Source organism: Cibotium barometz, chromosome 55, assembly GCF_041138505.1.
Source record: "Cibotium barometz isolate CiBa-2024 chromosome 55, ASM4113850v1, whole genome shotgun sequence".
Taxonomy (NCBI): Eukaryota; Viridiplantae; Streptophyta; class Polypodiopsida; order Cyatheales; family Cibotiaceae; genus Cibotium; species Cibotium barometz.
This window is the reverse complement of record NC_141100.1, coordinates 5,793,236-5,921,974: the sequence shown is the minus strand read 5'-3', so window position 1 is coordinate 5,921,974 and position 128,739 is coordinate 5,793,236. Positions and strand designations below refer to the sequence as shown.

At 43.2% G+C, this 128,739-nt stretch overlaps 3 protein-coding genes across 3 annotated transcripts; 2 read left to right on the top strand and 1 right to left on the bottom strand.

The window, feature by feature from the left end:
* Positions 1–22,651: 22,651 nt before the first annotated feature.
* Positions 22,652–25,225, bottom strand: LOC147607290 (pentatricopeptide repeat-containing protein At3g09040, mitochondrial-like). The gene has a single exon (XM_086790444.1). The coding sequence runs from the start codon at positions 25,223–25,225 to the stop codon at positions 22,652–22,654; it is 2,574 nt and encodes an 857-aa protein (XP_086646570.1).
* A 19,531-nt stretch (positions 25,226–44,756) lies between these two features.
* LOC147607289 (transcription factor RF2b-like) lies at positions 44,757–92,862 on the top strand. The gene is made up of 4 exons (XM_086790733.1): positions 44,757–45,918; positions 46,687–46,819; positions 65,558–65,642; positions 92,163–92,862. The coding sequence occupies exons 1-4, from the start codon at positions 45,059–45,061 to the stop codon at positions 92,489–92,491; spliced, it is 1,407 nt and encodes a 468-aa protein (XP_086646859.1). The 5' UTR covers positions 44,757–45,058; the 3' UTR covers positions 92,492–92,862.
* An 11,008-nt stretch (positions 92,863–103,870) lies between these two features.
* Positions 103,871–105,859, top strand: LOC147607288 (uncharacterized). The gene is made up of 2 exons (XM_086790552.1): positions 103,871–104,352; positions 104,425–105,859. The coding sequence occupies exon 2, from the start codon at positions 104,476–104,478 to the stop codon at positions 105,163–105,165; it is 690 nt and encodes a 229-aa protein (XP_086646678.1). The 5' UTR covers positions 103,871–104,352; positions 104,425–104,475; the 3' UTR covers positions 105,166–105,859.
* The last annotated feature ends 22,880 nt before the right edge of the window (positions 105,860–128,739 follow it).

The window sequence follows — 128,739 nt, the reverse complement described above, 5'->3', positions numbered from 1 at the left end:
TATGCTTCGTGAGTTCCATTTCACACGACATGTGTGTAAGTGAGGATGAAGCATTTGCATGAGATGTGTGTAAAATGAGGACTTAAATGAGACGATACTTAATTGTAGCATTTGTTTCTATTCCACCAAAAATTATACAACATTGAAGACAAGCATTCACATGAGATGTGTGTAAATGAGGCCTTAAATGAGATGATACTTAATTGTAGCATTTGTTTCTATTCCACAAAAAAATATGCAAAGTTGAAGAAAAGCATTTGCATGAGATGTTTGTAAATGGGGACTTAAATAAGACAATACTTAACTATGGCATTTATTTCTCTTCAATAAAATATTGTACAAAAATAAAGCACTCTTTATGATGTGACAGCATTTCGGGAGGTTTTGTAGGCGCATTACAAGGGGATTCAACATTTTTAACTATGTAAGTCTAGTTGTGTGCTTTTGTCCTTCATCAAGACCTATTAAGTTAGAATATACAATGAGCATTATAAATGCTTCTAATGCATGGACTGTGACACACTTTTGAGGACATGTGGATGTGCAATACTTTATTGCTCATAGTGCACACTATCCTCCTGAGCCCATTTTGCACATTATCCTGCATGCATGAGATGTGTGCTAGTTAACATGTGTAGAGTAAATAAGGGCATAGCATTTGCATGAGATTTATGTAATGCATGGAATTCAAGATGCTATTGAGGACATGGGAGCACATGATACTTGATTCCCCCATAGTGCACGCTATGCTCAATGAGTTTGATTTTGCACGAGATTTGTGTAAATGTGCCTTTATCATAAGACATAAGAAGCATACACTAGATTGCAACAAGAAATGATGCACAGAAAGAGATGGATAGGATAGAATAAGAAAGAAAAGAAGCTCAAGTGACGTTCGAAAGAAAGACTTTATTTGTGGATAACATCTATGAGATATTATTTTGTTCTTGTTGCAATTATCTCTAATCACTTTAGTGATCTTGCATACTAACTAGTATTATCCATCCCTAGAGCCCGGGTTGTAATCACTTGGGATTTATGTTAGTCAAGCAGCACACAAGGATGAAGAGTGAGGCTATGTACAAGGCCTAATTGTGTGAAGTTATGCAATGGTACACTTTTGAGCAAGAGGGTACTCCAACAAGCCAATCAAACCCTTGGCTACCCAAACTATAACCATGGTGGCCACGGCGTTACAAACAATCAAGGATTTTGCAAAATAACATGCAAAGATTCACATTACAAGCATAGAACATGCAAATAGCATGCAAGCAATGCAGTGGTTTTACAATGGCTTGCAAAACCACTAATGCATCCATCTTTTCTCTTGAGCGTCATGTTTACAATCAATGTTTTCACACCTCTTGTTACTTTGATCTTGTAAGCTTGATATGGAGCAACCAATAAGTCAAGGTACCACATTTTCACAATACATGTAAACAATTCCCAATAAATTTAGTCATGAGCCACCATATAACTTTTAAACCTTGTTGTGTCAAAGTGTGTTGTTAACAACCACTGGGAGTGCGGTGTCAATCTACGAATTAAGGGCAAACTGAGTGTTTTTTAACTCACACATCATCAAAAAATTATTATTTTCTACATGTCACTTCTAAAAGTGTAGGTTCCCTCTCTATCCAATGATTAATTGCATGCTCAACATAATATAGTTGGTTGCTTTATAATGTCAAAGTCTCACACTCTTTGGACTATGCATGATATGTTTTATAATTTATTACATGTGACTATGTTTTTTTTTAAGCGATGCAATGTTCTTGCGATTTCCATTTGAATTACCTATGTTCATCGCCATGTATTTATCATGAATCCAACAAGCAAATGTTGTGACATTCTATTTCTCTTGCACTTGCATGGTTTCAATATGAAAGGCTAGTGAATATGGTTTTTCACAATAGTTATCTCATTATTGATACGATGCGGTCCTCTATCCCACATAAATTTATACCACAAAAGCTTGTCCCAAGTGCCACCCTTCCCCACACACACACCCCCCAACAACAACAACAACAACAACAACAACAATAAAGGCTCGCATACATTCAAAAAGTGCAACATTCTTTATGCACTTTAGAACATGGATGATAACACACACACACATACATAAGCCCCCACTCCAAAGGCCCACATACGTGTAGAAAGTGCAACATTTTTAATGCACTTTAGAACATGGATAATAACCACCATGGATAGCCACAACCTCCTCTATGGATAGCCATACAAGCGTTAATGGCTTATGGTATACTACAATCATGAGAGACGTATGACCTCTTATGGACATAATCACAATAGATATTTATATTTACAAAACTTACATACAAGGATACAAGCTTCCATCTAATATAGTTTTACAAAACTTAGATACAAGGAGACAAGCTTCCATCTAATATAGGTTTACACCAATTTTTATTTCTCGCTTTCTCATAAATGGTCTCACAATACTCATGTATGCATCTCTCTCTCTCTCTCTCTCTCTCTCTCTCTCTCTCTCTCTCTCTCTCACACACACACACACACACACACACATACACACACATTCTTGTTTCTATATGTGGTTCTTTTGTGAAAACTCAAGCTTAATTCTAGGTGGCTTCTTCCTTAACAAGGCTAGCCATGTTCATAGATTTGGCACTCTATTTCTTCTAGTCTTTGTTCGCCTTCGCTTTGAGATGTGCATTTTTTTTTAAGGGATAGTTTATGTTTAGCTTTCTTCTTGTGTACGTGAATGAGAATAACCCATAAGTGGTCCATGGTAGCAGTTAAAGTTAGTACCATTGACATGTCCTTATATTCAAGTCAAGAGCTTACCTTAGTCTTTTACCAAAAACAAGCATCATTTGGTCTTGCCTTAGAGCCGTAAATGCGATTTCCCAATGTGAGTGTGTTAGCTCACACATCGTGTCCTTACTCTGTTGTCACACCAGAACAATTCCATTGATATATGGGTAAAGGAAGAGCTCTATATGCCTAGCTAGAGGTAAGAAGAGAGGAGCCTTTAGAGTGGTTCTCTCTCACAAGAGGTAGGTGGAGAAGTAGCTAATGTGAGGGAGAATCCTACACTTAAACCTATTCAAGAAACCAAACCATCAAGCAAGGAAGATTCCAACAAAACAAAGGAAACAAAAGTAGAGAAGAGGGAGAGCTCACAAGTATTATATTGTAAGAGAATGAATGTGTATTGCTTAACATCAAAATCGACTAACTAGCTTTCACACTAGGGTGAACAAAACTTAAAAATAGTCTCGGGCCACTAGTTCTAGCCTTAAGGAAGTATGTACATAAAGTTAGTAACTTCCCTATTTGGTATTAAGCTCATGGTAAGGACGTTTTATAAAGTCTAGTGTTATCTTATAAAAGATGGGTTTCTATTACCCCCGCCTCGCGGGTAAGATGGTAAAGCACCTTATGGTGGGTCAAGCAAGTTTTATTATTCATAAGGCCTTTGTTGTCAAGGTCCCACCAAAGCCAGCTCCCTCATCCTTCAAAATATTCCAAACTCCAGGGAGCACTTCCTTTCCACCTCCTAAAAGACATCAAGGTCCCAATCTGAACCAGGAGATGAGAAGTTTCATAATGGAAGGAAGGCCTTTTCCTCGGAGCACATTTTCTGAAACTCCGGCTCTTTCCAGGATGCAGAAGGATGAGCTTCGAAAGTGAGAATAGGTGTTTTGGATGTCAAGGTTTTGGACACCAGCTCAAGGATTGCCCAACTCCTTCTATGACAATGGGCCAGGGAAGCCAAGGATGCTGAGACCGACTCCTTCGTATCAACCTAGTCAGGGTCCCTCTCGCCAAAATCAGGGCAACCCCAGAAGAGTGCCAGCTCACCCTGCAACCTCAATGCAAAGTAGTCTCAGAACTCCCTCCCAGAGAATTGGGGAAGCCAGAGAGAGAGAGAGTCCCACACCCGAGACAGCAGCAGCCAGAGTAATCACAATAGCTGATGCAGTGGAGAAAGAAAGAGGACATATTTATGCTACCATTGAACATCAAGGGCAAAATCGTTAGTTCTTAGTCCTTCAAACTCCAGCAGAGTGCAAGGGTAAGCACTTTAAGCTTTTGATCGATTCAAGCAGTACACATTCTTTTATTTCCCCTGGATGCTTGCGTAAGTTAGTCCTAGATCAGAAAATAGGAAAACCTATGCAAGTAGAATTGGCCAGTGGGAAGATTCTTTTCACACACCATGAGACAGATCGCATTCTGTTTAATCTAGATGGGACTGCGAGACAGACTGCAAGTTCAGAGTCTTACCCTTGGGAATCTATGACGGAATCCTTAGAATGGATTGGCTCCACAAAAATCAGGCTGACATTCACTGTCACAATGGAACTATCTCTTTCCTCGACCTTCACGGGAATCAAGTTCAAGGAACTGGATTTTTTGGATCCCCAGTTCTGTAGTTAGTCAAAGCTTCTAAATTGCTGAAGGGACTCAGAAAGAGGCAAACTGCCTATGTCATTAAAATGACAGAAAATGCAAGGCCAAGGAACCAGAATGGCTAAGTGAGTATGCTAATGTATTCCTAGAAGAGCTAATCAAGATGCCTCCAACTCGTGAAGTAGATCATGAGATAGAGCTAACTCCTGGAGCTCAGCCAATAGCCTAGCGTGCATACAAGATGCCAGTTCCAGAAGCTATAGAACTAAAGGAGTAGTTAAGGCAGCTGCTGCTAGACCAAGGATTCATAAGACCCATTGTTTCACCTTGGGGTGCGCCCGTTCTCTTTTAGAAAAAGAAAGATGGAACGTTAAGACTCTATATTGATTGCAGAGGATTAAATCAGTTAACAGTCAAAAATAAATATCATATTCCTAGGATTGATGAGCTTTTGGATCGGCTAAGTGCAACCCAAATGTTCATAAAGATAGATCTCAAATCTGGATATTACCAGATCAGAATTAAAGATCAAGATATCCCCAAGACAGCCATCAATACTTGATATGGGCATTATGAATTTATAGTCACGCCATTCGGACTGACAAATTCCCCAACAACATTTAATCGCCTTATGCAAGACATCCTCAAAGAATAATTGTCTGCCCCCGATGACATCCTGGTATACTCCAAGAATGTAGCTGATCATCATGAAGATCATGTGCGCAAAGTCCTGGAGATCCTAAGGAAACACCAACTCTTTGCAAAAAAGAGCAAGTGCACTTTCTCTGCTGACCATGTCATATACTTGGGATTTATAGTATCTAAGGATGGGATTTCTCCTGACCCCGCTAAAATCCAAGCAGTCGTGGATTTTGGCCAGAGCCCAAGATAGTGAAAGAAGTGAGAGGATTTCTAGGATTAACCGGGTGGTATAGAATCTTTATACCCAGGTATACTCAAATAACATCCCCTTTGACTAACCTTCTCAAGAAGAGCACCCTATTTCATTGGACCGTTATGTGTCAGAGTGCTTTTGATAAGCTGAAGACAGCTTTAGTAACCAACCCTATCCTAAAATTGCCATATTTTTCCTTACCCTTTGAGGTAGTGAACAGATGCCAGTGGTTTTGCCCTAGGAGGTACACTCCTGCAGGAAGGTCATGTAATAGTAGCCTATGAATCCAGAAAACTCAGAACGCATGAGAGGAATTATGATGTCCATGACGTGCAGTTACTCTCAGTAGTTTATGCTCTAGAGTTGTGGAGACATTATCTCTTGGGACAGAGATTCACCTTGATGAGATAGATCATCAAAGTCTGAAGTGGATCTTCACCCAAAGGGATCTCTACATACGTCAAAGAAGGTGGATGGATGCAGACCTTGCAGCAATTTGACTTTGAGATAAAGTACCGACCAGGGAAAGAAAATGTGGTAGCCGATGCGCTTAGTAGGAAAGCCTCCTTGATTGCAATAACCTTGGTGTCAAATCCTTTGATCAGTGAAGCAAGAGAGAAGATCATGTAGGACAGATTCTTTGCCCCTATTGCTACCCTACTGATGCAGGAAAGCAAGACTCCTCAGGAAATGAGTCGAGTTTTTGGGTACAAATTGGACGAAAGATGCATGTATTACAATAGTCGACTATGCATTCCTAATGATGAGGAAACAAAGGGAAAATTTATGAGAGAAGCCCATGGTAGCCCGATAGCTGGATATCCAGGGTTCATAAAGACCTACATATATGTAAAGAAGAGCTTCTTCTGGCCAGAACTCAAAAGGGATATACTCAATCATATACGTCAGTGCTTACTATGTCAAAGAGTCAAGGCAGAAAGGGTTAAGATGCCAAGAAAGCTGCATTCCACAAATGAAGTGAGAATGTATCAGTATGGATTTTGTTACTAGATTACTGTTAGTGCAATCAGTGTCAAAGTTGACAATGCGGAAGCAGTATTGCGTTAGTGAGAAAACGCTAAGGAAGAGAGGATGAGAGAAAACGCAAGCAGAGAAAAGGGAGAGAGAGGGTACACAAACGATAGAGAGAGGTAGAGAGAGAGAGAAAGAGAGAGTATTCGAACCAACACAACAGCAATGAATTAGATGAATTTTTACAATGGAGCTAGGGTGCTTATATATCCACAAATAGACTTGGTCGACCTCACTTGAGATGCATGCAAAAAAATTTAACACCCTCTCTGCAGCTCATAGTGGTCATAAGTAGGAATACCAAGCCGATGAAGAAGCTACCATGGACACCCCAGCAGTGGCCAACCACTAGGTACACCTCGGATTTGCAAACCACCAGCTTGTCACCACCAAAAATGCCATCCTAAGCACCAACTGCCTCAAAGAACATTGAACTGTAGACCACACTACGTCCAAGAATCCTCATTCATGAACTGTGAACACATCACGTCCAAAAAACTCCACAAGATAATGAACTTTGGTACACACCCTGTCCATAATCCCGAAAACAACAATGAATGTCTGCAGCACATCCATAGTGTTTTATACGCCATGTTGGTTCCTTGCCAGATGCCTAGTGCTTTGAATTCCGACACACGGATCCAAACACCCAGAAATTGAACTCTGACACACGGGTCCAAGTCGTCAAAACGGGAGCACAGACTGCCCCTCTCTGCCACTCACATGCCTCTCTCTGGCTGAAGCACGTGGTAGCATCCATCCACCAAGCTAGAATGCTGGAGCATGTGCCAGTGTAGTCCTGGCAGAAGCCATATAATCCCTGGTAGTATCACTGTCACTGTCATCCTCATTGGCTTTGCCTTTGTCTTTGTCAGTTGTCGAGCCTTGAGCTTTAGCTTTGGATTTGCAATCCCGAGCCAAATGCCCTCGCTTTTCGCACTTATAACAACGGCTCCTAGACTTCTTATTGGATTCCGATGCAGCGTGTGCCAATTCTACATCCTTCGGAACTTGAATCTTGCCTTGGGAAATGAGCACTGCATCCTCCTCAATGAGAAAAGTGCTGAGATCATCAAATTCCAGCTTTTCCTTTGTGACTTGTAAGCGTAATGCCCTCGAGACCATCTCGTACTCCTCAGGCAACTTCGTAAGAACCAAGGCAGCTAACTGGGTACTAGTTAACGCACTATTCATAGCCGATAACTGATCATGGATAACCTTTGCCTTCATTAGAAATGACTGCATAGAGGTCGGGGCTTCAAACTTGATGGAAAACAACTGGCCGAGAAGGGTTACTGCTCGCATTGTTGAGCCTCGATCAAACATTCCTGCAAGCTTTGACCACATTTCCTTGGCAGTCTTCAAAGTCTGTATGGCAGGGGAAATTCCCTTGGTGAGAGATTCTGCAACAATCGCCAACATCGCCTTCGCATTGTGAGCATCCCAATCTAGAAGAGATTTGAGAAACTCCTCCTGAAGACGTGTGAACCGATTGCTATCCCTTCAGCGACGTTCCTCCGAGCCATCAACAATGTCCCATAAGCCTTTTCTGCTAAACCATAGCCTCATGATCAAGTTCCAATGCGCATAATTGTCGCCATTCAGTTTGTCGTCCTTGCTCGAACACGGGAGACCCATCTCCTTCGTCAATCCGATCCACCTCTCCAAAAAAAACGCAGCCCAAATCTCGTCCAACTTCACGCTGAAAATCAGCAGCACTCCTCCGACTGAAAAACGCAGATTTGAACGGGTTCTCCACGATGAAAATGCTACTAGATCCGATCAGTCCCCCTCTTATAGCAAAAACGTTGGTCCAAGGGTGCTTCTCGCGATGAAAACACAGCAAATCAATAGCTCTCTTGCCGGCTGAGAAACGCAGCTGAGATCTGCCTTCTCCTCGCGCTCCGGTCCCCTAGGTGTTGATGTGCCTTGGCTCTGATACCATGTCAAAGTTGACAATGCGGAAGCAGTATTGCGTTAGTGAGAAAACGCTAAGGGAGAGAGGATGAGAGAAAACGCAGGCATAGAAAAGGGAGAGAGAGGGTACACAAACGCTAGAGAGAGAGAGAGAGAGAGAGAGAGAGAGAGAGAGAGAGAGAGAGAGAGAGAGAGAGAGAGAGAGAGAGAGAGTATTCGAACCAACACAACAGTAATGAGTTAGATGAATTTTTACAATGGAGCTAGGGTGCTTATATATCCACAAATGGACTTGGTCGACCTCACTTGAGATGCATGCAAAAAATTTTAACAGTTACAACTCCATTTTTGTGGTAGTTGACGGATTAACCAAGGTTGCCCATCCGATTCCAGTAGTAGTAAAAGAAACCTACTCTGCAATTAACCAATGGATGTTGCCAGAGTCTTTCTTAAGGATATTTTCAAGTTGCATGGCTTACCCAGAAGAAGAATAGTGAGCAACAGAGACTCTAAGTTCACATCAAGGTTCTAGATTGCATTCTTCGAAGCAGTGGGAACTTCCTTAGATCTCAGTACAGCTTATCATCTCGAGATAGATGGCCAGACTGAAAGAGTAAACAAAGTAATTGAATATATTTTTTGGTAATGATGTGGCAGAGAACCCAAGAAGTGGCTACGCTACTTACATCTAGTGGAGTTTGCTTATAATGTCTGTTATCACCGAAGTATCGGGATGAGCCCATTCAAAGCTCTGTACGGACAAGATTGCCTCACATCATTAACTTGGTCCGACCCATTGATCAAGGTCAAGATCTCCAGACATATGCTTGATGATATATGAAGCAGCAAATGCAGGCAATCTGCAAAGATATTAAGGCTGCCCAAGACAGACAAAAGCAATATGCAGACAAGAAAAGAATGGAGAGAGTGTTTGAGGAATCAGATATGGTCTTCATTCGTGTACGACCCAAGAGAAGTTCTTTACCTCTAAGAGTACAAAAAGCTGTCTCCAAGATACTGTGGGCCATATGCCGTTACTATGAAAGTAGGAGATCTAGCTTATGAACTTCTTCTGCCTCCCCATCTCAAAGTAGATGAGGTATTCCATGTCAGCTTACTTAAAAAGTATGTACCCAACCCGAGTCATGTGCTGGATGATGATCAGTTAACTTCTCAGGCTCAAGGCTAGATGGAACTCCAAACCTAAAGAAATCCTTGACGTTCGGGAGAAGGCTCTTAGGAACAGAGTCCTTAGAGAGTTTCTGGTCAAGTGGAAGTTCTATCCTTTAGAGGACGCCACTTGGGAGAAAGAAGAAAATCTGATAAAGGACTACCCCCACTTTGTGAGATGAGAACATCTCGCGTTTTTCAAGTGGGAGAGGATGTAAGGTTCCTTCTCAGCCCTAAAAGATGTATAAGCTCTCCTCTCAATCCCCTGTAAAATCATCCCCTATTTCATAATGCAAGACAACATTGTTTTCCTTTGTTTTTGGTCTAGAGAGAGAAAATATTCTAGAGAGAGATAATACAGTTTTGAGATATTTTTGGACATAAAGTTATCCCTTTTATTTAAGATGAATTCTCTTGAAATAGAAGTTCAAAAAGAGTTCTCTAATATGCATTAGAAATTAATTGAATATGTGTATTAGAGACCTTAGCCTAAGGGTCCACATTTTCGAAAATTTTTGATTAAGGTCCAAAGAGTGTTCAAAAAGGCCAATAGGATTAATCCAAGTGTTTCAATTAAAAAAATGTAAAGAATAAAATAAAATCTCCCAAAAAAGAGTAAATTCTCACATAAGATGAAGAGTTGACTAAGTACTGTGTTTATTAGTTAAAAAAAAAGGTTTATTCGTAAAAAAATAAATTTTTGACACCTCAATAAGGAGGAAGGGGGCTCATGAAGGAGGTTGATATTTCACATCAATACTATGCATTTTTAATTTAAAAAAATTTAGATATTTTATCTCTCCTCTCTCCTCCTTAAAACTGGATCAAAAAAGTGAGCTAAACTGGTCCAAAACTTGTCCAAAATGGATCAAACTGAAGCTGGAAGCCTCTAGATCCCAATTGGACTTGGTTGGTGGCCTCCCTCACCTTTAAATAGACCCTCATTCCTTTGTGTTTTCATCTTTTTGTATTTACATGCCAATATAATCTTTAAATTAGTGTAATTTTATTATCCCTCTATTTTGCATCTTCTTGGGAAGCTTTGGAGCTTCACAAATCTTCATCCTCTCTTGGATATTACCCTCTCCATCTTGGTGGCCAAGCTTTCTCTTGGGAGCTTCACTTCTCTCTAAAGAATCAAGCCAAATCCCAAGGGTAAGCCTAAATCAATGGTGTTTTTCTATCTTTCTCAATGGTAATCTTCTTCCCAACCTCTCTAATGCTTGGGAAGCATTTTACTCAATGGTTTTTTCTTAAAACCAAGCTTCTAGTGATTCATATTGTTTAAATGGTTTAATGCTAATCTTTTATGCTTAAATATAATGTAAATCTCTCTTTTAGAAAGATTACTTATCTTTATGGATGAATCCTTCTTGGAGGGCCGAATCTTAGTATTAATCTAATATTTCTTAATAAAAACTCTAGGCTTAACAAGCTAGAGATAGAGATTAAGTATTCTTATGATTTTTATTTTAATTAAAATGAGGATTAATTTCTTTAATCTTGTTTATGATTAAGAAAATTCATATTAATTCATTTTAAATTGAAAGAGAGTTATGCTAATATTTTTGTAAGTATTTTTATATAGGAATGATAAATGAATATTTTTTTAAAAAAATAAACAAATAATTATGGTTATGTATGCATAAAAAAATTTTAGTTTAAAGAGAGGAAGTCTCACCATATTTCATAATTATGTATAAATATTTAGAAATAAAATTTTTGAGAATTCTTAGAAAATGCAGCGAAGCTATGGCAAAAAGCTTTTAAAAATGAATTTAATTCTATGCATAAAATTGATAATGCAAAAAGAGGAATTCTCATCATATTCTATGCATAAGCATTTTAATGCTAAAAGAAGGATTTTGTTACATTTTTTGAAAATACTTTTATAGTATTTATGCATAAATGTTTAAATAGAGAAAAGAGAAATTTTTGTTATAATTATTTTTATGTGCATGCATAAAAATTTAGATGCAAAAAGAGGAATTTTCATGATATTCTATGTACAAACATTTTAAATATCAAAAGAGGAATAATTGGCATATTTTAAAATAAGTATATTCATGGTATGTATATACATGAGTATTTTTATATATTTATCAAAGAGAAATTTTTATCGTACTTTTAATTAGGAAAATTCATAAATTAAAATTGGTAACAAAAGAGAAGGTTTCACCATATTTTACGTAGATAATTTAGGGCATATCAATGCCAAGGTTCAAATAGAGAATTTTATTTATTTATTATAATTCTGTGTGAACATTTTAAATAAATGATGTATGCATATTCACAATAAGGATCATTGGAAAAAAGAAATATCCTTGTTAAATTTTATTATTTGTTACGAATAGAATTATTTAAAGTTCTATTATGCCCAATAAAGAATGAATTTTCATAATTTTGGATTCTTACACTTATGATTAAAAATCACAGTTAATTTATCAGATAAATGGAGAAAATCTTTAGGAAATAAATATAGGATTAAATCCGAGTAGTTCAGGGCTAGACTATGACCACATGAGAAAGAGCTAGACTATGACCACATGAGAAAGGCAGATCAGTAAGATGCCTGCCCATCTCTTGAATCAGAAATTAAACCAAGTCTTGTGACCGTTCCCATTTCTTCACTACGAAGAATGGATAACCGACTGACTTAGAGAAGTTTTCCCTAAGACCCAAAATCATTGAGGAATAGATTAGAAATTTGTTGTAGTTGATGGGTGGATCACCGAGATACGAGCTTCGTGATTTTCATTACCAGAATGCTGGAGAAAGCATTTGGCTTTTGGTTTAATCTAAGGAGAGTTATGTTGCAACAACTGGTGGGGAGTCATCGAATGACGTCTCTCGGCAAAGCCTGCCAAGGTTTTGACCAGCCTTGGTATGGTTGAAAATGGTGCGCTTCCGGTATACGATGGGCGAGGGCTGATGAAGTGGTCCCTGAGTGAAGTACTAGGACACCTAAGGAGGATCCTAGAGGGTTCTAACCAGGGGATCCACGGGCTCGCGGGCTGCTAGGACACCCATGCGTATGTCGAGGAAGATATTGATGGATTGGCGATAAATTATCTAAGTGAACTGGAATTGAAATTGGATCTCGTTGGTTGACTAGCTGGTCTTCAACGGAGAGTCCGGATGACATTTTGATTGTAAAATAATGGAACTGGAACATTGAGAATTATGATGGAAACACTGTGGGTTCATTCCAATTCTGTTTTGATGAGAAGATAGTTGAATCTGAGAAAAGGAAATTTCATATTGGGTGTGTAAGTGGTGTGTCTATTTTGTATTTTGCATGAGTGCTGGCTAGGGGGCCTGGGAACTCTTTTCCCTTGTATCCGAGACAAACACAACCTAATTTTATAAAAAGGGATCCCACCAATACAGTGGTTAGGCGGTTGGCTAACCCATGGGCCGGTTGGGGCTAGGTTGGATCGGTGGATTCCTACAACTAAGTTCAGTTAAGATTAAGTTACGATAGTTAAAGTAAGTCCCATGAAGATTCTTGTTCTATGGGAAAGAATCAACGGCTGTGCCTCGCTCTTAAGGGAAAAAAGCGATGATTTCTATGAACCAAGTGCAAGTTCCTCCTTGATTCGGCCATGTGACCCACGGGTTCAGTCGGATTACAAAGGATAGTTAAGGCCCTTGACTACGTTAGAAGATTTTTCTGGAGGAATCGCCTATGCTTTTTGGACGAGGAAAGTTTTTTTCGGGTTCGGTTTTGGAAGAACCACCGGATTAGTCTCTTGTCCAAACATTCGTGGGCAAGGCCCCAAGTGGGAAGCTCTACCCTGCGCGCAAGGTTGCTACTTCCGCTGCCAGCACTCCAGAGTTCGATGCGTAGAGGGGGCAGGGGTCTCACATCAATGATGAGGCTTAGTGCAAGTGCTAGCTACTGTGAGTACCTAGTATGCAAGATGTGCATGTGAAGTGTAAATCCCTTGTGAGTCCTTGTAAGTAATGCATGGGCTATGAGGGGCAAAAGTGTGCTCTTATGTGTTCTCCTTTATGTGTGGTGACAACTGCAACTCTCTGCTCTCTTCGACTCTTATTTTTGCTTTCTTTGACATTTACCTTTCATCTTGGTTTTTGGGAATCAAGGTCGCGAAGATTTTGTGACACCCATCTTTCATTTGACAAGTTCGTGAAGAGTTTGTGAGTAACACCCCTCTTTGATTTGACAAGGGTTTTATATCAGGCTTCATGGTGGGTACCAACTTCGGGTCTATAAATAAAAGAAAAGTAGTAGATGGGGGCCTGGCATGGCGGTGAGACTTACCGACCTTATGCCAAGATATTGTTGGTCTTATAGAAGGAAGTGATTAAGAGCTTATGGAAAAGCTATCGATTTGGTTCAACATGATGTCAACGGGGTTTCCAAAAGCCAATATTTGGGCATATCCTCAAAAATGACTATTAACCGCATTCTGAGGTTAACCTAGCATCTCTTCGTTACATAAGTATCATGAAATGGCATTATAAACATTGTAATTATGAAAATGGCTGGAAATGCCACAAATATATGTATCTTGTAATCATTTAGTTCATCTTTCATTAAGTTTTGGGTGCCAAAGTGTGAATAAGGGCAAGTTGTATAAATAACAACATTCTCATAATTCATAATACATTAAGTTTTGGGCGCCAAAGTGTGAATAAGGGCAAGTTGTATAAATAACAACATTCTCATAATACAAGACACAATCCCCATTTGTGCCAATTGAGTCTAGTCTCATCTCCTTGATCTCTTTTGTCTATGGTGAGAGAAAGAGAGAGTTGAGAGGAGAGCTTCATTCTTGATTCATGTTCATCTTATGCTTGTGTTCATGAGTGTGAGAGTAGAGAGGAGTGAGTATCCTTGTATGAAGAAAGGCAACCTCATGGTGACAGCTTGAGGAGGAGGCAAAGGAGTGGAGCTAGCAACCACTAGCATACCTTGGACTCTCCAAAGATATGAGCTTGGATGCTAGCAAGTTTCCCACAATGTGTTAAGGTAAGCATTGTCCACTACATTGGGAGAGGGATAGTGTAGCCTATAGCATCTTTGACACCACCTATCAAGAATACACTGGTATTTTTCTACTCTATTTACACTCCTTGTCATCTTCTTACACGTCTTTTTTCCCTTACTATGACTGTTTGAAGCCATGTGATTAGTAGAGGAGAATAAGTTGTGGATATAAGGTCATGAGAAAAGAGGAAAAAAGAGATAAAGAAGGGTTTTTTAATATTACTTTAGCATTTGGAATTTTTATTTGCAAGCATTGTTTGAGTTAAGAAAGCAACAAAATAAGCATTTGCATCGATTCTTGCATGGTGGGAACGCTATAATCATTATACAAGAAACACCCATTTACTGCATTTTAAAAAAATTTTGGAATTAAAAGAACCATTGATTCCATTGCTTGATATCATTTGCACATTCATGTTACAAAGAAAGAATTTGGATTATTTGAACAGACCCCCAAATCATAAATTTTTGGTGGAAACTCTCAGAATCACGTCGCCCATGATTCTGCAGTCTGCAAAATCATGGCCATGATTCTCTAACAAGTCTAGCTGTCCCACCAACTCCAGGATTATGCATTAAAGACATCTTATCTCTAACAGATTTTGTCTTATCCAATCGTGATCACAGATCACGACCATGACTACCACATCATAGATCACGCCTTAGAATCACACCCGTGATCAACAATCACGACATGATTGCCACATCACCAACACGATGACAAAAATTGACAATAAGAAAGACATATGGAACAGTTACTAGAGGTATTAAGGGAATCAAATAAACATTCATTGAACTTGTTTGGGTGAAGATCATTACCTTGATTTTGGAACACGGCGGTGATTCTTGGCCCTGTAGGCTCATCAAAACTAATACCCTGAATATCATAAGAACAAGTGCACAAGGGTAATTCCATGGTCTCCCTGACACCATGGGAACTAGTAGGCAACTAGGAATAAATAAAAAATTTACCGTGATTTTTGTCTCGTGATCACGTCCGTGATTTTCAATCACTACTGTGATTCTACAAGGATCTGGCAATTACAAAACTAATAATTCCAAGTGCATGCAGATCCATATTTTGGGGCCAGTAAAAACCATTTCATACACTTAAGGTCGGGAAGGCTTGTTGGTGACAACATTGCCCCTGATGTGATAATGCATCTAACCAACCAGAATCCTCTTACCACAGAAGCTTAGGGTTAGCTCGCATGGCCAACACACAAAGGAGCTTTGAATGGGCTGAATTCTTTCGAATTGTCTAGTAGTGAGCAATCCATGGAGAATTCTCTTAAAGGAGGAATTGGCAAGAGAGAAGGGTACGTCTCCTCCAACATTGTTTGGAGGGTTCATGGGCTTAGCCTTGAGGAATCATAGGATATAGTATGAGTCTGAAAGGGAAGCTCTATAGGCTGCCAAGGGATAGCCATCAAGCTCGGATAGAGAAGTTAGCACTAGAAGACTTGGAAGCATAGGGCAACAACCGAGGGAGGAAACGTTACCAGGGGGTCAATCCTCAACCCTCGGTACAACTTACTCCACGAATTTGAAGGGATTCTAAAAGTGTCCTATGAATGGGGGCAATATATTTCCCCACTTTGAGAGAGCTAGAGATTGAGGAAAGAATAAGGGAGACACAAGCCCAACTTAGGAGGCTTGAACAAGAGAAGATTAGTATAGATCTCTGTAGGGAGTTGGTTGAGAGACATACCTTGGATACAACAATGTGTGGGAAGGTTCCTCCAACCTCATGGTCCCACGAGCTAGAAACATTGAGTAAGAAATGGAGGAGGGTATGCACCCCTAGAGCCTATTTCGGAGGAGCCTTGGGAAGACCTAGCCACTTTCACACCACCTCTCTCAGGTAATGAGGATCAATCAAGAGAAAATTTGGAGAAAACTTACACCAAGGTTGAGTTAGATGCAATTTTAAGAACCCTAGAGTTCGAGGAGTACATAAGAGGCATGTTGTTACAAGAGGGCAATCTGGGAGAAGCAGTCTTGAATGAAGATGTAAATAGGAATGTGGGAATTGTCCCGATACCATCTAACCCAATGGTACATGTAAATCGACATGCTAGAGCCACAAGAGGTCGAGGCATGGGTGGAATAATTATAGGAAGGATGGCATCCTTATGAGGCACCACCAAGGGAGCCAATTAGAGTAAACACTCATATGGGAGTTGCAACACCTATCGACCTTAATTTGCAACACCTGTCAACTCCATGAACTGGACATTTGTTTGGTATAACTTCTCTCAGACATTACTCTCTCCTGGGCTTTGGCTAATAACATTTCCCTCTGTGAAAGTTGTGCCACTTCTTGCTGTCGGGGGAGATGCAATCTGAAACTGCCAGCGCCAGCCCAATGGAGAGTGTTAATTGTATTTTGAGTGTCAGTGGGGGACGAAGGCCTGACCTGATAATGGGGAGGCATTTCTGTGAATCTGTCAGGGGGTGGGGTCTCATATAAACTTATGTTAAGGAAATCTTGCCTCTTGAAATCCTCTTCCTCTTCTGCGGCCTTCTTGGCAGCTTCTGTTAGCTGTAGCGGCATCGAGCTCTTCCCGTGTGGGCTTGGGGCTTGGGGGTGGCTGTGCCTATTTTGTAGGTGAGGGTTCATGGTGGGGAAATGGGAGAGGTGGATGGAGGATATAAAGAAGAAACGGCGGCATCGGCGGGTCCACTCAACTGGATGGCACATGGCAGCTCCTCCCATCCCACCGCGTAATAGAGAACTTTGGTAAGTAATGTTGCTGGTGCCAACTTGCCTTGGGGGTTGGAGCAGACTGCATGGAGCTCCTAGAAGAGGTAGTCAGCCCAATTGACATGTTGCCCCTGGTGCACATGAGCTAAGGTTGTCAAACTGCACCTATTGAACATGTCAGTCCATCTTGTGTGGTGAGGAGAAACTCCAGAGTGTGGGCTAGCCTTACAAGGTCATCTTGGGCAATGTTGCCCCACTCTACTCCATCCTTGTTAGCATTCCCTCTATACAGGCCACGAGTGAGCTTAAGGGCATTGACGAGGCGTACATATGGCTGATCCATATGTGGGAGTGCAAGTGCCTCTCACACAGGCCCTACGCTGAGCTGGACTGGATGCCTACGCTGTGTGCTGATTTGCATCATAAGATTCAGTGAAGTATAAGGCATTGCACAAGTTTGCCCGCCAAGGCTCCAGGGTGGGTAGGCGGCCCAATCCAAGCTGTTCCAATTTATGTACCATTGTTGGGTTAGCCTCCTGTGGACAGCTCCATAGCAGGGACCGATGTAGTAAAGGAGCTTGTGTTCAACTTTACGATGGTTCTTCATTAGGGAATGGACAGTGTGTCCATTAACCTACTTCATTAGAGCTTCGCCCAGGTGGGAGAGCTGGGTGGGGTGCTTTGCATACTCCTCAAAGGCGACCGTTGGTAGGCCTCTTCCTCCTCATCAGGGAAGTATGGTGGAACACCTCCAGGGAGGAGTCAGAAGCTTCCAACATCTTGAATGCTGGCTATGAGAGTAAGGGTTTGTGGAAAAAATTTGCAAGGGTTTGGCTAGGTTGACAGTAAAAAGTGAGGAAATGGAAGGAGGGGGCCCATATTTATAACTTTGTGAAGAAGACACAGCTATGGCAAGTTCAAGGAACGGGCATGCAATTGTAAGCATACGGGCATGGCAACTTAGACTGTGATTGAACAGGCGTGGCAAGCTGAGCGAACAGCCACGGGCTCGTGGGACTAGTTGGAAGGGCCGGGGGCTTTTGAATAGGGAGTCAGCACGGTCGTGGAAGTGTGCAGGAGAGGGAACGGCCATTCTAAACTGGGAACGTCTGTGGTGGCAAGTCAGACTTTGAGAAGGGAACGGCCGTGCGAAACTTGGAATGGCTGTGGGCTTTGTGGTTGAGGAAAGAACGGCCGTGGCATTTAGAATTCTGAGAAAGGAACGACCGTGGCACCTTTTTTTTTGGGTGTGTACCCTGTCTCACAGGTTTCGGACACACAGAGGCTATGCTACCAGCACCTCATTGCGGGTTTTGTATTGACCGTATGCCCAATTCACCAAATAAAGGAGTTTATGCTAATTACATAATGGTGAAGTAGGGGGTAGCACTTCTTGAAGAGATTCCGATGTGGGTGGCAAGGAAGTAGCTAGGGATGAGGGACTTGAAGGGAGTTTTGTAGTACTGTTGAGCCTTTGAATGATAGGCGGAGGAATTGCTGACGTTGAAGGTATATCTGTAATGAAGTTTGTCAGTGGTGGTACCTTGGGGGTGATTGTGTCACATAGGACTTTTTGCTTTCCTTTGTCTTGAGTCATCTTGACTATAGATGTTGCCTTGGATTCCCTTTGTTTTGGTGACTGAGGTGTGACACCAGGTAGGAGCTTAGGTTGGAGAGGTTTGGGGATCCATAGGGTATAATTGCCTTCATAGTAGTAATGTTGAGCCAGGAGAAGAGATTTTGGGTCCACCGAAGGGTTGAGTGCGTGCGTTTAGGGTTCAGTCGAGGTTCAGAATGCCTAGGAGAGCATGTAGGTTTGCGTCGATCCTGTACCCTGTAGGCTTGAGGTTGGTGAATGGGGGGCCTACATTGGGGATGAGAAACTTTGGATGCCTGTTTGGTGAGGGGGATGGTGGGACCTTTTAGGGATCCATAATGGAGATGCTCCCTCATAGTAGCCTTGTTCAGTATTAAGAAGTTTCTTGGGCACAGTTTGCTACCATTGAAGTAACTAGCCATCTCAACACCATCAAGTGTTTCAATGCGCACAATGCCTTGTGGTGTGATTTCAAAGACTAGGAAAGGTCATAAGCCCCTAAGCTTGAGCTTTTTCTTGTGTGTTTTGGTGCTGAATAAAACGACCATGTCACCTTCATTCATCTGTTTATCCTTGAGCTGATCATTAAACCATTATTTACGCCTGAGCTTCTCTACAATCATGTTGTAGGCTGCAAAGAGGCAGGTTTCATCAAGCTTTTCAAGTTTGAACATGCGACAGCTTAAAGCATTTTTGGTGAGTTTTTCATGCATTGTGACATGTAGGCTTGGGACTAAGAACTCCATGGGCATGACTGAAGGGGGTAGCATTATATGAAGTTCTATAAGCCCAAAGTGCAACTGGCAATTTCTATTCCCAGTCATTTTGCAGCTGGCTTCCGCTGTTTTGCAGCTGGCTTCCGCTGTTTTGGTCAGAATGGTACATAGGATTTTGTTTGTACTTTTGGCTTGGCGATTCGCTTGAGGATAGTAAGGGGAGGACTTCCTATGGGTGACAAGGAACTCTTGCAAGAGGAATTTGATTACCTCGTTGATGAAATGCATTCATTGTCGTTGACAAGCTCAAGAGGACAACCGAAGCATGTGATTACAGACTCATAGAGAAATTTGGCCGTTAATCGAGCATCAGCCTTACGGGTTGCATGAGCTTCTACCCACTTGGTGCAGTAGTCCTCCGTGGTAGCAATTACATATCTCGCTTAAGTGTATTAAGCTGCCGGACTGATGGGTCCTACACAAAGTCTATGTCTCCAAAATCACGCCTCTAGGCTCATGTCTGTAGGCTCATGCCTTTTTTTAATGAACTATGCTCACATACTTTATTTTTATGAAATAGGTCTACTTGAGATACACACTTTTATGTAAAAGGCCTTATTATTGAGTAATAATTATACTTTAATGTCCCAATAATTATATAGATTATATGACAAGAAAATCCTAAAATGACATGAGTAGGTATATCCTTACAAGTCTTTAAGGCAGTAATAATTAGTTAATATAATATTAGGTATACCTAATTCTAAGTATGGACATGTTTGGTTGATGGACATATCTAATTGTATGGACACATCTGCTTGACTCATGTATGCTGACCCACGTCAGACTCATGGCTCACGTATCTAGACTCATGTCTCTAAGCTCACGACTCAGACTCACGGACTTACGGCTCATAGACTCATGGCTCATGTGTGGTGTTGACTTACCTACTGTTTGACTCACGTCTTTTTTTGCATGACCATGGACTCAAGTCTCCCAACCCAAGAGCTCGTTTGACCTAGTTTTTGAGTTTTTTTAGACTTGATGAGAGGTGATTATGAGTTTTAATCTTAGATAATGATTATTATGCAAGTAATTAAGTGTTTTTTAGTGTTTTTTGGTGGATTTATATGCTCCTAAGTTATCGTTTAAACAAAGCATGAAATAATATGAAATGCACGAAAAAAAATTACATATCCCACTCTAAAACACACCTAATGAAACTTAATGCTCATGTTTTTAAAGTGGATTTCACTCCTAATCATAATTACTAAACTATCCCTTGGCTTAATACAATGAAATGTAAGCCTTTTGGGTTCTAAATCATACAAATCACCAAGAAACCAAGGTTTTGCTCTTCCAAGTAAGTGATAAAATAGAATGTCCTAATGCAATAAGCTTCAAATCAAAATAAAAAACCACCACTTAAATACATCTAAAACTCTAAAACTGTATGTTTTTTGGAGTGTGACCTCCTAATCAACATTGAGCAATATTGGGTGATCCCAATAGCTTGGAATGGACGAATGCATAGAGCTAATTCCTAGGCTAGTCCCTGACAATGACGTCAAATATGTTTAAGTTAAGAGCTTACCTTAGTCTTGCCAAAGCATGTGTCATTAGGCCTTTCCCTTAGAGCTCCAATTGTAACTTCCCAATAGCTCATCCGTCACATCCTCACTCTGTTTGTTAGCAGAATGCTCCTTGCCGCCGATGGGATGAAGGGAGAGCTCTCTTCACCTAAATGGAGGCAAATAGAGATGGTCCTTCATGAGATGGTTCTCTCTCACAAAGACAGGGAAAGAAGAAGCTAATCAAACAAAAAACCTACAAGCAAACCTATTTAAGAAAGCATCCATTTACCATGCATGCATCCAATACCATACAAGCAAGCAAGAATAGAGAAGAGAAAAGCTCACAAGTATATTCTATTGGTAAAACAAGGTGAAGATAAGCAAGATTTATAAGATTTTTGGATTGAATTTCTTTAATACGCACCATAAAGAGGTACAACTTTGGGCATGGGGGACGAAAGCCTAGTCCATTGTATAACCCATCACCTAGATTCCCTTGTCAAGCGTAAGCACACTCAATTTCTCGTAATGATGCCATTATCATTCTAATTGGCAACCCAAGCTTGCCATAAACCAATCCCTAAGGGCCCTCAATCTTCTCTCAAGAACAATGGGCAAGAGTCAAAGAAAGCATACATGAGATGGTGTAAACACTAAAGAAAGCAACACAAAATGGAAAGTAGCATTGGTGGTGCATGAGTTGGAAAAATATCAAGAAGAGGAGTACACACACGAGCACACCATCAACCCACACAACCCATGCATACCACCTACATTATTTATTAAGGTGTTTTTCTCTTGGGTCTGGAGTTATCTCCTGGACCAATAAAAATGGACTAGTAACTTTCTTCCATAGTGACAAAGTACAAGGCAACATGCTATGCTTTATGTGAAGCAATCTAGTAGAGGAGAATTTCTGGGATATGCATGTGACACAAGCAACCAACTGAGTGTGTGACAATCAAAGTTGCAAGGCAATTATGAAGAGCCCAGTACAAAGCACATTGGAAGACAGTATCACTTTGTGCACGACCTGATCTTGGATGGAGAGATCGAGCTTGACAATGGAGAATTATGTGAGAATCTTCAGTGGCATCTTCATCGACTCTGCGTTGGACTAAAGCGATAGATCACCTACGAGTGGACATTGAAGGGGGGAGGGGGTTCAGAAATCAATGCTCCACCCTCGTTAGTATCATCGTGCGGGTGACGAGTTACTCTATTTTGTAAGGCTCCATGAGAAGTAGCCGTTGTTTTGAGCACCTTAGCACCCCCACCAATCCCTAGTTTGGACACTGAATGTTGTATGGATGGATGGTTAGGAGACAGCTTACGTAGACCATGCCAAGTAGGATGCATGTAAGTGTGGACCGATTGGCCGCGCTCCTAGATAGAAAGAGATCTTCTCGAGTCATCTGGTTGCGAGGCCTGAACGGATGTCCAACGATTACCTCGAATGGGTGTAGAAGCTATGGTAAGAGCAAAGATGATGTGATCGATTTAGTCCATATAGGCCAGTCGTAGGGTGGCTGAGAGAGACTGACCTACGATACGACTAACCCTGGGTACTCTATATAGACTAGTTCAGCAGTCATCTTAGTCATACTGAGATCAACACTTGAGGCTTGACATTAACATAAATTCTCCAGCATGTCTTTGTCCAAATCCACCCGATGCTCATATGCAAGTCTTCCAAGCTCATGATGATCCCATTTCCAAAAAGCACCCAAAACAGTACTCCACACAATCGAATCATGTCGAAAGGGTATCTTCTCCACTATAGCCACAGCCTCATCCACTTGGCCCGCACGACCAAGAAGATCAACCATGCAGTTATGGTGCTTGATGGTTGGACTTAAGCAATACCTTTTGCTCATAGCCTCAAAGTACTTCTTGCCCTTCTCCACTAGACCTCCATGACTGCATACACTGAGAACATTGAGGAATGTTGCTGCATCTGGCAAGATGCCTTCCTTCTTCATCTCCTCAAAGCAATTGAAAACATGCCCGTTCTCTCCTTGGCGAGCATATCCTGTGATCAGTGCATTCCAAGTCCCAAGGACCCTCATTGGTAACGAATCAAAGACCTGCTGAGCATCAACCACACTGCCACATCTACTATACATATCTATAAGTGCATTTGCCAGGACAATTTCAAGTCTACCAGCATAATAAATTTGAGCATGAACAGTTTTGCCAGACTCTCTGGCTGCAGTGTCGCCACATGCTTTTAGAATGCTCACAAAGATTGTGCTATTCGGTAGCAGACCTTGCTCTTGCATCTTTGTGAATAGTTTAGATGCCTTGTCCCTTTCCCCTTGCTCCGCATAGCCAAAGATCAAGGCATTCCATGACACTGTATTTGGTGGCACACCATCAAATTGCATATGTTCCAAACAATCCAGTGCTTCCTCATGGAGCCCATGCTCAGAAAGTCCTGCTATTAGTGCATTCCATGAGGCCACATCCTGAACTGGCAGCTCATCAAATATTGCTTGTGCATCTATGAATGAGCCACATTTCGCATACATATCCACTAGAATGTTTCCAACGTAAAAGTCCATCTCAAATTCCTCCTTGATAACCTCAGCATGTAGTTCTTGCCCCTTCTCTAAGGCTCCTATGCTACTGCATGCTTTCAGGCTGCAAACAAACGTGACTGCATCTGGAGAGACACCCTCCTGAAGCATCTGTTCAAAGCAGGCCAGCGCTTCCTCAGCATACCCCTGCTCAGCAAAGCCTGCAATGAGTGCAGTCCATGAAACAACATCTCGAACTGAAAGCCCATCAAACATGTTTCGTGCTTCTGCATATGACCCACATTTAGCATACATATTCACCAAAGTGTTGCCAATAGTAAGGTCCTTTTCAAGCCCTTGTTTGGCAATGTGAAGATGAACTTCTTGCCCCTGGTTTGCAACTCCTGTGCTGCCACAAGCCTTCAAGCTGCAAATGTACGTGACAGAATCCTGAGACACTCCCTCCTGTTGCATCTGCTCTGAACAGTTTAGAGCTTCTGCACCAAGCCCATGTTCAGCATATGCTGCAATTATTGTATTCCACGAGACTACATCTCGAACCGGTAGCTTGTCAAACACCTCCCATGCTTCTCCAAGCAAGCCAAATTTGGCATACATGTCCACCAAAGAGTTGCAAACAAAAGAACCCCTCTCTAGTCCCTTCTCGACAATATCAGTGTGTATTTCTCGGCCCTTGTCTATGGCTCCTATGCTAGTGCATGCTCGCAAACTGCAAGCAAATGTAACGGAGTTGGGAGATACCCCCTCTATTTGCATCTGTTCCAGACAATGTAAGGCTGCTTCACCCAGTCCGTGTTTAGCATATGCTCCAATTAGCGAAGTCCATGTAACTACATCTCGAGCTTGCAGGTCATCAAATGCTTTCTGGAATTCTTCAACTAAGCCGCATTTGGCATACATGTCCACCATAATGCTCCCAAGGTAAGGATCACCTTTTAATCCTTTCTCAGCAGTTTCTGCGTGTAATTTTCGACCCCTGTCTATGGCTCCTGTACTGCCACAAGCTTTCAAGCTAAGAAGAAACGTAACAGCATCTGGAGACACACCCATGAGTTGCATCTGGTCCAGACAGCACAGCACATCCTCATCAAGCCCATTCTCAGCATATCCTGTCATGAGTGTATTCCACAAGACTACATCCTGAGCTAGCAGCTGATCAAACACTTCCTGTGCTTCCACAAGTAAGCCACATCTGGCATACAAATCCACCAATGCGTTGCCAACAAAAGACTCTCTCTCATATCCCTTCTTGGCAATCTCAGCATGTATTTGCCTGCCTTTGCCTTCACTTTTAAGCATGGAGCAAGCTTTCAGAATAGCAACAGATGTATGCTGACTAGGGTATACTACATCCTCTTCCATTTTCTGGTACAGGTTTAAGGCATGCTGTGGTTGTCCACAGTCAACAAACCCTTGTATGAGAGAAGTCCAAGAGTGTTCATTCCTACTAACCAACCTGTCCAAAACCTGCTGGGCATCTGATAACCTTCCACAGTTCACAAACATGGGGACAAGGTAATTCCCTACTGCCCTCTGACCATCAAGCCCGCTGTCACAAATGCACACATGCACCAGCTGGGCACAAATCAAGTTTTGCCTTTTCCTGCACTGTTGCAAAATGTGAAGGAGGCTTTCTATGGATGGCAGCTCTGTTGTCCGTTCCATGGAAGCAAGTGTTACTTTAAGCTGTTCATCTCCCTCAACAATGTTACCTAGCAGTTTTTGTGATGAAAGTAAGTTCACGTCCAGCTCACACTTGAAGCATGTATGCCCACATCCCACGTGTGTCTGCACGTGGGCAGCACCATTTTGAGTTCACTTGCAGCTTCAACGTGAAGAATGTATGCCCGCATCCACATGTGTCTGCACGTGGGCAGCACCATTTTGAAGCATGTTCTTTGTTTCGCGGGTCCATGAAGCACATCAAGCTTAGATGTGCTACACATCCCTATTTGGTTTGAGTACATTATTTGTGAAAAGAGGAAACTACAAATGGCCTTCTTTTGAAGCCCTCATCCTCTATGCGCTTTTACATGCACATGTATGCCTTCAAAACTCTCAGTCTCGAGGCTGAATGATCATTTCAAATGGTTGATGCCATCAACGAGATCACGCTGATGGGTGCTATGCCAAAGCTCCTCTCAGAGGGTCTCATTCACTTGATCTCGAAAGAGGGAGAGCAGCCCATCACATTTCCCAGCACATCCTAACCAAAGCCATCATTCCTCACCTTCTACCCTTCCTCCAGAAGATCATTCATAGCACACAAATAGCTTATACAAATTCAGTCAATGCTTGTCTGGCAATGGCTAACTACTGATATTTGGGCTGCAATCAATTTATGGCGATTCTGGCTCTAGGTCACAGGTACTTTTGGGCTTACATGCACCCCAGACGGTTGCTATGCACCATCACATGAACCCTGCTGCCTATACACCATGACATGCATCATATACATGAACATACCTTTGGGCTAACATGCATCACGACCATGAACCCTGCTTGCTACACGCCATCACCTGCATGATTGCTGGGCATGTTCTTATGACGCCATAAACTATTCACCACCACATGCACCATTACTGGGGATGTTCTTGTGAAGCCAAAATTCTCTCTTTCTTTTCCATGAATATCGGAATTATATACCTCATCTCTAAAACTCGAACTGGCACTGAGGCGCTCACATGATTGCTCGGCCAAGCAATGAAGTAAAGTTTTTTTCTTCTTCTTCTTCTTTTGTGTGTGTTTTTTTTTTAAATTGTCATGATTTTACACAAGAAACTCTTTATTTCCACTGTTTGTTGGAGGAGGGGGTGAGTCAAGATTGGAACTCGCGTCCGAGTGTGAAATGATGGTATAGCCTTTGTGGGTCCCCCATAGAGTGTTGTCTTGATGTCCTTTTGTTTTTGGGTGTGTGAAAGGATGGTGTAGCCTTTTTAGGTTATGTCTATGACATGTGGATAGTTGAGACTTAACAATGGATGGGGTGTGGACAATAGCTCAACGGTAGAGCCGTCCACTATGGAAGATGGTAGATTCGAACCCGACACTTCCATGTAGGTAGGTGTGGTTTCTATAACATGAGATTGTGAGATCCCACATGCAAAAAAGATATCCCTAAGTTCACCCAATCTAATGACTCTAAGCTATCTTGGTATGCATTAAACATCAAAGGTCTAAAGGTTAAGCTTTCCATGTGGCTATTGGTCAGGCATTTTTGGCATGCTCACCCACACAGACCTGCTCCACCCTTCCTTGTTTGATCCACCCCTCCGTGTCTCCCCCTCCTCCTCCACCACTCCTCCAGTTCCACACCCCCCATGTATGTTCATCATTTTTGGCATGCTCACCCACATAGACCTGCTCCACCCTTCCTTGTTTGATCCACCCCTCTGTGTCTCCCCCTCCTTCACCACTCCTCCAGTTCCACACCCCCCATGTACGTTCATCTCTGCCCATGAAGAATGACTGAGAGAGAGAGAGAGAGAGAGAGAATCTGAGCCCAATAGCCTACAATCGGCCCTATCTTGTTCAATGAACAACTATAGGAAGCTATGTAGGGTATATCAAAAGCTTCTTTTACAAGTGGGACTTCGTCCATATTGGATCGTATCTTGTTCAATGAACAATTAAAGGAAAAGATGTAGGGTATATCAAAAGCTTCTTTTACAAGTGGGACTTCATCCATATTGGGTACATTAATACAAAAAGGGTTTTTAGATCTGGCTTAAGCAATGAAGAATGAGAAAGATATTATATGCATTTAATGAATGATTGGAACCTCGATCTATTGGATGGGAAAATTGGATACTATGGGTAAAAGGAAGAAGAAAAAGTTGACGCTTCTACAATGGCGAATAAAGTTGAATCATAAGATGATGGGTAAGACTATAATGAGATAACCTATCAGTAACCTATTAGCTGGTAAGTAGTTTGTTTCAAAATTGCATCTACAACAAACATTCTAGATGAAGTTAAAGTTTTAGGTTTTTGACAAGCTATAAAAGCATTTGTCCCAAGAGGCATCGATGATCTTTTAATATTACCTTGCAAACGATGGCTTGTATAAGATATAGAGAGATAAGGGTACGACCTAGAGTAGTAGCATTGTCATGAGAGTTTACATGCCATAGAAAAGATACATCAATCAATTAACCCATGGTATGCTACAATAAGTGAATGTTCAAAATGAGAAATGAATCCAAGTTTCAAGATGGTCGATCCACTAAATCTAGTTGGGCCAGGGAAATATATCTCAAGTTCACTAGTTGCTCTATATGAGGGGATTAATGTCAGATCCATGGGGATAGGTAATTGATCTACCTATCGTAAAGGAACCTACGCAAATGCTTATCTTTGACATAATATATTATTCCACGATATGGTGCACAAAGGGGTTGACTACATTTTGGTAGATTATTCCTTGTTATGGTGCACAAGGGAGGTTGACACAACTCATGGTCCAAGCATGTGAACAAGCACATATCCAAGAGGAGGAGCTTAAAGAAGTGCAAGAACCTTTGTTGTTGATCCATGGGATCCACCCTTACTTAAAGTGCCACCGACCCCTTAATGGACTCTGACATTGAAAGTCCAGCCACATGGCCGACTCTGTAATGCCACCCATTGGCAATTTCCCATGTACCCACTGCCTTGTACAAGCCTTGTAATCATCAATCCGTTAGGATCCTAAATGTAACCAACATGCGCGAATGTATAAGCAACCTGCAGACTTAGACATGTCAGCTAGCAAGTGAGTTAATCACTTAGAGAGAAAAGTTGATTTCCATTCACTCACTCACACTATAATGTATAGCTTTAGTTCTCTTGTAATCTTGTCTTATAGATAATAGCACAATCTTATTGCATCTGTGTTAATTGTGTAATCTTATTTCACCGCATCATCTGCATAGTTTGCAAAACTTTTAGTGTCATAGGACCTCATGTAATTCTTGAAGAATTCATCAAACTCACATATACATCAAGGATTAAACCATAGATTTGAATCAAATTGACGATTAAAACATAACATAGAACAAGAAAATAGAGAAACATATCCATCATGCGTGCAATCTCTCCCCTTATGCGTGAAGCTCCTCCTTCCATGACATGAGTATTTTGAGAATTGTATTCAATATATATATAGCCCAAGGAGCTAATAATAGTCATGCATACAAAATTGGGCTTGCTTTTTCACTTTTACAAAAATAGCTCAAACACTAGAGCTTGTTTACACACAAGTGTAAAATAACTTAAACTCTTCTAACATATGTGCTAATAATATAGCAACGCCATGCACAAGCGTGCGTAACTAATATGTACAATCATTTGGCATGTGATCAATAAAATAATACAAAATAATAATAATCCGAAATGATCCTGCATGTGTGATACACGCATTGCTCATCACCTATTTCACAAACGTAAACACATTAGTTGTTTCAATTAATTTCGATCTCCACAACAATTATACACATCATCTAGCATGGCGCGTATTACCACTTGTTACACTTCAATTATCATGGCACATCAATTGCATAAACCACTTGTTATGCTTCGACCATGTGTAGTTGTCTAGCATAGTCCACTTGTTTCACTTCGACCACACACAGTCGTGAAGCACGGCACTACTTATTACACCTCAACAACATACACCCATTAAGCATGATCTCAAGCTATACTAATAACACTAGGAAACTAGTCTTTAATGCGGGGTCACCCACGATACCAATTTACTAGGATGGCACACTAGCCTCTGTGCGTTCTCGTTCAGCTAAAAGGTGAACATTATGTACCATCCCTCCTGCCTGGATAAGCAACTGACCTTAGTTGTGTGTTTGCTTATTGTGAGAAAAGGAGATCATTGTCTTACAATATATAACTTCTAGTATCTTCTCTAATTATAACAGACACTCTATCAAGGAATTCTATGTGTAGTAAATTCTAGTGTCCTATACCACCAGAAATTATCCCACATAAATTTAGAGATAAGTATGCATCGGAATCCTTCACACCAGATTAATCTTTGTGTCCCATACCACAAGACTAATACGTAATGAAAAATTCATAAAGCATAGTTCAAGATGGAAGGGCCATTTCCTTCAAGAAGTTCTACTTTTGATGCATAAAAACTCTCTTTGAAATTTACAAAAAGTCTTAAATAAAATTTTATTGTAAAAATAATTGATTGAAATGAATATGTTACCTTAGGAGTCGGAATACTCATTGTAGTAGAAGTCTTCTTCTTTGTTGTCGAATTTTATTACTTTTTTTGTAATTTGAGAAGCGGTAATTTAAAAAGTACAAAACTTCTCTGATTTATGTTTGTTGGAAAGAAGCTTGTCATGCCTCTTTAATTCAATGAATATGTAATCCTTGAACCTAATGATGCTTGATGCAAGAATTTGAATTATTAAAGACTCCTTGTTGTTTAAGAATCCGAGTAAATACACGCTGAAAAAGTCTTCAAAAGAGTCGTGAAATTCTCATATAAGAATTCCACCGTTGTCCACTTGCTGAATTTTAGCTTTGTTAATCTCCCTTTGTTTTTTTTTTGTAGCCTATGAAGTTTGCAAAATTAAAAGCTTTTTAGTTTATGAAATACATAGGCTTTTAAGGCTTATTGAGGTCATAAGCTTTTAAAGCTTAAAGGTTTAAGGCAATATAATGTAAAGTGTGAGGAATAACAAGCATTTTAAAAAAAAGCTTCTCCATAGCTTTTGAACCCACCCACCAGCAGCAAAAGAGGGCATGGTTGCTTGTGCCACCTGTCTCGGATGTCTATACTGGGATAGCACCCAGCAAAGAAAAAGAGTAATCGTCGGTAGTAGCCACTCAAAAGAGAAAAGGAGGGGGGTGCAAGCAATTATCTCCATCCCTTACTCAATCAATCCATACGATTGGATTGCCAATTGATGGAGGATTGAAGAAAATCACTTTTTCAAGAAGAGGGTGGTTTTGGGTTCTCAGAAGTGGTATTGGAAGAAAAAGTGACAATCTCCTTATGCCCTTGATTTAAATCTCTATCCAAGGGTCCACAAAATTCCCATGACCATTCGAAGAGTTCTTGAGCTTTTATCTTCTTTATCCTCTGGATTTTTGTGAGCTTCTCCCTATTCTTCAAGTGTAAGCATCCATAGCTCTGATACCACTATCACGGGAACTCATGTACTTCTTGAAGAATTAATCAAACTCACATATACATCAAGGAGTAAACCATAGATTTGAATCAAATTGACAAGATTAAAACATAGCATAGAACAAGAAAATGGAGTAAACATCACTATCAACACACTATTAGGTGCAATCTCCCCCCTCATACGTGTAGCTCCTCCTTCCACAACATGAGTATTTTAAGAATTGTATTCAATATATATATCCCAACGAGCTAATAATAGTTGTGCGTACAAAATTGGTCTCACTTTTCCACTTTTACAAAAATAGTACAAGCAGTAGAGCTTGTTCACACACTAAGTGCAGAATAACTAAAACTCTTCTAGCATATGTGCTAATAATATAGCAATACCATGCACAAGCGTGCATAAATAATATGTATAATCATTTGGCACAAGCGTGCATAAATAATATGTACAATCATTTGGCACATGGCCAACAAAATAATAATAATCTGAAATGATATTGACAAGTGTTAAAAACTTAAGATTTTTGCATCCTTTACATTGTGCTCTTAAATTTGATATTCAAGAAGTGTATACATCCCAAATGTATGCCAAAATCATGAATTCATGGAGACATGACAATGTATGAATGTTTTTCCTAGCGTAGGTTTATCACGATGCAAAAAAACTAAATATTCTTTGATGTCTTGACTTTAAAAAGGGTTAAGTTGTTTTTAGAAAATGTTAGTTAGGAGTACCCAACAACTTTTTCCTCTTGGCTTTAAAGGCATGAAAAACTCCTTATTTTTCAAAGCCGTGAAAATTTGCTTGATCATTTGTCCTTTAGTATATGTTTTGTGTGTTCCTCTTTGTGGAATGAAAACCTCTAAGTTTTTCACGGTTGACTTTCTACCTTCTTCTTTGCGGTTCTCTAGCATCCTGCTGATGTTGGGTGTTTGGACCCAATCATACCTAGACTTCCCTTTAGAGGTTGACGGTAAGTGTAGTCAAAGGTTCTCAAGCTCTTGCCTTGAACATTGTAGTTCTTCCTCCATCCAGTGTATTAGAATGTTCATTGACATTCCAATAGGTTCTTGTGGTTCCATTCCTTTGTTTAAAATATGTACTTGTGTATTTGCTACTTTTTTCCTTGCCTTTAGAGCAAGGATTTACCTGTTTTACTCTAGCCCTTGTAGTGATGTTGCTTCCACGAGAAGGTTCTAGTGGTTTCACGATATCTTATGAGGTTTATGTTGCTTCTTACCAACACTCTTCTTCTCTTCTAGGTTAGTTTTAGGTCCCTTCTGTGGTTGGAATTTTGCTATAGGGGACCCTAATAATACTACTCTTTGCTTTTTGCTTTGCTTAATCCTCTTTGGATTATACTTCTTAAAATTTGCACTTCATCATTTTGGCCTTTGTTTGGTTGTCAATGTTGAAATTTACCATGTTTGGTACTTTCTTTGTGTTGTGTGATGACTTCTTGCTTTGGTATCCAAAACTTATTTTTTCTTTATGGTACCCTTAAGATTGAAGAATATGTTTCTTTACCCATTTCCTCTTTGAGATGGTTGGGGCTTTTACTTGGAAGGTGTTGATTTATTTGTTGACATGTGAGGTTGATGCCTTTTTTGCAGCGTGTGTGGTAGCCCTTTGCGTGTTTTGTAGCTTGGTCACATCGTTTTGAGAGGGACTACTCGAATGAAACCATCTCTCACACTCAACAGGTTAAGATTGGTGTTGGGATTAGCTTCATGAGCCTTTCCAATTGATCTTGGTCTCAAGACAGTCTCTATACAGGTGATTGATACCGCACCCTACATACAATGGAGCTGAGGCAGGAGCACTTGCAGGGACACTTGTTGCCACACCCTTCCTGTTGAGACACTCAGCCACTCAGTGAGGTCTACCACAATTGTAGCACTGTATGGGTGGTCGTTTAGTCATCCGATTCATGTCCCTAGCCCGTGGTATCGAGGCTGCTAAGTATACAGGGTACATTTAATCACCCTCCATGACATAGTGACTTAGGATTTGTGAAGGTGGGCTTGTTGGCTCTTGGGTTTCATAAGTGGGAGTTTCCAGAATTTCTCACTCATTCCTATACTCAAAGAGTTCCGTCATTGTGATCTGATGAACTGGTGCGACTTTGGGTAATGGGGGATGAGGTGGAAAAATTAGGGGTGGTAAGGGCATTTCTGATACCCTACGGATTCCTCTTTGGGCCACTTGTTGGAAAGGTTGAGGTGCATTATGATGCAATGGAGCTGGCAAAGCCAATGGTTACCTACTAGGGTTTGGCAAGAAATGCTTGAAGCAAAGCTCGAGCTAGAGCAACCTTGTGGTGATAGCAGTTAGAGATTTCATGATTTCCCCACTTTACACAATATGTACAATAGATGTTTGGACGTGGTTTCAGATGAGGACACTCGGTGTGCCAGTATGGTTCTCTCGATAGGTCCGGCACGATACGAGTTCTAGGATAGAGATGTGGATGGCCCCCTTGATCCCGACCTTGGTTGATTCTCCATTGCTAGGTCATTTGTTGCATTAGTGCAATGGTCAATTGCTCTACACTTTGTCTAGACGTAGACTCTTTCCCCTTTTCGTTAGGCTTTGTGCTGGTGGTCTTGAAGGAGGCTTTTAATGAGCCTTCATGGAGTTGTGGGGAACGCGTTCCCTTGAAGTTGTCCTCAAACTTCAAAGCACTCCTGCAGCATTGTTCAAATGAGGTATGGTGGTCTAAGGCAAACAAGGAGTTATGTAGGGGAATATCTTCAAGTCCCTCTAGGAATCTCCCAATTAATCTCTCAACTTATCAAAGAACTTATCTCCGGCACTACAATGTGAGTGAAGATATCTGAGTCTATGAATGTAATCCCTGATGGTTTCACCCTCATTTTGCTTGATGTTATTCAGCTATTCGACGGGGCTCCATCGGGTACCTTGACAAGAATACCCCACTTTGAAAGCTTCTTTTAAAGCTTCGAAGGAAGCTTTATCTTCCGTCTTCAAAGATATGAACCATTCTCCAGCTTTGCTATCCAAGGTAAGGCCAAAAGCACTTATCTTAGTCTGGTCCTCTATGGGGCCAAATGCTTCACAAATCTAATTAAGCATATCTAGGTGAGTAATGGGGTCAAAATAACCCTCTCTGGTTGGGGAATGGGTTGCGGAGGAGTGGGTTCAGGTGGATAATAGACTATCGGAGGTCTTTGCCCTCTGGGAGGACTGAGTTGTGGCCCACATGGTCTTGTTTGGTATATTGGGCGTGCCCCTTGAGGTGGGTACAACTGCTGATAGACAGGCGAGCTTGGTCATTGCGATGGGCCTGGGTAGACCCACCCGCTTTGGTATGATGTCTCGAGCCTTTGGAAAGATGGACATAGTTATTGGTCCAGTAAGTTTTCTTGAACCTTGGATGAATCAGGCACCCCTGAAACAGGTATGGCTCTCCAAATTGGTAACTGGGTCTGGGTCTGATGGTTCTTGCTCTAGCCGACTTCCATACTAGGATCTAAAGGCGAAACATGCCCGCTTCCTTGGGGTTGATCCATATCTCTCACCTTGGGGTTGATCCATATCTCTCACCTTGGGTTGTGGATCTTCAGATTGTGTGTTTCCCAGGATAAAATTGCAAAGCCTCGATGCAAGGCTTTGCTGCTGGGAATGTGTTAGAGAGATCAGAGCTAGTTCCTAGATAGATGGTATGTCCATACACTGTGATTCAGGCTCTCAAACCTCCAGGTCTAGGGTCCCTCGTCCACTACTGGGGAGGTCTTTACTCTCACTGGTACTGTCAAAGACAAGCACCGTTTGACTCCACGCGATATTTATTGATGGGTCCGATCTTACTTGTGCCAAGGAGCTTCTCGAGAGCTTACTTTGTCGAACTGAGGGTTATTTCGAACCAAGCTACCCCAGCATAGGTGCATGGGAGTATAGAAGTGTTGTGCAAAACCCTCAGAGAAAAAAAAAAATAAGGAACGATCGTGAGCTTGTGTTCGAACGGGCGTACACTTTCAAAATGGGAAGAGAATAGGCATTCGCCTCTAACTTGGCACGGGCAAGCGCTTTGGGTATGGAAGGTGGAACGGATGTTCGCTTCAAATCAAAAGAGAATAGGCATTTGATGTTGAGTGCTGAATGGAACGGGCGTGGCAAGTGAAGGCACGAGCATTTGCTTTGAAAAGCAGGGAATTGACATTCGAGCTTTAATCCACGGACGTTTGCTTCCGAGGAGAAGGAATGGGTGTTCAAGATTAGGTGCAGATTGGAATGCACATGGCAATGAAGGCACGTGCGTTCGCTTCTCAAGATTAGGGATCAAAAATAAGACGCGGGCATGGCAGTATAAATGCATGGACGTTCGCTTCTCAAGGGTGAAGGAACGGACGTGACAAGTTTTGGAACGGCCGTGGGACAGTTAGACTAGGAATTTTCAAAATTGGTTAGGGCTTAATGGCTGCAGGTCTGACAGCCTCCCTGGATATTCTCTGTCAGTACAATATCCCTCTAGATTGAATGCACTTCACGCCCAATTAAATGCATTTAATCTATTTTAATTGCCTCTACCAGTTTTAGACAGCAACAGATCTTACCAGAGTTGGGTTGTAGAGGGAAGCAACGGGTGTGGCACATTTAGAACATCCGTGGCCTGAGAAGTGAACGGACGTGCACTTCTCATAGGAATTGGGCAGAATGCTGTTTCACCTGGGATTTTCCTCCTCCTACTGATTCAGGTATCTTCCCAAGATTTTTTTGTGTGTTTTTTATTTAACAAGGAGCTAGAGCTACTCTCTCGCTACTTATTGATGCCTATAATGTATGATTTAAGCTAACAAATTGAAATTAATTAGATGATTAAGCAAAAATGCAAACATGAAGACAAAGCACAAAAAATTAAAAATTGCTTGAATGTTAAGGGCACTCACATGCTTCTCCCGCTCTCGGTGAAGACTCGAATGCTCCAATGCTCGCTCAATAATCCAAACTCCGGGTAATCATCATCAAAACACAAAACAAAAAACCAAACAAGGTTAATCAACCTACCAGTTATTAAAACCCTAAGATCTCTCTAGATAATTGTTATGCATAAATCAGGCATAAACTCATCCACTCGACCACCCCCAAGCCCAAGGGATGCACACATGAATGATAATGAAGTATATCATACCTTTACCTTGATGTCCCATACCATCAAGAGAGGTATAACTCCAATCCATCAGCATGTAGCTATAGTGTGAAATGGTAGGTGAGTAGTTTTATGATCCTCTACACAAGAGAACATAACATAACCTAGCCTCAAGATAACATCAAGAGACCATAGCCTAAGCCCCCTTGAGTGTGTCCCATGCCCCTATTATATAGGAGGGCCCTCAAGAGACTCTCGACTCTCCATTTCCCATGTGTGACCCTTGGATGCTTGACCCTAACCTTAACCCTTAAGGTTAGTCCTAACCCATGCTCCACTAGAGCTTGTTCCTATGCTCCCATGCTCACAAACCTAATGTGGGTTAGCCTCCTAGTATATGCACACATCATGTGCATATAACATACTTCCCCTCTCTCAAAACATTGCACTCTTCTTGCAATGAAAAGAAGGAGAATTGCGCTGAACAATCTCAATCGACTCCCAAGTCGAATCCTCTATTTCCCTATCTTTCCACCTAATTTTAACCTCAAGGAATAGTCAACTACAAAGTTTCCTTTCCCTGAATTCAAGTACCTTATCAGGTTCATGTGGAATATAGGATAATTCTTCAACTTCAACGAATTCTTGAGGAGTAACTATGTTATCCTCACCTCCCAGTTTTCCTTTCAATCTATTGATATGAAAGACTGGATGAACTCTAACATGTGGAGGTAGTTTAAGTTCATATGCAATCGTGCTAATTCGATGTATAAAATCGAAATGGACCACAATATCTAGGAGATAAATTCGAGCATTTTCCTTTTAACAAAGTCTAAAAAACTTTAGGAACTTTTAAATAAACCAACGCTCCTGGTTCAAAAGACCAAGTTGAGCATCCTCTATCAGCATAGAACCGTGCCCTATCCTAAGCACTCCTAATAGAATCCCGAGCTTCGGTCAGCATTTCCTGCATATCACGCAAGAAATCCCTCGATGCATCAAGCTGGATGTCCGTAAGACCGACATCAATAGTAGATGCCCTGGGTTGATAGCCATACATAAGCATGAATGGACTAAAACCAATAGTCATATGTTTAAAACTATTATAGGCAAATTCCATCATTGGAATATATTTTTTCCAATTTGATGCTTTTCCAGAGACATATGCACGAAGCATATCCTCTACAATCGGATTCATACGCTCTATTTGCCCATCAGACTGCGGATGATCAGAGGAATTCATACTCAAAGTAGTTTCCTCGTTGTAAATCATTCGGAATAAAGTAGGAAAACATGGCATTATAATAGCGAGAACTAGATATCCATCGGCGACCCGACGTACCCAGATTTGCACACGGAATTATCAGCGTCTCGAGTTATCCATATCAACATAGAGAGTCATCAACATCTCGATGAGTCACATATGTTCATTCGTAAACCAAGGATGAAACTAGAGAAAGAACTGCCAACAAAGGAAGAATCCAAATTTCCTTAATCCGAACACAACAAGATAAACTCGTTAGATAAAAGAAGTTTATCTAGAGAATGCCCACATAATAACTTTAAATGAATTCAAAAAATGAGATTATCTTTTAATGTTGAGGTCAACATGCTAAGTGATGTAAGCAAAGCAACAATCTTGAGCCCAAATTATCCCATAAGATAATATATGTGAGGAATCGCTAGCGTCCCATACCACCATGATACCACCCATACATACCTTATTAATTTGAAACTCTCTAGTATGCCGTCTAGGAAATATGAATAAAATCCTATATAAAAGAAATAAGATGGCCTTATCCCAAACTTTCACATAGTAAAACCTATCTCTATATTCCAGAGACCACACCAAGGAATAACTCTTTCCAAGTACATCATTAAAAAAGAATTTTGAATTATTGGTGCCTTTCTAATGATAACTACCTAAAGCTAGGGTAGAAAAATAACTCACCTAGATATATAAGCAGCTAGGTATCCAAGTTGGAATATATATAAATATACTCCAAAATTATGTGCAAAAAACGAAGGCAAATGCTACCCTCAAAGCACATGAAATTATCCAAAAGATCAAAATATTCTTATAAAACCATGGAGGATAAAAGCATAGAAGCTCCTCAAATCCATGAAAAATATAGTTGATCATAACAATCAATGCATGCCATCTAATGGTCATTAATCATGCCAAAAGAAGCATTAAAATTGGTGGCCAAGTCATAATCTGGAGTACATGAACGTGGTGTCATTCATGCAAAACTCCAAAGTAAGAAAGTGAAACACACGTGTGTAACACTCATTAAAAAACCCCTAGATACAAGTGAGCTAGGCAAAACCTAATGAGTCCATATAAAACTTAAAAAACATCCAATAAAATCCACCAAAACAAACCAATCAACTAACCCATGATGGAATTTGTCTTAGGCTTAGGAAATTAAGCATAGACCACACTTTAAAAAGTGTAAAATAAATTATCATGGAAAAGTGTCAAAGGTGAGACACACTTTGAACACAGATTCTAGCCATCATTGAAGAAATTAAGGAACATGTCCAAAAAGAATGGCTAAACAAAGGTAAAAAAATCATGAAAATATTGTTCAAAATTAATTTAAACATAAATATCTACTAATACGAGGTACAATCATATTAATAATATGCGAATAACCCGCATCTATCTAATGTCAGCATGAGAAAACATACTTCAACATTAAATAACCCTAAAAAATATTCAATTCTCGAGAAAAAGAATTATCATGATTTTTCTCTAATTTTCCCTAATTTTATAGGGCCTCAAAATACAATAATTTTGAATTTCACCAAACCTATCTTATGGCATTCCAAACCTATATTTTTCCAAAAATTGTTTAGCAATTAGATTTGCCAAAATACCATTGATATTTTAAAAATACCAGTTTCTAGGATTTCTAAAAAAAATTCTAGAATATTCCTAATTTTTTCTGAGAATCCCACCGTTCACGAAATTTCTAATTTTGCCCGAAAATTCTCAAATCCAATGAAAATTTATAAATTTTATGGATTTTCTAATTTTCTTGGCCAAAAATATGAAGAAACACGCATTCTAACTGCCATATCGACTATCCACGTGCAAATCATCAACACAAATCAATAAAATAATATTTTTATTTAGTAAATATTAAAATTTACTTTTAAAAATGTTAAAATTTACAATAAGAAAGAAAAAATAGCAACAATTAAGTAGAGATTGCTCTAATACCAATGTTAAAACCCTAAGATCTCTCTAGATAATTGTTATGCATAAACGTGCATAAATCAGGCATAAACTATTCCACTCGACCACCCCGAGCCCAAGGGATGCACACAACATGAATTATAATGAAGTACATCATACCTTTACCTTGATGTCCCATACCATCAAGAGGTATAACTCCAATCCATTAGCATGTAGCTATAGTGTGAAATGGTAGGTGTGAGTAGTTATGATCCTCTACATAAGAGAACATAACATAACCTAGCCTCAAGATAACATCAAGAGACCATAGCCTAAGCCCCCCTTGAGGGTGCCCCATGCCCCTATTATATAGGAGGACCCTCAAGTGACTCTTATCTCTCCATTTCCCATGTGTGACCCTTGGATGCATGACCCTAACCTTAACCCTTAAGGTTAGTCCTAACCCATGCTCCACTAGAGCTTGTTCTGATGCTCCCATGCTCCCATGCTCACAAGCCTAATGTGGGTTAGCCTCCTAGTATATGCACACATAATGTGCATATAATACCGGTGGATTTGCACTCCAACCGGGCTAAATCAAAGACTCTAGCTAATGAATTAAGTGAAGGACCCTAAGCTCAATGCCTTTCCCGCTAGCGACACCAAAAAAGTTAATGGATAACATACCACCTTACATACACAAGAGAAAGAAGAAGAGAAAGGTGCATGTAAGGGTCGAATCTGGTGAATGGCACTTAGCCAACCCTATGAGGGTTAACTCTTCGAGATGTGAAGCTATTAGGGGCTCACTCCACACTCTCCTTGTGTCACCTAGAGAGATCCAGAGCTAGGTAGTGAGCAAGAGGGAAGGAGCTATGGAGAGCTTAACCTCTACCTCATGCCAATTGTATACAAATGGAGCATGGTAGATAGCAATGAGAAGGTAAAAGAGAAGATAAGGGAGGGCACTACCATTCCTACTCACGTACACCAACAGTCAAAGCAAGCAAGCAAGCAAGCAAGCAAGGTAAAAGAGAAGAGAAGGGAGGGCACTACCATTCCTACTCACGTACACCAACAATCAAAGCAAGCAAGCAACCATAAGCTCAAATGAGAGAGAGAGAGAGAAGGCAACTCAATTAAGACAAATGGGATTTTTCCTTTTTATATTTCATCAAATGTCTTATATACATGACCTCATATTTACAATGTCTATTTGCCCAATTACAAGTGGGGGCCCAAAACTAGTCTTCCTAATTTTACTAGCTCTATGTACGTCAAATCCTCATGACCGGTTACACATGCCGTAAGCTTAGTCATCCCATGTCTTGTTTACAATTAGCACATTGCCCGGTTACAAAAGGCATAGTAGGTGCGCGCGAAGATCATGTTAACCGGAGTGGTTAACACTGACGTAACAAACTTAGAATTTGAAGCTTTTATTCCCCTTATCATCAAGTTATCCTCAAGTTGGATGGCATCATTAGCCCATGACGTCCTCCCAGGTGGAGATACCTCTTATGACCAAACCATTATGGATATCTTCATGTTTAAACCCGTAAATCGATCAAGCAGTTGATTGTTGGAGAAGTGCTCATGTAGAGCATAACGAAAGTGCAAAAGATGACTAATAAAATCTCTCATTAACTCATCCTCTTCTCTCTCAACTTTGTGCAAATGTGAAGCCACACTCCACAAAGCTCCCTCACACACAAATTGCTTTAGGAATAACCTTTGAAGCCCAGTAAAATTTAAATGTTCTTCAACTCTCAGGGTCCGTTTACCAATCACCAGCGTTTCCATCTAGTGTAAGACTAAAGGCGTTAGTCTTTACAAGCTCATTCCTCTCACCTAAAGCCTTACAAACTTGATTGAAGACCTCGAGATGTCTTCTAGGAACACCCTCTCCATTGAACTTGAGCGTAAGCTTCGCGATTTGTGCAGCCTTTCCAGAGCTACTTCGTATGTTATTTCTCATAACTGGTCCTATACTTTCGGCCACTGCTCTCCCCAATGCTTGTGAAAAGGTTACTAGATCAGTTGGGAGTGTTGTTGTGCTAGTCTCTTCCTCTTTCGCCCTAGTAACTTGGATCAGGGCTTCTACTTCTTGTACCTCCTCTTTGGTCCTGCCATGTGGCAGTAAGTTTTGAGTGAGGTTTGGTTCCTCAGGTATCGGGTTGCCGGTCAGGATTGGTCAAATGTGGACAGGGATTTCCATGTGCATACGGCTCATTTGTATGGTAACACTAGGTGTAGCCTTGGAGTGAACCTCCACTCTCTCATCCCCAAATTGATACGCTGCTTGGTTTGGTGCAGAGGTTGTAGTTGAAGCCCCACCCCTTAATTAATTAGTCATGCAGCCTATTAAGCTAGTGGTGGGTCTAGCATTTAATGTTTGCGTGGGGATTTCTTCCCATAGTCTAGTACCCCTTCCATCGATTCTAGATCAAAGGAAGTGTTGCTGCTTGTTGAGATCTCAGGTCCTATACAACACTGAATCTCGTTCCTGAAGAAGGTCCTGAGATAAAGGTGGGTTGATAAGAGCCTACTTGGGTCGATGCGGTTTCCTTTAAATCTATCTCTAAAACACGTTTAGATCCCAACTATATAAGAGCCTACTTGGGTCGATGCGGTTTCCTTTAAATCTATCTCTAAAACACGTTTAGATCCCAGCTGTATAAGAGCCTACTTGGGTTGATAAGAGCCTACTTGGGTCGATGCAGTTTCTTTTAAATCTATCTCTAAAACATGTTTAGATCCCAGCTGTATATCATTGGTGGCAGGCTATTGTAGGGCTAGGGGGATGTTTCATACTTTTTTTAAATATTTTAAGTATGTTTTTTTTGGGTGTTACAGAAACTTGTCCAAAATGTATTTCAAGAAGTTCTAAACACCTTGTGAAGGGTTGTGCATGCACCTTTTTCAGGCCAACCTGAGATGGTTTCCTGTAGTTATGGGTCCCTTAACTATGGGAAATTGGAAATTTTTTTAAGCCTTGTATCAAGTGTGGCAAACTGATCGCCTAAAACATATAATAGGCAAACTTGTGCATGCACTTTTCAAAAAAAATCTATTTTTTGCTTGCCGACCTTTTACCTTTTTTTCCTTTGTTTCTCTCTTCTCCCTTTTTAAAACTTTTTTACCTTTTACTTTTATTCTTTTACCTTTTATTTTTTTGTTTTTTACTTTCACGGTTTTTATAGTTTTCGGTTTGTGGTTTATGGTTTTCGGTTTCACCACCACTACTCGAGAAGGGATGGTTAGGGTTTTTGGAGTTTTCTAAGATTCCTTTTTTGGAGTTTTTTAAGATTCCTTTTTCGACTTGGGGCGTAAAGCCTGCATGCATGCATTAAATGCGGCGTAAAGCCTGCATGCATTAAATGCGGCCAGCCAAAAGACTTACAACTTGTGGCCCAAATTACAGGTGGATTAAGTGAGGTTAATCTAAGTAATTTGTACTAATGCAAAAACAAATAAAACCTATAAAATGTAGAAATAATTTTGGTTTACAAATGCGACCCCAAATCGTTCTTTCTAATCCAATTGGGCAAACCCTATGTCCCGAAACCAATTTTAAGGTCTATTTGACCTAATTTTTTAGATTTAAAGCCCAATCTATTGTTTCTACTTGTAAAATTGAAAAATGTAGAAAATAGAAAATGCAAAATTTGAACAAAAAACTTGAAATAACAAGAATCAAAGAACGCATAGTTTTAGGGAAACATGAAAAACTGAACAAAGAATTCCTAAGATAACAAAAGAATGCAACTAAAACAAGAATATACAACAAAATCAATGTTGTTTTGAGATTTCCTATCTTCTCTTTTCTTGCAAAAACTAAAAATATGATCAATTTAACCATTCACTAGCTCTCAAAATGGACTGATGCTATGCGGTGGGAACACCATATTAGATAATTTGGGAAACTCCCATTCCCATTTCAAAAATGGGTTTAAGGTGAACCTATCTAAGATTTTGTCAAAACCCCTTCATGTGACATATCATTGGAAAGATATTTAAGAGTAGAATCTAAATCTATAATCTTTGACAAATTTGGAGTTAATATGCTCAAGATATGGCCAAAACTATATTAAAAAGTTGATTCCCAAAGTGTGAGATTTTTCCCAAATTATCTAATATTGTCTTTGGGGGTATTCCCTGGCATCGGTGCCACTTATGGGAAAGCATATAAAGAATGTAGGGAACACCCAATGTTGTGGGGTTTCGCCCAACCACACTCGGGAGCACAAACAACTCAACCGAGAAACTAATTTACCATGGCCTAACACACAAATGCATAGTCGAAATTTATTGAAAAATAAAATTAACATAACAAACATCTAATCGGACATGCTAATTAGAGAATTCTATGCTAGAATTTGGCCGTAAACTAATAAATTTTCATGTCTAAAATGCAAACATGGTTAAAATGTAGCCAGAAACCTTGTTTCTTTACTATATTACATCATGCTAACCCATAAATGTTAACAAGAGTGTCAAAATAAAGTTCACTTTTCATCGTGAAGAATATGACATTTTCACGTCCTCTTGTTCATTAACATGTACTATTATCAACACTTTATCAAACCAACACATCAAAAAAGAAAAAAAAAGGGTATGAAAAACTCGTAGTTTTTGACGACAATGAGAAACACCTTGGTTTTTCACGTTAGAGAAATCATCAAAATTGTGTTTCTAGTGCTTCCCACTTACTGTGAGTATAAGCTAAATATCACTATTAAGATCAACAAACATTGTCATTCGGCCATGAAAAACCATAACCTAGTTTTTGCATCTACTATAAACCTTATAGAACGCATTAAAAATTACACCAGGATGTTTTTGAGGTAGGTAATCATAAGTAGAAAACATGGATGTTTTTGAGGTAGGTAATCCTAAGTAGAAAACAAGGATGTTTTTGAGCTAGGTAATCCTAAGTAGAAAACAAGGAAAAAACCACAAGTTACCTCATCGTGAAACCAATAGTTTTTCATGTGAAGACTAATTTTCACGACAGAGATACATACATTATCCTTAGGAAGATTCAAGTATACTCAGATTTTCACGGCACATATCAGAGATATATACATTACCCTTAGGAAGATTCAGGTATGCTCAAACAAACAAAAATTTATAACACATTTGGGCTAGACGCTCTCCGCCATATATGAGGGTGAAGAATAAGTGTCATGCAAAGGAACTAAAAAAATTTTAACATTTATGAGAAATATAGCCATACCCAAACTCAATTAGTTAAGATAAGAGTTTTGGGCGCCCATATAGTATGAATAAGGGCCAATTCTATATAAGACATTATCTCATAAATGAATGGACACTTAGGCTCAAGTTACACTCATGAAGAGGAACGTGTCATTGAAATTATGGTAACAAAACCCTCTCTTGAATGGCCCAATATATATTAAGCTTGTTTGAACTTTAAACCTCAACTTTTTAACGTTAACTCACTAGTTCTAAGTGTCTTAATAAAGTCACCCCCGCATGCCACTAGCAACTCACTAGCTGGCACTCCTACGATGGGTGAGGAGACTCCTAGTCCATCTAAGTTCATCTTCACGATATGGGTGCCAAATTTTCATTCGCATTAATTAATTAGTTTATAGAGATCCCATGGTTTTTGGACGTGGAGGCAACAAGGGTTGTAAACCTTCAAAGGGTGTGTTGACTTGTAGGGCTGTTGATAATTATTTGAGACAAATTTTTTGGGGGTATATATATATACTACTTTTCTGATAAGTCCTCTACTGCTGTGAAACATAGCGTTTTGACTTGTATGTCAGCGTCTCTCTCTCTCTCTCTCTCTCTCTCTCTCCCCCCCCCAGCAAGTTGAGTTCAACATCAATAGGGTTTCTACTACTCGCTTTTCGGGAATCTGAACAGGTACCTACTGTTTTTGCGACTAACATTGCCATCGTAGGTCACTCACTTTGCTTTGCCTCACCTGGAGGCATGTAGAAGATCCAGATCTACAGGGTATTGAACTTCTCCCCCTCCTTGCTAAGGTCTCTCACCGGTTCGGGCCACCCAGGTAAGGGTACTGATAAATGGAAGGCTTAGGCCAGGGCTACGAGGCTTTTGTGGAAAGTCTGCAGTCCGGTTTTGCTGCTGCAAGCACTACTAACAACAATGACAATGCCGCCCACAACAGCAACAGTAACAATAACAACAGCAACAACAGTACTGCAGCAGGTCCCAGCCGCAATGGTTTCCCGCCTCACCCTTCCCAATCACAGCTCCACCAGTCCAAGTATGTGGGTTACCCTTCCCCAACCAATGCCTTCACCTTGAAAAGAGAACCCTCTCCCTCTCCCTCCGACTCCTCTATGCGTAGTGGGTCCGTCTCCATGGATGTTGCCATGCAGGAGTGTGCCACATCCACCCGTCTGCCTAGCCCCGCTTCTCAGAACTTCAGTACTGATGTCAACCTCATGCCTGACATACCTCCACGCCACCGCGGCCACCGCAGGGCTCAGTCTGAGATTGCATTCCGCCTGCCTGATGATATCTCATTTGAACATGAGCCCAGCTTACTGGAAACCCCGACGTTTTCTGATGAAGCAGGGGATGATTTGTTCTCCATGTATATTGACATGGACAAGTTGAACTCTGCAACATCATATGCTGGCTTGAAGTTCCCATCTGATATGCCTGCTCCCCAGCCCCACCATATGCGAAGTCTCTCAGTTGATGGGGTGCTTGCGGGCTCCAATGGCTTCCAAGGGCCTGCTGGATGGGATAGTGAGACCCGAGAACGAAGGCCTCGGCATCAGCATAGCTTTTCCATGGATGGTTCAGTGCCAATTAAGCAGGAGTTCCTCAGTTCAGAATCGTTAGAGGCCAAGAAAGGGATGGCAGCCAGTAAATTGGCAGAACTTGCCACGATGGATCCCAAGCGAGCAAAGAGGTTAGATCAATTGCGTCAATGCTTTTCCAGGAAAGGCAATGATTTTAATATAGGGGATGTTAAATATGTAAACTAAACTGTTAGGGTTCTGATCACATGCAGAGTATGAGTGTCAATACAATTTTTTCAAATGCATGACTAGTGGGGGCATTGGGATGAGCTCACAACTTTCTGGGTGGAAGCCTGTGATGTGTTGCCATTGTCTGGACATTTCCCATAGGGGATGTTAAATATGTAAACTAAACTGTTAGGACTCTGAACACATGCAGAGTATGAGTGTCAAGACAATTTTTTCAAATGCATGACTAGTGGGAGCATTGAGCTGGGCTCACAACTCTCTGGGTGGAAGCCTGTGATGTGTTGCCATGGCGTGCCCTATGTCCAGCCACCAGTTCCTACATAGGGCTTATTAAAAAGCTGCCACATCATTACAGCAAATAAGAACAGTCCAGCTGTGAAGTTGTATGCATGGGAAACCCATCTCGCTGGTTTATGTCAGAATTTTCCTATGTTTTTCTGCCTTGAAGTCTAGCTTGGGCATGCTGGACAAATAGGTATCCCGCTTGGTGGGCCCAACACCACACAGGGCGAGGATAATGTGAATGAGCTTGGAGTTTTCTGGCATGTAACCACCACCAGGAGCTTCCATTACGTCAGCTTCCATGGCTTCTGCCCGGGAAATTGTGAACCCAGCCTTAGGTTCTGAAGGAAACTCTTGTTCGTACTGGCTTTCTTTGAATTTATAGTTTACAGTAAAGTTTGTGACAGGATTCTGGCAAATCGGCAGTCCGCAGCTCGCTCAAAAGAGCGCAAAATGCGATACATAGCAGAGCTTGAGCGAAAAGTGCAGACACTTCAGACCGAAGCCACCACTCTTTCTGCTCAGCTAACTATGTTACAGGTACACTACCTTTAAGAACATATAAAGGAGAGAGTGTTTGAAAGCCTGCTTCTTTCACTTTAATGTTTTTTGTAATGCTTTGGCCTTTTGTTTATGCTCTTTCACACTTCATACAAATTCTGCGAATACAAATACTTGTTGCAGAGTCATGCAGATGTTCTTTAATCAAGTAGTTCCATGCCAATGTGCATGATAGTTTCACTTTGATGTATTACCTAGGGTCTTATAGATCCTTGTGGTCTTTTGGATGCAGTTAATATAATTGTGTTACATGAGTTGTAGTGGAAGCGCTTAATGGTGATTAAGGTCTGCGTGTAACTTTAGATTTGGAAGAAATTGAGAAGGAGAGAGAGAGATCGTGCACAGGACAGGGTAGTGGGTCCCAAGTACCCCCTTAAGGGCCCCACCTCTGAAGGTGTATATGCTTTATTGTTACAATTTGTCGTGAGTACAAGAATTTGGCGAATTTTGCTCCAACTGAAGACCGACCAGGACGTGCATTTCTCAGGAGAGGACTCAATCTTGACTGCCTGGAAGTGGCTGGTGGACTGGTTGCCTCCTCCTTGCCTCTGGTTGAAGCTTGCGTTAACCTCCAGATGGACTGAAGATGGTGTGTTAGTCTGACCTGGCTGCAGACCCCCTTTCTTGCTTGCATTAGCCTCTCCTTGGTTGCCGTTGGGCTGCTTGGACAATCCCACAAGGCTGGGGATGAAGATGTTGCTTTCACTTTGATTAGATGGGGAGTATGGGGACGCACCCCACCCTTTATAGGTGCTACAAGTGCTGGTCAGATTCAGGTCGGCCAGCCCTTTTCAGACCCAAAAATATTATCAATAATGTCATTGAACATGTTCATACTGTGCCAAACCTATGCCCCATTAATGCATGCTGTGGGCACTTCTGGGTGCTTATTGGGTTATCAATATGGCTGTCCATAGCCTCCTTTTTGGCCTTCCCACTTCCCTGAACCTCTTGGTTGTTGCTTGTGCCTAAAGACCAAATGGGTTTAAACACTATCAACTTTTAAGACGCTTTTCCTATTGACTCCAATATGTTGTCCAAACACTTGACAGGCATCTAAGTATGTGGAATCACTTGTACATCAATTAGATCATGAAAGTGGGTTGCAACATTAGGTGTAGAACTGACACAGTGTTCCGACATTGACAAACCCCAAGACCTAGATGGTGCCTAGCGATTTGTCCTTGGACAAGGGCTCACAACATGCATAGTGCCTATCAAAAAGGTATCTTGAGTGTATTGAATGTTCCAAAATGTCAATGTGGCGGTGCTTGACATTGCTTGTCACGTGCATACTCTCCGGAGTTTGACGTGGACATGCTTCTGTCAGAATACGCAGCAGAGATGATGACCAAATCTGGGAACACGAGAGCAGACGCAATTCAGAAAAACAGCACAAGAGAGGGAGAGAGATAGAGGCGTGTAACTCTGCTCTATATACACAAAGAAGATCCCGAATATGATACAAATGTGACAAGGGACTGGGGGGCCATTTTATATGTTCCCCATAGTGCAGTCGGTGAAACCGGCCTCTGGTATAAACCAAAGTGCGGTAGACTAGTAGTCACTCTTCCGCTTGTAGTCCAGATATAAAAACAAATGTGATTGGAGCTAGAGTGCCCCAAATCTGAAAAGAGAACGACACCTGTTGGCCCCAAAGCTTGGCGCCCCTTTCGGTATTTCTTTATTCAATGGAGAATACACCTGTATGTCCAATCTGGCAGCCCACAATACCTATTAGCACAGAGGATTCACACACAGATATGTGTCCCACAAAAGCAACACTCTGTGTTCCCCTCTGATCAGCCAAGACCATTCAGCAGGACAGCCTTGAGCACACATCTGGCATATCTCATGTACATGGTTCCACAACTCAGCACAAACATACATCCACTGTCCAATCTCTGTTTCCACCCTTTTCAATCTGCCATACCCCTCCTCTCACAAGGGGCCAGATAGCACAACTCTGCAGCAGACATAAGCCAATGGAAAGAAAGATAGATGAACAAGTTCAGAGCTTACCAAATCAGCTCGTGGTTCTGCACTCGCGAGGCCAATTGTACCAGTCTGTGCATGCCAGAGACTGTCTGTACTTTTCCTCTTGCAACCACCTGACTGTTGCTCCAAATATACTCTGATAGAACACCACTTGCAGCTGTCCGTACAATCTGTACGTTCATCTACTGCTTGCGTTAGAAGAATTAGCAGCAACTGAACCTGTCTGTGTCAGAAAGCTGCTACTGTACTGTCCTGCACAGTACCCGCCTGCTCCAGCTAGCAGCGACCGTACTGTTCTGTACATTATCCACCTGCAGCCCCTATTCCGTACAGGTCAGAACCTGCCAGTAGCCACAAGAATCTGCAATTGCCTACTCCGCTTGTTCTCTGATCGCCGGCGCCGCCTGCAACCATAGCCGTCGCCTGCCCTGTACGGCCTGTACTGTCCACGTGGACTGTACGTCTGTACGGCCTGGTCTGCTCTCAGCCTCTGTCAGCGCTGCCTGTACCAGCAAAAGAACCTGCAGCAGTCGTACTGTACCCTGTACTTGCAGCAGTCCAAAAACAATCGACCATCCCTCTTCTCTTTTCCTCCACGCATGAGCTTGCACGATTTCCCAAAAAGCTAGAGAGAGAGAGATGAGAGAGGCATGCAACTCCAAAAGTGGAGTGGCCTCTCTCCAAAAATGTCCTAGGGCCCCAACTTTAATAAACATTAAAGTTTCCTAGGGGCCACTAAGGCCTAGGGGCAACCATAAATAAAACATTAAAATATTAATGTTCTAGTTTCCCCCTTCACATCTGGAGATGTCCATACATCATTATCTCTGTCCGGGCACCCCAAATGTGAATCATTTAATATTTTTGCTCAGCAACCACCATGTCCACACTTGTGCTGTTCCATTTTCACAGGGCCATGACATACCCCCCTCTTGAAAAATGGCAAGCGTCCTCGATTGCATTCTGGTGATACAGCAAAATATTCAGAGTGAAATATACAATATGGCAAGATCAGCGTCCCAATAAGCCATGCACATGTATCAACATTCACTGCAAACCAATGGCGTAGTAATAGTCCAAGTTGTATACCACTGTGAACCATACACAACCACAACATCCCATGTGACTAGTACACATATATCATAGAAGTCCCATAAACAGATGTACTGTCAGCCATCTGTACCTTCGGGTGAGATAAAAACTGCACCAAGCGACCTCTAGATGTCATTTGAGCCTGTCTATATCAAGGGAGTGGAGGTGCTACCCCCCTCTTGAGCATCAGGCAATGCTCCAGACCCATGCTCTGCTGAACCTGAATGAGCCACAACAAGAGTCGGCTCTAACTCAAAGGCATCAATGCAAAACCTGAGGTGAATCTGTTAAGTCACCTTCCTCCATCCACTTCGCATCCATCGGTGAATAGTTCTTGAACTTCACAAGATAGCGACGGGAAACTTTACCTTGTACCTTTCTTTCCTTATGTGCCAGTATCTGCTCTGGAATAAGAACCTCATCAAGTTCCTCAACTTCCGGCTGAGCCTCATTTGATACATCCTCAGGCACATCCCCACAGAAGGGTCTAAGGAGACTCACGTGAAAAGCATTGTGAATCTTCCAGTGATCTGGTAGCTTCAAACGATAGGCTACCTCACCAATCTTTTCCGATACCTGAAAAGGCCCATAATAGCGCATGCTCAACTTAGGGAATAAGCGCTCTTTACCCTTCATCTTCTTGAGTCTACCCTTTTCAAAGCGCAAAAGAACCCAATCTCCCAATGCAAACTCTAAAGCACGTCTGTGACGGTCTGCGGCTTTCTTTTGCTTCTGCTGAGTTTTCTGGAGTGCCAACTTAACTCTCCGATAAGCTTCATCCATACTCTCCACATACTGATCAGCCTCAAAGATCTTATCCTTTGTGTGCAAAATAGGTGGTACCTTCTTCCCTTCTTCCACAATCTCAAAAGACGCCTTGCCCGTCAAGGTATGGACAGTGTTATATGCAAACTCCACCAAAGGAAGATACTTTTCCCATTGTTGCTTGTGCTCTGACACATAACACTTGAGAAGATCTAACACTGTAGAGTTAGCCTCTTCCGACTGACCATCTGTTTGTGGATGAAATGATGATGAAAACTTGAGAGTTGTACCCATGTTGTCAAACAACCCTCTCCAGAACAAACTCGTCATTCGTGGATCACGGTCACTAATGATAGACGTAGGCAATCCATGATACTTGAAGATGTTCGCCATGAACAACTTCACCATATGATCCACTTTGATCGTCTTACGCACGGGAATGAAATGAGCCTGCTTACTGAACCTACATATGATAGTCCAAATGCCATCATTGCCCGTTTGTGTCCATGGAAGATCAAATATAAAATCCATGGCCATGCTCTCCCAAGGTCTATCTGGAATAGGTAAAGGCTGTAGTAACCCTGGTGTCTTTTGACGGTCAAACTTTACCTTCTGACATACGATGCATTGCCTAACAAAAGCATCAACATCTCTTCTCAAAGTTGGCCAATAAAAGAAAGTCTCCACTGCTTTTACTGTGGCGTCAATACCTCTATGACCTGCATACGGTGGAGCATGACTTTCAATCATAACCTTAAATCGCAATGGCCTGGTAACACACAGTCTGCCATGCATCAATAAAAATCCATCCCTGAGAGTATAATGCTCATGCCGCTGATCCTCAGACATCTGATCATACAACCTTGCAAAGTCCTCATCATGGGCATACTGCTCTTTCATTTCATCAAGCTCATGATGATAAGCAAGTGAAACTGCTGAGACCTGTGGCTTGCGTGACAAAGTATCTGCCACTACATTCTTTTTGCCTTCCACATTCACAATCTGGAAGTGAAACATAGACAAAAAGTTTGCCCAACGCATATGCTTCTCTGAAAGCTTAGTTTGCGTGAGGAAATAACGCAAGGTCTGATGATCTGTCTGCACAGTGAAATCAGCCAACATGTAGAAAGAGCATGGATTACAGCCAACATCTCTTTCTCATAAACCTGTAAATGCTTCTCGGCATCTTGCAATATTCTACTCTCATAGGCTATCACATGTCCCTCCTGCATGAGAACTGCCCCAATGCTAACTTCCACATGCATCACACTGGACAACAAAAGCCTTTCGGAGGTCCGGTAACACCAATACTGGATCCGAAGTAAGCTTTTCTTTGAGCTTTTTAAAGGCTGTAATTTCCCGATCAGCTCATCTAAACGGAGTTGCCTTCTTCGTTAAGACATGAAGGGGCGAAGCAATTTCAGCAAAATACCGTATGTACCGCCTGTAATAGGAACACAATCCTACAAAGCTGCGCACATCATGCACGGTCCTTAAATCTGGCCAATTAAGAATTGCTTCCACCTTCACTGGATCCTTACGGACTCCATGCTTAGACACAATATGTCCCAAGAAATGTATCTCTTGCAAAAAGAACTCACTCTTCTTGCCATTAATAACCAGCCTATGGTTCCTGCGTTCTGCAAACAGCCTATGGTTCCTGCGTTCTGCAAACACAATGGCCAATTCCTTCTATGCTCTTCCTCAGTTTGTGAATGCACAATCATATCATCAAAGAATGTGCCCACAAACACTTTATGAGGCCGGAAAATCCTGTCCATCATTCTGTTAAATGTGGCAGGTGCATTTGTCAAACCAAAGGGCATAACCAAAAACTCATACAACCCAAACGTGGTTCGAAATGTTGTCTTATGCACATCCTTGGGTCTAATACGTATCTGATGATACCCGCTTTTCAAGTCAATGCGACTAAAAACTGTGGAGCCCTGTAAGCGGTCCAAAATGTCATCGATCCTCGGAATGGGGAATCGATTCTTGATGGTATTCTTGTTCAGCGCCCTGTAGTCAATACACATGCGCCAAGAACCATCCTTCTTTTGCACTAAGAGTACAGGTGAGCAAAAGGGTGATGAGCTAGGCTGTATCAACTCTTTATTCAAAAGCTCCTGTACCTGACTCATAATTGACTCATAATTTCTTCTTCTGATAGAACACCACCTGCAGCTGTCCGTACAATCTGTACGTTCATCTACTGCTTGCGCTAGAAGAAGTGAACCTGTCTGTGTCAGAAAGCTGCTACTGTACTATCCTGCACAGTACCCGCCTGCTCCAGCTAGCAGCGACCGTACTGTTCTGTACAGTATCCACCTGCAGCCCCTATTCCGTACAGGTCAAAACCTGCCAGTAGCCACAAGAATCTGCAATTGCCTGCTCCGCCTGTTCTCTGATCGCCGGCGTCGCCTGCAACCACAGCCGTCGCCTGCCCTGTATGGCCTGTACTGGCCACGTGGACTGTACGTCTGTACGGCCTGGTCTGCTCTCAACCTCTGTCAGTGCTGCCTGTACCAGCAACAGAACCTGCAGCAGCCGTACTGCACCCTGTACTTGCAGCAGTCCAAAAACAGTCGACCAGCCCTCTTCTCTTTTCCTCCACGCATGAGCTTGCACGATTTCCCAAAAAGCTAGAGAGAGAGAGATGAGAGAGGCATGCAACTCCAAAAGTGGAGTGGCCTCTCTCCAAAAATGTCCTAGGGCCCCAACTTTAATAAACATTAAAGTTCCCTAGGGGCCACTAAGGCCTAGGGGCAACCATAAATAAAACATTAAAATATTAATGTTCTAGTTCCCCCCTTCACACCTGGAGATGTCCATACATCATTATCTCTGTCCGGGCACCCCAAATGTGAATCATTTAATATTTTTGCTCAGCAACCACCATGTCCACACTTGTGCTGTTCCATTTTCACAGGGCCATGACAGTCGGCTTGTTCCAGATGCAGCCGACAGGCACTATACCTCCACGAGCAGCCAAAAAACCAGTCGGCCAGCTGCAGGGGTGTCGGCCAGCACATGTGGGAGGTCGTGGACTTGAAGCAAAACAATCAGCCAGGACTAGCATGAACAAATGTAGTCGGCCAGCATCAGAGGTCATCCTGACACCATAGGGCTGCCACCCAAGCCACAAAAAAATGGGAAAAAATGGGGGAAAAATATGGGGAGTGAGGAAAAATGAGAACAACACCTACAAGGGCGGGCACACCCACAACAGAGTCCCTGGTGTCTCAGTAAAGACAGGAGATGACTTCTAACATCCCCTCTTAGCTCCTGGCTGTGAAACCAACCACAGGGAGCTGGGGTGCCGCCTGAGCAAAGCCTGAGATAGCGACTTCGTGAAGAGGTCCATCGTACTGTCCTCCGTCGAACAGAACTCTAGCAAGATGTCATCAACAACGATTTGGTCACGAACAAAGTGCCTCTGGATGACCGTGGGTTCCTCCAGTGGAAGCCCAAACCTGCCATGCAACCTCTGCAACCTTACCACCTCACAAGCAGCATCACAAGCAGCCCGGCACTCTGCCTCTATCGACGACAAGGCAAAAGATGACTGCCTCTTACTGCTCCGTAAAACTGCTCCCGGGCCTGAAGTAGATTTTTTTATGTCCGGATCTCCTTCCCAATCTGAGTCACTCCAACCGTGGAGTCGGACTCCATCCATCAATCCCCCTACTGTGTAAAAGAGTCCATGATCCTTTGCATGCTGCAGAAACCTCAAGATACGCAATCAAGCTGCAAAACAACACATAGTAGGCGGCCATCCATAGTAGCAAAATAGAGCTGAAGGGCGTGAGGCGCCTCCAAGGGGGTGCTTCAGGTCAACCAATTTGTGAACGAAGGGAGCAAATAGGGTATATGCGGCTTCCTTGCCCGAGCCAATTGGCTACACCCACCCTTCCTCCATCGTGCAAGGATGAGAACTTTGCCTAGTCCTTGCCTACAATGGTGTGTTTGTTTTTCTTCACATACATTTGTAGCAGGTACATGTGTGTAGAACATGGAGTTTTAGTTGATTTCAGAGGCTCTTTGGTTTCTTGGGAGAAAACACGCTCCACCAACATCAATCTCTACAAGAGCATAGTGGCACCATATAAGATAGAGAGGGGTGATAAGATTATCCAGCAGCTGGAGAGTGACTTGGGAGCTTGTCGACATGAGATCGAAGCAAGAAAGGTAGCATATACAGTGATAAGTACATCATAGATAAAGCTCAACAAGAGGGAGGGACAGAGGATGCCATAAAACTATCGAGAGGCTTTTTTGACGTCAATGCTGTGTTTCTCAATTGCGGCTGAAAAAACAAGTATGTCATCTAAGAAAATGAACACACACTTTCCGATCAAGTCCTTGAACATACACATCATCATGTGGCTAAATGTTGTAGGGGCGTTTGTCAAACTGAAGGGTATGACCACAAACTCGTAGTGGGCCCGTTTAGTGCGGAAGGCTGTCTTTGGGATGTCCCCTTTGACAATCTGTACATGATGGTATCCACTTTTTAGGTCAAGCTTTGAAAACACCTTGGCTCCATTCAGCCTCTCTAGGATAAAATCAATCCGACGCATTGAGAATTTACTCTTGATTGTCAGCTTGTTCAGAGCATGATAATCCTCATGAAGTCTGGAAGATCCAGCCTCTTTCTTTATAAAAAGGATCAGCACTGGAACGTATGAACCTTGATTGCAAATATTCTTGGAGTTGGCCGTGCAACTCCGATTCCATAGCCTTGCTTAGGCGACACGAAAACTTGCTTGGTTCTGAGCCTGGGAGGAGATCAATTCTGTGATCCTCCGGTGTGGATGGGGGAAGCTTGGGAGGGAGATTGTCTCGAAGGAAAATCTTCTGGAATTAGTCATGTAGGGCTTGGTACTTCTTTGATGCACATTGTGTGCCTTTTCTGATTTCTCATTTAGCTTGCATGTGGCTTATGAGAGGAAAGTTAGGAAGTCCTGGCTCACACTTGATGATGATAGGAGCCTTGGACACATTTTTGAGAATCCCAAAAGTGTGCCGTTCCCAGTTGTGATGTTTGGATGAAACTTGTGAAACCAACGAATGGCTAAGAGGGCTCGCCAAGCGGTGTGTTCCTTGATCACGTCCTCCGTACAGCCGTTGTCAAAAAAGACGACGACTCTCTGGCCACCTTGTAGCCAAAGGTCTTGAGTAACTCATTGCGCTCGTACGTCGGGTGATGGGTGCCCTTCTGCTTATCTTTGAGCTCCTGGCTAACAATGGCGCCAACTGTGGGATTGGGGGTTGAAGAACTAGCGGCATCTCGAGGGTTTGTGTGGGAGCGTGGCTCACCATTGAAGCTGTCAAGGCTGGTGATGTCATTGGGCAAGGGGTTTCTTAGGGCATGCCCTAGGAGTATGACAATAGAAGCATCGCCCCCTTCTTGCTCTGGCAAACTGGAGGACTAGCTGGGCGTGGTGGCAAGGGGTTTCTTAGGGCATGCCCTAGGAGTATGACAATAGAAGCATCGCCCCCTTCTTGCTCTGGCAAACTGGAGGACTAGCTGGGCGTGGTGGTGCAATCCCCTAAACTCTGTCAGAATCCCCTTCTTGTTGGCAAACTGGAGGACTAGCTGGGTGTGGTGGTGCAATCCCTTGAACTCTGTCAGAATGCACAACGGAAATGAAGACAACTGCTGTAGAGAGCAAAACGCTGAACTCTGTCAGAATGCACAACGGAAATGAAGACAACTGCTGTAGAGAGCAAAACGCAGATGAGAGGGAGAGAGAAGTTGTGTAACTCTGCTACAAGACAGTATGGGAGGACTAGGGCCATTTTATATGGCCCCAGGTCGGCCAGCCCATAAACAGCTGACAGCAGCATAGATGCTCACGACCAACAACCGATGCTCATGACTAGGTAAAAAACAAGTCGGCCAGGTAAACATCCTTCTGTGGAAACCCAATCTCGCCAAGCAACCTCTGCAGCCACACCACCTCACAAGCAGCAGCACAAGCAGCCGGGTACTCTACCTTTGTAGACGACAAGGCAATAGTTGGCTGCCTCTTGCTGCTCCATGAAGCAGCTCGAGCCGAGGGTAAATCCGTAGCTTGATGTAGATCTCCTCGTGTCTGGATCTCCTCCCTAATCTGAGTCAATCTAGCCTTGGAGTTAGACTCGGTCCTTCGTTTCCCCTCTAGTGTCGTAGAAGAGTCCAAGATCCTTCGTACCCTACAGATACCGCAAGATTCGCAATCCTGCGTCCCAATGAGTCTTCAAAGGCGTCTGCATGAACGAGCTCAACAGCCCCATAGGAAAGCTCAAGTCCAATCTGGTGTTCAGCAACTAGATCAATGAATCAACAAGCTTTCGATACAGAGCGGCATCAAGTGGCTCACAAGGATCATTCACTGTAAGCTTCGTGTTCGGGTCCATCGGTGACGTGATAGGCTTGCAGTTCTCCATCCCAAAGGCCTCAAGTAACTCATGAACATACTGCTGCTGAGAGATAAAGAACCCCCTCTGGGTCTGCCAAATCTCCAATTCCAAGAAGAAGTGGAGTAAGCCTAAGTCGGTCATCTCAAACTCCTTTGACAAGGCAGCCTTCGTCACTGCTATGTGCTCCACATGACCGCCAGTGAGAATGAGGTCATCCACATAAAGGATGATCAACGTGACCAAACCGTGTTCCCGAAGAGATACAAGTTAGGATCTGCAACAACTGATCTTTGAAATTCAGTCCGTAGAAAGAAGGAATCAATCTTCTGGTTCCAAGCCCTGGGAGTCTGCTTAAGACCATACAAGGCCTTCCGTAACCTGTAAACCATCCCCTTTGATCCTAGAACCTCAAAGCCTGGAGGCTGCTCAACGTACACCTCGTCTTGCAAGTCACCACTAAGGAACGTGGATTTTACATCCATTTGATATACGGGCCACCGTTGAGAAGAGGCAAGGGCTAGAATAGTCCGAATCGTGGTCATCCTTGCTGCCGGTGCAAAGGTATCCTCATAGTCGATGCCAGGCCGCTGAGCATAACCGTTAGCCACAAGTCTGGCTTTGTGTCAAAAGATAGTTTACCTATAAGAGCTCCGCTAAATGACTTTTGTCACGAACTCTATGCAATCTTCGAGGTCCGTCCTCTGCGGTCCACTCGAAGGGAAACTCCGTAACACCCGACTCTCAAAGGGTGTCTAACAACCACATGGGTACTGGAACAGAACGCAGAGCCTCCTGTTGCTGCTGGGGCTCATCTCCAGCCACGGGCTCAACCTCTACAACTGATTGAGGCTGTCTAGCTGGAACAATAGACTGGGAATCATCATCAGACTCATCTGGGTCTCCAAGAAGTGGCGGTTCATCAACAGTGGAAGCTAGAACATGCTCATCAAAAACAACATCTCTATTGACAACAACCTCGTTTCGCTCCGGGCCATACAACTTGTATACTTTGGAAAGAGAGTTATATCCCACAAATACAAGCTTCTGGGACTTCGAGTCAAGCTTCCCCCTCTGCTTCTTTGGAATGTGAACATAGGCATCACTCCCAAACACACGAAAATGGGAGACATCTGGTTTCCTGCCAAAATAAGCCTCAAAGGGAGTCATCTTTGATACTAAAGTCGTTGGAGATCGGTTGAGGATATGGACAGCCATAGCCATAGCCTCTCCCCAAAGTGGACGAGGAAGATCACGATGCTCCAACATCGTCCTTGCCATCTCCACCAAAGTCCGGTTCTTAAGCTCAACCACTCCATTCTCTGAAGGCGAACCTGTATTGGTGAGCTCCCGCTTGATGCCATGTTCCGCACAAAACCGCACAAACGCATTGGAAGAAAACTCTACTCTTTTATCAGCCTGAAGAGTCTTTATCTGCAATCCAGACTCTTTCTCCACCATCACATGCCACACCTTGAACCGAGCAAAAGCTCGGTCCTTCTGGGAAAGGAAATAAACCCACGTGAATTTGCTACAATCATCAAGCAGCAGCATAAAATACAAAGAACCTCCCAAGGATGGGGTTTGCATAGGTCCACACAAGTTAGTGTGTACCAACTCCAAAGGTTTCGAAGCCCGCCTAGAAGCCTGCTTCGGAAAAGGCTCACTGTGCTGCTTACCACGAATGCAAGAACTACAGTGTCCCTGCCTGTTGCCAACATCTGGCAAGCCATCCACCATCTGGTCCCAGAAAGCCCGCTGTAGCGCATCCACATTCAAGTGGCCAAAATGGAAGTGCCACAAGTCACCGATCTGTGTCACCATTTGGTCCATCTCCATTTCTGGAGCCACTTCTATGGGAATGTCACTCCATAGAGCAGCGAGATTTGTACCATGTTCACATGTGGCCAGGCCATTGCCCCATGTGAAAGGGTTAGTCATTTGGTGTCACATGGACGGGAACCAGTTGTGTGCCACCCGTGTGATCAGTATTGTGCCATATGGACGGGAGCCTGTTTGCTGCCACTCGTGTATGACCAGGATTGTGTCTTATCCATGGGACTGTCACTCCATGGTAGGATTGATATTTGTGCCAACCTTGTTTATGGGATTGTCACTCCATAGAAAGGCCTGTGCCAGGACTTGTGTTTTGCCTATGGGACAGGACTTCACATTTTTGTCGCGCCAGTTTTGTGCCCGACAAGAAATCTTTGTACAAGTTTCATGAAAGGGAGATTTCATCCATTACATGTGCACAAGCATTTATGTTTGCATGCATAAACTTGTTTTCGCATGACTTGTTCTCGTGTGTTTGGGACGGGTTTGTCCGCGACCTTAAGCAGCGGTTTCTACCGCCCCACTACCTTGAGCGACTCGAAGACGAGTTCTGGGGAGCGCGTCAGAACACGCAACCAGTCCTTCAGTTTGCAATAGAATTTCGACTTTATGTCTGCAATTAGGCTTATCTGATACGAACAAGAAAGGGCAGTTTTTATATGGCCATGACACGCAAATCCAATGGGAGGTGCGTATGTTTAGGCCAGCCACTTTTGAAGACGCACTCTCGCTTGCGAAGAGTGCAGAAATGAAACACAATGGTGGCAAGCCCAAGACTTCCCAGTCGGCTTCTCCCAGGGCTACCGCCTCGGGGGGCAAAAGCTAGAACCAGACTGGGTCTTCCCCAGGTCAGAGCCCGGGAGCCTCTAGCTCCAAGAACTCGAACAGTGCGTCTAAGCTTACTGCAGACCAAAAAGCGGAGGCAGGCAAGAGAGGTGGCAAGTTGAGTGTTGAGGAGCTTTCCTAGTACAAGAAGGAGGGTAGATGTTTCTTTTGTCATACAAAAGGACATACTTCTCGGGATTGTCCGAAGAAGCCTCCAAAGCCCGCCCGCCGCCGCCGCCTCCACAGCTTCCGTGGTGAGCTCAGCTCCCACACAGATCCCAGCGGCTACCCCTAGTTCTTCAAACCTAGGTGCTTAAGTTGGAGCAATTATTAGCCGGGAGCTCGAAGATAAGCAGAAGGGCGCCCATGACCAGGAGTATGAGCGCAACGAATTGCTCAAGTCCTTTGGCTACATAGGTGGCCAGAGAGTCGTTGTCTTGTTTGATAGCGGCAGCACGGAGGATGTGGTCACGGAACAGGCCGCTAGGCGTGACCGTTTCGATTTGACTTCGGTGGACAAACAAGTTGAGGGTTTTAGTATAGGCATGACAACGAGTGTCAAGTATGAAGCTCGAGGTGCTAAGTTAGTGATTCAGGACGACAGAGAGTTTGTGCATGATTTTATGGTTGCCCCTCTTGTAGGAGCAGACATAATGGCTTCACAAGTTTCTTCCTGATGTCAAGTGGGACAAGCACACGTTCCAGATCAATCGGAATGTGTCAAACGCCCCAGAGACCATTAAGTGTGAGCCAGGAATTCTGAACTTTCCGCTCATAAGCCACTTATAGTAGGCTAAGCGAGTAGTCAGGAAAGGCGCACAGTGTGTGATGATTTACATCCAGACAGCCCAGACGATGGCCAGTGCTTTTGAGAAGTACTCGGTTCTCCATGAAAAGTTCCAAAAGATTTTTATTCGGGACAGTCTCCCTCCCGAGCTCCCTCTGTCCAGACCGGAGGACCACAAGATAGACCTCCTCCCAGGCTCGGAACCCCCGAGCAAGTTTCCGTATCGCCTTTCCAAGGCAATGGAATCGGAGTTGGACCGCCAACTCCAAGAATTGTCGCAATCTGGCTTCATCCGTCCCAGTGTGTCGCCATTTGCAGCACCGATCTTATTTGTCAAGAAGAAAGACCCGTTTGTGTGGCCAGAGAGTCGTTGTCTTGTTTGACAGCGGCATCACGGAGGATGTGGTCACGGAACAGGCCGCTAGGCGTGACTGTTTCGATTTGACTTCGGTGGACAAACAGGTTGAGGGTTTTAGCACAGGCATGACAACGAGCGTCAAGTATGAAGCTCTAGGTGCTAAGTTAGTGATTCATGACAGAGTTTGTGCGTGATTTTATGGTTGCCCCTCTTGTAGGAGCAGACATAATTTTGGGACAACCTCCCTCCCGAGCTCCCCCCGTCCAGACTGGAGGACCACAAGATAGACCTCCTCCCAGGCTCGGAACCCCCGAGCAAGTTTCCGTATCGCCTTTCCAAGGCAATGGAATCGGAGTTAGACCGCCAACTCCAAGAATTGTCGCAATCTGGCTTCATCCGTCCCAGCGTGTCGCCATTTGCAGCACCTATCTTATTTGTCAAGAAGAAAGATGGGTCTTCCCGTTTGTGTGTCGATTATCATGCACTCAACAAGCTAACTATCAAGAGCAGATTCCCGATGCCTCGAATTGACTATATTCTCGAGAGGCTGAATGGAGCAAAGGTGTTCTCGAAACTTGATTTGAAGAGTGGGTACCACCAGGTGCGGATTGTGGAGGGGGACATCCCCAAGACAGCCTTCCGTACAGAACGGGCCCACTATGAATTTGTGGTCATGCCATTTGGCTTGACGAACACCCCAGCTACATTTAACCGCATGATGATGCGTGTTTTTCGGGATTTGATTGGAAAGTGTGTGTTCATATTTTTGGACGACATACTAGTATTTTCAGCGACGGTTGAACAGCATGACGTTGATGTGGAGAAAGTCCTTAAGTTGCTGGAAAGCAATGAGCTCTACGTCAATGAAAAGAAGTCGGAATTTTATGTGTTCCAGGTGCATTACTTGGGATATATAATTAGTGCTGAAGGCATTCGACATGATCCGGCTAAAGTGGCCGAGATTGTCAACTGGGAAGTATCTTAGACAGCCTATGACATTAGATCTTTTGTGGGTATATACCAGGCATACTCCACTCACATCGACAAGTTTTCTGACCTCTCGGCAGATCTCACTGATCTGCTAAAGGGAGTGAAGACAAGAAGGCAAAAGACTCGAATGACTCCACGAGCGTTGGAGACATTCCAGAACCTCAAGGTGGCTTTGTCAGTAGCGCCTTGTTTAGCACTTGCCTCGTGGGACGACCCATTTTAGGTGATCACCGATGCAAGTAACATCGCTACTGGAGGTGTATTGCAACAGAATGGTCATCCAGTAGCTTACATGTCTCGTAAGTTACTGCCCACCAAGAACTACTCAGTCTATGACCGTGAACTCCTAGCAATTATACAGGCCTTGAAACATTGGAAACATTTTCTGTATGGCCGTGACTTCGAGGTTCGCACTGACCATCAGGCATTACGCTGGATTCAGACAATGCCAAGTGTACAGTGGAGTGATTGACAACACTGCTGGAGTTAGATATTCCAACAATTCGGTGGTATGATTGAGTACCTTCCAGGAAAGGCCAATCCAATGGCCGACGCTTTGAGTAGGAAGGGACAAGTGTCTATGATTCAGACCACTAGACTTGACCTTGTTGGTACAGGACTAGAGGACATGAAGCACACGTACGCGGATTCTGAGGAATTCGGTACTCAGTGGGAACAGGCATTGGATGCCACAAGACCATGCCACTTTTTGATACGCGATGGTTGGCTTTTCTACAAAGGCCGACTAAGTGTCATGAAGTTGTTCAGGGCAGCTCTTCTCCATGATGCCCATGACGCCATTACAGGTGGTCATAGGGGCATGAATTCGACTCTAGAGAAATTAGAACGGCAATACTATTGGCCAAAGATGAGGCGTGATGTGTTTACATATGTACAACGCTGTGACATTTGTCAAAAGGTGAAAGCGCCTTGTGGAAAGAAGATAGTGTTGTTACAGCCCTTGCCAATTCTTGAGGGTCCTTTCCAGGACATTTCGATGGACTTTGTCATAAATCTGCCACCTAGTCCGAGTAAGCGTAATACGCAGTGCTTAACTATTGTTGATAGGTTTAGCAAATTTGTTATGCTTATTCCTTGCAGGGCCAATGTGACCGCCGAGGATGTTGCCCAGTTGTTCATTCGGCATTGGTACCCGATTGGCGGGACTCCTAGAACCATAGTGTCAGACCGAGATGCCAAGTTTACCAGTCATTTTTGGAGGGCATTGTTTGATAATTTTGGTACTAAGTTGAATTTTTCCAGTGCATTCCACCCACAGACAGACGGCCAGACAGAGATATACAACCAGTTGGCCTTTGATGTGTTGAAGTGTTATGTCCACGATTAGCAAAGTAAGTGGAAATCATATTTGCCTTTAGTTCAAGCTGTTTTGAATGACTCTTTTTCTTCAGCTATTGGTAGGACTCCATGTGAGGCAGCGTTTGGAAGACCTTTCCAGTCGTTGTTGACCAGGGCCTCGTCTTCAGTACCAGAGGCGAACAGAGTGACGGAGTCTTACCAGGAGATTTTAGAGTCAGTAAAAGACAGATTGGCTAAAGGGCAAGAGGCCTACACTCGACAAGCCAATAAAGACCGAAGGGATGTGAAGTTTTCGGAAGGGGATTGGGTGTATCTTTGGATTATGAAGCAAAGATTGAAACAGGTGGGCAAACGATGCCCAAAGTTGTCTTTCAGGAGCTTCGGACCTTTTCCCATGAGGAAAAAGATTAACGAGGTGTCTATGCAATTAAAGCTACCTCCGAGTTGGACTATGCACAATGTATTTCATGTCAGTTGGTTAAAGCCATATGCAGGTCCAACCCCTTCAGAGGTCAAAGACGAAGCGGAACTAGACATTGTTGATGAAGCCGAAGTTATGGTTTCAGAACAGATTCTTCTGCACCGTTTCAAGCATGGCTCAGGCTGAAGACTACGACAGTTCCTTACAAAGTTTCAGGACCGGGGAACCCATGAAGCGGTATGGCTTGACAAAGAGTTTTTCGAAGACTATCCGGCGTTATTGACGGATTATTTGGAGGCTATGCAGCGTCCGTCAAGTTAAGCAGAAGGGGATGTCACGTGCATCCCGCACTTGGATGCCACGTAGACATTTCTGTATAGAAGGTGCAGGACTCCCAAATACCCTTTGAAGGCCTCCCACCGCGTATGATGTATTTGCTTTATTGAATGAATAGACTGACAGATTGCTGACTGTAAATAACCAGGACTGAATTGCGTTGGATACGTTCCCTTGGCTGAGATAGAATTCAGCCTAAAGATAGTCCGTTGATCTACACTTTCCACCCTGCTTGGCCCCTTCTTGGCTTGTTCTAGCCCTTGGACTTCAGCACTTGTGGAGAGAATAAGATGATTTATGTCTATGCTGCCCATCGCTTATATATGCCCCACATATGCTGGTTGGTTTGCTAAAGCTGCTGTCGGCCTGCTCATGACTGGGTAATTCATCATTTAATGAAGGGCTTTTAACACTCACGAGCATCTGCTGCTGGCTGACAGCTTCTAGGCTGGCTAACAAGGCTTCTTGGAGCTTCTTAGGGCTGTCCCAAGTGCTAAGGCTGGCCTAAGACCTTGTCTTTGCCTTGGTGGCTCTTGGACAAGCCTTCCATGGCTGTCCATGAGACATACTCCTATAGAATCCATCTCCTTACCTAATTTGGTGCCTGTGCATCTGGCCGGAAGCCTAATAAATGCCCGGTACACCTTACATCATTCCAAAGGGTTCTAGATGTGTGGCACATGCACATGCTTCATGTGCGGGACATGCACACCTGACCATGAACCTCTACAATGGATCCTTGGCGGTGTTGCCCCGGACAAGGGCCCACAAAGGGCTAGTTACCACTCTAAGACTTGCACGTGCTGTATAGATATGGCCATGTGGCATCCAAGTGTAGGGTGCATGTGACAGGTGGAGGTTCACGTGGGGATGTCTGGGCAACAATTATGGCGGTAGAGATAGGTGCACTACTGTAGAGATAGGTGCACTGCTGGAAGTGTACTGCCTCTTAGAGTATTGATGCTTGGGATATCCCAGCGTATGGTAAAAGAAACACCGATGTTCTAGTCGATAGTGTTGTAACTTTGCTGGAGACAATCTTCCTCTTGTTATGCCCTAACTTGCCTTTTGGTGTAGGATCGGTCCTCTATAGTTGAGCTCCCTTGGATGTGGAGAAGTGGGTCTCCCTAGTTTTGTGCCTTATTACTCCCATTTGGGGTGGACTTGTGCTATGTACCTAGAAACTAATCTACGGATTAGGAATCTAACCCAATGGGGTTAGGGGGCCTTGGGATTAGGGATTAGCAAGGAGATACTTGGCTATCCTTCTTGGGCTCTTCATCCTTGTCTTTGTCGTTGCTGGAGGATCTAATCCAACGGGGTTAAGGGGTCTCGGGATTAGGAATTAGCGGGTAGATACTTGGCTAGCCTTCCTAGACTCTTCATCCTTGTCTTTGTCTTTGCTAGAGGAGCCTTCTTCTTTTTCCTTCTTCATATTTGTGACCTAAATTTATCTTTTAATACCGTTCTATTCTTTCGTCTTTGTTTACATGGTTTTAATGTGACTACATTTTGGATGATGTTTTGTGGAACTTGAATTGAGAGCCTTGAAAATTGATTTGCACTCTTTGTGCTCACATTTTGTAGAGGGACACATCGGGATTATCTGTGGAGAACAATGAGTTGAAGCTTCGACTCCAGTCGATGGAGCAACAAGCTCAACTTCGTGAGGGTAAGCTTACGGCAGTTTGCATCTATTTAATAAAGAGTAGAAATGAGAGTTGTACTTGTTAATTCACCTGAAATAAAAGAAAATTCTATTAATGTCTAACAAAGGAACACAAGGGTCTATGAGACAATGGTAATACTTACATTTAATATGCATAGTAGCATGTAGCATGAAAACATCAAAACAAAAAACTGAAAGCGAGAGTTATTTTTTCACGTTAAGAGCTAATAATTAAGAGAGAGAGAGAGAGAGAAAGAAAGAAAGATATATTAAGCGTCTACTAAAGACCCAATGGGCCTATGAGACCAAAGTGGTACAATAATGTCCATGGCATATCTCATCATGGAATGGAAAATAAAACAGAATGAAAACATAAATATAGCTATCTCACTGGGTTGATACAAAACTGTCCATGGAAACTCGTCATGGAATACTAAGAACATAAAAACATGGGAGCAACATCAGCTCCGAGTAGATGGTATACCACTCTCGAAAATGTCAAGCATGGGGTTGAAGAGTATGGCCGAGAGGTCTCCCTCAGCTATGTCATGTGGAAAGATAGCTCGAGGGCGGTGGAGCGTGTCTTGGATCTGGAGTTGATGAGGTGATCGTGGCCGATGGGGGGGTCGAGGGCATCGGGCACGTTGGAGTGCAGAGGCTCGGTCCGAGGTAACTCCTCTCGGGTGGGGTAGGTCCAGAGCAGCTCGTGGAGGGTCCACAAGATCCACTATGTCGGTGTCCTCCACCTCCTAGGTCCGGAAGAAATTGGTGATGGTTGGCTGCCGAGGGAGGAGGCGGGGTGGTTGGGGCCTGTCTCAAGGTGTCCCTGTGTCTGCGGAGCTCAAGCAGGAAGAGGCCCACGCAATGCTGGTCCTGGAAGTCAATGATCTTGGAGAGTGGACCGAATCCCTCACGAAATAGACAGTGAAACCTCTCACGGATCTCATAGTATACTGGGCAGTAGCATATGTAATGCTCCTCCGTCTCAACCTCTGTGTGGCATAGTCGGCAGATCCTCTCCTCTTTGGGTGTCTGTACGAGCTTCCTGGCTCTAAAGATGCGCTCAGCTCAACGTGTCTCCACTCTGAGGCGGTGGGAAGAAACCTGTAACTGGCCAATCGCAATCCGCATGGCATGGGACATGTGAACACTCAAGTAGCCCGGCTGCTGGATGAATCCATCCTCAGTGAGTGTGAGGAAGTGGTCTTTGTAAAAGTGCATCTTCGTGGGGAGCTCTGGGGGTGATCCATGTGCAATGTGTGTAGAGGCTAAGAAGATCTGACCGGATAACCCGGTTGGTATCCTCGTGAGACAACCGAAAAAAGGGGAGTCCAAACTGTACTGAAGGGGTGGTAGGCGGTCCATGCAGAGCCCATATACTGAGAACCAAGTGGAAACTAGTGCATACCATACTCCAGAGTGCCCCTCAAGTGCTAGTTGTCTGGAGGACTCTAGGGCAAGCCTCGGGTACCTGTGGGGATCCATGTGACTGATGCGATGAAGGTACGTGACTGTATGGAAGAGTGCCTCCACTACCATCGGGGCTGCAGCAAACTCTGCCTGGATAATCTGGTATGGGACTCATGGTTTGCTGCGGATCATGTTAAAATATTGCATCTTCTTAATGCTGTCGTGGAGGTCCTGTCGGCCTGTTTCTACAGCCGACCTGCTTCATGCACAAGTATATAAGAGTTGCTCTCTTTTATTCATTCAATCATCTTACATTGCCCTATTTGCTGGCTCTTGTACTCGGTAACCTCAAGCTAATAAAGCTCTTGTTCTTGCTTGCAATCTTTCTCTCTCTCATGTTTATTCCGCTTGTGCACATTCTTTCATGGTATCATACGCTTAGGCTCCGGCTGTTGCACAAAATCTGCTCTCTGTCTCTCTCCTTCTTCAACTATGCCTTGCGTTTTTTGCTTCCCTAGATTCTCCAAGCTGTAGATACTTCAACAGTGGCTGCGTTTTCTTCATTGGCTGTGTTTTTTGATCTACAAGCCCTCCTATTGCTGTCGGCCAGCCCCCAGGCTGCGTTTTCTTCTACAGAGGCAAGTGGAGGAGTTCTCGCTGCAAATTCAGTAAGGGCATGAATTTTGTGGCAGGTTCTTGAAGGATATTTTTTGCTTGACAAGTGGCACATCAGCTCTTCTCCCTCCAAGATCCCCTCCCCCTTCCGGTAGGAGGTTCCTGGTGGTGTGTTTTGGGTTTCTTTTGGTGCTGTCCAGCCTGCATCTTTAGAGGGGGCTACTAGTCCCTAGTTGGATCCTGTGGAAAGGTGCTTGAGAGAGCATGTGGATTGCTTAGCTACAGAGGTTGTTTGAGACATAGCTTCTTTGAGGCAGACATGGGTCCCCCCTGCACGAACAAGGAGGACAAGCTCAGTGGTTCAAACTATGATCACTGGAAGCTACAGATGAAGGTCTGGTTCACACACAAGGGACTCTGGGAGATTGTTCAGGGCCACGAACGAAAGCCCGAACGCCCTACCAGCTCTAGGAAGTGGACTCAAGACCAGGAGGATGCCTTTCTCACAGAACTTTTAGCTTGGGAGAATCAAGACTCAAAAGCTCACTCTGCACTTGTACGAGCCATCTCACCAGAGGTCTCCCCCGCCGGGCAAACATTGGATTGTGCTGCTTCTTTTTGGAGAAAGCTGATAGATCTATATGCACGGGACTCTACAATGCGGTCTGTCAACCTATTGGGTTAGCTCTTTTCTCTGGAGTTTACAGCAGGGACTTCCATGCAGTCGTTTGTGATGAAGGTTAAGGTAATCCATGACCAATTAGTGGCAATGGGTACTGCCCTGACCTCTTCTCAGTTAGTTGCTCTCCTCCTCATCAGGCTTCCTGCAGATTATGACATGAAGCTTTGCGGGTTCAGATCACAACACGTTCCCTCGAGTTTGATGATTTGTGTACTCTCCTCTTGGAAGAGGAATCCATCCTAGTTCCACAAGGACAGTTGAAAGTTTCATCGTCTATTGGACCTGATCAAGCACTCGCGACGGTGCAGAAGAAAGTTCGGAGTCGGTGTTACAAGTGTGGTAAGAAAGGCCACCTGTCAAAGGATTGTCAGTCAAAGGACAAAGGCAAAGCCAAGGACAAGGGCAAGTCTTCAAAGAAGGGCAAAGACAAGTCATAGGACTCTGACAGAGACTCGTCTAGTGATAACCCCAGCTCTCCCAAGGCCTTACAGACTAGAGAGAACATGACTGGTGTCTTGCTCTGATCCTAAGGGCGTCCCCCTGCGTGCTGTCTTCTAGAAACGGCTTGTGGGCGGGAGAGGGGCTTTCAAAAGCTCTCTTATATTAAATCTGGAGCATGGGACCCGTATGTCGGAGTTCCAAGTATAAAGACAGGCAAGTTCACTTGATGGTCCGGATGAGTTCCAGGATCAACCAAGTTTCCTTCATGGTTCGGATGAGTTCCAGAACTATTGGTCAGCAGAGACTATGGATGAGTTCCATGTTCATTTGTTCGAGGTTATTAAGTTCTACTTTGAGTTTGGAGCCAAGCAGATTTTCTTTTGCTCTTTATAGTGGCATTATGTTTTCTGAAGACAACAAGCTGACGTGCATTTTTCGAGGTGTACTCAGTACTGGCCATGCTGAGGTGTCCATGGTCGCACCTTCGTCATCAGTTTTCTTCTGACTTTTTTGCACACTTCAAGATGCAGAGGGGGTGTTAAAATATTGCATCTTCTTAATGCTGTCGTGGAGGTCCTGTCGGCCTGTTTCTACAGTCGACTTGCTTCATGCACAAGTATATAAGAGTTGCTCTCTTTTATTCATTCAATCATCTTACATTGCCCTATTTGTTGGCTCTTGTACTTTGTAACCTCAAGCTAATAAAGCTCTTGTTCTTGCTTGCAATCTTTCTCTCTCTCATGTTTATTTGCTTCCGCTTGTGCACATTCTTTCGGATCATACGGGAGAACATCATGACCTGGGGCCTCTCAACTCATTGCCAATCCTCATCGGATAATTCTGGCCCCCAGAAAGCTGCCCCATACATCAAGGCTGGTGTGACGAGGGTGTCAAAAAGCCAGCCCTTCGTCCTGGGCTCCTGGAAATGTGCCTGGAAGCACTGCCGCTCAAGTAAGCTCAAGGCTGCATATCCCCGCGTCACTCTAGCATGTGCTGCGGGAAGCATGGTAAAGCATGGGCCACTGAAAGTGACACCAAGGTAGACATAGGATGAGACAATCTCCACAGGATCCCCTCTATATGTGAAGCTCAATTTGGATGTGACGGGGCGAGAGGTATTGAAGACCATTACCTTGGTTTTACCAAGGTTAACAGAGAGGTCCCGCTGAGTGCAAAAGTCATGTAAGGCATCCAACTGTCTCTGAAGCCCTTCGGCCGAGTCTGAGAGGAGGACGATGTCATCTGCATAAAGTAGTATGGGGATCAATATACCTGCCAGTGTGGGACCAGCCCCGCCTAATCCATCAATGAAGCTCGAGATCTCATCAATGTAGAGGCCAAAAAGAGTGGGTGATAGAGGGCAGCCTTGTTTCACCCCAATGGTGCTGGAAATCTCCTGTGATGTACCTCTTGGGGCTCTCACTCGTCCGGTGACAGACTCATAGAGGGCGATGATGCTCCAAACCATGTCAGATGGGACTCCGATCTCCTGTAGATTGTGTAAGAGGTGGGCTCGGGATAGGACAAAAAACAAGAGTCAAGAGTCGAGACCAATGTAAAGACTCAAGAGTAAAATAAAGATAAGAAGTAAAGCAAGGGTAGCCATGACTGAGGAGACTTACTGCTCTGCTCTCAAGTAGTCTTGCTTGTTGAGAGCCTCCCCAATCTTGTCCATGTACTCGTATAAAAGGCCTAGAGTACTGCCCTCCATGTCTGTAATGCGTAACACTGTGTAGATGGGGTTGAGAGTTTTGATCAACCCCTCAACCTCTACCCACCACTCCTCTCTCATGACATCACGCACAAAAGCTCTTGCCTTGGGGCTCTCTCTCTCATCCCACTCTAGCCATTCATTTGAGTAGACAGTGTGTACCAACTCTCTGCGGACTCGCAGGAGTCTCTCAAGCACAATGAACATGTATGCAAATCTGGTGGCTGCAGGCTGCAATAGCTCAAGAGTGCTGTAGGCCCGATACATGCTCAAGACTTTTGGCCTCTTCTTCACAAACTTCACCATGCTTCGTGCGGTGCAAAAGATGGCTTCAACCCATTGTATTTGACCTATGTCCTCAATCAATAAGTCGAGGCTATGTGATGCACAAGGGGTCCACACAATGGCTGGAAATTCATCCTCTAGCATAGAGCCCATAGACTTACAATTACTTCCATTATCTGTCACCACCTGCACAACATTCTCAGGCCCAACTTGCACTATAGCCTCCCTTATATGTGTCCAAATAAATGCACCTGTAACTGTGAGACCTGGGAGGGAGGCATCAATGGCTTTCAAAAACATAGTGCCTTTGCAGCATGACACCAAAACATTGTATACATTTCTCCTGCGTACATCTGACCACCCATCACACAATATAGTGCAGCCATACTTTTTCCATGTTTCCTTCAAGGGCTCTAGCTGCACTTCTATGCATGATTTTTCCCGCTTTAGCTCTCGTGTCCGCAGAGCCTCAGATGTAGGGCCATCCCACTCGCATCCAATGCGGCTGATGGCCCTCATGGTCTTCCTCCATTGATTTGTCTTGGCCACATGAAAGGGAATGGCACACCGTATGAACATCCGGGTGAGCTCCCTAGTTGCCTCTGCAATTGCTTGCTTTTGAAATCCTGCTTGGATGCTAGCCCTTTGTACAGTATTTATTGGAGGGGTGTCTTGTGAATGTGATACATCACCTGGCAAAGGAGTCCTCCTTGCATGCACACCCGACACTGAGGTAGAGGAGAAATCTGATCCTGTGTCTCTGCCTCTGGCCCTCTTTGCTGCTGCTGCTTGACTTGAACCAGCTTCATGCTCTTGACCACCCATTGCTGTAGATACTTCCTCTTCGGGAACGGCAAAACGCTTTTGCCTCCACATTTCAAGGCTTTTCCGAACATCTAGAGGAACAGAGGGGCATGGCCCTACATCTTTGTTTGGAACATGAGCAAGATGGTCCTTCACACGGGTGACACTCCCCGTTTTGACCAACCCACAATATTTACATCTCCATTTCCTGGAGCCACCAGATCCTGCATAAGCCCCCACTTGCTCCGCATGCTGCCAAAAAGGATCCGGAGTCCGAGCCATGTTACTTAACTTACTTGTGCGGTTCGAGGTCGGAAGACTCGGAGAGATTCGAGAAGTGGAGGCTGTTTTTCTGGTCCTGCAGGCTGCGAGCAAGGTGTGACTCCTTCTTGCTTGGTAGAGCTTAGATGGCAAAGGTGGAGGCCCCAAGTAGAGAGGTAGAGGGCGTGGTAGAGGGCTGATGTGGAGGTAGAGGAGTAGAGGGCAAGGTAGATGGCTAGAGCAGCTCCAAACAGGCGGCGGAAAGAAGGCGAAAAATGCCGGCGAAGAGAGCACGCGGGTTTTTGAACCTTGGAAAAAATAAAAGCTGGAAACGCCGTTTCCGTTTCTGGAAACGTTTCTGAAACGTTTCGGCGTTTCGGTGCTCCAGAAACGCCGTTTCTGGAAACTATGCTCCTAGCATCTGGCAAAGTGTCATGGCATCCTCCTTTGGGGAAGCCCCCGCATGTAGCCCCCGTACTCGCACATGGAGGGCCCTATCCTTCCTGCGTTTCTCCTCCTCGAGAGTCTCATGTATGATGCTCTGTGGGGGTTTGTGCTTCTTCACGACCTCCACCCAATCTTTTCTTCGTGGTCTGCAGTTCTTCTCGCAGCTTATCACTCGCAGCTTTCAATTGCTCCAATTCAGTCCTTAAACCCTCCTGAATATTCAGTGCCCCTTCCTCCAGCGTGTGGTTCTTGACCGTAGCCTTTAGGGCTTCCATTTCTACCCGGAGCTCCCTTATCATGGGGCAGCTAGGTCTCTTTTAACATCTGAAACACCTCTTCCTGGTGGTTCACTTGGGCTGTCAGTTCTTCAATCCTGTTGTTCTTTCCTTGTATCTCCTTGTGGAGGCCTTCCAACTGTTTGTCATGTTGGTTCAGGACCCTGTCCAGCACCTTCTTTTGTTCGCCCAGTAATTTCTTGGTGTTGTCCTCCACTGTCTTGATGTATGCCTCCAACTTCTGTAGGTTCATTGTGTTATTTCCCCTAGTTATTGCCTTGGGGGCTTGAGCAAGGCCAGGTGGGAAAAGGGGAGGCGGAACACGCAGTGGAAGTGCGCCTGTGTACAGCACGGAGGCAGGGGCGCAAGGCGGAACACGCAGTGGAAGTGCGCCTGTGTACAGCACGGAGGCAGGGGCGCAGCGCGGAACACGTAGTGGAAGTGCACTTGTGTACAGCACGGAGGCAGGGGCGCAAGGTGGAACACGCAGTGAGTGGAAGTGCGCCTGTGTATAGCACAGAGGCAAGGGTGCATGGCGGAACACGCAGGGAGTGGAAGTGCGACTGTGTACAGCACGGAAGCAGGTCAGAACAGCAGTGCTGCCAGCAGGGGTGCGCAGTGTAAGAAGAGAGAGAGAGAGAGAGAGAGAGAGAGAGAGAGAGAGAGAGAGAGAGAGAGAGATGAAACCCTAAAATATCAAGCCATGCTTTGGATTGGAACAGATTCCACCAACTCCACTAACATGTCGGATAGGCGGAACACGCAATGGAAGTGTGCCTGTGTACAACACGGAGGCAGGGGCGCAAGGCGGAACACGCAGTGGAAGTGCGCTTGTGTACAGCACGGAGGTAGGGGCGCAGGACGGAACACTCAGTGAGTGGAAGCGCGGAACACGTAGTGGAAGTGCGCCTGTGTACATCACGAAAGCAGGGGCGCAGGGCGGAACACGCAGTGAGTGGAAGTGCACCTGTGTACAGCACGGAAGCAAGTCAGCACAGTAGCGTTGCTAGCAGGGGTGTGCAGTGTAAGCAGGGCAACGGCGAAGAGAGAGAGAGAGAGAGAGAGAGAGAGAGAGAGAGAGAGAGAGAGAGAGAGAGAGAGAGAGAGAGATGAAACCCTAAAATATCAAGCCATGCTTTGGATTGGAACAGATTCCACCAACCCCACTAACATGTCGGATTGGTGGAACACGCAGTGGAAGTGCGCCTGTGTACAGCACGGAGGCAAGGGCGCAAGGCGGAACACGCAGTGGAAGTGCGCCTTTGTACAGCACGGAGGTAGGGGCGCAGGGCGGAACACGCAGTGAGTGGAAGTGCGGAACACGTAGTGGAAGTGCGCCTGTGTACAATGGAAAAGCCTCAACCTCCAATCAGCGATTGCAAGTCTAGACGTCTTTGGGCTCTGATACCATGTCAGAGGGCAGCGGAAAGATGTAGACAAAAGACAAAAACGCTGAAGCTCCAAGAGAGAGATGAGAGAAAACAGCAAAACGCTGATGCACTAATCCTCAAGAAAAGACTCGATACAACCACCCCGTAGGCGAGGAGTGGACTCTGTAGGCAGAGGACTGAAGGTGATCAAGAATAATCAAGAAATGATGGAATGCGAGGAAGAGAGCAGCACATATATATATACTTCTATATGAGCTGGCTGACTGCATCCTAGTCCCTCACGCGACCTGAAAAATAGGTAAAAGCTCCATAAAAGGGTGGGCAACCTGTGAGGGCAAAAGGACGAAAGGACCAAATGTATGAGAGATCAAAGCCAATCAACATAGCATGAAATGAGTGAGTGTATATATGATGAATTCCAGTACAAGAGCTCGGTGTGAGACTCTGAAGGAGCAAAGAGGGTTGCTGTCCCGTGATAATGCTGAGGGTGGAGAAGGCCACAATTCAAGACAGATGGTAGGCTGCTGTCCCCAAGAATTGAGCAAAGAGGGCTGTTGTCCGGATGTCGAGGTAAGGGAGCAGAGAGGGCTGCTGTCCCGGTGATTATGGATGAGTACGGAGAGGGGCTGCGATCCCTAGGTAGTAGAAGCTGATATAAAAACACTGAAGAGCTCTACTGTAGCAAAGAAAACGCTGATTTGGTCTATTGTAGCAGAGAGGGCTGCTGTCCCGTGAGCTGAGGAAGAAAATGCTGATGTGATGATAATGCTGTTGATGTAGAGCATATACCGGCTGCAGCAGTAGAAGGTCATTTGTGAAGTGGTTGATCTGGGCGCTGCCAACAGGACGCTGTGCTGAAGGTTTTGATGTGAACCAAACACCTGCAGCAGAGTATATACGCAAGCAGGTCAACGATTTGTGTTGTGTAGTTTGCAGATTTATGATGCGCCTTTTTATATGACATTTGGGCTGCTGGTCGGCCAGGCAAAGAAGTCGGCCAGCAGCAAGACCTGAAAAAAGGCAAAATAAAAAACCCTTTTTGGGCTGGATTCTGGAAATAATACCGATTTAGGTATTTTCACACACAACCCACATCAAAGGCCCATAAAATAGGGGAAAATTGGGGGAAAGCCAGAGCATAGAAATGGCCCCCGTAAACACGAGAAAAGCCATCAAAACAGGAAATGATATATGCTAACAGACGGGGCTCTTCTCTAGCCAATTCCATAGGTAAAGTACGGTGGCTAACACGCCTAGCACTTTCCCCATGGGAGTCGTGCATCACATATACATTTACATCCTGTTTGCCACCCTTTGTGCCATGTACATCTCTTTCCTTTCCCGACCCATGCAGGGTGAAGGCTTGCTTGGAAGTCACTAAAGCCTCTTCTTTGTGCACATAAGACTTTACCCTCCTGCAAGACATAGCATTACTTGTCTGCACATGCGGGGGTTCTTTAACACAAAGTTCACCTGTTTGGCCCTGCACCAAATTCCCATTGTGCATAAGGTAGTTGCGATCACGAGTGTTCACACACAATTCCCTGGCCATAGAGTCCCTGGCCAGGGAATTGTGTTCACACACAATTCCCTGGCCATAGAGTCCTGCAATCATAGACTCGGCCTTTGTGGCCTCCATAAGCGTTTGAGCGCAGGGGTTCTCATGAAACATCTTCAACTCTTCCTCCTTGGCATTCAACTACCTCTTTAGACGTTCCATATCGGCCTTCAACATGTTTGGGTCATCTTCATGCATCCCCTGTTGGCTTTGAGAGTATTGTCCCACATGTGTTTGCTTCTCCATGTAACCTGTATGCATATGCCTATTACCCAAAGCATCAGAAACATGTGTACCACTTGATTGGCCATGTGAACTAGGCCTTCGTCCACTCTGTGCATGGCTGTCCATAGTGTATGATGGCTTGCCAACTAGATAATCCAATGCAATGCAAATATGGAGACAAGTTACGCAAACAAGAGTGTGTTGGAGTAGATTGTCGATGCCGGACTCATCGAATGAGTCAAATTAGGTTGCCCACCAATCTCTTACACCTGGAGGGGAGTGAACGCGAAACTGTCCTTCTGAGACCAATCACAAACATGCGCTCTCGTACTAGAGCTTGGCTCATACCCTAGCAGGGACCGTGGCTCAAGCCTCCCCAGTTCAAGTACACAAAGAGGCACATGCACACGAACATGTACAATTACATAAACAGTTTCTCAGGGTTTCCAACAGATATTGTAGATACAATAGGGTTTCCAGCAAGTGTACTTAGGGTTTCAGGCTTCAGCAAGTATTGTAGGTACAGTAGGGTTTCCAGCTAGTGTACTTAGGGTTTCCAGCCGGTACTGCACATACAATAGGGTTTCTAGCAGGTGTACTTGCAGATGCAGTAGGGTTTCAGCAGGTACGGTAGGTATTGTAGAGTTTCCAGCTGGTACTGCTGGTGCAGTAGGGTTTCAAGCAGGTGTACTTACAGGTACATGTTGGGTAGGAGGGCAGCTAGCCTGCACACACACACACTTTTTTTTTTTTTTTTGTAAAGCTTCATGTCATTAATTACATGTGGGAAACCTCAAAACGAGGAAAACCCACCAAAAAGACCATATACAAGGGAGACTACTAGAGTGTTCACTATGTTCTGTGTGAACATAGTTAAACATCTAAAAACAATCTGTAAAAAGAGCATACAGAGATGAGTCAATCTCATGAAGAGAGAGACAGTCATATAAAGATTGCTGAAGAGAGGAACGGAAGAATGAGTAAGCATCCAAATGAGGCCCAGCAAAAACTATCCTGTTGCGAGACTGCCAGGTAGTCCATAAAGCCCAATAGCGAACCCAATCAAAGAAGACTTTATAGGATCTAAGGGGTGAAGGGAGAAGACCGAAGATCCAAAAGTATTTCCCAAAGGGTGCCTGTCGGAAGCGGGCTCTCAAACGTGCAGCAATCCGATCCAATAAAGTCCTGGTGAGAGGACAACTCCACAAAAGATGAAAGACTGTCTCTTGAGAAGCACCACAACTATGACAAGTTGAAGGTGCCAAAAGTCGCCTAGCCAAGAAAAGGCCGACTGGCAAGACTCCAATCAAGCATCTCCATAAAAAAAGTCTACTTTTCAAAGGAAGACTGCATTTCCAAAGAGAATGAAGCCGCTGTTTCCACCAAGCCTGACTTTTATGAAGATGCCAAATCTGATTCGCATGTTCTTGAACCCAAGAGGCAGGCAACAAGAGATGATATATCGAATGAACCGAAAGTTTAGCCATTGATAAAGGGCCTCGTGCAGGTTGTTCTCTTCTAAGGCTCCAATCAACCAAACGATCAGAACGATCCAAATCTGCAATTGGTTCAAAAGGAGCAAGAAGCTCTCGAATAAGCTGCCAGATTGATCTATAATGCATCCCCAGACCAAATTTTCTGGCGGCAACCACAAAAGAAAGCACATGGCCACCAGCATCCAAAACATCATCAATAAGATAAACTCCTTTCTTTGAAAGGAAATATGCCTTCCTAGGCTCACGTAGAGCCAAGGGTACATCAAAAGCCTTTGACCAATGAATACTCTCAAGGCGAAGCGAAGAAGATTGCGCATTAAGCCTGGGATTCCAAAAAAGATGTTGTGTAACCTGTTTCCAGGCAAAAATTAACTTAGATGAAAGAGGGCAGCCGACAATTTTTCCATCAAAATGGCTGAAAATTGCATCCCAATACGTAACAGTCCACTTTCCAAAAGCAGGTGAAGACATAGACATACACATATGACCCAACATAATAGCCCATGGCTGGCGCTGTTGTACAAATTCCAACAGCAAAGTGGATTTACGAGCAAGCACATGAAAATGAATATTCAATATGTTCAAGCCACCATGTATCTTTGGAGAACACATCTTTGGCATTGACAAAAGACGAAGACCCTTTTTACGATGTTGAGTTTTCTACACAATTGCCATTGCCAGAGACATAAACCGATCTATATCAGCTTTCCTCCACATAATCAATGGAAGAAAGAACTGTATGTAAGCCATTACAATAGCCTGCACTATCCTGAGACGTACATGAAGAGGCCAAGTGGAAAGCTGTCAATAATCAATTTTGCGATTCAATTTTAGCATAACCCATTGAATCATTTGTGAAGACGACAGCTGCCAACCCAAAGGGTAACCCAAATGACGAACGATATGTCCACCAGGAGGTATTCCACCGGGCCACAATACATGATGCCATTGCTGTACATTAAGCGCAAGCAAGGTAGACTTACGGAAGTTTACTTTTAAACCAGCAGCCAGACCAAAAAGTTCCAAAGCCTCCATTAATCTCTGAAGATCTTGTTGCGTATTCTTGGGCATAAAAAAAGAATCATCAGCATAAGCCTGAGCCAAGAAAGTATGCCCAGCAGGAAGCTGTAAGCCATGCAATTCATCAGTAGCTTGCAAAAAATCCAAGTAGCAAAGAAAAGGATGTGTGGCAATAGCAAACAACAAGGAACTAAGCGGACAACCCTGGCGAATTGAACGTCCCAATTTCCAAGAATCTGATAGAGAAGAGCTCAAAATCAAAGAAGCATCACTGTCATTATAGAGCCAATACACAATATTTTGCCACTTTGCACCGAAACCAAGATAACTCATAGTCATAGCTATATAGTCCCAATGCACAGAATCAAAAGCTTTCTCGATGTCAACCTGCAAAATGAGTACATCCTGCTTAGTGTATTTGGCATATTCAATGGCAATATAAGCATTAGCCAAATTATCATTGATTTGCCTGCGAGGCACAAAACCATATTGCGCAGGATGCAAACCATCATGTAAAAATCCTTTAATACGATTTGCCAACATCTTAGTCAGAAGCTTATAGATGACAGGCATAAGAGTAATGGGCCTCCAATCAGAAAAAGCTTCACAAAGATCCCGTTTAGGGAAAAGCTTAACCAATCCTTCTTTCCAAGAAGATGGTAGTACATCATTTGCCCAAGCTTCATTGATCATATACAGCAATGATTGTTCCAGCTGAGGCCAAAACGCATGGAAAAATTCCACTGTCAATCCATCCCATCCGGGAGATTGTTAGAAGTCATCTCCTGTCTAGTTTTATACACCAGGGCCTTTGTTGTGGGTGTGCCCGCCCTTATGAGGTGTTTTCCCATTTTTCCCCACTCTCCGTATTTTTCCCCTATTTTTTCCCATTTTTCTGAGGCTTGGGAGGGCTGCCAGGTGATGCCAAGAGCACTCTGAAGCTGGCCGACTGGATCTACATCAGTCGTGGGCTGTCAGAGTGCTGGCCGACTTGTTCTGTCTAGGCGGAGGCATCTGTAGCTGGCCGACTGCTATTTTCAGCAGTCGTGGACATATTCCTCAGTCGTGGGCTTTCCTGATGCTGGCCGACTGCCCTCTAGGGGAGTATATATAGGTCCTCAGCCCCCATGCCTTATTTGTATCATATTCGGGATCTTCTTGTGTATATCAGAGCAGAGTTACACGCCTACATCTCTCTCTTTTTGTGCTGTTTTTTCTGCCTGCGTTTTTGCTCTTGTGTTCCCAGATTTGGTCATCATCTCCGCTGCATATTCTGACATGGTATCAGAGCCCTAGGCTCTAGATAGGTCTTGGGATTTGTGTGAGCAAGAGGGGGGCTGTTTTGTGGCTGATTGGTGGACTGTTCTGGACTGTTCAGGAAGAGGAGAAGCAAGAGGAAGGCGGGCTGATTTGCTGGACAGCCACTTGCAGGTATCAGTTCTTCTTTGTTCCCACCCACCCACCCTTTTCAGAGTACATCCCCGCTATGGCAGATCTGTTTGAGATGGCCGAGAGACATGTGAAGATCCCGACACTCCCCACGTTCCCGGTGGACCGTCAGTTGGACGGGAGCAACTACGGCATATGGAAGGTGATGATGGAATCCGTTCTGGAGTCCTACGATCTCGCCGATTTCGTCGTTATTGGTGTTCCACGGCCGGAAGTAGAGGAAGGGGAGTTACCGTCAACCCGAAAGGACCGGGAGGCCCAGACACAGATGTGGGATCGTGTCAACGCCAGGGTCCGTTCGTTTATTTTCCTCAACTGCACACCGCAGGTAATCAATCATGTAAAGCACATGACGCTGGCCAGAGGTATATGGCAGCATTTGGCCTCACTTTATAACAGGGTATCGCCCATGAAGAGGATTTCCTTGGAAGTACAGATGCGGGTTATGAGCCCTGCAAAGTCGTCGACGATGCGGGAGCATATTAACAAGCTGCAGGCTCTTCAGCAGGAAGTTCTTCAGGCTGGGAAGGAGATATCGTCAGAGGACATGGCCATCACGTTGCTGTCACATTTGCCCTCTTCGTACTCAGCATTCTACTCGTCGTTGATTACCAGTGGCAGGCTCAACACCATCACGTGGGAGGAGCTTGTGCCTATGGTCCTGGACCAGGAGGAACGATTTACGAACCGTCCTCAGGGTGGAGGTTCGGAGGCCTTTACTGGCCAACGGTCGAAAGGCCGTAACTCGGGCAAGGGGAAGGCTTCATCGGAGAAGTCTTCTGAGAAGATGTCCGACGCTGACCGCGAGAAACTTAAGGCAGAGAGGACCTGTAATGATTGTGGCGAGAAAGGCCACTACTGGAGACAGTGTCCCAAGCGGAAGACCGAGAAGGGTGAAGACTCCTCAGCAGCAATCATGAAGACTCCGGCTTTTGTGCACCTGGAGGTGATGGACACTGATGTTTCATTTTCTTCAGGCAGGGAGGTGATTGGAGGATTCTCCGCAACGGATACTCGGGAGTGGATTCTCGATAGTGGTGCTTCCAGGCACATGACTCCTTCCCGTTCCGGTTTACAGGATCTCTGCAGGGTTTCTGGTCATATTCTTACTGGGGATACGTCCACTATCCCAGTTCACAGTGAGGGCAGGATGGAGATAGTTCCCGATGGCGTACGGGTGGAGTTTGATGAGCACTTTGTTGCTCTCCGGGACAAAGCAACAGGCCAAGTGGTTTGGGAAGGTGGAGTGGAGAATGGAGTCTACAGGCTTTCAGCACTCTCTCTCCCAGGTCCTCAAGATTGTGATGCGTGGCAGTGTGGTAATAGCTACTCAGGTGTGGATACGCTGCAGGTGCGAGCTTTCCGAGACCAGGTGGTGGATAGCTTACCAGTAGATGGCAGCAGTTGGCAGGAACTTTCCAGTACTGATGTTGGTAGTTCTTGTGTTCGTGAGTCAGAGGAAGCTGAACAGGTCACTTATGCTCTGATGTCTCGTCGTGTTCGGGACATAGAACTTCCAGTAGTTGAGGATGTTCTTTCCACGGGGACCTTTCGGAAAGCCAGGCAGGTGACAGGTGATTACTTGCAGAAGGAGGTGGTTTCTCCAGGCTTTGTGGTTCTGGATTCAGAGGGGGTGGTTGACAGGTTTCATCAGGCTTCCAGGACTTGTTTGTGCACCGTAACAGGTGTTGATCCTTGTGAGCAGTGTGATGTCTCGGTGACTCAGAAGCTGTATGGTTCATTGATCTGGTTGATGGACACCGGATTGGACGGGAGCTTCCTGATGAGGCGGTTGAGCTCTTGGTTGCAGATGTCTCTTTGTGAGGCAGGATTGCGTTTCCTGTGGTTTCTGCGACATGCGAAGGATCATGGACTCTTGTACACAGGAGGGGGATTGTTGGATGGAGTTCGACTCCGCGGTTGGAGTGACTCGGTTTGGGGAGGAGATCCGGACACGAGGGGATCTACTTCAGGCCAAGGAGCAGTTTTACGGAGCAGCAGGAGGAGGTTACATTGCAGGTTTGGGCTTCCACTGGAGGAACCCTTGGTCATCCAGAGGCACTTTGTTCGAGAACAGATTGTTGCTAATGACATCTTGCTGGAGTTCTGTTCGACGGAGGACAGTACGGTGGACCTCTTCACGAAGTCGCTCTCAGGATTTGCTCAGGCGGCACCCCAGCTCCCAGTGGTTGGTTACACAGCCAGGAGCTGAGAGGGGGTGTTAGAAGTCATCTCCTGTCTAGTTTTATACACCAGGGCCTTTGTTGTGGGTGTGCCCGCCCTTATGAGGTGTTTTCCCATTTTTCTCCACTCTCCGTATTTTTCCCCTATTTTTTCCCATTTTTCTGAGGCTTGGGAGGGCTGCCAGGTGATGCCAGGAGCACTCTGAAGCTGGCCGACTGGATCTACATCAGTCGTGGGCTGTCAGAGTGTTGGCCGACTTGTTCTGTCTAGGCGGAGGCATCTGTAGCTGGCCGACTGCTATTTTCAGCAGTCGTGGACATATTCCTCAGTCGTGGGCTTTCCTGATGCTAGCCGACTGCCCTCTAGGGGAGTATATATAGGTCCTCAGCCCCCATGCCTTATTTGTATCATATTCGGGATCTTCTTGTGTATATCAGAGCAGAGTTACACGCCTACATCTCTCTCTTTTTGTGCTGTTTTTTCTGCCTGCGTTTTTGCTCTTGTGTTCCCAGATTTGGTCATCATCTCCGCTGCATATTCTGACAGAGATTTCCATCGACCCATTGAACGTAAAGCATCTTTAAGTTCAATATCAGTGAACGGAGATTCTAATTCCAAAGCATCCTGTGGAGAAATAATGGGCCGAACATGATGCAATAAAGCATAACGAGCATTAAGTATGTCAGGTGAAGTAGTTGGCGGTTTAGCAAAAAGAGCTGCAAAATGCTGACTAGCAATATACGAGAGCTCCAACAAAGAATGAGTCCATTGACCATCAGATTTTTTCACCCTTCTGATGCATTCCTTTTGTCTTGAAGCATGTAGATTTTTGAAAAAATCTTTGGAAGAGCAACCCTTATCTATGATAGCTCGATGTCGCGAACGTGTCAACCATTTTTGCAATTTTCTCTGATCATTTAGCATGAGGAAGTGCTTAGCCTGCATTAAAGATTCTTGTTCATTGGTATTTAAAACCCGAAACTGAGCAAGATCAGCCATAGATTGACATGTTTCTTTAGCATGCAAGATCCGATTCCGCAAGTCGGCCATGTAATAACGACCATAATCACAGATCACAGCCTGCATGCGCTGAACAAATTGAAACCAAGCAATGTCAATATCCTCATGCATTTGAAGGGGCAAAGGCTCAATGGCTTGCAAAACCATTTCCTTGAAATCAGCATGCACAAGATAATTGTTGTTTAAAAGCAACAGCCTATGTTTCTGAAGAATAGAAACATCCTGTGGCATATCAAAATAAAGGCCTAACCATAAAGGAGAATGATCAGAGAGTAACATGGAGCGATCAATCCATAGCTTGCAAACAAAATCATCGTATTGGTCTGCATGTAACAAGTACCAACGATCCTGACGTGTCCAGATATGCGGAAAAGCATTGTGATTAAAGTAAACCCTTGCAGACGAGGGAATACATGCTGCCATAGGTCCAAAATATTGCAGGAAGAGAGCAAATCATTCCATGTTCTGCGTTCAGCTCCAAGCATATGAGTTCTTCCAGTGGAATTAAATTCAGGAGATGGAGCATTATTAAAATCTCCACAAAGGAATGCATTATGGAGCCAGGGATAAGCCAACATTTGCGACCATATATTTGCCCTGTCAGCTGAGCTTTGTGGCGCATAAACTGCTGCAAATTCATAAATTTGTCCATACAATGAACATTGAATGACCATCCATCTGCCAGCAGAATCATTGTAGGCCAACATTGGTTGCAGATCATGCTTAACAAGCATAAAAACTCCGGAGTAATGCTGAGTGCCCGCATAAAATATATCATAACCAGCAAAGTGACCTGATTGACCCACTAAGGTATGCTGATTGTGTTCTTGCACACACACCAGATGAGGTTGCATTTTATGTACATAGTACCAAAACAACCTAAATTTACCAGGATCACAAAGTCCTCTAATATTGTACGAAAGACATTTTATTGGAGCATCAAACATCAAATCTGTACAAAGGTATATACAGTGAACAGCCAGCAAAAATCAATGTTGCATAACAGCAACTGAATCAGGGAGAGAGCCCTCGCCCTGAATCAAGAGAGACTCATGCATATTCGTATCAACACACATATCCAAAGCATTTACATCGGCATCCATACTCGAGGAAGCACCTCGAACTACATCTGACCATATTCTAGAAAGCATAGTCGAAGAAGTGGAAGACTCTGCAATAGTGGCAGATGCAGTCCAATTACGTGAAGGAATAGGAGCACGACGAACCATAGTAGCTTTTTTCGGAGTTTTCCATTCAGCCGAAGATATTTTATCTTTTCCTTTATCCTTGGGTTGATTAGGCACGGCCAAAGAAGAAACAACTTGTGGAATAACTTTAGCTTTTCCTTTCTCTTTCTCCTTTTGCGTATTTCAAGTGGCTTGATTTGTTGGTATCTCCTTAACTTGAGTAGGCTGCACATTCGCTGAAATGGGAGGTACAGCAGATAACGACGGAGGATGCAGCATAGAAGGACATTCAGAAGCCATATGCCCAAACTTATGACAAGTGAAACAAGCACCTGCAAAGACTCCCCAATTTAATTTGAAATAACGTGCACCCATGCCACGCACATTTTCTACTTCAACAGCAATTGCAGGTGGTTGCTCATGGTCCGTATCCCACAAGATGCAAAATCTATTTTTGTTTCCTGTAGGACGAGGTGCACAAACCACTTTGCCCAGAGTGGCTGCGATACCTGGCAAATGTTCCCTCAAATATTCCGGAAAATCCACGACCTCGACCCAAACAGGACAACGATGCCTAATCAAGGACTGATAGTCCTTGGTCGGGGACCAAGGTAACACATGTACCAACTGTATACCAAACATAAGTGTCACCATTTGGCCACCCAAATGGTTCACTCTTGCTTTCACACTATGTACATATTGGATTGGTGTCCATGGCTTATGGAATATGCCTATGCAGGTGATTGACACGTGTCATGCTGTATAGTTGGATATGATATTCCGCTGGGACTTGATGTTATCATGCCCGGAATATCTAGAGGACTTGGCTTTCCGCTGGGACTTGTGCCTTTGTGTACATGCCCGGAAACGCCTGGAGGACTCGGCTTTCCGCTGGGACTTGTGCCTTTGTGTACATGCCCGGAAAACGCCTGGAGGATTGGCTTTCCACTGGGTCTGGTATTGCGTATACTTGCCTAGAAACGCCTGGTCTTATATGGTTTCATGAACGGAAATTGCTCATGCCAATGCTGCATTGCATAGCATCTTTATGTGCTTGCCTGCAAATGAAATTGCATGCTGTTTTCATGCGTGCATGACCTATGTGTAGTTCCGGGCTAGCCCGTGAACCGTGCGTGTGAAACTGTCTGCTGACATGGTTGTGTGGCATGTGAACAGGTGGTAAGTAATACCCAATCTAGGCTCAAATAGCCCTTAGGACTTAGCCAATATTTATAAGTGAGTGCGTTCCCACTTCATTAAAGTTTGGGCGCCCAAAAGTCACTTATAAATTATGACCGCTTCCAAGTTCACACTCACTGAAGTCCCGAGGCGGACAAGACTCAATGTCCAGGATCTGATCCTCCCTTTTTACTCATAAATGGGCATCTCCCCATGTCCCTTCACCTGATTGGACCCCAATTCACTTACTTATTAAGAGAAATTCGTGTTTTCTCTTCATGAGGATTTTTGGAGGCTGAAAACTCTGTTTTTCCACCATTTCTCTCCATTTCCAAGCTCTCCATAGCCATACCCAACTTGCTAGGGTGTTTTCCAAGCTTCCAAGAGTGTTTCCAAGTGCTAATCACTCTCCTACTCACTCCCAATGACTGAAATTCAGCAAAACAGCTCTCATTTTTGCTGTAATTTCTGGTCTTTTTGCTGAAAACCCTAATTTCAGCCTTCCTTTCTGAAGTTGAACCATAGGGGAAGCTTTCCCAAGGTTCCCTTCATCCTCTTGAAGACTTTTGTCGCGAAGGATTGCGGCAAATCGAAGATATCAACACTTCTAAAGCTTCCAACGCGAAGGCTTCCGCTTGCAACAACTTCTATGAAGACTGGTAAGCTAATTGGACAATGTGTTGTCATTACTTACTCAGTAGAAGGGCAGGACTCCTTGTTTAGCCGCCCTGTGTAGTATTTCTCTTGTCCTATGTGCTCTTGAAGATGTTGCTACCTTGCTTGGTAGAACATAGAGCCAATGGTAGAGAATATGGGCACTGAAGTCGGGCCGGGCATCAAGGCAGCTCCTTGGTGATCTACATCGACATACCATTGTTTTCTAAATGCTGAATTTCATATGCATTGGCATGGAGGATTTGGCAATGGATGCCCGTGAAGCTATGTATTGAATTTCTCCAATAGTAATACAATTTACTCAAGGGAGGGGTCGGCCGTTCCGGCTCATTGTGTGCCTCTTGTCAATTCAGCAATTTACTTCTTGTATTTGAGCAAGTGTCCTTCAAATCTTAGTGTATTTAAGTGTATTGATTAGCATTGTGTTCAACCAAGTTACATTGGTATCAGAGCATACGGTTCTCTTTCACTTCTATCGTGAGAGACGATCACCGTGAACACTAGCTATCTCTACACTTAGAACATTATGGACAGCCATACAATGAATGTTGGAGATGCTAATACAAGAGGCAGGGACAATGAAATGCATGCCTCCAATGCTTTACAGGATGAGCAAACTCATGTGGTGCACAATAGGGAACATGAATATGTGGGACAGCCGTCTCGTGGCAAAGAGAAGATGCAAGAAGAAGAGTCGATAGTCTTGAGGGCTGAACTTACTCGTATGCAGGCTCTTCTCCAAGCACAACAAGAAGAATTGAATCTCTATCGCCGCGAGGATCCATTGGTACATGACAGTTTGAAGACCAAGAAAGCTGAATCTTATATGGATCATGCAATGGCAATGATTGCTCAAGAGTTGCACATGCAACCAAGGGATGCAGCACGTGCATACTTGGCTCGTACCGAGGATGCCTATGCAGAAAAGGCAACCATCCCACATGTCTTGGAATCCCCACAAGTGCCCGAACAAGAAGTTATGTCTAAGAGGATGAATCTCCATGCTATGGGAGAGGAACAATCAGTGACTTCACGCCATGCTTAGGGTTGAAAGTGTCAGTCACGTAGCACGCACACCACCCTAGGGCATTGAGCAACGTCGGTGGCTGGTCTCCTATCTCCTAGCTGTTGCTCCCCCCCAAAAACCCGGCCGGAGGAGATATCTATGACAAGGTGCCACCACACCCTATATATGGCTCTTCGACTTCCCATGCTCTTGCATATGGGATAATCCACCACAACTTCTAGTCATGCCATAACTTGAGAGTAGCTATGAGAATTGCCACCTCCAACACCCTCCTTCAATTCGAGCACCTTGATCAAATAGAGGTTAGGACCACCCAGGAGGACCACACAGGCCAAGCTCTAATACCATGTCAAAGTCACGCAGCAACAGCACGCACACCACCCTAGGGCATTGACCAACGCGAGTGGCTGGGCTCCCATCTCCTAGCTGTTGCTCCCCCCCCCCCTCCAAAAAAAAAGGACCACCGGCCGGAGGAGATATCTAGGACAAGGTGCCACCACACTCTATATATGGCTCTTCGACTTCCCATGCTCTTGCATATGGGATGATCCACCACAACTTCTAGTCATGCGATAACCCGAGAGTAGCGCCACCTCCAACAGAAAGAAGGTACACAAAGCTTCCACGCCTGTGACATTGGAGTCTTGAAAGATGTGATGTCCTCACAGAAGGAGGGGAGGTGCCATCACCTAGGATGCACGTGCCAGAGCGAGAACCAGAATCAGAACGGTAGATCGAGCAGGTGGATCTCTCCAAATCCTATTTGGAGGAGGATGAGGTCAACGATAGTTCCCAAGGAGGTGGATCTCCAAATCCTATTTGTAGGAGGATGAGGTTGACTCGATAGTTTTCGAGGAGCTTCCAGAAAATCTCTCTAAATTCTGTGAGGAGCATTAGACTACATGGGATTCAGAAGATCCAGACCAAGTTAGAGAGCATGGGGATTAGGCTGAAGGATATGAAGTGGAGTCTTCAATTGGACCAGAATGGAATCGGAGCAGAGGTGTATGGAGTAAGTATATGGGCAGATCTAGAGGCAGATTTGGATCTGATGTATAGGCCCCGCCCAAAAGTGTCAGGAACATGCGCCCATGGATGGGACACCTTTTCAGCGTAGTTTGGAGGCCAAATATGGCTTTTTGGACATTATTATGTAGGTTAAAAAGGCAAAATCGACCTGAATACGACTTTCCATCCTATCCCTATATAAAGGAGGTCAAAGGGCATAGATAGATCTCTCAAGCATCTCATAGGTGTTGGCAAGAACCCCCGCATAGAGGCAGCCCGGGGCAGCTCTACGCAATAAGGCAAGCATCTGGAGAGCACGGCCAAGCTGTGGAATCAGCAAGCTTTTGTATGCACATAGATTAACATGTACATAGTGGATCTAGTCAAGATCCAAGGTCATTGTACATATTCATGTTTGGAATATAGACTAGGTTAGGTCTACCTTGTCTTTTGTTTGTTTGCTAAACAGAGGATTAGCATTAATGTCTTTTGATTAGCATTAATCATAGACATGCTTCCACAACGCATGCCACACCTTCTATGCTAGGTATAGGGTACAACAAGTGACGGGATATGGGAGAACTGAATAAACTCTCTAGGTATCTGTTCAGCTTTGCCTTTCTCTATCCCGGGATAAGGGTCCAAAGCCCTTTTTGAATAGACAACGAAATCTCCCTCTAATCTCATAGTAGATTAGGCATTTGCAAACATAGTGCTCTTCTGAATCAACCCGTCTGACACAGTCAACATGTCCTGTCCTCTCTAGGTATCTGTTCAGCTTTGCCAATCTCTATCCTCAGTCTATGGGATGATACCCTAAGCTGGCCAATGGTATCCTCCTAGCATGGGATGTGAAAACATCGAGATAACCTGGTCTTTGTATGAAGCCATCTGCTGTGAATCTCAAGAAATGGTCTCTGTAGTACTGCATCTTGGTAGGCAATGGGCCTACTGGTGTGATCCATGTGCTACGTCTATATAGCCCCAGTAGATTGTATCCGAACACCTAGTTCCTGTCGTCATGTGTAAGTCTAATGTATGGGGGATCTGGATCATACTGAAATGGAGGGAGCCGGTCCATCTGTAGTCCATGTGCTTTTGTAGCCCCTCCTCAAAATCTGCAATGAGTACAATATCATCAGCTTATAAAAGGATGGAAACAAGAATACCTCCTAGAGAAGCTCCTCCCCCTCCGGCTCTGTCAATGAAGTTTGAGATCTCATCTATGTAGAGTCCAAAGAGGGTTGGGGATAGTGGGCATCCTTGTTTCAATTTGATGGTGTTAGAAAGCTCCTCAGAGAGTCCTCCCATCCAGTATCTCACCCTACCAATAGATGACTTAGATAAAGCAATGATAGGCCAGATCATGTTAGATGGGACCCCAAGATGCTGTAAGTGCAACAATCTTGCACTTGATAGCTCTCTCTGTGTTCAGGGCTTCATGTGTCTTGGCCAAAGTAACACTATGAGCATACTAGTTGGTCCTCGCCAGGGCCAAAGCAACTCTTTGTCGAGGGTCAAGATTGTCACATGACCTTCAAATCTTTGTGACTTCGTGTGAAATCTCTGCATCCAAATAGAGAGATTTAGGTATACGGACACGGGGGGACGCCATCTGAGTCCCTTGCTTTCTAAAGGCACAAAACAACCGGGCAATGATTTGATTTGATGGTGTTAGGCATGATAGCAATGGTGCCTCCCATATCTAGGCTCCAATCATCCACACATAACCTATCCAATTGTGCTAGGATACATCCATGTCCGTTTCTGCGGTTATGCCAAGAGTAAGAGGCTTTCTCCAAGGGGTGTGTTCTACCCTCATGGCCACGCTTTTTCTCAGAGGGCTGCTCAACCACGTTGAAATCCCCTCGAAATATCTTATGATTTGTCTGGGGGAGGAGGTTTGTGATGGTGTCCCAAAAGGCCATCCTCTCACCTCTCACATTAGGTGCATAAATATTCAAGATGCCCAATTTGTGACCCTCATGCATGGCCATAATCCATTGCACCCTAGCAGTTGTTTCTCGTACCGGTACAAACCTATTCGTATGGTACGATTCCTTACGACATCGTATGGTATGAATTGACCTTTGGCAGTTTTTGACCGTTTGCAAAAGCAGTCGTATGAGTGTTTTCTGCCGGTTTTTGACCGTTTTTTAAAACTGCTTTTTAAATGTTAAAGATGTAGTTTTGATCCCAGACCTAAGGAAATGCTTAGCTGGTGTTTGTGCACGCTTCTCATAATACTGAAGGAGGGGAAAGTCATTACACAGTTTTTGCATATGTGCGCAATACATGGCCACCTTGCAAGGCATCGTGATAAGATACATCATGCTGTACATCGTGCAAAGTACATGTCCTGGTGTGCATCTTCATCATCCCCCATGCCATGTATATCTTGCGTTTTATCCAACCCCAATAGGGAGGACTCAACAAAGACATTCTGGCTTGATGCATCATCCTTCTACAAAGAGCCTCATCACTTTGACTCAATACATCATCATTCTACAATACATTGTGTGTGGGTGATACATGAGCCTATGCCCCGACATTCTCATCACAACGGCGGTCATGAGAGACGACACAAAACTTCTGGTGGAACGTTGGCCGAGATGGAGCCTTAGGCTGTGTCGCCTGAGAGGCACGTTTGCGCCATCTCCTATGACCCCTAGCTGTAGGGAAATCCCTAGCAAAGTGCCCCTGCTGGTGACAAACTTGGCATTGGTCAAGCCTACTTGCAATCTCCATATGTTGCTCCAACAGATAGTCAGTACTGGGAAGCTGCACGAAGTCCTCAAAAAGTGTGACATGCGAGAATTGATTGTAGTAAAACAACCTTAGGCTTAACTAAACTTCACGTAGAAACACTTAAGAGAAAGAGAATGGTTTCAATGCAAATGCAATGCAGCTATATTAAATGCGATGGTTACAATGAGATCTATGAATAGATCTATGCTTGTCCTAAATGAGTATCCTTCTCGGGAAGAGAGATGCTGAATGAAGATGACTGAATGTTAGGGAGGGGGAAGGCCCAATACCAAGGCCAGGTAGCAGGCTAAGATAGGGCAGCAGGAAGAAGAGGTGGGCAGGAGGAAGAAGGCACAGAAGAGGGGGAAAGGAGGGTGGCAGAGGTGGGAATGACGGTCAGCAGAGGGAGGGATGGGATGCAGGCGTTCAGCAGGGGAGGGCGGACAGCAAGCAAGGGGGGCAGCAGAGGTGGAAGGTGTGCAGAAGGAATTGGGGGCAGGTGAAGGCGTGCAGCAGAGGGGATGCAGGTGGGCAGAGGGAGGGCGCACAGAAGAGGGGGAAGGCAAGCCTCAACAGTCGGGGAGCTGTGGGACCTCTCAAATATCAGCATGCCAGTACTGTTACACATTTAAATCAGTGCCCTACCATTGTGGTCCAGCTCCTTTCAATCCATCGAAGGTCTCTCCCATGCTGGGATGTTCATAACTACTGCTGTCTGCTGCCATATGGAGTGCTTGATGCAAGTTGTCTTGTGTGTGGCATGTGCCCTCACCACTGGGACAATCCATTCTCTATTAGCATACAGTACTGTTTCACGTGTGGATTAGTGCCCTTCTATGTTGGTCTGAATCTGTTAAGTTCTGGGATGTCCATAACCTCTGTGGTCTGCTGTTATGGCAAAATTGATGTATCCCATTTCAACTGTGGGATGGTGTTGCGAGCATTCATCTCTGAGAACTAGTACTTGTCCCTCACATCTAAGCTCTACAATGTCTCGTTCTAACTCAGTGAATGGGTTATCCCAGTGAAGCCCACTGTAGAAACATGAATGCGTGTGGGGAATGTAGCATCCTGCCACAGCAGGTTAATTAATGTCTTTTTGGGGGGCGGGGCATGAGACCAATGATAATGCACTATGTGTGAGTACTGTGGTGGGAGATGAGGAAACTGTTAGTGTGCCCAGAAGATAGTGATGGACAATGATGAAACTTTGCAAGAGTGTAAGGCATGGCATGTGAAAACCTGAGGGAGTTACAGAATTGTCTCGAAGACCTTGTCCGGTGAAAATGAGAGACTTAAAACTCATAAGATTGATGTGCTGTGTATGTGTGTGGGGAGAGAGAGAGAGAGAGAGAGAGGTTTTGCAGATCATATTTCTTGGTAGTGGCATGCTTAGACTAATCAGAAGTGATTTTGTTTCACTAGCCCTCAACGAAGCTTTAAGAGAGGAGCTACAAAGGTTAAAGCTAGTGACTGGACAGCTCAATGCGGGTAATGGACATATGCTATCCCATGCAAATCAACCACTATCCACCAATCAACAGTTTTACCAGATGCAGAAGATGCCACAGCCACGCCTTAGTACTCAACAGCTTCATCAAGTACATTCTACCCTTACCAATCAGGTGCAGGGACAGCAAGAAAACTTCCAGGCCTCCGGAATCGGAACTCTTCAGGGGCTGTCCACAGGCCTTGGTGCTTCTGGGACAAAATCAGAGGGTGTGCCAATAGCTGGTAGCCCCAGCTCCCAATGATATCTACCGGAGCCATTTCTTGGAAAAACGGCCATTGCATTATATTAAGTAGGTCAGTTCATTGGCATAGTTACGGCATGTAAATCCTTTGCTCCTTTACTTAGTGTTGTAGTTGAGAAAGTCTAATAGGGTTGGATATATTGTTTTGTTTGTCAATTGAGTCAGTACAACAGGGTAGGTATAAGGTGGTTTAAGAAGTGCTGTTGTTGTAAAGTAAGTTGTATGCTTGGTAGATTTGTGGGCTTCAAGTTTGCAGATATCCTTTTGAGTTGCTTATGGGGTGTGATCTAAAGGCATGTGCAGCTTTTAATTTGAATACCTTTGCTACCGAACAACTTAAAGATAGAAGTTAAAAAAGTTCATCTTTGCAACTTCCCCCATGCATTGCCTTGCATTACTTGCATGTCAACATTAATTAACTAATTAATATTACCTAGGCAATAACCCCACGTGCAACCACCTCAAATAGGAGGGTTGAATAACTTGGATAATTGAAAGATTTATAATACAGTTTATAGAATGGGCCCATGTTTATGTGAAGGATTTTGCAATATAGTTTATAGAAATCATATATAGCAAACATGCAGGACAAGCTCCAATCCATTGGCCCGTGCCTATGTGAAGGATATTCTACTGCAGTATTCATCACACCACCATAGTTGCATGAGCTTAATCCAGAAGACATGGGGACCTAAAGGGATTCAAAGGACAAAGGGTTTGCTTTTCAGCTTTTAAAATGTAGCAATAACATGGTTTGATAGGACACACCCCATAGTGCTTGATAGAGGCTGAAGAAAGGAAGCTGTAATGGTGGCATGTGAGGAGGTGTAAAAATGCTCCTTTAGGAGAGTTGGGTCACATAGTTGATGGTGGCCAGTGTCATTGTTACATGATAAAACATGTCAATATTTAGCTAACAAATAATAGAGTGTTCCTTATTAGGACTGAACACGTAGGGGCCCAGTATCATTTTATCATGGAATTTGTGCATCATATAGTCAAATGCAAAATATCTTCAACAAAGCACTCCCTAGAAAACTGTTTTAGCAGTTTAGATGTAATTTGGATGTTTTGTAGTTGAACTCAAGGCTAAAGAAAACTATTGAAAAAAATGAAAAATCGAATCCGCCTATTTTGTAAAGTCTGTTAGATGTGGCCTAATGATCTAACACATGAGGTGATGACTTTAGCCAATTTGATCTATTGTTCTTATAGAGACTCTTAATAAATGTCCATGTTCAGATGCCATGGCAATGCCTTGGATGTGTGATCACATCGTCCACACAACTCATAAATCAACACTAGAGCTCGTGTATCTTTTCTTGAAATGGTATTGAATCTCAAATTATTCTCCTTCAGTTGGTGCTACATGTTGTGAAAGAATGCCCTGCAATAGCTTCTTAATAGATGTTGTGGGCACCAAGAGACTATGTAGTTTCGCCTTCCAAATAGGATAGTTAGTACCATCCAATCTCAAAGCTTGAGAGGAAGAAGGAATGTGAATGTGTATGTGAAGAAAGGATGTGAATTTTTATGTGAAGAAAGGATGTGGATGAGTATGTGAAGAATGCATGTGGATGAGTATGTGAAAGAATGCATGTGGATGTATGTGAAATAATGGATGTAGATGTGTATGTGAAAGAATGTGATGTGACATGAATATATGTGGATATGAATTGATAGATATGAATGTATGGATAGATGTGAGTAGTCGTACATGTGAACCATGGAATGGGTTGAGAAGCTTCCATTAGGCTCCACACAAAATTGACGCCACCAGGAGACTATGTACAGTCACCTTCTAAATAGGATAGTTAGTATCATCCAATCTCAAAGCTTGAGAGGGAGAAGGAAGTCATGGAATGGGTTGAGAAGCTTTCAATAGGCTCCACACAAAATTGACGCACTACAAGAAAGATTACTTGAAGAGAGAAGAAGTAATGTAAAGAAAATCTAAGAGTTGAGATTTTCACTCATTGCTCACTATTCTCTCTAAAGCTGTGCTCTCATCCATGGCCTGAAACAAGATAGAGAGATGCAAAAGCTCGAGAGCCTAGATTGAAAGTGGAAGAAATTGCAACAAATAAAGCACAAACTTGAATACCAAGAATTGCTAATAGTGTGATCATATTTCAACAATAACAAATAACTTTATAAGAACCTTTGTTACAACTATAGTAGGTTGCAACTGATGCAACCAACATTTGTGGTCTCTCCTCTTTCACTTCGTGAGTCCTTTTGCCTTGAGTAAGATGGAAGAGGGAGTGAGATGCCTTGTCATATGCGGTGTAGGGAGGTTAAGGACAGCTCCAAGGGAGGGTAGGATGAGGGGTAGCTGCCCATTTAATCATACTCTAACCAACAAGATAGGAGTAGATGCTTGTGGCGGTGCACTGTTCTTGTTGTTCGAGCCTTTAAGAGTCTAGATAGCCAAGGGCCACTTATACAACCTGCAGCTTTGACAACTATTCTTTAATTATGTACATGTGGAATGGAAAATGTGATAAGGTTTCACTGTAAATTGGGGTATTTTGTGAAAATTTAAACATGCATTGCTTTTAATGTAGTTGGGGAGCCTATTGATTCCCCCTTTGTTGATCCACTTATATTGTCTTCTTCATTTTTTGTACTTTCCCACCACCACCACCCCTTCTTCCCCCTCTTCTACTACACTTCCATCATGACCTCTATAGTGTTCCCCAGGATCAACTCTATTGCCATCTCTCCACACTTGACACTTCGGCTCCTCTAACCACTCACATTTCAGCTTAGTACCCTTTTGCATGATTCAGCCAAGGGCTCCTTCCCTTGCACAAACAATGTTCTCTCCATAGGTAGACCACTAGAGCAATAAGTAAATATTGCCTTGTTATGGTTATGTATGTATGCACACAGTACACAAAGGGGGTGGAGTATGTGTGGGATCAATTGTTAATGTACATTAGGTGAGGTTGCAACATAGTTGTGGTCTTAAAATTTAGAGCACATAGGTTATTGAAGGGCCTCAAATTCAATATTGTTAATGTACATTAGGTGAGGTCGCAACACAATTGTGGTCTTAAAATGTTATTGTACGTTTTCTTCCTGCAATAGCTTCCTCTTCTTCTCTTGCCTATGTGAGAGGAACCATCGTGAAGAAACATCTCTTCTTACCTCCATCTAGGCATTGAGACTCCCTTCACCCGTTTGGCAAGGGGCATTCGGGTGTGACAACAGATTGAGGTTGTGACTGGACGAGCTGGCACACCTACATGGAAAAGTTGCATGCTGCTATGAAGCAAAAACCAACGACACATGCTTCAGCAAGGCTAAGGTAAGCTCTTGATTTGAACATATTTGGTGCCACTCTGTCGGAGACTAGCCTAGGGTTTAGTTTCATTTTTTGTCTATTCTGAGCGATTTGGATGAAAATAGACTAAGAATATGCCATTTTCTCCACACTGAAATTGTGAAGTGTCCTGACAAGCCAAGTTGAAGAACAATCAGCTCCAAAATCTTTGAGATATCAAAAGATAAGGCAATGAAGTGCCTCACTCTCCATCTGCATGATTGCAAAAAGAAAGATTTAGTGTAGAGGACAAGGGTGTGGGTTACAAGACAGAGAAAAGAAATAAGAGAGGGACACAAAAAGATCCATGCATCCCCTCAACTAAGTTTCCCTAACCACCCAAACCTTCCTTCATTTTACTAAAGTAAATGTCTCATAATGTTTGTTTCATTACATTTGTTTTTCCTAAGGTGCAAAGAGGCCTTATTAAAATCTTTCCTATGCTTTCATAAAATGTGAAAGCATTTTCGTGAATTGGCTTTTGTATTTGTGAACCTGCCAAAGAAGCCAACCACATACAACAAAATGCATATATCAGTTCTTACAATCAAGCATATAAATTATGCTCAAACATCAAACATGTGCACAAGACACTCTCACTCTACATTGGGAGGTTCATCCTACTTCTTGCTCTCTATCTCCATGATTACAAGAAGAAAGCTTTGGTGCAAGAAGAAGAGGGTGTGGGTTGCAAGAGAGAGAACTGAAAGAAGAAAGGGACACAAAAACACTCGTGCATCCCCTCAACTAACGTTCCCCAACCATCCCAACCTTTCTTTATTCTATTAAAATAAAGGTTTCATTACATTTTTTTTCCTAAGATCCTCTATCCTCTCTGTTCACTCACTCACACATGCATAGACAAGCAGTTAGAGAGCTCAAATCATGCATACAAGCAAGCAAGAGAGAAAATAGAGAGAAAGAGCACTCTTAGATTATGCATAAGAGAATACAAGAGAATGAGGGGTTGGGGTTCCATTTTACCTTATCTCCTTCGTTTTTAGGGTTTACACTATTTAGATGGCCAAAGCTAAAAAGTACATCATAGGCCTCCTAGACCACTTATATAATGTAGACCTTCTACTCAATACCCTTCATTAACCTATCTCGTGGCACACCTTTCATAGGCCTCCTAGACCACTTATATAGTGTAGACCTTCTACTCGATACCCTTCATTAACCTATCTCGTGGCAAACCTTTCATAGACAATCGACGAGCTCTCACATAAAATATACAATACATAACCATTTAAGTGAAATCTAGCCTTTTTAACGCCTTCAACCAAACAAAGTAAAAGTGAAGAGACCTCTATTGCCTCTCTATGTTGCTAACCCTAGGATCTAAATCTAATAGCTATTCGGTCCACTTGCTTGAAGCATGGCAATGTCGGCGACGACATAAGAACATTACACATCTGCTTGGGAGTGAAGTGTTGAAATGTCGGACACCACTAACCTTGGCGGCATGTAGTGTTGCTCTAACCTATTGGTAGTCATCTCTACCTTGCTTCAAGAGTAGCACAGATAGAGGTAAGTAGTGGGTCGTGGAGGGAAATACAAAGCATGGTTGAGTGAATCATCACTTTTTTCGGCTTTGATTGTGTTGCTGGCTCTTCGCTCAAGTTAGGTACTCTTCATGGTTCTCTTTTTGGGGGAGATTTTTATGTGGCATCCTTTCTCACCCTCTCTATCTATCTCTCTCTTCTATCTCTCTTCTTCTCTTTTGTTTTTTTGTGCACTTATCACTTTGCATGCCACCTTGACAAGATTTCTACCATCAGGGCTACCCAAATCTTCCCATCACTTTGCCTTCCTATATCTGGCTTGAACGACCCACTTAACCTCGGTTGCAGCAACTCCATGGCATATTGGGACCATCCACACCATCGACTTCTCGGTAGTAGCTTTACACCAACTTGGGCGATGTGAAGATGGGGTTACCACTAGGAAGGAGGTATGTTAGCCACTCTAGTAGTTAACATGGTTTCGTTCGCCTCACCTACTGTAAGGTGCTTTGCCATCTTACCCACACGAACGGGAACTTAAATTTTAGAAGACAACACGTTGGAACATATAAAGCAACCTTACCACGAGCTTAATGTCAAAAAGGAAAAGTCTACAGACTTAGTGTACATACTTGCTTAAGGCTAGTAATAGAGGCTAGGCTATTTTTAAGTTTGGTTGGCCTAGTGTGAAAACTAATCATCACTTGTATTAAGTCATTTTTAACAATAACTAACACACAATCATTCGTTTGTGAATAGTTGTGAGCTCTCCTCGTTTCCTCTTCTTGCTTGCTTGCATATTTTTTGAATCTTGGTTTGATGGATACATGCTAGATGTTTCACTGTAGGTTTTCTTCTTGCAATATCTTCCTCTTCTTCCCCTACCTATGTGAGGGAGAACCATCAAGGCCCATCTCTTGTTGCCTCTATCTAGGCATTTCAAGGTCTCCTTTCACCCCAACGAGCATATTGGTGTGACAACAAAGTGAGGATGCACTAGTGCACCCACATGGGGGAAGTTACATTTGTGGCTCTAAGGCAAAACTTAATGGGCAAGGCTAAGGTTACCGGTAAGATCTTGACTTGAACAACATAGGTTATTCAAGGGTTTTAAATGAAATCTATATCATTTGTAACCCTATCACTATGGGATTTACTAGGGTTTTTTGTCACGAGTCATGTGAGTGACTACATTATGGTGATAAGGCTTGAACAAGTCCTAAGGTGAGTGAGTAGTAGGGATTTACTAGGGTGTTTTGTCGCAGCAGTCATGTGCATGACTACACTATGGTGGTTAGGCTTGAACAAGTCCTAAGGTGATTTGTTAGGGTTCCCCGTTTCTCCCTATCTTAGCAGTGAGAGATACCACCAGAATACCTATTCCTACTTTTCTTGGTTCACTCTTAATCCACACTAGTCATGTGAGTGACTACACTATGGTGGTAAGGCTTGAAAAAGCCCTAAGGTGATTTGTTGGGGTTCCCGATTTCTCCCTATCCTAGCGATTGGATATACCACCATAAAAAATACTTACTCCTAATACTCTTGGTTCACTCTTAATCCATTCTAGATGATGGCTATTTCATGTGTCTTTTACACAAGTATTTCTATCTTCATATAGTTCCTTAGTTATTAGGGAAGGTTTATAAATTTTTAGCAAGAAGACATAGATCAAAGCACAACACCCAAAGTAGATTCATGAGAATGAGTGAAATAAAAGTGAAGTGACATGAGGGGGAAAAAACCTCCTGAAGATGGAAAATGTGGCTTGGTCTACATCCACCCATAATTACCATATAAATGGCTATAAATCACCCATGTAGTAATGATGTGAACATGTATAGGGATCATGTGTGGTGGTGGTTGATTAATCCCCAAATGGGAATAAGCCCAAATATTTGCAAAAAGCTTTGAATTTCTCTTGTGAGAGCCTTCATGAATGTATTTGCCACATTGTCGTGTGTAGAGACAATTTTGTTGTGGCGAAAAGCCAATATGCAATGTTATTCATGTTAATGTATTACAGACAAAGAATATAAGTGACTAACAACATAAACATAAATAAACAAAAGATAGGTAATTGGAAAACCATCAATATCTGCGTATATTGCTTCTTCTATTTTGAATCATACATATGATTGCGCTTTGCGCCATAAGATGTTAATAGTTGTGGTACAAAGCGACACACACTTCCAGTATGCCATTTAAATAATAATTAAGGATAAATGTATAACTATTTGGCAGATAACTATATCTAGGGGTAACTATGGGTTAACACTTGGCACACCCAATGGGTAGTCCCCCCCCCTCCCGCGCGCGCGCAGACGAAAGAAGAACCCACTTGATAAGGATAAGTAAAAATAAAACCAGATTCTGTAGTTTCTTGAAAGAAATCTTCTTGAAATCCTAATCGAGTTCTATCTAATGGATTTCTGAAATCTATGTCTATAATATAAGCGGATGGATGAGCTTGCCTATAAGACTGAAATTGAGACTATAAGTAATTTGAAGAAAAAGAATGAGGATGAATATCCGAATTGGCAGCTTCAAGATGATCTTTAGTTTGCTCTGCAACCTCCAGCTGTTTACTCTAACCATATAGTCAGGTAATGACACCTCTTCTTTGTGCTCGAGTTGAACCTCTAGAAGATTGACCCTTATGTGCCAGTTCTTTGTATCTGCTTGGGTGCTCTGCACTTTGTTGTTGATCCAGTGTAGCTTGTTGACGATCCTCTAGAGGTTCTTGGTTTAGTGGCGGCACATCCCTGCTGAAGTGTGTCACGATCTTCTGCACTATGCGCCAGTTGGAGGGGAGGGGCAAAGTGGGAGCGCAATGTCTCCACTACTTCCATTATACATACTGTGCATCTCTCCATCTCCCTCTCTAGAACTTGCATTGAATTTCTAGGCTCACTTGTCTTGCCTTCACTTTCTTTGACATATTCTTTATGAATATTCTAAAGTGTTTGAAGTTCTTCTTCATACGCTTCCAGCTTCTTAATTGTATCTTTAAGCTTTGTAGAAGCAACAGTTTTTTCCCGTAGTTTATGTATTCTGGCTAAATCATGTTCTTTTTCATCTTCCAGCTGATCATTACTCTCTTCCACACCTGTTGATTTGCAAATTTCAAAGCTTCAACCTCATTTTTAAATTGCTTTGCATTGTTGTGAAATTCTCTAGCTTGCTCTTGAATCAAAATCTATTGCATTCGCAATTGACTAAAAGTTGGATCTTCAGATGGACCTACTTGCTCGCCTTTGCCTATAGGATTACTTGTAGATTGGCCTTGATCTTCCTGTGTATTTTGTTTAGCTGGCTACTAAAAAGGACCAATAGGTCCAAATGCTCCACCTCCCTGTCGAAATCGCCTGCATCGGATTCATCATCATTTGGTCATTGTCGGAGCTCATTTGGGCGCCGGATTCATCATCGTTTGGCCTCGGAGCTCATTTGGGTGCCGGATTCATCATCATTTGGTCATTGTCGGAGCTCATCCGGGCGGCATGTCATCTCAGCAATCTTTTTAAATTCTTCAATGTATCCGACATACAAGTTGTCCCCATAAGCTCCCTAATTCGAGCTTCATATGTGTCCACTTCACTTGTCGACATCTCATATACTTTTGTATCATCTTATGCCTCGAGAGAGTTGACTCTTTTTTGGAGCACCTGTAAAGTTACGCGATCTGTGTTTTCCTCGGCCTTATGTTGCTGCATCATGAAAATATGCTGGCTTAATAGATGTTGGCTTTGTAGCTTAGCATTTGTATGTTTTTGTTGTAAATCTTGGATTTGCTATTGCATCTGTATTTTTTCTTGCTTTGCCTATGATAATTCCTTAGCTTGGAGCTTAATTATATTTCTAAAATGTGCCTGATCCGCCTCCAGATTCTCAACTCTTTGTTGAACCACATACATGTTTTGCAGTCTTGTTTTGCTTGAAGTAGCTTTGCCTTTGTTAATTCCACTCCATGCTGAAGAGCTATTGTCTTTTTTGCACATTGCGAGATGTATTTGCACACAACTTGCATTATTTCTGGATTAATGTCTTCAATAGTATCCGGGAAGCAAATTGGGCCGCCAGAGCTCTTGTGTGTCGCAGCAACTAGATCTAGAAGGACAGTTTCTTTGCCCGAATTCTTTTCTTTGTTGCTCTTCTTAAGATCCTTCTACAGAGCAGAAGTAGTTTGTTCTTGTACTTGTGTTGTTTTGATAATACTGTTTTCTGCACCTCCAACATTATGGAAACTCTACATGCCTTCTTGGAGAACTTCCTAATGCATAAATTGTATATGTAGACCAATCTTGGTCTTTGAATTGGGTGCAATATTCTTAAGTTCTACCTTCAATTGTGCTGGTATAAAATTATTGCCCAAGCAACTGGTTTTCCTGCAAACGCATATAAATATAGGCCCATGGACCTTCTTGACATATATGTGATTTTATGAGTTAAAATTATCATTTCAGTAATGAACCTAACATGTTATCTATTCTACGCCTCTTTGTTGTGATTGTTGAGTTTGTTTTCTTATCCTATGCCCTTCCAGCTAAAGTAGAACTCCATATCTTCTTCAGTTGTGTTGCTGGTGGAACCTCCACTGCCCCTCCCAAACGACAACCTGAATAACTGAGAAACATATTCTACAGTGAATGGTATGCTACCTTGTGCACCTCAAGCTACTCTAGAGGATGATACTAGTAATCACATTGATTAGCCACTAATTAGAGCTAATTTGAGATGCAATTAGCACCTGATTCTCTAACATGTGGAGGGTCAGAACCCGAGTGTTGGAGATGCTATTGTGTGCTCTCAATGTCGTCGAGCTTGGACATATTTCTTGCTAAGCTGGACCACCACGAGCAAGACTACAAAAAAAGCCCTCACAAAATGTGTGTGCTTTGCTGCAATGTAAGGCTAATGAGAGCCTCCAAATCACCCTCTCTTCTCTGCTCAACAAAGCCTTAATAACCATGCTTGATTACTTGGTTGTAGGTGGTGATTCTCTGAGTTGCAGCCCTATTAGAACTTGGACCAGCCCAAGACTTTTCTCAACAATTCCTTGATGTTGCAACAATTCCCTGCTGTTGGTTGATGGATGAAGGTCTACACATGAGACTACAGAACCCTTTGTCGATGGTTTTGGTGGATTCCCTTTGTTCTTGATGCTTTCTCTTTCAGTTTAATTCCCACGTCTTAGGGATGTTGAGACACAGACTTGTTTAATCTATCTGATGAAACTTGTGAGTTTGGTCTGTGTCAGTTGGTCTGTGTCAGTTTGTGTATGGATATATAATTATTTACTTTTGATGTGTTGGATGAGGTGAATTGATGTGCCTAGTTAAGTTTTTTTGGTGATGGAGAATTTGTATGTATCAGTGTGATGATTGGGATCAATTTCTGAGTCAGTGCTAACTGTCAACATCTATTAGAAGGAACAGAGTTTGTTCTAAGTCAGCTGGACATCAAAATGGTCAGCTAAAGGTGTTGGGACCCTGTTTTGATTTGTATGAGCTGAAGGTAAGTGATCCTGAGTCCTAGCTGACTGTTAGAAGTCTATCGAGGTTAACTGATAGTAGTTTAGAAGGCTATGTGATCCGATGAGGTTTGTCTGGCAGTTTTGTGAATCAATTGTAGTCAGGAGGGTGCTTGTAATTTGATATCCCTTCAAGTTTAGAGCTACCTGATGGCTTGTGTGTCAGAGGATATTTGAGGGAAGTTTCTATCTTAGTTAAGGCTTCTCAGTTAGCCAGATCTGTGTCATGTTGCTGAGGCAAAATTCAGTCCACTTCAATCAGAGGAGGGTCAACCAAGTGTTTCGAAAGCCTCTAGGGTTATGACTATAAGGTTAGCTAACTTTGGAGGATTTCAGAGAAGTTTGGAGGATTTTGGAGGCAGAATCAAATAGTTCTACATTAGCCAAGAGATGTTTTAGTGAGTTGAATGTCAGCTGTGGTCAGGAGAGGCTTATAGGTGGATGGTCAAAGGTGTTGGAGGTCAGTGCTAACCTAAGGACAGTTGCAGTAGTCAACTAGATCAGATGGGGAGGTTAGGAGGGTGTTGAGGTGTCCCATTGAGTCAAATGAGGATCAGGGGTGGTCAGTTGGGTGTACTGGTGCCTTCATTTGGTGTTTGTGTTGGGTTGTGGTGTAGTAGGTGATAGTTCCTCCTCACGGTGGTGTGCTTCGATGGGGATATAGAAGCAGGTTCTCCCAAACACATCATTGTTTTATTGCCCCCAATGAGGAGGGCTCTAAAGTACCCTTCAGTTGGTGTTTTGCTTAACTAGAGGCTGGTTGTGTTAATGGAGAAGCCACAAGTTTTTTGGGGGTATGGGTTGGAAAATGTTCAAACATTTGTTCATTATGTTAAAAAGGAGTGTAGTTATGCAGGGATTAGAGATGATGTAGCTCAGGGAAAGTTTCTTGCACTGAGGATTATAGGACTTGTAGCTCTTTGGTGTTCTACCTTGCCGGATCAGGTGTAGAATAGTTGGAAGCTATTATCTAGGGCCTTGATTCATAGGTTTTCAATGGATGGAGGCAGAAGAGAGGCTTGGATAAATTTGACGAATATTAGGCAACTTGAGGCGATTGCTACCTTCCAACTGAAGTTTAAGGTTGCTTGATTTACTTATCTTGACTAGTTTGATGGTATGGATATTATGCACGATTACCTGTAGTTTACGTGCTTTGTGGACACTCTAGATCCAGTGTGACAGCTAAGAGTGGTTAGGCATAAATGTGATAGTTATGCCACGGTTATACATTATGTAGTTCGGCCGAGAAGCCAAGTCCATGAAGAAGAGAGCAATCTCTTATGAACAAGATGATTCAGTTAGGGAACGTCAAAGGAAGTGATAAAGAAAAAGAAGACACCGGGGGGGGATATCATGGATTTCGCCTCTTGTAAGACATTAGAGGTATGCAGGTTTTGATGGGGGAGCTTTGGATCCGCCGGTTTTTAGAGAGTCATCATCTCAAAGCAGTAACAATATGCCGATTGAAGATGATTCTGAGGAGCTTGTTGAGGTGAGTGATACGTTTGAAGTGTTTCCTAGGGAGGAAGAAGAAAATATGTTCAATGATATATGTCTGGAACAGGAGGATGCCAGTGTGGACTCTCAGTATGATAGCTAGATTGTGGATGGATGCATGGATTTTGAAGAAAAGTTGTGTGGTACTCTTGGTTTATCTGATGAAAACAAGAACCGCAGTAATGATGATCAGACCAAATTTAAAATGGGATTTAGTACAGAAGCATGGCTAGAGGAGCCTTGTGTTGGTCTGCAAAAAGAGGTGTCCAAGGAAATGGAAACTCGGGTTAAGTTATCATATTGTGCATCAGAGAGTGGTACCTACGTGTTATGTGAGAAAGATAGAGAGGAGATACATCTTGAAGTTATGAACATGAATTCATATACATGTTATGAGGATATTGACACAAGTGTCCTAACAGGTCACGATAATTTTTTGGATGATGCAGTGTTAAAAGAGTTTCCGGGGATTATGAGTCTTCAAACTTCGCACGTGGATATTGCTTGTAGGCATATGGGTAGGGTTATGTGTGATGAAAAAAAGCTGAAACAAATGCAAAGTGTTGATGATGTGAATGATGAGTTAGATGTGATCTTGAATGATGCTTTAATAGGTTTTGTATGTGATGATATGGATTTCAAGCAGGACCATGCTTCTGCTATATGCCAAAAAGATGCTTTGGATGATATTCATGAAGTGTTAGGTCTTGTTGAAGCACAGAAAGATATATATGTGGAATCACATGTGCAGGAAGATGAACCAAAGGTAGATGAAGAACTGATGGAGGGTGTCCGTGGATCTGAGTGATGTTGAGCAGGTTGATGCCTGTGTGGAAACTGAATTATATCTCAGTGATGATGAGCTGTTGGATGTTGATTGCAAACTATGAGATAAGGAAGTTGTGGATCCTGACCTGGAGGTGCAGCAGGTTGCTGATTTGGATTCTTTGAATGTCAGCTCAGGTTGTTCCTGAAATTTTGTTTGATGATGTAGAGAATAAAAATGTGTGTGGAAGATTGATAGAGGTACAAAGAATTGTTAAGTGTTTTGAATTATGCAAAGAGAGCAGATAAGGCAAAGATGAAGAAATTGGAAGGGGAATGGATAGGAAATGTATCTGCATGATGCAGCTTTTTGATTGGGGTGAAACCCTAATGTTGATTGAAGAGTATGTGTAGGTGTTTGATCCAGGTGGGTGGATCAGTTCTATTGATGAATGAGTTTGGAAGGTGTCTTTGTACCCCTTTGATCCAGGAGGGGAGGATTATGTGAACGAGATGTATGGCTTACATCCTCTTTTTGTCTTTTATCCTGATGGTGGGCCATATTGAGGCAACTGATAGTAGGAGCTTACGCTGAAGCTGCAATGTTTGAATGAGTGGTTTTGCCAGAACTTGTAGTTGAGCATGCCTACCCCAAACCCTTGACAATTAATAAGCTTGTTGAGTATACATTTGAAACCTTAAGAAGATGACCATTACGTTGCCAAGTGGATTAGTGTAGATGCCAAAATAGAAACAACATGGGAGAATGAAGGAGTTGGGCAGTGATACTCTCTAGAAGAATCAAAGGCAGTGATGGTGTAGAAGAGGGAGACCTGCAGTTAATCGAGGTGTGGTTCAAAAAGTGTGGGTGGTTGATAGCAAGGGGGAGGAGAGTAGTGCAGAGAAGAGAAGAGAGTTAGGAAGAAGCCAAGAGATGCAAGGTTCTTTGTGTAGCAACTCAAGGTAGCTTGCTTATGTACGCAGTGCTTGAATTGGAGAGTCAGGAAGAAGCCAAGAGATGCTGGGTTCTTTGTGTAGCAGCTCAGGGTAGCTTGCTAATGTGATATCCCTTCAAGTTTAGAGCTACCTAATGGCTTGTGTGTTAGAGGATATTTGAGGGAAGTTTCTGTCGTCTCAGTTCAGGCTTTTAAGTCAACCGGGTTTGTGTTTGGTTGCTGAGGTAGAATTCAGTCCACTTCACTCAAAGGAGGGTCCAGAAGAGGGTCAACCAAGTGTTTAGAAAGCCTCTGGGGTTGTGACTATAAGTTTAGCTGACTTTAGAGGATTACAGAGGAGTCTAGAAGACAGGTTTTTGACTGGGGGGACTAGTGGAGGATTTCAGAGGAAGAATCAAATAGTTCTTCATCAGCGAGAAGTTATTTTGGTCAGCTGAATGTCAGGTGTGGTCAAGAGAGGCTTATAGGTGTGCTGACCTGAGGACAGCTAAAGAAGTTAGCTAGATCAGATAGGGAGGTTAGGAGGGTGTTGAGGTGTCCCATTGAGTCAGTTGAGGATCAGGGGTGATCAGTTAGGTGTACTAGTTCCGTCATTTGGTGTTTATGTTGGGTTGTGGTGCAGTAGGTGATAGTTCCTCCTCACGGTGGTGTGCTTCGGATGGGGCTATCGAGGCAAGTTCTCCGGAACACATCAAGAATAGTGATGTAAGTGGTGAAAACAATCACCCAGGCATATCATAAGTGTCAGGTTGTGTTGAGCTTGACATGAAATCCTTGGTACAAACCCGAGCTAGACTAATTGTTGGAAACAATAATACAATTGACTATAGTGCTTCAAACCACTCTTCCTTAAACCCACCAAGCCTGTATTTCCAACACTTAGCAATTTGCTCCCTTGTTAAGAAGGCTAGACTCCTTTGAATCCACCTCAAGCAAGGAATGAGCCAACGAAACACACACATGAGTGGATGAATAGCAGAACACCTGGAAACAAGAGCCAGGGCCATGGTCCTCCAAGCCCTAGATTTACTAACACATCACCATAAACTTCATAAAAAGGGCATTAAATTGCTCTATTTTTGGGTGAAGCTCTAGCAAAAGAATGGGAGCAAGACCAATAACCTGAAGATTAGTTGGTCAAACCATGTCAGATGCCACAATGCTTCAAACATTTGGTGTCGATGTTGATATGGGTTTATACTAAGCTGACCACCACAACTAACAAGCAGCCCAACAATCTCTGACAATAATATTGAGACATGTCTCCTTTGTTGTATCACATTATGGACAAGTGTTCCTCAAAACACATAGCACAGTAAGCACACATAATGCAAGTAGGATTCCCACTTTCCACAAGAGCTCATTATAGAAGTGTTTTCACCACAGAACCAAGTTCTAGATCTTCTCCATTCGCGGGAAACAGAGAACATGGAAAAGGGGAAAGAGCTTATGTCTAAGACTACCTTAAACCAAAGGGATCTATAAGGGCAATAACATAACATATCCTTAGCCAATGAGCCTACAACCTTATTAAAGCTAGGTCGGTGGAGGACAAGTGGGGGAAACCACATAGCCCAACCCCATCAAGTAAGAAATCCCAAACCCTAAAACAAAGGGTTTTGTACAACTTCTCCCTACGTTCCATCACCACATGAATATGTAGAAGATATGCTTAGAATGACATTTGAAATGGAAAGGGAGGTTGCCACAAACATAATACCTAAAGGCTCAAAGTTGGGAAAAACAAAGCCAATCCATATCTCAAGGATGATGGACGACCAAATTTGATGGAATTGGATATCCCATTCAATACCTTGAGAAGTTCAATCAAATTTGTGAGGCTATGGGAAGGATTGATGTCCCCACCAAGCTCAGTTCATTCAGACTTTACCACCCTGAAGGCAAAGCAGGCCAGTGATTTAAGTCTCTAAGCCCAAATGAAAAGGCCAACTATGAGGTCTTGAGACACACATTCATTGTGGGATTCTTGCCCAAAAGTGGAGCTATATGGAGCCCATTGCACAAATCTATAACCTCAAACAAGAGGAGGGAGAAACAATGCAAGACTGTATTTCTTGAACCAAGTATCTCCACATGAGATGTATCCCCCCTGTGAGAGATTAGATGACTTATCACTCATGAATCAATTTATGAGATCAATCTCAAGAGAAAAAGACTTCATGACCATATCTACATAGGTTTAGACACTACATCTTTGATGAGTGTTGCCACTCGCAAGGCAATAGACCTAGTAGATAATCTACAAGACAAGGATGTAGAAGGCATCTACCCGAACTAAGAGATAAGAGACCTAGTAGATAATTTGCAAGATAAGGATGTAGAAGTTATCTACCCAAACCAAGAGATAAGAGATGATAATCCAAAACCTCAATGGTGGCTAAGGGTGCCAGCACTAGCTAGAGTCCTAGTCAAGGACATGAGCTTGGACGAGTTGGCATAAAATTTGCTTAACCATTTAGGCCAAGAGTGGTAGGGCCAACCCCAAGGACAACCTCAAGGCCAATCGTAGCCAGTTTCTCAAGCACACTTATTTCCATGGAGAGATATGGCCTAATGTGCAATTTGCCACTAAAATCATACAAGTGCAGAGTGTTTGCTACTAAGGCCTTGTTAACAATAGTATTGAGCTCATTGCCTATGCCATGGGAACACCAGGGAACCTGACACCACAACCTATGCTCTTGTTGGTGCCTCAGTAAAACCACTACTCCTACCGTCGTGCATACCAAATGCAGTGCTTGTTTTTCAAAACCCTATATCGAGAGGTAAGTACATACAGCCACCAATGTCATACCCACCTCTAGTATTACCACCGCAACTGGTTTCTCCTCAAATTACACCAGTACAATAGTACACTTGGTGACATTTCCAGTAGACTTTGAGAGCCCAGAACATGAGAACTATTCTTCATATGAGCAATACAATTAAGAGCAACCACCATCCATTGACTATGCCTCCTTGTTTAAAGCTATGGTATGACAAAGAGTGAGAGGCTTCAATAATATGTGGTCCACCTCTCCAATGTTTTCATTCCAAGGGCTCGTACCATGTTGCAAAGTATCCTCATAGAGCCATCACACAAAGTGCCCCAACTCCATCTTCGAATCTAGTGCCAAACCCTAATGTCATTCCATACAAAGACACATGTTTCAAGTGTAGATCTGATCATGTGTTTAAGGATTATCCCAACAAAGTGATAATCACCCTAGTGGCAAGACCATTAGCCACTTTAGCAAGCCTTAACTTGTTAGGTATATAAGGAGGACTTATTCATACAGTCCCCCTTAATGCTTGTTTAAGGTAAATCTTAAACATGAGGATTAACTCGTAAGATTTCCATACACATGAGGACGTAAAGAAAACACCATTGCTTCTATTGCATTGTAAGAGAGACAGAGATAGTTACAAACATGTGTGGGAGATAAAGAGTTGTGCTCCCAAGAGGCACATATGAATGGGTGCCATTCCCTAAGGTTAAATGATAATGTCCATAGTTAATGTGTACGTGCATCCTCTAACACCTGGCACACTCGGTGAGTCGGATTTCGAATCTGAAGATCGAACCCACATAGATGATAGATGTATGCCAGAAATGAAATCCCACAAGGTATATGCAATACCGTGCTTTATCATATAATATGAATAAATGGAACCATGCACAATAATGAGATCCAAACTCCAAGAGCATGGAGTGGACCATGTAAAAATGCCACATAAAAATCTGCATGAAGCTTCAGCATCTACATCATAGGCCAAACAAAGTCAGGGTCAAGCAAGAGCCCTTGAACAAGCATGAGCAACATGGTGCTACACGAAAGAAAGCCACCAAGGTTAGAAAGGGAGAAAGCTGAGTGATTATCAAAAGCGGTTCAGACTCCGGCGCACAACAACTCATCTGTCAACTTCTTTCTCTGAAGAAGAAGAATCGTTTACGAGCTGCCGCCCGAGCCAAAGAACCCATGGACACCGGCGCACAACAACTCATCTGTCAACTTCTTTCTCTGAAGAATCGTTTACGAGCTGTCGCCCGAGCCAAAGAACCAATGGACACCCGCCAGCTATCGTAAAAGCTCACTAAGTACCCTTATCCTATTGAATAAAAAGAAATACTCAAGGCAGCCCAAGAGTTAGTTCGTGAGTGCTAAGCTTAGTTGGAAGCTGATCCTCCTATTGCCTACCTTGAACCATGCCCATTGGTCCCAAACCAGAGACCTGCGCATGTTGCTCAGGTATATGCTTGCGAGCTTCCAGAGACTTCCAGAGACCAACCACTCTCGCAAGTGTTAACACAAGCAGAAGCTACCCCCCACCAACAAGGAGATAGGGTCTTAGAAACTTGGGAGATGAACATCATAGGGGAACAAACATAGAAATCCCTGTTCCCATCCCATACATTTCAAAAAGCTTAAGACAAAGCAGACCCAACCTTCCTTAAAGGATAGCCTCTGTTCCAAGAGACATTGCAGGTCTCTCTTCTTTCCTCTTTATCCTCGCCACCCTAGATATCTTACCTCGATGCACTAGTACAAGGTTTGCTACAGCAGATGGGCAAGAGCTTACGTCATTATACATGCTTAGTTCAGCATATCTGCCCAATGTAGCCACCCAAGAGCTTGAACATGCTGTTAGAGCAAAGCCATCAAGGAGTACATGCTCCCATAGAACTCACAGGCCAGAGGGATTCCCTAGGCCAGAAAGGTATGTCTTCCCAGACAACTCAGAAACCCATTGGTTGAAATATGTGGGTGTTGTGGAAGCACATGAGCATTTCAATTAAATGTGGCAAGAAGAGTTTGCAAATAACTCTCTTTTAGTCCACACTATTGTCCCACAGCTAATTGAACCCATTCAACTCAAACCAGTCCTCGAAAAGCTTTGCCTCTCCGCGCGCAAGGCATGTAACAAAAAGTTAGCACTCACTGAAAAAGAAGCTAAGAAGCTAATTGATGAGAAAAGTGTTAAAGCAGAAGTGGCAACACAGGTGCCCAAGCACTTTAAGACCTTCCAAATGGCCGAACAATTTGTCCAATATGATTCGGCTTAGAGGTCTGATAGTGGCAACCTGGGACCTCATATGATGGTAGTAAACTTAGCAGCGCTTGGGTGAAGACCCAAGGTCGATATTTATTGCAGAAAACCTTTGAAAGGAAGAAGCGACTGAGCTCATCGCTCTATATTAAGTTCCAGGATTGCTTTGCTTGGAATTACACAGACATGAAAGGAGTACCCTCGAAAGTAGTCCAGCATACCATTCCCATGGTTGATGGAGCCAGGTCGGTCAAACAACGAGCTTATCCCATGAACCCTAAGTACTCCAAGATGGTCTGCGAAGAGATTGAAAGACTTATCGATGCCGGATTCATCTATGAAATCGAGCATACGGAGTGGGTCTCACCAATCATGATAGTGCCCAATGGAAAAGTCAAAGGGTGTGTTGACCTCAAAAAGGTCAATGCCGCCACCATTAGGGACCATTATCCCCTACCGTTCACCAAACACATGCTAGAAAGAGTAGCGGAAAAGGAAGCTTATAGCTTCCTCGACAGATTTTCAGGATACAACCAGTGTTGAAATTGATCCCAAGGACTAGCACAAAATGGATTTTGCCATTGAGTGGGGTACAAATGCATATTGTGTCATGCACTTTGGGTTGACCAATGCCCCTGGAACCTTCCAACTCCTCATGTGTACGGCTTACAAGGAATATCTTTGGAAGTTCCTTGAAGTCTTCATGGATGACCTTTATGTCAATTCCTTTTGGAAGGAGCACCTAGCGTGTCTGTGCGCAAAGTGCTAGAAAGATGCAAGTTATATCATATCTCGTTAAACCCTCTCAAATGTCAATTTCGACACGGTGTGATCCTGGGACACATTGTCTCCAGGCAGGGAATTTCAACTGATGATGACAACAAAGTGCAGCTCATTCTCGAGCTGCCCCCATCCACAAACTTGAAAAGCGTCTAGCGCTTCATGGGACATGTCGGCTATTATCGGGGATTCATTTTCATGTATGCTGATATTGCTTGACCCCTTTACGGAGTCCTTATTGTTTTCGAGTGGACTTAAGAATGCCAATAGGCTTACACCACACTAAAAAAAGCCTTGGCAAGTGCTCCAATCCTCAGATCCCTCAACTGGGATCTCATCTTCCATGTCCCCATTGATGCCTCATCATTTGCTATAGGATGTGTGATGGCCCAACCAGGCAAACACAATATGGACTTCCCCATTAGTTTTGCCAGCCCGCCGCCGCCAACCAGGCAAACACAATATGGACTTCCCCATTAGTTTTGCTAGCCCACCGCCAACTCAACAAAGTTGAGAGGAATTACACCACAACAACCGAGAGGGAGGGATTAGCGATGGTTTACATGTTTAAGAAGTTTCGCCATTATCTTTTGGCGACCAAGTTTGTTTTCTTCGTAGACCTTCAAGCCCTTTTGTACCTGCTCGTAACTAAGCCGTGTATGATAGGCAGAATCACCAGGTGGCTGCTTATCTTACTTAAGTTCAACTTCACTGTTACAGTAAGGAGGAAAGGCTCTTAGCATGTTCTTGTAGACCACATGTCAAGGATCCCCAACGGTGAACAGCCCATGGAAGTAGACAACGATTTACTAGATGCCGTCCTTTTCCAACTTTGCTTAATTCCTGAATGGGGTGAAGAAGTGGCTCACTTCTTAACCAATGGCTTACCAATTGATCCTCTCCACAACAAGGACCGCGCCCATCATTTAAAAAAAAAGCGGCCCCTTACCAGCTTATCGCGGGTCAACTTTACAAGCATGGTAAAGACAAAATCCTAAGACATTGTGTTCGGGAAGATGAGTATGTATTTCTCCTTGAACAGGCTCACTCTGCCTATGATGGGGGACACTTTGCACTGGATATCACTGCTTGCAAGGTTCTCACAGCTAGGTTATGGTGGCCCACTCTAATGGCTGACGCTGTTAAGTACGTCAAACGATGTGATGAATGCTAGCGTGTAGCAATTCCTCGTTTCAAGGATCACATGCCCATGAACCCCATCGTGTCTTTACAAGCATTCGAGAAATGGGGCATAGATTTCATTGGACCTATCAGTCTGGTAGCCAAATACACTCAAGCCTGATATATAATTGCTACCATAGATTATTGCACCAAGTGGGTGAAAGCTCGTGCAACCCGCAAGGCTGACGCTCGATCACGCTCGATCATCAACAGCGGCTAAATTCCTCTATGAATTAGTGATCACACGCTTTGGTTTCCCTCTCAATCTTGTTAACGTGATAACGGGACACATTTTATCAATGAGGTAATTAAATTCCTCCTACAAGAGTTCCTTGTCACCCATAGAAAGTCCTCCCCACATTACCCGCAAGAGCGAATGGCCAGGCTGAAAGCACAAATAAAATCTATGTGCCATTCTTACCAAAACCGTAGAGGCCTGCAAAGATTGGGAACAGAAGTTGCCGACTGCACTTTGGGCTTATTAAACTTCATATAAGGTAGAACCAATGCTACCCCTTTTAGTTTAACCTATGGTACTGAAGTGGTCATGCCCATGGAGTTCTTAGTCCCTAGTCTACGTGTCGCAGTGCATGAAAAACTCACTGAAAATGCCTTAAGCTGTCGCTTATTCGAGCTTGAAAAGCTTGACGAAACACGCCTCTTTGTAGTCTACAATATGATTGTAGAGAAGTTAAGGCACAAACAATGGTTTGATGACCAACTCAAGGATAAACAGATGAATGAGGGAGACATGGTTCTCTTATTCAGTACCAAAACACATAAGAAAAAGCTCAAGCTTAGAGGCTTAGGACCTTTCCTAGTCTCTGAGATAACAACACAAGGCGATGTTGTGCGCATTAAAATACTTGATGGGGTTGAGATAGTAGCAAACTTAAACGCTACTACGGACCTCTCACAGAGGCCACCTTAAAAGCCATCCATGATAAAAAAACAACAAAAGAAGGACCATAAGGATATGAATAAAATTGTGCAAGCAGAGGCCAAGGTAAGGCAAGCCAAGCTTAGGCAAAAACATATCATGGTCAACATGGCCCAAGTGGTCGACTTAGAAGAATAATATTGGGAGGTGAAGCCAACTCGGTTATGGTTAGGAATGACCACCTCGACAAGCTTTGTCCAAAAATTAGCTCTTGTTGTTATAGAGGCTAGTTACAATTTGATGTCATATGAAACTTGATGTGGGGAACCCACACTAAAAGAAACCCCTGCCATTGTCACAACAATTGCCTCACAGCATGTTCATTGCATTGGAACAGTTACACTCTTAATTCACATTGGAAATAATCCCTTGGAAGGAAAGTTTTATGTGATGCTTGCAGGAACAATGCACGAAGAGATCCTCCTAGGTAGAGGGTGGATGGGACATAACCAATGCCACATTGATTGAGAGGCATGGACGGCGACCCTACAATTGGCTTCGGGCCAAGTCGCTATTCTCATGATAGATGAGGAGCCAATCCCCGCTGCTTTCCTAGGTCAATCACTCCCCACTCCAACACCCACTATCATTTAGTCACCTCACCCCTACCAATCCATCCCCTTAAAAAAGAGGCCATTACTCATGCCAACCACATAAATGCCTCTCACTCCCACAGCACCTCCATGAATAGCACCACCTCACGCTAGATCGCCACTTCGCAAGTTGCTGCCCCATCAAGCCGCACTAACCCAACTAACAAAACTAACACCACTAACAAAAGTCCCCAACGTTCATCATCTTGCCTTTGGGTTTCTAAGAAGCTCCTCACCAGACAAGGCTACTATGAAGGTGCACACTTGTGGATCTCTAAAAGACCTCATCGTCCCGTCCCCATAGGCATTCGACACTTCTTGTTTCTCATGTCAGCACAACCAATTCGCCAACCTCAAGCCTATAGAGTATAGGACAGGTGCAGGCCCAAGCGCACTCCATAGAGTTCTACTCCTAAACCAGACCCTTAATGTCAACCTCCAAAATGAACTCTTCGGTGGATCGCGAAACCTGTTCTCCGTGCCCAACACTTCTATGAGGGCAATCTTCACATTTGGATCCCCAACACAAACCGCCACCTTGTGTCACTCAGTCGTCCCCTACCCTGAAATGGATGCCCAAGGCATCACCTGCCATAATGACTGCTCAGGATAAAGGTAAGCAGAAACTCCAAACCGAAACCCCCATGCTGCTGACAGAGTTCCTTTTATAGATATACCTTCAACGTCAGAAACCCTCCCACCACTCATTGTAAGGATGCCACCATAGGGTACAACAATGCCATCATCTGCTCCATCAGCCTCAGGTACTTTCTTGCCAACTGCTCCCGAATTCCTCAAGGAAGTAACTCCCACTACCAACACCTAACTAAAATCGACTCCTTATCTTGGCAAATTGGGCTTGCGCAATCAGCACAAAACCCACAAAAGGGGTATTGGCAGCATAGCCTTTGTGTATAAACCTCTGTGTACAAAACCTATTGCAAGGTGCAAATATTAAAAGAAGAAGAAGAAGAAGAAGAAGAAGCCACAAGCATTCCAGCTTTCCTACGCCCATTTGAAGTTTGCCATGGCCTTTCCCTCTTCAACAAGTTGCCACACCCGTTTGATTTAAGCCCGTGGCCATGCCAACCCCTTATCCAAGCCCACGGACATTCCTTCCTGATTTCATGAGTAAACACCCATTTGCTCACCCAATCCAAAGACACGCTCGTTCATTGAAATCCCGCGTCGTTCGGTCACACTGCCATGCCCATTTGCTCCACTTCCCGTGGCCATTCCTTGACAGCCGCACGTCCATTCCCTAGACTTGCCACGTCCATGTCCTTCTTCCATTACTATAAATATGCCCCCCCTCTATTTCCTCACTTTTACCTCTCCCCTTAGCCAAACTCTTGCAAATTTTTCTCCCAAGCTCTTACACTCACCTGCTAGCCTGCACATAGTCTAAAGCCTCCGACTCCTCCTAGTAAGTCCTCATTACATTACTATCCGCCGGAGGAACAGACAAGTGAGTGGCCGCTTCGAAGAATATGCAAAGCACCCGACCCAATTCTCTCACCTGGGTGAAGCCTTGATGAGGCAGATCACTAGGCACACTGTCCATTCCCTTATGAAAAATAATCGTAAGGTGGAGCATAAGCTCATGTACTTCACCAGACCCTGTTTTACAGAGCTATTGCTTTTGATCCTGTAGTGGTACAGAAGCTTAAGCAACTCAGCTTGGGGGGATGACTGCCCACTTTGGAACCATGGGGACCCGACCTTTACAATGCACTGTTTTTCACAGAGACCCATGATGCCAATCAAGACACAAGCAAGGTCTTGGACATCGAAGGGCAGAGGCATAAGGTGTAGCTAAGCGTGGAGCTGGTGCGAGATGCTTTGGCACTTCCTCATATGGACCAACCATATGTCCACCTCCTCAGAAAGATCTAGCAAGGAAGTTTCTTCAAGAAGCAGAGCTGTAGCTGGAACTCTTTATAGAAGAGGCAAGGATGACATTTTGAGATACTGCCCCACGGAGGATTAATACTTATACATCATCAAATAAGCACACCAAGGGGCATTCGCAGAGGAGATGTTACTGCAAGGAAATACTCCAATCAAGGTATTGGTGGCCCACACTCTTCAAGGATTGTGCACTATTTGTCAGAGGATGTGACAAGTGCCAAGAATGTGCTAGACCACAAAAGAAGGACATGAAGAACTTGTACCCTATTAAAGTTCTAGAACCCTTTATAAAATGGGGCATTGCTTTTGTGGGATCCATAAGTCCAGTTGCACGTAGCACCCAAGCAAGGTACATTTTAATAGCTACGGACTATGTCACTAAATGGGCTGAAGTAAGAGCTTTAAGAAAAACAAATACTATGGCAACATTTAAGTTTCTTTATAAAAATATCGTTACCCATTTTGGTTGTCCTTTTGAGATGGTGAGTGACAAAGGGAAACACTTTATAAATGATGTAATCTAACATCTCACCATAATGTTCATGATCTCACATCGTAAGTCTACTCCATACTACCCACAAGAAAATGGTCAAGCTGAGAGCACCAACAACAAAGTCCTCATTTCCATATTAATAACAACTGTTAAAGCTCAACACAATGATTGGCAATTTAAGCTCACAATAGCTCTATGGGCTTACCGAGGCTCTTATAAAGTTACAAATGGTTGCACACCATTTAAGATGGTACATGGGGTTGAGACGGTAATGCCCTAGGACTTCATGATACCCAGCTTAAGGGTAGCAGTGAGATGACTAAGAGACTTGAGGGTAACATGGCCAACTAGTTGTTCATTCTTAAATAACTGGAAGAAGAAAGATAAATTATTGTACAAAACATGTTAACAAATAAAAAAATGGTTTGATAATAATCTTAAGGATAAGGAAATCAATTAAGGAAACCTCGTCCTTATGTACGGAGTCCATAACAAAAAAAAAAGAAACTAAAGTATACCAAAAAAGAGCCATTTTGAGTTTGCAAAGTAATACCTCAAGGTACCATGCATGTTGAAACCCTTGACGGGGTCAAAACTATTGGCTTCCTTAATGGTAGTAAATTCAAAAAGCATTATGGTCCTCTTATTGAGGAAGCCTTGCGAGTTGCACATGATAAAAAGGAAACCAACAAAAAAACATAATTAAAGAAAGCTCAAGCTCAACAAGAATCTAAATGAAGGCAAATTTGACAATAGCAACGATGAGAAGCTATCCTTGGATCTACACGTCTTTGTTGAAGAAGGAGACACTCAAGAAACACAGAGGAGCACATAGCACCTCTATAAACATTCATTCAATTACCTAGACCTCATTTTAAAGTGATTAATAATGCATTGCTTGATACTGGGGCTAGTCTTCAATGCATGGAACGAGTTGTTGGGAAAACCCAACTCGTAGATACCTCTTTAAAGGTGAAAGGTATCCATGGTAGGAATACCAAGGTTCTGCTACTACAAATAGAGACATATTATGATGGCAACAAGCACCTAGTGGGAGACTTCCTGGTTATGCCTATACCAGAACATTTCTTGAATTGGTAATACTTGGTCGTGAAAAGATGCAGAGGAAAAGAGAACTTGAGCTTTTGCAAGCACACACACACTCACACAAACCCTAGAAGAGAACACACAAGGTGAGAGGTTGAAAACTCTTCTTCTTCTACATATAACAAAAAAAGAGGTATACAAAAAAGATAAAGTGACTAACACACATAATAGAGTATATACAAGCAGTCCAAAATGTGAACATGCTAAGAGGAGTGAGTAGATGTGGACTAGTCGGTGTAGTCCAGCTGGAATCTCTTCCAAAGATATGTCGGTGCCAGCTACCAAACCTGCTAGTGATATAAATGTCGAACGGTCATGCAGGTGCCTCGTGAGTGTTAGTTCATATTGAGCTTGACATCTCAACACTCCCCCTCAAGCTCAACTCCAGCTCATGAACTCTAAGCATATCTTGAAATATGTGGAGCTTCTCAGCTCCCAAGGTCTTCGTGAAGATGCCAGCAACTTGATCGTGTGTGCTGATGTAGGCTAAGTCGATGTCGCCTGCCAAGACTCTCTCCTTGATGAAGTGGTAATGTATCTCAATGTGTTTCGTCCACGCATGGAAAATTGGGTTCTTGGCCAACTGTATACTGCTAAGATTGTCACAATATATGAAAACCTTTCTCTCCACATGCAACCCCAAGTTAGCAAAGTAGCTTGTGTAACCAAGCTACCTCACATGCTACCATCGCCGCTCCTTTGTACTCGATAATGCAATTGTGGGCTGCTTCTTGCTGCTCCATGTCTCAGCAACACTTGCCAATGAAAATATAAATCCACTGGTAGATCTCCTGTCTGAGATGCTACTTACCCAATCAGCATCTGTGTACCCATATAGCTCCAATGGTATACTTCCTTTTGAGAAGACTTTTCACATGCATAATCTCATCCAAGTTGTCACCCCCAACAATAAGATCATCTACATAAATGGTGATGATCACAATACCCTTATCAGTCTTGCGCACATACAAAGACCAATAGTGACAAGATACTTAGCAATCTTGTCATGCCATCCAGTTACATCAGCCCAACATCATCTTTTTTAGCAGCATACCAGCTACTCATCTCATCAAATACAACATCCCTGCTTACCCTCAATTCACGTGTAGCAAGATTATAACATCTATATTCCCTTTTGCTCTAGGGAATACCTAAGAAACACACATTTTTCTACTTTTGGATCCAGCTTGGTATGTAACTCATCTAGCACATGCACATATGCAATGCATCCAAAAACTTTCAACAAGTGAGACAAATCAGGCTTCCTACCAGTAAACTTCTTCTCTGGCATTACATCATGTATGGCTGCAGTAGGAGTCATGTTCATGATATAAACTACTGTAGACACAGCCTCAGCCCAATAGCTATGCGGCATATTCTTCTCTACTATCAATGCTCGTGCTATCTCTGCAATGTGCCTGTTTTTTCGCTTAGCGACTCCATTTTGCCTGCAGAGTGTATCTACATGTAAATTGTCTCTAAATGCCATTCTTTTGCAAGAATTCAAAGAACTCATTGGAGAAGTATTCTCCCCCTCCATCTGACCTTAGGCACTTCACATGCTTTCCTGTCTGTTTTTTAGCCATAACTCTGAAATTTCAAAAATGAATGAACGCTTAACTCTTTTCCTTCATGAAATACACCCACACTTTCCTCGTGTGGTGTGGTCATCAATGAATGTTATGTAGTAGTACCTGCAAGCAGCCACCCATAGACATAGTCTTTGTTGCAGGACCCCATACATATGAATGCATAACATCTAGTACATTCCTGCTCACATTTCTATCATGTGGAAATACATGCTTTGTTTGCTTTCCAAATTGACATGCTTCACATACTTTCTGCATGTCTTCAACTTTAAACTTAGGCAGCCATGTACTAATTTTTTTAGTCTACATAGACTTCATTCTCTGCACATTTACATGCCTAATTCTCTTATGCTGCCAAATGTCTGTATCTGCCAACAATAACTCTTGAACCATTTACAAACATTACAGCACTCACTTCTTCAGGCATATTTACATTCAATGTAAACACTATGCCCACTCTGTTGCCTTTTGCAACCAAAAATCATCTACATAACAACCATCAGGGTTAAACTGAACCTGCAAATCCTGCTCAATCATCTGGTCAATAGAAACCAGGTTCTTTGTAATGTTCGGAACATGAAGTACATCTGCAAAGTACTTCACCTTACCATCTTGCATAGACAATGGCACATTTCCAACATGGGCAATTGGATGAGTAGTGTCATCCCTTGTTTCAACAAAACCTTTCAAGACTCTTCATTTCTTTGAACCACTCACCATGACTTGTCATGTGGTTCGAAGCACCCGAATCAACATACCATACATTATCCTTACATGCTGCTACATCATTTCCAGACACAGTATTAACTACATGTTGCATAACAAACAACCTCTCATTATCCTCATTATTTCTGCTAGAGGATGCATAATTATTTTGCTGCACTTTTTCATTTCGCATGTCACTCTGCTTCTTATAGCAATCTGCCTACACATGTCTAGGATTACCACAATAAAAACACCCTCGTGTATCATTATGCTGCCTTTGCCAATTACCACGACCTTTTTGACTTCCCCTGCCTCTAAACTGGCCTCTTCCACCTGTGTGTTGTTGTTGTGAATCTTGGGATTGTTGCTGCTGACCATAATTATGATTACCTGTTTGGCCACCACCTTGGCCACATCCACGACCTCTACCTCGTCCTCTACCTGCACTTGTGTAGAAGGCCTGTTGCTCTGAACTATTTTTGTTTTGTGAAGACTGTTGATGTTCACCCAAGTTCTTCTCTTCAATGATCAGTATTGACACCAAATTTGTGAAGTTGGGAATGTTCTCCCGATTCTGAATAGATGTCTTGAACACCTTGTATTGTGGCCCGATACCACGCAGACACACTTCCACCTTATCATCATCGTCAATGGAAACACCAATTGATGCAAGGGATTCCATAATGCGCTTGATCTTTAAAGCATAATCATTCATAGACATATTCTTCTTTTCCACAGTATGAAGCTCATTCTTCAACTAAATCTTTCATGCCTTGGTGTTCCACAAGCCGTTTTTGGAAGACAGCATGCGGGGGGATGCCCTTAAGATCAGAGTAGGACACCAGTCATGTTCTCTCCAGTCTGTAAGGCCTTGGGAGAGCTAGGGTTATCACTACGAGTCTATGTCAGTGTCATGTGACTTGTCCTTGCCCTTCTTTGAAGACTTGCCCTTGTCCTTGGCTTTGCCTTTGTCCTTTGATTGACAATCCTTTCACAAGTGGCCTTTCTTCCCACACTTGTAACACCGACTCTGAACTTTCTTCTGCACTGTCTCGCGAGTGCGTGATCTGGTCCAATAGAGGATGAAACTTTCAATTTTCCCTATGAAACTAGGATGGATTCCTCTTCCAGTAGGAGAGTACACAGATCATCAAACTTAAGGGAACGTGTTGTGATCTGAACCCGCAAAGCTCGGGAGACCATCTCATAATCTGTAGGAAGCCTAATGAGGAGGAGAGTAGCAGAGGTCAGGGCAGTACCCATTGCCGCTAATTAGTCATGAATTACCTTAACCTTCATCACAAAAACGTCTGCATGGAAGTCCCTACTGTAAACTCCAAGGAAAAGAGCTGACCCAATAGGTTGACAGACCGCATTGTATAGTCCCGTGCATATAGATCTGTCAGCCTTCTCCAAACAGAAGCAACACAATCCAATATTTGCATGGCGGGGGAGACCTCGGGTGAGATGGCTCGTATAAGTACAGAGTGAGCTTTTGAGTCTTGATTTTCCCAAGCTAAAAGTTCTACGAGAAAGGCATCCTCCTGGTCCTGAGTCCACTTCCTAGAGCCAATAGGGCGTTCGGGCTTTCGTTCGTGGCCCTGAACTATCTCCCAGAGTCCCTTGTGGTGTGTATGAACCAGACCTTCATATGTAGCTTCCACCAGTGATCATAGTTTGGACCACTAAGCTTGTCCTCCTTGTTCGTGCAGGGGGGACCCATGTCTGCCTCAAAGAAGCTATGTCTCAAACAACCTCTGTAGCTAAGCAATCCACGTGCTCTCTCAAGCACCGTTCCACAGGATCCAACTAGGGACTAGTAGCCCCCTCTAAAGATGCAGGCTGGACAATAGCAAAAGAAACCCAAAAACACACCATCGAGAACCTCCTACCGGAAGGGGGAGGGGATCTTGGAGGGAGAAGAGCTGATGTGCCACATGTACATAAAAATGAGAAGAAAAATTTAACAGAACATAACCATATATACAAACCAGTCATCATCACCACCACAAAGAAATCGAGAGTGGACTTATGTGGCCTTCTCAGCATGGACCCCCACCCTTGCTTACCATGCCCCAACTCCTCCTTACAACTTCCAACCTTAAGACATTCTTTTCAAAGAAAAAGAGCTTGTTTGGTGATGACCTGCGTTGTCCTTCCTCAATAATCTCAAACACCTTGCATCAAAACCTCAATAGATAAGGGGTCCATAGCCTCCCCTTGAATGTCAACACCATGCATACTGCAACTTAGAACCTTGAGACATTTTATTTTTTCTAGAAAAAGAGGTCTTGAAAGGGACTTTTCATATAGCAAAGTTATAAATTTCTCTCATAGTTGCTCAGCTTTTAGTCTCACTCAGTTTTGCTTGCTCAATGTTTGATTGCCTCCTTCTCCTAGTGGTTTGCTTGGTGGGAGCCATGGTCTTAAAGAAAAGAAATGAGAAATGGGAGAAATGAGAAAAAGTCTTAAAGAAAAGAAAAGAGAAATGAGGAGAAATTAGCCAAAACTCACAAAATTAATTACTTTCATATTTTTTTATTTTTACCTAATTACTAAAAAAACAGTTGCTAAATGACATGCATGGTGGAAGAGTCCAACATGTTAATTATGCATGATGGAAGTGCAAATCATTTGTTTTCTATGAAACGTTATGGGTAGCATGACTGCACATGTTATGGGTAGTAGATGAAACATGGTATATGGATTCAAGAGCATTAAACCACGACTTGCCATGAAGAATGGCTTGATAAGATGTCCCCTACACAGTCATAGGGTTATATTATTACAAGGGATGATACACAGCGTTCCTCTTACTCATGTTGGGAGTGTGCCATTTGAGGATGCATGATGTTAGAGTGAAGACCATGTCTGAAGTGTTATATGTGCCATCTCACTAAGAATTTGGCATCTACAGTTAGACAAATGGTAAAGCAAGGATAGAAATTGAGATTTAATGATCTTGATTGCTTTGTGGAAGACTTTAAGAACGGATGTAAGCTCATTGGGGAAAGGGTCAAAAGAAAGGCAGATTGTTTACTTTAGATGCGGGTATTCCAGAATTGAAGTGAGGCATGTTTTCACGTAGTCATTATATAAGACATTGATATGTGACATAAGAGGATTGGTCATGTGAACATATAAAAGTTGAAAGCTATGCAAACAAAACATTATTAGTGGTTTACCAAGGTTCAAATATGATGGGATTTCACATGTATGTGATGAATGTTAGTTTTGGAATCAAGCAAGATTTCCATTTTCTAAGGTCAAATTAGTGGACGACCTTTAGAGATTGTGCATTACGATATTTGGGCTCCTACACAAACCTATTCCATATAATAAAAGAGTAAAGCTTTGGGATAATTCAAATTAGTAGAAGATCTTTAGAGAATGTGCATAGTGGTATTTGGGGTCCTACACAAACCCAATCCATTAAGGGAAGGTGGTACTATATTAGATTCATTGATTATTTTAGCAAAATGATATAAGAAAAGAGTGATGCTTTAGGAAAGTTCAAAGAGTTCAAATCTCTTGTGGAGAAGCTAAACGGTCATTGGATTAAGTGCCTAAGGATCGATGGTAGAAATGAGTATACCTCACATGCATTTGATGAGTTCTTGAGAGAACATGAGATTAGAATGCAACTTATAGGTATACCCTCAGCAAAATGGGATTGTTGAGAGAAAGAATAGAGTAATTGGTGAAGTGGCTAGAGCTAGGGTATGCCATTGTATTATTGGTAGAAGCATATGCTACATCAATGTATATCTTGAACAAGACACCTACAACAACTGACATACATGAGAGAACTCTTGAGATGAGGATGATAGGTTTTAGGCCTGACATTAGACACTTGAAAGTGTCTAGATGTATTACTTATGTGCATATGCCAGATGAGAAGAGGACCAAGTTAGATCCAAAGGCTAAAATATGCGTGCTCATTGGGTATACACAAGATCAGAAAGGGTACAAATGTTATAATCCAGTCATAAAATAGGTTCTCATTAGTTGAGATGTCATATTTGATGAGCTAACTAGTTAAAGCAAAGAAAGTGAGAATGGAGGTTGATGGTATTTAAATGTAGATGTACATTTATGTTTGGAGGACTCTACTATATGTCTGGCCCATATAAGACACATAGTAGTGGAAATGTGAGTCCATGGTCAAGGAGATTGAGACACAATGTGACGAGTGAGAGTAGTGATTGGACAAAGACAAGAAGAAGGTTAAAGGAATTGGCATTGGGAATGCAGGCTATGACTCATCTAGTTTGAAGAGTCTTAATGATGAGTTAAGAATCCGAGTGGTGAGGACTCCAAGTGTAAATCATGACAGGCATGTATTGCCACATGCTAAAGCTCATGGAGTTCATAGTGACACAACCATTGAGGAGATCACAAAGGGCTAGTTTAGAGATTAACACACAGGGGACATGATATGCACTATGTATATATGACATCTATGGTGAAGCATGCAGAGCCTACATGTTTTGATGAGGCTATTGGCAAAGAAGCTCGGGACAAAGCTATAGATGAAGAGATGGAGGAACTGGTACGTAATGACACATGGCATTTGGTTAAGTTACAAAATGACAAAAATGTGATTGGTTGTAAATGGGTTTACAAGGTTAAATTTAAGTCGGATGGATTCCAGTAAGCACCATGTGCAAAGTGAAAAGATTAGCTGGTATCTCATTAGCATTGGTTTTCATGTTGGGAACTCAAATTCTTTGGTATATATGAAGAAGACACAGAATGGTTTAGTGTGGTGATTGTGATTTATGTGGATAACTTGATAGGTATAGGTGATTTTGGGAATGATATAGCTTGATTTATGTGGATAACTTGATAGTTACAAAAGTGATTCTAATTTATGTGGATAACTTAATTGTTACATGTTATTATGATTTATGTGGATAACTTGATAAGTTACAGGTAATTGTAGGAATGATATAGCTAATATAAAGGTATCATTAGGCATCCAGTTTGACATGAAAGAGAATCAAGGATTTTCTTGGCATTAAGGTTATTAGGACATCACGTGGTTTATGGTCGGTATAAAGGCAATATTAATTCTTATGAGATACCTACTAATCATGTCACTCTAAGGAAAATCTAGATGTAGATATCCTTGTGGCTTCTCCATAAACACATCTTCTTGTAACTCTCAATTCAAGAATGCATTCTTCGAAAATAGAATGGGTATGTATAAATAACGCTTGCATAAACCCTAATGAGATTTTAACTATATAGACAAGAATAGTAGAAGCCATTATTTTATTCCATTCTCCTTCACACACTCTCCATCTTCCAAAATCCACATACACACAATGATAAGTTCACACCATACTAATGTAATACCAAATAATATCCACGCACTTGGCCATTGGGCATGGTTAATTATTGTCCACACACTCCTATCACTAATACACACCACACATGTGTCACATCAATTGACGCTATTTGGATGAACTTGTTGCTATATCAACACCCCTCCTTAAGTTTATCATATCCATCTCTAAAGTACTCATAATTTAGAGATTGATATGATAAAGTTCTCTCCAAGCCTATCTCTAAAGTACTCATCCTTCTCTCTTTCCCAAGTGAATTTGTGAGATGTCAGCAAACCTGTTCTTCAGTCTTCACATATGCCAAATTAACTTGTCCATCTAACACCTCTCTGGAAATCATATTCTTCACTATATGTGAAGAAGACAAAGAGAATGATTTTGTGGTGATTGTGAATTATGTGGATGACTTGATAGTCACGCGGGTGATTGTGGGAATGATATTTATAAAGTGAAATCATCATTGAGATATCCAGTTTGACATGAAATACTTAGGAGAGTTTATATTATTTCTTAGCATTAAGGTGGTGAGAACACCACATCATGGGCATATGGTTGGTCTAAAGGTAATATACCTTGGATATCTTAGCAAAGTATGGCATAATTGATAGTAAGCGTATGATGACACCATTGGAGTAAAACATAAAGCGAAGGGCCAGTTTTGGTGAAAAGTTAGAAGCTATTACCATGTACATGAAGATGGTTGGCAGCTTGATTTACTTGACTATCCCTAGATTGGATTTACATTATACGATAGGACTAGTTAGCCAGTTTATGCAGAGTCCTAGAGAGCATGTTGAGGAGTGTAGAAGTATGCATAAGAGAGAAGAATATTTCTAGAAGTCCTATATGCATAACACATGCCAAGCTTGTGGAGGCATGTAGAAATCATGTCGAGAACTGTGGAAGTATGCATAAGAGAGAACAATCCTTCTAGAAGTCCTACGTGCATAATACATGCCAAGCTTGTGGAGGCATGTAGAGATCATATCAAGGAGTGTGAAAGTATGCATAAGAGAGAATAATCCTTCTAAAAGTCATATGTAGACTAAGGAAACTTTTGACATGGCATGTGTACATAAGGGGCCTTTGGGTGGGATGAAGGTTTAGGGTTTAGGATTCTATGGATTTCTGTGTAATATTATGCATTGGGTGTGAGAATGAGTGGATTATTTATTGTAAATACCATGTGTATGATTTATAAATACATTATCAGTTAAAATAAAAAAAATAAGCTAGAAATATCTCAAGTCCTTAAAAAACGATTCAAATTTACTAGTTTTTAGTGGCAAAATATACAAATTTAGCCTAGAAAACCTCTTACTTTACCCCCTCTCTCTTCTCTCTCTCTCTCTCTCTCTCTCTCTCGTGTTGCATTCTACCGACGTTAATATCCCCCTCTGTCTCTCTCTCTCACACACACTCAATGGAAATGCCGAGCGGGTCTCTCTCTCTCTCTCACACACACTCAATGGAAATGCCGAGCGGTCGGAGGTGCACCAATGGTTGTTCGCAACGCCACCATTATCTATCGGAGGAGCAACATTGGTCAGCCCATCGGCGGAGAAACGCTGCCAGAGGAGCGCTGCGCATAAACCCGCCAGTTCGTGCCTTATAAAGAGCCCGAAGATCCACCATGTTGCCGCCCCTGTGTACGTGGTGCATGAGTCTAGGGCCCCACCCGAGAGCGTCGGGGAGGAGCAACATTGGTCAGCCACCATCGGCAGAGAAATGCTACCAGAGGGGCGCTGCGCACAAACCCGCCAGTTCGTGCCTTACAAAGAGCCCAAAGATCCACCATATTGACGCCCCTCGGGTCTTCCGCCTTAAAGAAGTAGAGAAACCGTTCTCACTACAGAGACGACGAAGCTAATGACAGCCTTAAAAAAGTAGTGAAATTGTTCTCACGATCGAGACTAGGAAGCTAATGACAAAAGCATTTCTCTGCTCGAGTCTCAGAGATGAGCACGCTCGTCTATGACCCCGACTCGAAAAACAAAAACAAATCTTGGGTCTTTCCGGGTCATGTCCTAAAGAAGTAGCGAAATCATCTTTGACAATAGAGACTACGAAATTAATGTGATAAAGACTACGAAATTAATGACAAAAATGTTTCTCTGTATGAGTCTTAGAACAAACTTGCTTGTTTCTCACCCTGGCTCTAAAAACAAAAACAAAAAATCGAGGACCCCACCCTTACTCTTGTCTCTGTGTGTGGTTGGTTGCATATGGCCTACACTTGGCTGCGTGGCCCATAGGGGCTGGACCCCCATGGCCACCCCTCCCTAGGAGGACAACCATGTGTGATTTTCTAATTTATTTTTATTCAAAATTATTTTTAATTTATTTATTTTTATTCAAAATTATTTTCAATTTGTTTATTTTTTATATAAGGAAAAATTAAAGTAGGGGTCCCTTTTTTGTACTAAAAGGAAAAATTGGATTAGGGGTTTTTTTCATTTGAATATTTTTTTTGAAAAAGGGAACGGGGAATAAATTTTAAAAAGGGGGATTAAATAAAGTAAAAAAATCAAGGAAAATGAGTTTGAGCTTTTTCAAGTTTACCAAAAGCAATGAAGACCAGATGGAATCCCTAAAGTTGCTTGGCATACATGTAAGGAAGAGGGGGGGACTTAGTCACCTTTATCTTCAAAAACATTTCAACAAGTCGACAAGCAAGTGGTTGTTGGAAGCAAATTTTCACTTTGAAATATCCTAGGTACATAATGCTTACCATGTGTAGGTGTGAGCATAGTGAAATACTTCCATCGCACTTTGAGCATGCTAACAAACCATATTCAAATACTTTCATGTCAATTTCCACATGCCATAATCAAATAATTTCATGGCTCCTTGAGGTTATGGATCTACCTTGAGCCTTTTTCTTTAGATTGAAGCCACTTTTTGGTTGCAATTACAAGAGTAGTAACTTGTAGCATTGCAATTACAAGACTAGTACCTCAT

What these genes read in the sequence shown, in the direction of transcription:
- LOC147607290 (XM_086790444.1), bottom strand. Translation starts at nt 25,225, where the DNA reads ATGGAACGGACAACAGAGCTGCCATCCATAGAAAGCCTCCTTCACATT.
- LOC147607289 (XM_086790733.1), top strand. Translation starts at nt 45,059, where the DNA reads ATGGAAGGCTTAGGCCAGGGCTACGAGGCTTTTGTGGAAAGTCTGCAG. An exon ending in GATCCCAAGCGAGCAAAGAG is followed by an intron (nt 45,919 to 46,686) that starts GTTAGATCAATT and finishes AGTTTGTGACAG; the next exon opens with GATTCTGGCAAATCGGCAGT. An exon ending in ACAAGCTCAACTTCGTGAGG is followed by an intron (nt 65,643 to 92,162) that starts GTAAGCTTACGG and finishes TTGTTTCACTAG; the next exon opens with CCCTCAACGAAGCTTTAAGA.
- LOC147607288 (XM_086790552.1), top strand. Translation starts at nt 104,476, where the DNA reads ATGGATTTTGAAGAAAAGTTGTGTGGTACTCTTGGTTTATCTGATGAA.